This window comes from Megalops cyprinoides, chromosome 14 (genome assembly GCF_013368585.1).
Source record: "Megalops cyprinoides isolate fMegCyp1 chromosome 14, fMegCyp1.pri, whole genome shotgun sequence".
In the NCBI taxonomy this organism is placed as follows: Eukaryota; Metazoa; Chordata; class Actinopteri; order Elopiformes; family Megalopidae; genus Megalops; species Megalops cyprinoides.
Genome location: NC_050596.1, coordinates 22,368,841 through 22,494,976, shown reverse-complemented (window position 1 = coordinate 22,494,976; position 126,136 = coordinate 22,368,841). Strand labels below are relative to the sequence as shown.

General features: G+C 42.4%; 4 protein-coding genes across 5 annotated transcripts in view; all 4 read right to left on the bottom strand.

Moving 5' to 3' along the window:
• Positions 1-14,753: 14,753 nt before the first annotated feature.
• Positions 14,754-41,192, bottom strand: LOC118789581 (ly6/PLAUR domain-containing protein 6B-like). Its single transcript, XM_036546064.1, has 6 exons — positions 41,122-41,192; positions 28,674-28,809; positions 17,782-17,931; positions 17,033-17,131; positions 16,382-16,512; positions 14,754-15,020 (listed from the first exon to the last, which is right to left on the bottom strand). Exons 3-6 carry the CDS (start codon positions 17,900-17,902, stop codon positions 14,847-14,849), a joined length of 525 nt encoding a protein of 174 aa, XP_036401957.1. The 5' UTR covers positions 17,903-17,931; positions 28,674-28,809; positions 41,122-41,192; the 3' UTR covers positions 14,754-14,846.
• Positions 41,193-45,058: 3,866 nt separating this feature from the next.
• LOC118788944 (kinesin heavy chain-like) lies at positions 45,059-82,466 on the bottom strand. Its single transcript, XM_036545163.1, has 26 exons — positions 81,948-82,466; positions 71,064-71,151; positions 70,884-70,957; positions 68,334-68,438; positions 66,847-66,895; positions 66,443-66,498; positions 66,016-66,103; positions 65,509-65,633; positions 65,209-65,313; positions 64,662-64,810; positions 61,149-61,297; positions 57,409-57,575; positions 56,198-56,266; positions 54,727-54,933; positions 54,191-54,337; positions 53,750-53,938; positions 53,145-53,262; positions 52,399-52,475; positions 51,214-51,323; positions 50,752-50,853; positions 50,289-50,349; positions 49,732-49,803; positions 48,608-48,712; positions 47,914-48,130; positions 47,689-47,809; positions 45,059-46,194 (listed from the first exon to the last, which is right to left on the bottom strand). The coding sequence occupies exons 1-25, from the start codon at positions 82,071-82,073 to the stop codon at positions 47,697-47,699; spliced, it is 2,868 nt and encodes a 955-aa protein (XP_036401056.1). The 5' UTR covers positions 82,074-82,466; the 3' UTR covers positions 45,059-46,194; positions 47,689-47,696.
• A 1,484-nt stretch (positions 82,467-83,950) lies between these two features.
• On the bottom strand, positions 83,951-98,678 carry LOC118789478 (enhancer of polycomb homolog 2-like). 2 transcript variants are annotated; one of them, XM_036545920.1, is made up of 14 exons: positions 98,199-98,678; positions 96,321-96,480; positions 95,857-96,002; positions 95,362-95,568; positions 94,551-94,699; positions 93,725-93,854; positions 93,358-93,546; positions 92,933-93,022; positions 92,068-92,216; positions 91,345-91,676; positions 86,953-87,083; positions 86,516-86,675; positions 85,602-85,908; positions 83,951-85,217 (listed from the first exon to the last, which is right to left on the bottom strand). In XM_036545920.1, exons 1-14 carry the CDS (start codon positions 98,349-98,351, stop codon positions 85,145-85,147), a joined length of 2,376 nt encoding a protein of 791 aa, XP_036401813.1. In that variant the 5' UTR covers positions 98,352-98,678; the 3' UTR covers positions 83,951-85,144. The 2 variants fall into 2 exon arrangements, with proteins under 2 accessions (XP_036401813.1, XP_036401814.1); XM_036545921.1 differs by having other exon boundaries at positions 85,142-85,217; positions 85,584-85,908.
• Positions 98,679-106,516: 7,838 nt separating this feature from the next.
• LOC118789170 (methyl-CpG-binding domain protein 5-like) overlaps positions 106,517-126,136 on the bottom strand; it is a 20,613-nt gene continuing 993 nt past the window's right edge. Inside the window, exons 2-9 of the mRNA XM_036545497.1 lie at positions 123,707-123,809; positions 122,798-122,978; positions 119,118-121,259; positions 109,506-109,720; positions 108,164-109,345; positions 107,532-107,605; positions 107,320-107,395; positions 106,517-106,791 (exon numbers count right to left, since the gene is read on the bottom strand). Of these exons, the coding sequence (XP_036401390.1) occupies positions 106,720-106,791; positions 107,320-107,395; positions 107,532-107,605; positions 108,164-109,345; positions 109,506-109,720; positions 119,118-121,259; positions 122,798-122,978; positions 123,707-123,809 (4,045 nt within the window). The 3' untranslated portion in view covers positions 106,517-106,719. The remainder of the gene's footprint in view (positions 106,792-107,319; positions 107,396-107,531; positions 107,606-108,163; positions 109,346-109,505; positions 109,721-119,117; positions 121,260-122,797; positions 122,979-123,706; positions 123,810-126,136) is intronic.

Sequence of the window (126,136 nt, the reverse complement as noted above, 5' to 3'; positions counted from 1 at the left end):
AGAGCTTCTTCACTCATTAGAGCATGAACTGAATGAGTCCAATCAGCATTGAGTGTGTAAGTGTTAGTTACAAGATTGCTGTAAAAATATATATTTTTCAGGAGATTATGTTTTTTCATGTGCAAAGTAAAAGTTTATGGTGACCAAAGCTGGTATCTGAGAAAACTTGACTTTTGTCAGAGACACTGATTAGAAACTTCCTTACTCATATCCTTAGAAAGAAAAAAAAAACAATTAAAGAAACACTTCAAGGCTTTTTGTTGCCTTTGTGGGGTGGTGTTGGGATTGAAGCCAACATTGGATTAATAATTAGCCTAACATTCAAAGCTTTTTATCTAACAGCACATGTAAATACATATTAAAATGCTCAGTGTTATTCTAGATAAGTCTGGTTGACAACAATGTCAACCTTGTAACAATTCAGGAGTATCATGGGTAGATAAAAACTATGATGATTGCTCAAATGCCATGGAGAAATGTGCTCTGTATTAATCCTATATTTGACTTCTACAAGTGCTTGTGTGTGCTTACAGTACATATGCCAAGCCAATAGTCTGCAAAAGAATTGCCTTTGTTCACAAAAATCAAACTTCAATATTCCGTCAAGCACAGACTGTATCTGTTACATTTACTCAAGCATGAAGGTAATAGAGTCAGCTCCATGTACAGATTTCAAGCATGACTGAATTCCACTTAAAGTTAAGATCTGAAAACATCCATTTTCCCATAATTACATCTTCCTACCCATGGGTTGGGTTTCATTTAATTGTGGAATGCTGGAGTTGGAAGGCCTAGCCCAAAGAAAGGGAATGACTGCCTCAGGACAATTTTGGCAACAGAGACAGAGAGAGGGAGGGAGGCAGAGAGCGCTTCTTAAAAAATATGTTTTACAACCGCACAGTTCCACAGAAACTTAAAACAATAAACTGAAGTGAGACTCTTGAAGGTAGGCTACAGTATCACAAATAAACAAGCAAAATGACAATAGTGCCACCATCTAATTTGTCTGTCTTTCAGGTAGTTCTGAGGCTGCCAGGGAGAAGAAACTGTAGGTAGGCCAAAAATGATGGACACAGACCCAAGGCACCAAATATCATGTGTACTGATGTCCAAGATAAACAAGCGAGGACCTTCATGAGAGAAATTTTGAAGCTTTCCACCAATGTATAGCACACACCTCAGTGATGCATGGCAATTCTCCAGAAGACTCAGCAACTACCAGTTGAGATGTAAAATGGGTGGGTTATTTAGTCAATTTAACTGGGTGATGATTAGATGGCTAAATAGAGAGAGCCAGACATTCTGAAATGGCAACGGTTCAAAGGAGGCAGCAACACCTCTCCTGTGACTGAGTGAAATCATATCACATCAGGGCTGCAAGTTATGACTGGATTTGCTGTCTTTGATGGCATGTGCTGAAACTCTGCTTTTACCATGGTAAAATCCCACATCCTGGCCTGGCCTGCAGCTAAGGGCCCCTCTGTCAAAACCATACTGACAATTTGCGCACAACACTTGTTTAAAGGTAAACATCAGATATGACATAGTTCCCTCCAGGAAAATATAAATAGCTCTGTATGGTGAAATAGCTCAGCTCTCAGCTCTAGTGTTGAAAAAAGAGAAAAGACAATCAGTGCTATTTTTCAGTACTGAAGACTTTCAGCATACAGTAAACAGAGAAAAAAACCATCTTGGTATTTTTTGGTTAGGATTTAATTAGGTTCAAACTGTGTTCCAGGAATTGAAAGGGGCCACTGCAACTGATTACTTTTAAGTCTGCCTGTGCACTTTTGAATTGATCCCTCACACTATGTGTAACATCCCAGCACAACTAGCATTTAGATGATGTGCGTCTGTCACAGTTCATTAATGGTTACCTGATGCAGACCCTATTTGTGTAGATACATACCTTTCTTGTTAGTCAAGTAGAACATAAAGGCAAAACATCTCACCTTGAAAGCCACCACAAGGCAATCCCACAGCTTTTGTAATTGGACGTAGATCCCTCAGGAGCAGGTTCCTTCAGCTTCACTCAGCCTTTCCCAGTTAAGACCAGCACTTTCTCCAGCAGCCTGTTTTTCACTTGGGAGAGGATGCATAGGGCAAATGACTCCATACTGTGGTCTGCGGAGCAACCTGTGGGAATGACTCACTAGTGCTTTAATAGTAATAGTCAAGACTGTATCTGTGGAACAGACCACAGGACCTGTCAGTAGGGGTAACTGTTTAAATCAGTTCTGCAAAACATTCATCTAGAGGCAAGACTGCATGCTATAAATAAAATATTAAAACTGATATGAAATGTCTTGGGTTGAGGAGAGTAAAGTGTTAGAAATATACACTGACTTCCTGAATGAACAGTGTATTCTGGGATATCTCATGTTTGTAGTGACATCAGAGATGATAACAACAGCAAGAAGGACACCATTACCAATGTATCAGAAGCTCACTGAAGCTTTTAGCTATTGTTTATTCTGGTAGTGCTTTGCACATGTTGGGTTCCCATCATTTTTAAACAGGTTAAACCTGAGTACATTTCCTTTATCCTAGGGGTGTAATCATGGCATTTGACGGTATTTTCCCCACGCTTCAAAGCCGGTAAGAAGGGTGTGGACAGCTGTGAGCTACAGCCATCACCTGAACCTCTGCTGTCAACACCTCAAACAGGTAACTGTTCCAGATCAATGTAAGAGTAACAGTATGACTATTCTGCAGTGAAAGAAATGCCTCCATTGCCATCAAAATAGCAATTATGAGTTCTATAAACACAACGGTCAAAAAAGAAAATGCCATTTGGCTGTTATGACAATTATGTTTATTAAGCGATGTAAAAAGTAGTGGTGTCAGAATAAAATGTTACAGTGAGTACTTATTATTCAGTCAATAACATAGTTACTACATTAGAATCCCACCCTCCCACTTATCAGAAAGTGGTAGATGTGTAAAAGAAAAGCTGATGTAATGTCATAATTTTCTGCAATTTTGATGTGAACTTGCATGTTTAAGTATGAAAAACTTGATCAACAGGCAACTGTTTTCTGCAACCTTCCACTACAATAAACGAGGACCAAAGCCATTAAGGGTTTAAGGTCACATTTTGCCTTTTGATTTAGAGTGAATTTGAAGAGCAGACTGTGTGAGTGCTCTGAGCCACTTGTCACATGACCTTATTCAGGGGCAGGTCAGGCCACGCCCCAGCGCTGAAAGAGGCTCTCTTATTGGTCAACACCGATATCAAATGTGGAAGATGAATGTGGCATTTCTTACCACTCTCACAGCCATGATAGGTCACACAACTACCAAAACCTGCTGATTAAAGCACAGTTTTATAAGGTCAACCTGTAACAGGCTATCAGATTGCATGCCCACACCAGCTTGACCTGCCTTTGAGCTAAATAGTCAAGCAATGACACAACAGAGAGCTTTGATGTGTGACATTAAACAGCCAAAAATAAACTGAAATCACTCCACCTAGCAAAGTTACATGCCCAGGGGTCAAGTTTTAGTGCAAAAAAAAAAAAACAGAAAGGAAAAATCCACACCAGCAGAGAGCTGGAGTAGACTAGTCCAACCTGAACAGGTGGACCTTAAGTGAGGAAAGAGTTTGGGACTGACAGTGAATACAGGATACACTGATACTGAATCTATAAAAAGCTCAGAGGTATATTCTCAGGCATTCTCTATGAGATATCAGTGTGTTGTGTTTCAAGATGTTTATGTATATTTGTTCAACTCATTAAAATTCTTAGGATCTTCACTCTTGTCCATACCATTCAATGCCTGATTGATGGCATGGATTGATGGATGCGGTGTGTGTTTTTTTTTAATAGCTGGTATGGCAGACAGATCTGTCAGGTTAGGGTGACCCTAACCCTAATCCATTAAACCACTTTCAAGGGCAGTTCTCTCCTTATGTGTTTGAGGGTGACCATGAAAAGATATAGGCTTCCAGATTGAGTTCCACTAAGCTGTGGACTTCTGACATGAATATCCTGCTCTCACTGTTTTCTTTTCAGTTGTCCTTGTGTGTCACTGTTCATTTATGGTTCATTTAACCCCACTGAGATATATTGCAGAGTATTGTATTGCAGCCACAGATAACAGTGCTATAACAGCTGCTATAACAGTGTGCTGCATTACAAAATATCAAGAGAGAGTCATTTTAGTTGAAGGGCATATAGAATGCATAGAGAATTCGCTAATAGACATTAACCCAGGGAATATGTGTGTGGTTGTATAGCTCATCAAACTAATTTGTGATTTGTAATCTTTTTGCATGTGCATGGTTCATCCAGCCAACCTTGTTCCCTCTCAAATTATCAAAGTAGTTTCGTCTTACAGAGAATTAGCATATTTTAGCGTATTTTACAACAAATGAAAACTGTAATATAAATTTTTAGTTTTCCAAGACTGCTGGAACCTGTAGAATACATTTAGAAATTACCCTACCCTTGATGTGATTGCCCTCACATCAACTGTCAATGCTGTAATACCTTGCCAAGATTTCAACTGATTTCACTTAATATAAAAACTGAGACAGATTAAGGTTTGTGTATGTGACAGAGACTGTCGGGTGGTAATGAATGGACACACTAGCTTCAGCACTAGCATCTGACAACACAACGTAATCAGCATGTCTGGGCCCCTTGTTTAATTATAGCCTACTCTGCCATCAGTGTCAAAGACTGGGATTTAATGGCAGGGCTTTAAGGGGCTTCCTGCTATGGTTGGGTGGCCCTTGACCTCCATTCACCTCTTCACTGACCTCACTGCCCACAGTCTGTGATGGTAGAGTTTCACTCCATATCCCACACAGAACAGAACACTCGGGGGGCCTGTTGCCAAGGACACCACAGACTGACCAGGGTCAGTCCCTCTCACTCCAGTGGAGGCCACGCCCACTGAAACCATGGGTGATTTTGACAATCTCAGCAGCACAAAGAAAATATGAGCTTCAACCTTGAAGGAAAATAAAAATATATGTAAGATATAATGACTATTAAAGAGGTGAGGTAGGACTGATTCCAGTTTCTTTGCTTATCAATATAAATCACTACTTGAAATAATGCAATGGAACAGAATGCATATGAGACTGATGGTCTCATAAATACAGCAGTAAATGCTTTTTCCCCTTGGCTGTGCCAAAACATCATCCTAAATGTTTGAAGTCTGAATCAGCTGAGGGTCAAACTGACTTCAAATCTGTCTGACTTTTACAGATCTATCAGGCTCATTCCCCCTGGCAGGTATGCTGCACCTGGACAGCCCTCTCACAACCGTCCCTACTCCCAGCCTGGGAGAGGGTCTGCGCACAAACGTGCCGGGCGGTGGTGTTGGTGGGAGGGGTGGGGGAACAGCCACACCCAAAGCACTGGCTTTGAGACTGCACTGATGGTACAAGCTCGGACTGAGATCAGCAGTGACAGCTCTTCCTTGGGATCTGGTCAATCTGTCAACAGCGGAAGCTTCAAAGAGCACTGCGGGGTCCCGCACATCACTCGCGCCCTGTTAAAGAGACGGGCTGCCAGGCCTCTTTGTGTTCTGGGTTTCACTGCAGAGCAATGCTGCTGGCAATGAATGATTTGTTTTGTACCCTTCCCCCAACTTCTCTCTCTGTCTCTTGCTCCTCTCTTCCTTACCCCTCAGTCCCTCCCTCTCCCTTTCTCGCTGTCCCTCTTTGTCTCTCTCATTCTTTTTTGCACTTTCCTCTCTCTCCCTGGGTCTCTTTCATTCTCTCCCTCATTTATCTCTCTTTCTCTCACTCTCACCCTGTCCCTTTCCTTCCTTCCTTTCTCTCTCTGTCTCTCTCTCTCTCTCTCTCTCTCTCTTTCTCTCTCCCACTCTTCCACAGACTCGGCAAGTGATCCGACCAGTCCTCCTCATCACCTGAGGAAGTGCCCACCTGAGGCAGAGTGTTTATCAGTGATCTCAACGCCAGTGGGAATGAGAGCAGGCATTTCCCCCCTGGCCACATTCGATCCGCATCACCCACACCCCCCCCCCCCCCCCCCCCCCCACCCTCCTCATGTTGCCTGGCCACAGACTGAGATGAAAGGAATGTAGCTGCGGCTGTAAAATGATTGTGATTCCGGTTGCTTCTGGACCCCCTGGTGAGGCTGTATATAGCCGTTAGATAAGATTACCTCAGGTGTACCAGCAACATGTAGCACCTGTCAGCATTAATTATGTTGTTTCAATGAAATGGGGCACATGTTATAAAAAACATTTCATCATAAGCTTTGTACCAGTATGTTTGGAGATCATATGATTGTATTACTGTTACAGTAGCATTAATCTCACTTCACTGAAGTCCTGTCATTTGAAATGAAGTAGTGAATAGGAAGAACTGCACCCTGCTACAGACAATATCAATATGAATATGTACATATATACATATCAGTATAAAATACACCTATTCAGACTTCACTTTGGTTTCCAGATGGCTCTTACAGGTCTCTGTGTGCACAGAGATATGATACATGTAAATTTTGTGCTTTTCAGTTATGGTTTGGCACCATCTGAAGCTTTTGACATAAGGTCATTGCGGTGTTATAAATAATTCTTATGCCCTGTTGTCACATTGTATGTTGCTGCTCATAGTAATGGTTAAGCATTACGTGTATTCTAAATTGGTTACATTTATTTTATACCCTTAAATTTGTTAAGTGTTTTTCAGCTTGATACTCATTCCCTCTGTCACTGGCCGATTTGTGTTTAACTGTATGCTCTTTTGGATCTCACTGCTCTGGCCATAAGCTTCTACCAGATAAATAAATAATAAATAACGCTTGGTACACATCGTTAAGTGAAAACGTATACTTCTGAGGTAGTCTTTAGGGTAAAGAATTACGTTCATGCAAGAAGAGAAAGGGGACCCATTACAGACAGCACACTGGTGTTGGAGAGCAACTCTTTGGGAGCCAATACTTGTAGAGCATTTGAGTTGCTGGGGACAACCGCACTGGTGGTTGCCTGTAGTATCCAGTCAACAGAGACATGTCTGGAGTTTGAAAGGCTACAGTCCTTTCCACTAATGGAACAACATTCTCATTACATACCCACCCACAGCCCCTAATAAAACTTTAATGGTAAAGAGTAGTTTAAACAGGCTCTATACAGTGGGGGGTTGAGAAGCTTGGTTCACTGTAGTAAACCTTGGACCATTACCATAAATTATAGTGATTGTTTAGAAAAGGACAGGAAAATCCATACTTTATTACTGTACAAATTTGCCTGGTTAAATCTGTGCCTGCTCTTGGTCACATGGGGGATGTTACACAACTGCAGGTCATCTGCATTTTGTAACTAACATTGGCGGTTGCGGAGGATTCTATAACAAGTTAAAGAGCGACACACTGATATTGCAGAGACTTAAAAGCCAACAAAATCCAGACCGCAATGAACACATCGAAGTTAACCTGACAGTTGGGGAGGTTCATGAGGCTGCAAGAGCTGAAAGAGCTGCATTTTTGCAATAAAGGCACAAGCAAAATTCTCAAACGTGTTCTCTCAAACAGGCCCACCATTATCCTCTTCAGCCCAGGCATCTCACCACCCTGCCTCCAAAGGTTCACCTCTTCAGAGAAAAACATGAGTTAACAGAAATATTTTAAATAAGATTATTAAATAATGTGTTCTTGGCAAGAATTACTGGACCACAACCTCTCGATTCAACAGAGATAATTTTGTGGAAAAAATCGACTTGGTTATTTAAGAAGAAGAGTCTGGTATGTGACCAAGCATTGACATTTTTCTCATATTTTCTCATCCCAGTTTTTGCTGATGTGGATGCAGCGACTGACGAGTGCAGGATTTGACAGAACTTGTCCCTAAAGCAGAGTTTTATCTCCTTACCTGGCTTCAGGGGATACCTGCCTGAAATCAACTGAAGCCATCTTCCAGCTATTATTGCGCTATCGATCGTGGTGTTGCGCTGTAGGGGCTCCTGTTGATGCAGGAAAGCCTGTCTGATAAACACTGATACGTGGAGCTATGGAGCTGCCCTCTCCAACAGAGACACCTGTGGACAGAGGTTACTATAGGACTGCCACAAGATAGAGGACACCGTGGAACTGTTTACTCAGAGAAGCCTGAGGTGCTACTCCCTCAGCAGAGACCACCAGGAACCTATATTCACTGGAAAACCCTCTCCTTCATGACAGCCAAATGTCCTAAACCTGCATGGCTCACCGGACTTCTTCTTTGTTGTCGTCTGCACCGCTCACTCTTGTTTCCCTGGCCCCGCATCATGTGTCTTCTCCCAACACGTCTCATCATGGCATGGTCATGTTCCAACACTACTTCCTGTGAAGGCAAGACACAGGCGGTGACAGGTCTGGAGACCGCATGTCTAACAGTCTTCAGCGAGCTTCCAAAGGACATCCAAAAAAATCTGCAGTATAACTATTGAAATTTGCTGTATTGCCACAAACGACAGAAAATCGTATTTAAATCGTTAGCCTCTAACCTTTAAATATAATTATACTCAACCCATAAATCTTATCTGTGTTCCTTCAGGAACCAATTTAAATCAGAAGACATACATTCGAGGTGGTTCTGAATATCATGCTGGCTACATATCTTTTAAAACATCAACAATGCTCAAGTGAGATTAAATAAGTGCACAGCTTATTACGTGTCTAACATATTCAATGCATTCAAAACACATCTTTAATTTGGTAAAACAAACTGTATTGGAGTTTAACTTTGACATACTATGTATTTATTCCACTTGATGTTTACAGAGACAGTTCAAATAAGCCCCAAGTATCTGGTTTCAGGATACATCAGCCAGAGAAAAATCTAAAATCTTGAGGTTGCAAGCACACTCCATTAACTACTATGATATTCTTTTTGCTCAAATAGTTTTGCCCTTAGTGCAACCTTTTCAACCACTCGGACCAATGACTCCAATTTTACTGTCTGGAAGAAAACAACATTCATGTGATCCATCAGTTGACTCTTCTCATCCATGGCTATATTCTGTCTCCTTTAATAAGCGCGGTGTGGGGGTTAAGCTGGCCTTTGAGGCTGCGCTTATTAGGCCGCTTATTAGGACTAAGGTCCTTAAAACGGAGGAAAGTGTTGGAATCGCTCAGAAACACTGTCACCAATTAGCGCAGTGAACCCTTGGCCCAACATGGAATTTTAATCCTAAGACACAGACGTATAAACGTCTGGAAAAATGCTGGAAAAAAAACACAGCCTGAAAGCACAAATCCGCTAACAAAATTAAATTAACTGTTTTAACCGCAAGATAAGCAAAGGTGAGTTTAGGGAAGGGAAAATCAATCAGCTACATGTCAAATGGCGAGGTTTTACAGAGGAAGGAGTAAGTGATACCAGTTTGAAGGGGTTTCTGGCGTTAGAGGGGGTATCCATTTCAAAAGGGGCATATTCCCATTGAGTGCATCCCACACAGACTGCTCAAGCATGTCAGAGAAGTTCTTTCCCTCATGCTGTTTGTTTATTTTGTGTGCAGTCAGCATTGGTGACTGGACCTTTGCTGTCTGAAAACGGCACAGAGGTCCAGGCACTTTAATTGCTTTTGATGGTAACCTGTACCTTTTCCTGCATACTTCTCTATCTTTTTTATCTTTACTTTTGTGCTGCAACACATAAAGTCCTACTTGTAAGTAATAAATGAATAAATCTGACAAGAGTTTACATTTTATAATGTTGGCAGTCAACGCATACCTGAGAAATGGAGGACAGACATTGATTATTGCTGATGTACAAGTTCTTGGAATATAGAGAGATGTGAGTACTTTTGCAAAGGTATTTTGAATTTGAAAACAGTGTGATTTATCTGATCTCCCACCTGCCCCCTTTCAGATTTACTACCTGCTGTAACGTTTTATGAAGGTGTACCTCTGCATTTATAGCTCCTGGGTTCAGAAGGCTATGATGACAGACAACCAGGTCTGGTGAGAGGTCACAGAAGTCAAGCGCTCTGAGACAGCCATCTTAGATCTTGTGGTCAGTCAAGAGAACTGGAGAATTGGAATGATGTCAAAATTCCCTGGGGGAAAAAAAGAGGTATGTGAGAATTGTAAGGTTTGGTTTAAACCAATGGAAAATGTTTGGCTGGACCTTCTGAGCATGTACCCATGCGCACTTCTTTGATTTAGGTTTCTCAGAAAACACTACCTAGATGTTCTTAAACTGGAATGTACCAACATCCCATCTGTTTCCCTAGGCAGTCTGAACTGCCACTCTCTCTGACCAAACAGTATGGGGACTATCATAACACTCAATGCTGCCTTGCAGCTCTGAGTGATCAACCCACATCTTTGGTCAAAAGAAAGGACCCTGTCAAAATTGTTTCTGTTGCATTAATTTTCCAAAGAACAAATGATGACAAACTTTAGTACATGTGCAAATAATAAAATAAAATGATGACAAACCGCATAAAATGTACTGAAATGTGTTGGAGTTCTTTAGCAAAGACCATTAACAGACTGAACCAGGGGCACAGTAGCACTATCAAGAGCCACTTCGGGGGAACAGTGGCCACACTTTGTCCGACAAATCACTCAGTCTGGAAGGAATGGCCCTCTGCTCTCTGCCTAATAAACTCTGGCCAGGACTGGCCTACAGCCAGTACAAAGTGGCAGACATGGCTTAGTTAACAGACAGGCTTATCAGAGAGGTCTCCCTCCCAGATACCTGCACAAATTTTACTATTCTTAAATGCACTGTTATTATTCTACTAGAGTGCGTATATGACAGTATGACACCTCCTTCAAGGTGTGCTAATCTTTGATTGGAGTGAAGTGGATCAGGCTGGACAGATAAGATCTGACCTGAGGCTACATATTAAACATGATGGCTATGGAGCGACACAAGTATGAGGGAGACACCCTGTCTAGCATTCAGTGGGGGAGATAGGGCACAAAATTACTATTGAAATGTCCAGCTCAAGACAGACCAGGCTAGCTGCAACCTGAAACCATCCCCATAGTCCTCAAGTCACCAGCTATTGCATTTGCTACAAATGTAAACTGGGTTGAGACTAACATTCAGGTATGGATTTGTGTTCACCCCCTTCACACCTTTACAAAAACCGTGTAAATGTAATAGTCTACTACTTGAGGTACCTAGAGAATCTCCACCCTGTGGTCAGATATGCAGTACCAGTCAAAAGTTTGGACACATCTACTCATAAAAGGATATTTTTAGTTTGACTATTTCCCACAATTTAGAATAATTGTAAAGACATCAAAACTATGAAATAATACAAATGGAAAAATGCAGTCACCAAAAAAAGTAAAAGAAATCAAAACTGTCTTATATTTTAGATTCTTCAGAGCAGCCAAATTTTTTTTTTCTTTTTGAAAGAAATTCATACATAGAAAAATATAAATGTTGATGCCTAAGAAACAAATTTCAAGTATTTAGTTCAAAATGTCTTTGAATGCATGTTTCCCACTATCTTAAGCACGCGTGTTGAAACTTTTGACTAGTACTGTACCTGGCTCAACATCTCAGCACCTGTCCCTCTTCAGAAGGTCCTGGAATAACTTGAACATGAGATGGAGGGCCTGCACGGCCGCGCTGACAATCTTTTGACAAATAGGGGTATTTTGGTAACTGCGGCATGGTGAACGATCCCCCGCCGTCAGGGTCGGCAGTCTGTCACGCAAAGCCTTTCAACAGCTCCTCACAAACACAGTCCGGGAGAGGGCTTCAGCGAAAGTGAACGTGGTCCACCTTCCACCCAGGAGAGAAGCACGCGCCCAAGCTTTCCCATGCACAAGGACTCCCTGATTTTTTTTTTTTGACAAAAATGGCCATCAGTGAAGTTTGCATGCGAGGATACCATGACGAGTCCCTCCCCCCAGGGCCCTTCAGCCAGCTGTCGTCGGAGATCACCGCACCGCAAGTCACCGTGGGGCTCACGGTACTCGCTCGCGGCACAACCATGAGACTAAAAACCTATGTGTGAAGGCAATGTATGTCACATGTCTAAGCTGGAAACGGTTGATGGAAAAATTAAAAATGACAGGTTTTTAATCATTGGAAGCATAGTCAGAATGTTCCGGCTTATTAGATCTGACATTATGAAAACCAGTGGAGCAATGAACTGATCCCACTGTACAGTAAATGAGATGAGAGGGAATGACTAGGAACAGAGGCAGACTTCAGACCTGAGTGGCGGGATCTGAAACCTCTGTGGGTGGTACTGAGGTCAGAGGGTTGACTAAAAATATTTCAGCAAAACGAATAGCTGACAAATTTTTTTGCGTGAAGAAACAGAGGTGAATCAACAGTGTAACCATTTTCATAAATTCGGTGCAAACTATTTTTTTTTAAATCAAACTTTACATGTTTTAACCTTGGGTTATTTTGACAACAAAAAATACATATCAGTTCAGTATTCTACACAAAACGCATTATCTTTTTTTGTTCACACAAAAATATACATTTTTTTCCTTTTTTTAAAAAAAAAAAAAAAATTGTTAGAAGCCTAGTAAAACAAGATTTTTGTGAATTGAGAGAAATAAGGTCAGACTTTCAGTACATGGTTAGGGAGAAAAAACAACTATAGAAAGAAAAAACCCCATTGTGCATATTTATGTTCAGCAAATACCAGACTGGTGTTAAGGAAACATAAAATGTTTCTGGCCATCTGCAATGAATTCAGATCACACAGTATGAACCTAATAAGCATCTGGTGTTCCTTGGTCATACAACCTCAAGCCAAAATCTCAGAAAACCATGCCTTATTAGATTGGACATCACAGCCCTTTCCCCATTGATTCAGAGCAGCGTGTCTGTGATCAGAGAGTAGATATGAACAGACAGTCTTCATATCACAGCCCATTCTTTGCATGGTTGTTCTGGCCAAGTCAGTCCACCTGTCATATTTTTCAACTCTGCCAAAAGAGAAGGCTCCATTCAATGTAAGGCTGAAATACTTACACTGTCTTATTTGTGACCCTGTGACAAAGTGAGTTTCTGATCTAAGAAGCTTAATGATTAAGCAAAATGTTGTTGCAAGTAATTATACTTAAAGGCTTATGGTAAATACCCACAGAGAATACGTTTATGTCGGAAAATCATTACACAAGCTAGCCTGTATTCAGTAAAACCAAATAATGGCACTAAAATTTGGGACTGTCACACATCTATCACATCACCCTCCAACTCATGGCTAAATTGATCCAATTACTAAATATTAAATTAGGTCAGCAAATATTAGTTAAATGTCAAGCCATTTCTAAAGGGACAAGAGAGGCAGAGACAGTGCACCCACACATTAGGCAATTAAAAGCTGAAATCATTTATTTCAAACAACTATTTATTCCTGTTATTAATGGAAAGGAGATAAATCACAATGCAATGTTCAATGGCAAGGTGACTCTTTAGTAGGTTTGGTGTTTGTTAGACATATTACGCCTCGGATACTCTACAGGGGTAAGTTACCATTTTCTTTAGTTGGTTAAAATACCCTAATTAATGACGTAGACGCATTTCATTTGGTCACTTCATCATCAGATACTGCATTACCAGAATACCCAGAAATGCATTTCAGGACCTCAGCCATTGGGTTAACTGGCAAAATATCATCTGCTACAGAAGAAATAATATAAACATTAAATAAAACAGCCTTAAACATGACATACACATTTATTTAATACATGTATATTAAACATACATTAATTAACATGTGTTCACACTCTTATTACAATCAGCTAGCAATGCAATCACTATTGCCTTAGCTCTAACTGTTAATGTCACTAACATGCTCCTCCAAAGTCTCCAGTACTTCTGACAGATTTAAAATGGCTTTCAGTGTTGACTGTGCAAACTCAAAAAAAAAAAAACATGCCACTTGCCTTTTCAGTTCACTTGACTCTATCCTTCGTAAATGATGTTAATTTAATTTAGGTTCCATCTTTTGCTCAGGCTGGCTACTCACAGATGCCACAGTAAGCCACCGCCATTTATCCGAAATGATAAAGGGAGAAGTGAGGCATCCCTTCAATGCTTGACTTTTGATAATGTAGACATCTATTCACGTTTCAAATTCAAGTACATTTGTATGGTTTTGAATCTCTTCCCCAATCTTGGAGACATTACTTTTAAGTTAAAAAATGTAAATGTGTAACTTAGTAATAAAGGAACTTTGTTAATGGAGGTATACCTTATATTATTCCCACTTGGATTGCATTCTCAAAAACGTGATGAAAGAGAATTTCTTCATGACCCACTTCCTTCAAATAAAAGGAAGTCCTGTGTCAATGTACTATCAAAAGCACACACCAGTACTATGTCAATAACAAATCCTATGTTTTTTTTTTACTTTGTACCAAATGCTGTTTTACTATGGACCTTTAGTGTTCGAGCAAAGACAAAAGGCTCATTGACTGACATTGCTGTCAAGTCTTGGTCAAAGTTCAGCAAACGTTCCTTTGACGTTCACCTTGAGTTGAGGCCAGTCCTGTCTGGCTCTTATGTGCTCCTCTTAGTTACATTCCATATACAAGAAATGTTGGTGCAGAACCAAGCGCCATCAGAGGAACCCACCGCCGACACCAGGTTGCCTTGGACACAGTACAGCCTTGAAACTGAAACTTCATGCTTTACGGTAACAGCAAGGTCAGACAAACACATGTGCTGGCACCCATGTGAATCCAAAAGCAACAGCACTTGGTCGCAGGTCTCCATTCATCATCTTCACAGGCCAATGCAGCCACTGCATGTACCGGCAAAAAAGACTGACATCAACACACCGCGTGACGGATTTCACACTGAACTCTGCTCTTCTGGAAGATCCTGGATCAGTTCTGAGCAGGTCTCTCGGCTCGGTGGGCGGTTGGATTGGTTTCGGCTGGACTCCACTATGAGAGCAGCACCCGCAGAGTGACGACAGAGGCAAGCAGCGATGAAATGCTCCAGGACCAATTGGGCGGCGCTGAGGAGCTGTGGGCCTGTCTCAAAGCAAACACCGCGTTGCTGTGATTGGTCGGGACATCCACATTGCAGACCATGCCCTCGCAGCACGATATGCACTCCTGAGAGGAACACAGACAGAGGGGTGGAAGTAATAGATTTGGGCCATCAAAACATTCAAATCCAAACTTGAGAGACTATCCACCCCCCACTGGATAGTGTCTAACCAATTCTCACAAAACTCATACATACTGTATGAACATATTCTGTACACTCCCTACCACCAATAATACTAGTGTCACCGCCACATGAGCGATGCAACAATTCAACATACTGTAGACCAAGCACGAGACACAAGCAAGGTACCACAACAAGAAAAGGACAGATCATTTAAAAACAAATGTACATGTAAAAAAGTAAAGAAAACTTTACTCAAGAGCTTCAACTAAACCTCTACCAGTGTCACAACTCGAACAGGACGGCCAAGCTCTTTACCCGCAGCACAAAACACAATAAAACAAAAGTTGCACAATAAAACTCAGGGTCGTTCAACCAGCAGTGGGTCGTTACTTATTTGTCATTCTCACCCAGGCCAAAGTCTTCTTTCTTCACAGACCTCTCTTCCATAGTTCTCTGAGTACATGTTCACTGTAGTTACTCTGGTTTGCACTGAACTATGTGAAGGCTTGGCTTATAAGGGAGTCTTTCAGGGACTTGCATGGGTGCTGGGGGATTGACATAAGCTTATCTGTATATTCTATGGTTTATGCAGTGGCTACCTAGGCAAAAGTACCTACCACATTTACATACAATGACTCCCTTTGCTGTATCACATACCATATGGTTTATATGGTTAATATCCTTCAGATAGTATCTATATTTATTTGTCATATGCTTTTAAGTATAAATACATGTCACATTACATTAATTCATTAAGCCTCTTAGACTGGATGTAAAGCCATGTTTTTGCACAGGATCACTTCCTTTTGGCCCTCCAGCTGTTTATTGTATGTCTGACTCAGCTTTCCCTATCTGACGTGTGCTTGCATACTATAAAAAGTACTTTTTGCTACGGGTGTAAGGTGCACAGACTGCAGATGGACCATTTCAAGCCTTTCAGTCCTGTAGGTTTTGCAAGGACAGTGTATTTACATAACCAACAAAAATAGGAAGCAAGTGTTGAAACATCCTATCTCAGACATGACCACAAGTCAACCAGTAACACCTGCTGTGAATGTAAACTAGACCTCCAGAGTTTTCAAATGCCCCACTGTCGGTGTTTTTTTTTTTTTTTTTTTAATGAAGGGGACCTAATCTTGCAGTCCAGGACATTTCTTTTAAACCCAAGCCACTCAGCACTTGATTCAGCTACACACTGCCTTCACTGAACTCAAACACATCAGTCTGTCATTTCATTTAAGGAGGGTCAGGGGAACCCACTGGACTGGGACTCTGGGTTCCTGTGCTTTGAGGAGACACTCACAGTGTGGCCTGCATCTCGGTGGTGATGGCAGCCCACTGCGTGGCAGTCCTCTCTCGAAACGCACCTTTTGGTGACGGACTTGGTCTTACCACGACTGGTGAAGTGATGCACCGTCATACAGAACTGTGTATCTGTGAAACAGAGATACAGAGAACATGATGATGTGCACCTTAACAATCAGACCACTAACGTACTTATCAGAGTGGACAGTGTGGGTGTTACACATCACTCATAAAGCCACAACACGAGATGATCTCATCTCGATTGACTGCAATGACACAGCATTTGGGAGGTCAATGATCAAGGCAGTGCATCACGGTGGCTTAATAAACAACTTTTGGCAATGAAAACGGCGTCAGCTGAAGTGATTTCTCCTCCGTAGTCTGTGACAGCCCTATTAAAAGGTCCCACCTGGGATCCTGCCCATCCAATTAAAGGACAGAAGTGAATGTCAAAGGGAATCCTTGACCTTATGTGCACTCAGGTAGGGGAAATTACTGCTATAAACTGCAACTGAAGGCCACAGCCTCCGTGTATGTATATGTATATGTGTGTGTGTGTGTATATATGTGTGTGTGTGTGTGTATGTGTGTATGTGTGTGTGTGTATGTGTGTGTGTGTGTATAGCCCTCCCTTCCCATCAGCACTCACTCTGAGGGCACCATTTATCCTCTGCCCACCGGTTGCAGTTGTAGTTGTCCAAGGCGTGTTCACAGGTGAAGCATTTGAAGCTCTTGGGGAAAGGGGTCGCTATGGAGACACATAAACACATGGCACAGACACACCTTACACATGAGCGCACCACTCAGACATCACCACTTTAAAATACCGAAGGGATGAAACTCAAGCCTGCTCAAGAGCCTGACTACTGCTATTGTCAAAAATCCCACAATCAAAAGCACTTTGATAGATCTCATCACTAGCCTCCTTGGGGCAAGGAACAAGATGAGCTTGTCCATTTGAACAAATATTGATTACAATTCAGTAATTATTGGCTTAGACAACATAAAAATATAGGAACTATCCTACCCCTAAAGAAAAGTACTGCAAATGTGCTTGTAGAAGCTTGCTTCATTACGTCTCAGTTTGCCTTAAAACTTAAGAGACAACTAAATTATCTGAATAATTATGAATAGTATTCCTTCCAAATATATTATACATTCATATTTATGTTGGGGGTTAAAACTAAGTGAAAGTTTCCTGAAAACAAAAGTACTTGAAGATCAACACCAGGAAAAGTACTCAGTCGGATGTATCAAGTACTCAAGGATTGAACAGGTGTGTACATGGATGGGTTACTTCCCCACTTGGAAGCTGGGGACAGGCAAATTGCTTGATCCCTTGATGCGGCTTGATGCTGAAACATTACTCTGACTGTTAAACACTATACTGATGCTTACCATCTACAGGTGGTATGACATTGTAGAAGTTGATGCGATTGGCTTGTCCCTCGTCACACATGGCTATGACTAAGAGGACCTGCAGAGCAACGGTATGATGCAGGGCAGTGGAAACAGACATCGCCACACGCTGAAGGCCTTTCACAGCACCTGAAATACAGAAAGGAAAGCCGTCACTCAGTGTCAGCCAACCGGGGAAAAACAGGCACTTCATTACATTACATTACATTCATTTAGCAGAATGTGGCCTTATCCAGAGCGACTTCCAGCACAAAAGAACAGAAGTGCAACCATTCAAGTTGAATGAGCAACAGTGTAAGACCAGGCGAACAACACTCCCAGACCAGTGAGTGTGAGCATAAGACTATTCAAGCCCTACCCTAAGTTAACTTGTGCAACCTGACTAGACAAGGGAAGCCAAGTATTCAATCTGGACACCCATGAAAATTAACAATAATATAAATATGACAACACTTTGATCAGAATGAGATGTATAGGTGGCTCCTTGGGGGACTGTACCAGTCAGAAGGCTTGGGTGAATAGTGCATCTGTTTGATGACAGTTTAGGAAAGGAGGCTGCTAATTTAAACTTCCTGTTAGACAGGGCCAAACGTCAGTGGCAGCAGGGGAGAGAAGTTAGTGGATTATTGGCAGTCAGGCCGCATGGTGCTTCCCATCAGCTCCCATCCAACATTTAACTTTCTCCCTGCTATATGATTGCCCTGCTTGTTTAGATTTCTCACACCAGTTAGCAATCCCTCAGAGAAAATTCCATCAGTATGAATGGACCAATCCACAATCTGCCTCAAAACTATTTGCACTCTGTGATTCTGGGCAGGACACACAATGGAAACAAAATACATGTCTCAAATGCAAATTGCATTGTCTCAGAAAATCTTTGCGTTTATAGTCCTAATGTTCTTTGGGAGAATAGGATAAAGTTTAAGGGGGGTGGGCTTAAGGACTAAAATACTCTGTGTGAATAATGATGGTGAAATGAAAACATTATTGTTATCATTGTTGTGTTCTTGTATCACTGTTGTTATAATATTAATATTATGCAACAAGGAATTAAACATTCATGTAACATTTAAATCTGCATGGCAGACATCCTTAACTTGGCGATTTACAAAGCTTCCGTTTTCCATATTATCCATTAACGCATATTTACTGAAGTAATTCAGGTTAAGCCAGGTCAGTAGTAATGTGATTCCTGTAGATGTACTGGGTCTCAAAGAGGGACCACTTAATAGCACAGATCACTTTCAGGCCCCAGGCGAGTGGTCTTATGCCCCGACCCCTGACCGTTGACCCCTAACCCAGGGCAGGTAGCACCAAGTCAGGTAAGAGAAAGACCGTAGCAAACCAGCAACAAGGATAAGGAAGAACTCAATGAGGTCATGAGAAACCAACAATGCAGGACAAAGCCCCAATTTGTGCTGGCAGCTAAAGATGAGACTCTTGAGAGTAAGAATTTAAGTGAAGGGGCTAATTGCCCGGCTTCTTGCCACGGGAGTAATTTCGGGGTCCTTGTTTTGAAACAAAGCCACACCGAGCAGTACAGGGATAAGAAGGGATTTACTCCGGCTATACTTCCCCTCGGTCCGGTGATAAATTCAACGCTCCGCTTTCGGATCAGATCCCGGAGCCAGGACACGTCTGTCAAGAGGCCGTCTCAAACGCGGTGAAAAGGCTCCATCTGAATGGGGCGACAGAAGGACGGGCTGCTGCGGCGTAACGCTGTTTGGATGTCAAAAGAGCGCCCTCGTTCCCAGACCGCGCTGTGTGTGTGTGCGGTATTCACGGGAACCGGGGCGCGGAGCAGGGACGGGGCACAATGCGGACCCCTGGCTCAGATCCAGGGGTCAGATCTGGTCCCAGATGGGTGGCACCACGGCACCTCCTCGCATTGGAGACGTAACTGAGGGCTGCTGTCAGACCCATCAGACCTGTCCATAACCGGCGCCCGGAGCAATGAGCAATATCACTGTGGTAATGGAGACCGCGCTCTGACTGACAGTCATTGAATCGAAAAAGGACAGAGAAAGGGCATTATGCACTATATGTGTGGCACAAAGCACACAGTCCACACACAGCCCTCCGTCTCATTCAGTGCTGCTGGTTGGGAATATAAACTAACTCCACCGTCGTTGTCCATTCTTTTGCATTGATGTCTCACGTCTGACAGAATGATGCGACTTTGTATAGAATTAATGATCCCTTAATTAAATTAGCTTCTGCATTTCTCTGGGAAAAAAAATCACCTCACTGTTATAATTTCACATTTATATACTGTATCTGCAGAGAATTAATATTGTTTCAAAAGTTCCCTGAAACAATTCAGTAACCATCAGCCAACATAACCAAAGTAAAAGTAATTGATTGAAAGATCCAAAGAATCAACATTTAGTCAGACTTTACAAGGCTGCTGTATAAATGCATGGGGCATTTAATCATACACTTTCCACACAGTGTTTTTTCATGCAAGAGGTACTCAAAAAGTCCTCTATATATTGACCAGCAAATACAATGAGAGGGAAGGAAACAGTCATACACAAATATATACACAAGGCCCTTAACTGACAAAGGTATATTTGACATTAAACTACAATTCAGACTGTAATTTCTTTCTTTTGCCAAATATCAGAAGGGAGTCTGCCCTCAAATTAGTATGAATTTACTATTCATCTTAACTTAAATAGCTGTATTATCACTAATAACTATGACATTTTTCCTAGAATTTGTGTTTATTTACACAATATAGCACTAAAGTAAAGTTTAGATGGCACCATTAATTGGCCAATTAATAAGTAAGTAAACATTTAACTGTACTAATAGGCTGGAACCATTTATGAGGAATTTATCAATCCTACACTTGGAAATGTAGCTTAAATGAAAATAATTCAAATTAAACTGACAATTTCTTCAAACACAAACTTTTTTCTGAATGCACTGGGACACTTCACAGACACTAGTCATATTAACCCACGTGCTGTTGTCAAAAGGAAAACAATTGACATAGCCAGTATTAAGTGCTAATTCCCAATGTCTTATCAGCTAAACAAGACAGATATGCATGGTGGCTTGAATTGCTGGATTGCTTAGGGAAAGGTTTATTATTGTTAGGACTGTTGCTATGGATAGAATCTCTTTCATAGAGCCAAAGCAGACACAAGCTCTTTCATGCTGTCTTTGGGATACCATGGTCCCCAGCCAGCATTCTGTCAACTCTTGACAAGACAATATACCAAGTGACATCACTCAACAATCCAGCAGATGAAAATACCATACAAAAGCTTTATGCAAATTGTAGCCTGAAATAGAGCTTCATTTCTATATGCATACCAGAATATCTGACTTTATGTTTTCATGCAGACATTACAGAATGCTGTCACATCACAGACATTCTGAGCCAAGATATGTGAGAAATTTCATTTATAGACAGGGCCACTTTTTTTTAACTAGTGACTTGCCAAAAATTAAAGCACAGTGTTACTAACCTACAGCAAAGCGGTATAGAAGTTATTTTGTACTAAATGGAATATTACTTCCCTCTCTATAGAGCAAGCCTGCATGCTGGTATCAATGTGTACTATCTCTATAGACCACTAAAAGACAATGTGTTCCTCCATTAAGTTCAAAGGTCCTGCAGTCACTTTTGAAGTATTTTTGCAGACTCCTCAACTTTCAAAGTACAAAGCACACAATTTCATTCTGCACTAATTTTATGTAAACTGCACATTGTTGGGCCTTTGGTACATTCTGTGCCTGTATCACATTTATACATAAATTGCTCTTCTCAGCCAAGCTGCAACCCCCCCCCCCCCCCCCCTTTAAACTGGAAGGGTGTCAGTCACATTTTCCTGGTGAGGAGCTTCTTTGATGATTTTTTTTTTTTGGTGGGGTAATTCCTGCCATGTAGATTCCTTCTTTTTTAACATGCAGAGTAATAAAGCTGACTTTTAAGCAGGACAATCTGACTGACTGACAGATTTTAACCAATGACCTCAGTCCTATAAACAGACATTCTCCAAATTAATAAATAAATACATTACCCCATGTCTTTCAGGGACTACTTTCCCATGGGGCCTCTATCCCTGCCTGCATACAGAGAAACTACCTTTGATTCACTTTCTCATTCTAGACTCTTTCTCCCACAGCTTTCCATGTTTGTCTTCCATGCACAGTGATGCACGATTATTTAGAAGTAAAATGTGTTTGGTATACCAGTGAAACTGTGATTGTCCAAACATTTAACAAACCTCTTAACTTCTTTATGCACAGTGTTCACAGTCAGTGACACAATAACAGAGTCCACAAACCCTGCAGATATTACAATTTCAACTCCTCCCCAAACCTTGTAAGAAATATGCCCTGGCACTGAATGAGTGGTTTAAACATAAGTGCTCCTTATCTTAGTCAGAAAATATGCAGACCAAAAACAAAAGGCCAGGGAAGATAAGAGACACCCATCATTCAAGGATGACAAATTTCAGGTCTCTACATGGCCAGACTGGAGCTTTGAGCAAATAATGACTAAAAAGCTCTTTCAGACATGGGCATTTTGCAATAGTCAAGCTCTGGTTCTCTTACAACCCAAAATTTGTTCAGAAATAATTTTTATGAATTTGTTTACAAAACAAATACTTGGGAACAGGTGAAAAGTGCCCCATAAAGGCACATGGAGTTAAATCCACAGGCTTCAGGTTAGAAATGCAGTGTTCAACCACCATGCAATACCACTGTCTTTCCTAATACTGCATGTACAAGACACTTACTCAAACATTCTATGTCCTTAAAGTTTTAAAACTATCCATGCTCCAGTGAACTAGGATGAATAAAACCTGGAAAATGAGGCATTTTTAGTGCCGATGATTGAGCAACTTGTTCATGAATTTAGCATGTTTCTGTGCCTTTGTGCTTCAAAGTGATCTCTGTCCCCACGAGCGCACACACACATGCACACATACATGTGCGTGCACGCACACACGCACGCGCGCACACACACACACACACACACACACACACACACACACACACACATTTCTCTACCTGTTGGGGAGAAGTCAGTTGCAGTTGATCCTGCATACTCATTATCTAAGCAGGTGCAGTGATAAGTAGTAGTTACGTGAAGTAAACACAGCTACAAAAAATAAATACAGGAAAAGCAGATCAGGAAGATTACAGATCACTTGAAGTTTTGTTTTCTGTTTTTACATGCCCCATTTCTTCTTTGACACCTACATGACAGGTGCGCTCTCTTTGAGACTTTGTACACTGGCTGCACAGTGCAAGAGTGAGTAAATATACCAGGGACTGCCCAGCACTTCCTTCTGCTCTCTGAGAATATTGGTCATGATAACAATACAGCCACATGTGTTTGGAGTCGCAAAGCATATCCTTTTCAACTCCATTCAATTAATAGCCAGACCACTCCTGCTCAACAGGTCATGGAAATGAGTAATGGAATGTTTGCTCAGGGATGTGACATTTTTGGAAAGCACCGGAATCCCAAACAGAGCGTTTTACCCAGATAATGACTGTGTGACAATCCCCTTCTCCTTTTGCTGTCGGGCACAAAACTCTGTCCCAGAGTACCCTGAGGCTCAATGAGAGTGGCCGGGTGCACAAGGTGTTACAAGGGGAGAAGGAAAACAGCGGGTGGACAGTCACTTCCAAATGCTCTCTCAGCAGGAGAGAACGGACTTAGGCCAATGCTACTTTCCATGCAATTTTGTCAAAGCTTAATGTATATATTATACTGTATATATATATATATGTAAGAAAACTCTAGCCAATTATTCTCAACACTCCCCTTTCATCTCTATCAAAAAAGTAAACCCTTGGAAAGTGTTTGGGTGCACACACCAAGCTTTTATTCACCACACAAGGCTTGCACTTTGCACGTCCAACCAAACACTTCCCCTCATTTTGAGCTTAAAACTCAGTTTCAGTTTTTTCCTGGAACATTTCATTTAATGTCATTTGCAACTGAATATACATGTCAAATGATACAAGCTAGAGCATTGTTGACTTTCAGACAGTAACCATTTACATTAGTGCCTGGCCTTTAGTTGACCGACAGCAAGACCTAACATGGTCCAGAGCCTCTGAGTGTCTGACCTCTTAACCTCTCTCCAAACCTGGTTGTTTGTCACCATAGCCATCTGAACCCATGGGCTCTGAAGGTAGAGGTATATGTCAATAAAACGTTACAGCAGGTAGTAAATCTGGATGGGGGGCAGGTAGGAGATCAGATAACGCACATCATTTTCAAACCCGGCCGAAACACCCTTGCAGAAGTATTCACATCTTGGCACATTCCAATGAAAAAAAAATGTACCATTAGCAATAATGAGCATTTGTCTTTCATAAATCAGAGTGGGTTGACACTGCACAATGCTAGTCAGATTTCTATCTTAAAGGGGACCAAAATGTTCAATTCCCTAAATTATTCACATCTTGTCACATTCCAATGAAAAAAATGTACTATTACCAATAATGAGTGTTTGTCTTTCATAAATCAGAACTGACATTGTACAATGCTGGTCAGATTGTTATCACAAAGGGCAACATAACGTGGAAAGGCACAAAAGTCAAACTAAGGCAGGCAGAGAGGTATACAGGTACAGTTTAAGGATAAGTTGTAGCCTGACAGGCAGGCCAGCTGGGGGTCACCACCACAATGCTCACCAATATGTACACTGAGTCAGTGAAAATACTGGTATGGAGACATCTATTCTGTGACACCTGACTATTAGAAGAGATTGAGTATATGGTCTTTTCTGCTCCTTAAGGAGATAAAATGAATAATTATAAGAAAGATGGCTTGTTAAGGGACATTTCAAGTGATAAATGATCTTGGGCAGTAAATGGGAGATGAAATGGGTCTCTCTTTGTGCCTCTTACTGCAAAGGGCATACATCATAAAATACATGGAGAAACTGCATGTTTTACATACCCCACCTGAGTATCCAACTTCAGTAGGTTAATGGTATTTTAATTTTAAATATTTCTATAAATTCTGAATGCTGAGAGGCATATTTTAACAGGAGAAAAATTCCCAGCATAAACCTGAAGCTTTAGTGCCAAAAAACACCCATGAGTTAAGTGGTATATTGCCTCTGAAGCTTTTTTTTTTTTTTTTTTTACCATTTTTCAAATAAAAAAGCATTCCTTTCAAACAGAGTGTCTTTGACACTTCCTAATTGCCCCAGAAGCCTATGCCTGCTAACCTCCCTGACAAGAGAGCCGTTTAGTTTATTCTTGAGCTCGAATATCTGAAAGCTGTCGGACCGAGAACAACCAGGCCTCCTCTGAGAGAGTGCCTGAGAGAAGGATCCTGATGAGAGTGCTAGGTTTAATCCTCTGGCTACAGGTCCACAATTTATTAAAGTCTAAAGTGTGAATAACACTCAAGTCAAAGTGGCTCTGGAAGGAACCATTAGTGCGCCAGGGCTCCCAGCTTTAAGAGTCAGACAACAGAAAGGAAGAGGACATGACCAGTCTCCTGTAACACAAAGTAACAAGCAATTCTCAGGTTTGCAACAACTGTGGTGAAAATTTGCCACAATGAAGAACCTATTATAAATCCATCACTATGATTCTTTTGCATAATACTGTTAAGTTGTTGACATAGCAACAAGTGCTATTTACAGTCTTGGTAGAAAGGAATTTAAGATCTTGTGAGTCTCTGAATTCAGAAAATATACAAAGCCCAATGTCAAAAAAAACTGAAAATCCATAACTGTGTTTCAAGAACAGAGAAAATGCCAGCATAAAAGGGTTTGGTTCACAGATGTTTTACTCAGGGGTGGTAAATTTGTATAAACCGGTGATAAAATGAAAATGATTGAAGAGTCGTTCATGTTTGAACCATAACTCATGCCACAAACACTGGTCTGCCCTGGAGGGAAATACTTCTCTACTTCAATCATGAGACATGTTTTACATTTAAGAGCCTTGGCTGAATCTGAAAACCCACCAAACTGTGTTGGCGGAGGAGTATGGTGGAGTAGATAGGGAACTGATCTTACCAGAATGATGTTGTTTCAACTCTCAGGCCAGGCACTGCTGTTGCACCCCTGACTGAGGTACTTCACCTGAACTGCTTCAGTAAATATGTATTTATATAGATGCAAATCATACAGTATGAAACACTAAGCTACAAATGTGACCATTGGAAAAGCGTGTCTGCTGTGTAAATAGCACATTACATTCACACTTAAATTTATTCATTTGGCAGACGCTTTTATCCAAAACGACTTACAAGTGAGGTACAATACACATGGAGACAAGATGAGTTAACTGTATTCCTTCCAAAAGCACCTTTTGGGGTTCAGATAGTGTCTTCTGTAAACCACCTTAAAGTTACTAGTTTAGTATTTTTTATTAGATGCCTCATGAACAGTGAGAAGATCTGTAGAATGCTTTGGTTTGGCAAGACAGGTAAGGCACTGCAGCGACTTGATCTGTAGCAATTTACCTGCTATATCAAGTTTATACTGACTTTAACCACAATATACAAAAGTATATTGGAAAGTACCATTCATCAGATTTACACAACTATGCACAGCCCTTTGAAATATACTTTGTTAGTGAAAGTGATTATTTCACTATACTATACAGGTTATGTATTAATTAAATCAATAACTCTCCCAAAACAAATTATATCTACTGATAGCCCTACCTACAAATATTCAACTAGTTTTATTTTCATTTTTTCCATTGTATTTCTCTGACAACTGCCACATACAAAAATGCCAATTTTAGTGATCATTGTAGTTACAGTCCTTCAAGCAGCAAAATGTCAGAATCATCCCTTGTTTGAGATATTGACACCTTCACTACTGTATGACTACAAGTGACTTTCAGCTAGGCCTAGCTGACACGTGGGATTCAGACATTGTGTAGGATTGTCTCAAACGTGACCCCCCTCTCAGTCCACAACGTAACATAATGCCTCTCAGGTTCATAATCAGCCATGTGCAAAGTGTGAAGTACAATACAAGCAGCCATACAGGTTCATGCCAAATCCACAATGAGCAATGGGCAGCGGTGTGGAAAGGCAGCTACCACTAAGAGTTGCAGATTTGAATCCCTGGTTGGGCACTGCCATCGAATCCTAGATTCAGGGTACTTACAGTAATCTGAATTCATTCGGTAAACACATCCAGCCATTTAGTATAAAAACCATGTAGCTGGTAACTGTGTAGCTTGTCACAGATAACACACCTGCTATGAAAGCAAACAATAAATTATATTACCTGATTTACAATAAGACCCCTGAAGACAAAATGAGCCAGAGGCTGAATTAGGGTTAGACACAGCACATTGATGTGGTGGGGGGGAAAGACACCTACCAACACCAGGAACCAGCCTTGCAAAAGCACACTTCTGTGGTTTTTGTAGGCTGGCATGAATCATGAATCATGCCCCCTTCAGCACTATTCCCATTCATTTCTATGAAATGTCAGCTGTATATTATTACATTCCATTGAATTGCTGTACACTACAAGGGCTGCTGACAGATTAATGACCTTGTTTTGTTGGTACAGGGATAAACAGCTCAGAGCAGTGGTGGACAAGAAGGTACAGCAAGGGGCGGGCCCAAGGAGGATTGTGGGAAACCGATCGCGTTGGCTTCGCTGACGACGGCGTACCTGGTGGAGGCATACACGCCCATCGCCAGTACCTCAGGAGATGTACACGCGTGACCTAATACAATGAACACTACTGTTTCTCAACTGCTATGACTGTGGGCGGAGAGAAAGGGCTTGAGTCATGATCTCAAAGGGATTGTGGGATATTGGTGGCATGCCACTTTGAGAAAAATTAAGGGTCTGTTTCATTTCCTGGCTATGAATGAAACTAGGCCTCATGCTTGAGCCTCACACCAATATATTATCAGAATAAAAACAGAAAAAGCAATGAATATGAAATATCATTTTCTTTTTCATGTATTTGCTTAACAGATGGACTTTTGGGGGGGGGGTGCAAATGAAATCTACAAATGCAATGAAATGTATATACACATTTCACTGAAGCAATATAGACCATGAACATTGCTCAAGGATAGACTGACACTTTGTTTTTAATTAGGCTGAGAAAGTTAACCAATCACAAACTGAATCTGAATCTGCTCAAATTTGGGTGCCACCAATATCAACTCATAACTCACATCCAGGTGTGAAGCTCAAACAATTCAGACGAGCAAGTGTATGGAGGCTGTCAAATAAGAAAATATACAGCTAGAGTGTGTTCACATTACCCACACATTCTACACCCACACTCCTGGCACTGCTTTCCTGCTGGCATCAAAAGAGAGTTTAGCAGAATAATAAACACCACACTTTGGAATGTGCTGGTTATTACAAGCCCGTATGAAGAACGGCCGTGTCACATTACCGTTTGTGGGTATGAGCTTTGTCCGTTTAAGTGGCATAGATAAATTAAGCTGATACTACTGCTGAGCGCTTGGCTGTCTGAAGCCCTTAGTGTGGGTCACGCATTAGAGTAAAAGTTATGAAATGTTTCTGGAGTTTTCCCCTCTTGCTACATCTGTCTGTGGTTGCTGGACAGAGAGCTGCAGATCTGTGTGCTCCATAGACTGAAAAGCTTACTGTTGCAGGATTTTTACAAACCTGTCACTATGGAAATGAATGCACAGCAGAGCAGAGAGAAATTAGTACGTAGACAGAACCACGGAGGTGACTATTCATCTGCTATAGTAGATACAGAAGAACTGTGTTTTTTTTTACCTTCCTACTCTTATTTTCAGCTCACAGAAAGGGATAAGATGGTCATTTGATTGCAGCTGAGGCTCATAAGAATAAAATCACAAATCTCAAAAGAAAACTCCTCAGAGTCCATGTGAAAAGAGTAATACTTACTCTGTTTTTCTCTGCAGTGCAGAGGAAGCCAAGAAAATAACAGCTAAATTATGGAGTCCCAATTCACAGGCTAATGTCATCCAGTCTCTCCTCAGGACAGCTTGCCTCTCTCAATCTTCAGTCCTAATCTTCAACCCTAAAAAAACAAATTGAAAAATTCAAAGAAAGGAATGTGAAAACTCCCAAGGTGAAACTCAGTTCTAAACCAATGAGATCATGTCACAAACTGCACCACACTTGTCCTCCAAAACCACTTCAGTGCTGTCTGATGCAGCTCTCCCGCATTCCCTCTCTTTTCAGACTCAGTGTGGAAACCTTCCCCTCCACAGGAAGTGACAGGGGTTATCGCGCCCTAAGCCAACGGGCCGGGGAAATAAAACCGAAGCCTCTTTTATTGCCCCTTTGTGTCAGGGCTGTTGTCTCTTGTTTGCCGATGCTGGCTGCCCAGAAAGACACAGACACCCTGCTGTAAAGCACTTCAGCCTCGCAGACAATGCCCCAGTAAAGTGCACCACTCTACCCGTCTATAGGAGCAGGATAGCACCCTGCTGAGCATGTCTGGAGAGTGGGGTAAACCGGAGAGAGAAGAGAGTCTCAATCAGGACTGACCACAAGGGCAGAGGCTGGGACAGACAAGACCATTGGTGGGCAGGGGGGTGGGGTTGGTCTCATGCCTCTTTTGTCCTCTTGACCACAAACACCAGCTCAAAAAAACAACAATGCAAAAATCAACCAATTGCAAATGGTCATGAAGAGCATCTCTGGGGCTGGAATGCAGCAATAAAAACTGCCTGCATGACCAAGCATATAAACACTGCTAGATGGTACGGGCCTTGATATGCAAGCCGTTCCACCAGACTTGTCAAACAGTGGAGATTTTATTGTCAGCTTGCCAGAGACACCTTCCAGGCTGCTGGGTATACTGGCATGCTGTTCCATCTGGTAAATGATTCTGTAAATGATTATTTGATTGTTGCTTTAACTCACAGTTTTTGTACGTTTTTTTGTGTTTAGAGAGCTTTAGCCTCCAGGAGATTCGAAAAGTTTCCAGTCAGTTTCCACATCCTGAGTCATTACAGAGGTGTGTAAATGTCACAGCCCAGATCTCTTTCCTGCTCCAGGCTGATTTCACTTCATTTAAAGCTTGGCTGCTGGCGTTCTTTCTCACCATGTTGTGCTTGTAATGGAAGCTGGATTTGGGCACAGTGCAAACACAGGAAGCATGAGATTATACAATCAGTCAGGAGACTGTAACCAGAGGAGAAATGTGGGGCTCTCTGTTCAAATATTACATTACATTATCAGCATTTAGCAGACACTCTTATCCAGAGTGACTTACATTGGTTACAGCTTTTTTACAATGATATCCATGTATACAGCTGGATATTTACTGAAGCAATTGAGGGTTAGGTACCTTGCCCAAGGGTACAACAGCAGTGCCCCAGTGGGGAATCGAACCGGCAACCTTTTGGTTACCTTTTGGTAACCACTATGCTACACTGCTATGTATAAAGTTGAGTGTATATTGTGTAAAGGATATAGTTCAAATATAAGACACCCCACAACAAAACACCATATCCCAAGCAATGTTATTCTCCAAAAACTGAAAAAGGGGCGCACTCAAAGGATACGCTAGAGCTGGAATGAAAACCAGCATACACAGGGGCCCCCAGGACCAGGACTGGGAAACACTGCCCTTCACAACATCCAGGTTAAAATATTGGTTGATTACTGTTGGCACCAGGTAAAACAGCTTAATTAGGTTAAACTTAAAAGATTTAAACAGAGAAAAGATAAATTTGATTAAAGAGAAACTCTTCTAATTTAATCAATGTCTACAAAGAAATATAATTTCTTCAATCATTGGGTGGATGGTCTCACACAAATAATCACACATGAGTCTATTTTCTGACATTAATGCAAAAAATCACCATCTTAAGGAAACATTTCTGCAACATTTGTTTTGACAAAAGAATGTTTTGACTTGGATGCTATCTAACACCCATGCCGAAAAAAGGTGCATAGAGATACACAGATATATACACACACACACACACACACACACACACACACACACACACACACACACACACACACACACACACACACACACACACACACACACACACACACAGACATTTATATACACACAGCTGTGCAAAACTAAAGCAGTTCAGGTGGATGGATTTTATTAGGTACTGGAATTAAAAACAAAAAATGACCATTTGAATCATTTAAAAAATAAGCAAAAGTACCTAACTCTTAACTTACTATTAGTAATAATGGGAAACACTCAAAAGCTGAAGAAAGTTTGGGTCTGCACTTTAAACTCAACAATATCCAGATACTTAACACCTGCATCAGTTTTGGGGGGGAGGGGGGCATCAAAGACAAAAGGAAGAACGCTTAAAAATAAATAAAAGATTTTTGTGTTAGTGTTGGCTAAAGTACATTTGTTTGGGGGTGTCGGCCCCCTCAGCCACATGCTGTGCAGATTTTTCCTTGTTTCCCTGTTTCAAACAATCAAAAGTTGCTACAACATAAGCACATTCCACTGCTGGATGAAGCAAAACTCTTCATATTCATACCTTGTCAATAGATTATATCTCTCTCTACTTTGTTGAGAGAACATCAACATTAAAAATGCCATGTGTATATTGCAAAACACAGTTTTAAAGTGAAGAGGAGTGAGCTTCTTTGTTTCAAATTGTGTCTAGCAAGCGTATTAATTTAAAATGAATATGTCTGTGGAATATCAATGGTATTCTTTTCACAGCCCCGCTGTAAAGTAAACCATGTGGTGATATAAAACTGCCAAGTAAACTGGGGAGAGTAAAGTGTCACTGCTAATCTAACCTGTCACTGTAAAGTCCAAGAGTAATCTGTACCAGGAATTGCCTGATGCCTGATGTCTGTGTCTGTGTCTGAGGTCTTTGATTGTAGGCTTATTTTGTATTACACTCCAGGAAATAACTCCTGCACTGCAGTGATGTCACATACATATGATGTCATAATGCAGAAAGTCCTCAGATGCTCTCTGCACCTCTGCTTGCCTGAGAGAACACCCCAGAAACAACTTTTGATGTATAAATTTTTCAATTTTTGTATGACACAGATAAGGGCTTTTTGGAAGGAGGATGTTTATTATCCTTTCAATAATGCACATTTTGTAAATACTTACATGAAATATGATTTCATCCTTTCAAAACAGCCCTGCTGGTGCATAGGACATGTTCACTATCATTGCAATTTGTTCCCTATACGTTACAAAAGTTTCACTAGCATGTAAGAATATGAATGCTTATTAAATAATGACAAACTACCCCACACTCTCTCACACACTAAACATCCATAATAAACTGTCCAATAAGATAGCAGAGTTTATTATACTGTCCCACTGGGTTTTAATATTTACAGGAGCTAGACTTGAGTCTGTCCCAAAACCAAAAGTACAATAAACCGAGATGCACCACGCAATATAATCCATCCAAATTCTCGATCTCTGCCCCCTATCCTTCAGAAACCAGTCCTGAGACTGTTACCCAGTACTACTTAACCCCACTCCTCTGACCCTCAACCTCACATTCCTCACAAAAAATTCACCCCCCTCTCCTGTGCCGTCATTACAAGGGGGGCGAGGAACCGGGTCACCTTAATTGGCCATCTGATTACTTCTCCCCCTCTCCTCTCCCGGTTCTGCGACTGCAAGTTCCACGGTGCCCGGGAGAGCCAGGGTCTCTGAACAAGGCCCCTCTTTGTGCGGCCTCTGTCACAGGAAATCGAGACGCTTTCATTCTCCTATTCAGGCAGTTGGCGGTAAGGCAGGACGAGGGGACCAAAAGGCCTCGTCTCGGGTGTCGCGGGCCTGCATTCTGGGCTTTTGTTGGGTCCCCGGTGGCAGGCCTCCAGCCCCACAGCCTCGCTTATGAGCTGCGTTTGAGCCCCAGCAACATGACTGGTGACAACTGGCTCTGAACTTAGTTAATGAATGGACAACGGTGCAGCAATCAAAACAAGCAAGAGAGGCAGTGTAGCATAGTGGTAAGGCACAGGGCTCGTAACCAAAAGGTTGCTGGTTCAATTCCCCACGGGGCCATGCTGTTGTACCCTCTGACAGGATACTTACCTCACAACAATATCCAGCTCTATAAATTGACAACATGCAAAAAAATTATAACCTACATAAGTTTGTTTTGGATAAGCGCGTCTGCTAAATCACAATGTAATGTAATGAGATTCAACAGGGTTGGTCAGCTCACAGCGGGCGTTTCCCATCACATTAAGGGCAAGTGGGGAAACAAAGCAGTGCTCGTCCCTGCAATTGGAAGCAGTCCATGCATGCTTATCTCAGTTAAGAGCACAGTTGTCACCAGATGTATGTGAAGCTGGCTAAACAAAGCGGATCTGATACACTGGTGACAGAGACCATTAGCCCCAGAGATCAGGCAACGGGGATCCCTCCTGCAAACCAGTATGAAGCTTAAGGAGGGATGGTGTGGTGTAATTCCCGATGGCTTGAGGCTCATCTGCGTATGCCAAATATGCCCCCAAAACACCTGTGTGGACAGCTTAGAGGGTCTGTTGACTATTTACGCCAGACACAACTGTGGTCTATTTTTATCATGCTCTGAAACACAGCCATATTTTAAAACAAGTTTTTAAATAGCTTTAATGATGTTAAAAAAGCATTCTATGATAATACAATCTCCACATTAACAGGTTTTGAGCAGTGAGTGTATAGGTTCATCTACTGAGACAAACCCACCCAGCAAACATTTCATTTAGCTTCATGTAAGCTCTGGTTCTGATTCAACAGTCTTTATGTCATTTCAGACAGTTATTAAAGGACATGGCTATGACAGAAAAGGCATACAATGAGAATGTAAACAATATACAAGAATAAACAAAGATTTCACAGGCTATTTTGCCCCTTGTTAACATTGTAAATAACTAAAAATGGCAATTAAAAATATGAATCGTGTGTTTGACTGTGTTACTGCCAGATCCTGACTGATGATCTAGTACAGAACTGAAGGTAAAGGATGATTCAGAGAGATGACATGGTGCGCAGCAATGAGGCTGAGGAGAACAGATATGCTGCTCCAGGGCTAAATGATAATTATAGAGCGCGCACACAGAGGAAAAGGGCCCCCACTTCTAAACATCTCTATAATTCAGGGTCTTATCCTCACCTTTGACCCCTACCCTATTCACAAGACAAATTAGTTGCCAGTTAATGACAAAACAAGTGGCTTGTTTGTAAGTGGCTTACATTTTCCTACAGTACACTTTATATATTTAATATAACACTTTCAAATCAACTTTATTTATTATAATACTTTTAATTCAACCTTTTTAGACTTGAAATGTTTAAAAAAGTTTTCACCTAATCACTCTGCAAACTCTCTCATTTTTTCCCACGAGGAAATAAATAGGCAATATCCTTAGAAATTCTTGCAACTTTATTAAATCGCTTTGAGTTTGCACTTGTCCCCGTTCAACAATTGACTCGGTTAAAGGGGGTACCTACCCATTTCATCCTCAAGTACCCAGTTTAATAGACTGAATAATCGAGCCCTTTAGAGCTGCGATTAAATTTATTTCGTTTTAAGCTGCTCGTTAACCGGAGAAAGGTTTTCTGTGGCTTTAATTAACGAAACACAATGCCTTTCCACATTTACAAGGCGATCAATAAACCCCGGCCTAGCCATGTCATGACTTGTTCAGCGGGTTCTTTTGTTGACTGCACTTTTCTGAAGAGACCTAATCTTCCTGGATGATGAGAGATTGAGGGTTCTGTCCCTCAGCGTTTCTTTTTTACTTCAAAACTCCCTTAACTGTTAAGACTGAATAATAAGCACTAGCTGCACTACCTGGGAGTTTTGCCAAGATAACACCAGCAGATGCCAGTGTATTATCCTGTAAGACTTCAGTAATCCCTTGTTCCTCCCTGGTGCCTGACATGCTACAGAAATGGAATCCCTGATAGTATGAAGCCTTACTGTATGTACATCATGAGTGATGACATCACAAATAAGTCATGTCTTACAAGCTGTCCTGAAGTTTGTGTCAGATCCTTTAGGATATCTGAATGCCACCCTTTCATCTGTGTCCAAAGTTTGGAATCTCTACAGCGAGGCCAAATCTGTGATTACACTGTTAATTTGATTATCAGATGGCCTCGCAGAGGCTAATGTACTGATATTACAAATACTATTCATTCACACAGCTGCAGATTTATTGAAGCAATTCAGCTTGCATATCTGCAGCAGCTGTGCATTCAAACCTGCAAGGATTTGAACCTGCAAGCCACTTCAATATTTTTCATTTCCTTCATTTCCGAATTTAATTATCCCAAATTCATCATTTCAGATAAGGAACACGCAAGGAAAATGGCCTCACAAAAACAGTCAAACACAATGATGGAGTTTATATACAGCCAGACAGAGGTCAGAAGGCGGGCCATTCGGGCGGAGGTCTGGTCTGTGGCACAGAGCGCTGGAGCACTCGAGTGTGTCCGCAGAACAAAGACCCACTGTGCCGCCACACGAGTAAACAATTAGGGCTCAGCCGGGTGAGAAACCGCCCTGCTGACCTGTTCGATGATACGTAGGGAGCAGAAGCAATTTAAACTATTCAAAATAAAACGTGAAATTAGAAACAAGAGCAGGGGCCAATTAAATACTTAGCGAGGTTGGCTGTGTGAGCAGAAATCAATGGACAATTCTTTTTAGACGGTTCCCAACTAGCTGAAAAGAAGCCAAAGTCTGTGGTTTAAAATAAATTGACTAAAAGCGTAGTGTACGTGGTCGCCATGGGTCCAAGGAAGAAATGGGATTTATGGGTGATGTAATGGGAGTGAGGTGTTTTTGGGGGGAGCCGGGTATTTGTCCCCTATCCCTCCAGAGGCCAAAAACAACATGCACAATATGTGCTCTCTGCTTCCTTCTTTTCAGGAGCACGACCGTGACGGAGTTTTAGAAATGTTCCTTATCAAGCATTCTCAGTGCGTAGAGCGGGACATGGAAAATAAAGCAAGATTGAAAGACATTAGCGGTGAACCCACTTCCACCCCATCAGGTCAATGTACTGTACTGTTCATTCCTACAACAGCGATTTAACAAGGATGAGATCTTCTAAGAAGGGTGGTGAACAAGGTCCTACTGAAACAACACTTTTTACTGTACAGATAGAGACAAAAGTCACTTATGCACAACTATATCAACTCCACCAAATACAAATATTTGACATGGTCGCTTTGACCATTTGTGTAATCTTGAGGCGCCATCATATGTTCATCAGTCATTTGAACATAGGCATTTCCTGGTTGAGACGTCCAAGACGAGTAAGTTGACTGGATGGACTACCTTACTGATGTAACAATGGCCACAATTCAGTTGACCAGTCATAGACCCAAGTCAGATACATCAGAGGCAATTCAGAGACATTTCCACAGAAAACTGACCTGGACTGCTGGACCTGGACTGAAATGTTGACTGAAACATGATATGCTAACTGTTAGGCCCAGAGCCTGTGAGCCAAGCTAAGTAGATACATTTATCCAGTGTAAATCACCACAGCCAAAAATTCTTCTTCAATGTGTACTCCCTGCTAAGCAGCACAGTACTGTTCACATATCAGACTGTTTATGCTAGAAGATAAACATCTTACCTTGCCAGCTTCATGGCACATTTGCACATCACTGGCATCATTTGCCATAGTCTCCTGTTGTGGCCTTTCCAAGACATTAATAACAAAAGCATGAGTATCCAAATGACTGTTTCGATCATAGGCTAGTGCACAACCACAAAGAGTTGGTGAATGAATGATCTTGCACATTTGTTTAAACTAAGGAGATATTGCTTGTGGTTACATGTGTGGTTACAATTACATGAAGAACCAAAGCATTAGCTTCTGTAAGTACGAGCTGTACTAGTATGAGGGTAAGACAGGGCTTGACTATATCACAGTTCCAGTTGCCCAGAGCCATTTTCCTGTTTGTCAGGCCAACATTTAAGTCTTTGTTTTAATGGTCCATTCAGGCAACCATCACACAGGGCCAATACCATTTTTAATCTGTTGAGGAAAAAACATAAAAAATAAGAACATATTAATCAAAACTCACATTTTAAACACATTTGCCACAATTGGCAAATAAGTTTCTAATTATATCTCCCCTCAAACCATTAATATTAAAATAAGTATATTTACACTTCAAGTAACAGTTTGAGCTTTGAGCTTTTCATTTAGCTCTTAGAGTTTCAGATTTAATACATCTTAATCCATTTCAGATTTAATACATCTACAATCCATTAAACATGGATTATCATGGAAGTCTGCTGTCAATTTCATACATAGTAAGTATTGACTTCTTCACCAAAAGGTAAGGTGGCCACGGGTCAGAGACTTGACTGCTGTTTCCATGCATAAAACACAAAAAAACCTGTCCCAACTGTATGCCCGCATAATAGGCATAATAATATGTATAATAATGTGTGTGCTTGTCAGGTCTGCCTGGAGAGGGTTCAATGATGTCTGAAACTGCTGAACTTAAGGTTGTTTTAATTAGTAATCTGGGGTCATAACAGAGGTAGCAGTTTTGATCTCAAGATGGAGCAGTGCGACAATAACCTACATCAAGGTACTTAACATGAACTGCCCCAGTAAACATCCTATTTGATCTGTGATCACACATTAACCTGCATTACCCGATATGAAGTTGGATGAAAATGAAGACACCAGAACTTTACTTCTACTGAAATCACTTTTAAAAACTCCTTTGGTTATACAGTATGTTTCACAGTCAGACTGCACCCATTCAATCCTGACATACAGCCAGCATTCAGGAACCATGATACATTTTACCACCAAAGAGGCCTAACAGCAGCTGTGTGAGGGGGACACCAGGTGCATCATGTCCAGTACTGTGCCACAACAACAACAAAAATGCACCCTCTCTAATTCTTCTCCCTTTTTCTCTTTCTCTCTCTCTCTCTCTCTCTCTCTGTTTCTCTCTGAGGACACAAGAATGAACTGAATCAAAGCAGGCTTGATGAATACGGCCCGCTTGTGACAGCTGTAAAAGTTAATGGATGCCGCGTGGCTGTTTTCAAGTTCCAGACCAATTACTGCGAGTCCGATTCCCCTTTGTGAAGTCAGTTTTATGACACAGCGGAACAGACTGGAAAAAATCCTGCTCCTATGCTTCACATTCCAATAATTTCAGAAAAGTTGGAAAGAAGTAGAGCTCCAAGCGTTCAGTGACACGTTGCACGCCAATAGACGATAGTAAGACCAAAACATTTTAACAACCATCACGCTCAGATTGCTACCATTTCCTCATGCAACAGCACCACAGCTTTCATGTCAGATCACCAGCTTGCACAAAGTTATCTTCTATATACTAATATAGCTCAGGCTGCAGGCACGATCACTGAAAAAAGCTCATTCAGCAGCAGTGCACAAAGACATGCTGCTGTGTGGCCAACTGTCCTGTCAGAAGCATTGAGTGCTGTCTTTGTTAAAAATATACATCTAGGGTAATTGTGGCTGGACAGACTTCCTTCAAACCAAGTGCTACAGCTACATTGTTCACCGCAGTGCTCACATTTTACTCTTTGATATTGTATGCTTTCAAATATATTTTAATCAAAAATGCTTGACAGGTTTTAAAATTAAAGTTGTGTTTCTTCCTGCATTATCCATCTTTTGGATGAGTGTGATTTAAAATCCAAATTTTAACAATGTGCAAATACTACTATTTTGGTGCATTATCTTTGTTTATTAGAGTTCCCACAATAAAGGGGTTATCATCACCTCTGGTTGAAACTATTTAAATTTTGTACATGCACAGCAACATTCCATTCTGAGAAACAGGGCCAAGAAACACACTCATGTTGCCAGTACAATACCATGGATAAATGATAACAGTTTGCCACAGTTCTTTTATGGACAAATTGCTTGAAAATCACAGCACACTGTGTAGCCATATCAGAATCAGTTAGACCAAGCATTGTTGGAATGGGCTGTGGGTTGGTCTATGACATCAGCTGGGGGTTGATTGGTATTGAAAAACACCATCGACCACAATGAGTTAAACAGCAATAACTGCCCTTTGGTGTGGAAGTCAAAGGCACACGGCAGTTTATCACTACGCAAACTAGAGATACATTATCTGTGTGTTCTGCTAATAATATCATTATCTGATAACACACTTAATCATGTGCTTTACACTCATCAACTGCAAACATCAAAGACAGAGAAAACACTTGTTACACAAACCAAAAACTCTGCTCACATTATATTTTCTGAATTCCCAATATAAGCAAACTGGAAATTAATAAAAGTTTATTAATTTCCTAATGCTCATAAAAGGCGCCACATTTGCAAGTGTTTCTTTCCATATTTGTTCCATGTTCTGGAGTGTAATAAAAGCACACACTCACTTCGACAGGTGATCTGATGCTGAAACCTAACTCTGATGCCATCAAATGGCACACATTTACAGGGGCTTAAGAACAGAATTTGCATCTCCCTCCTCCACGTCCTGCTTCCTTTCCCTCTCTACTCTCACCCTCTTCCCCCGCTGTCTCCCTTTCTCTGCCCTGCCAATCCCTCCCAGATAATCAGTAAGGGCACTCACCAGAACCTGGGTGACTTCAAGTGGAACAGACCTGCCTGTGATCTCCTGCCCCCTTGCGCAGAACCACATCCCTGATAGGCTCTCATACAAAAGACGGGGCAGGGGTGGTGTCTCGCTCCTGACTGCTCTGTAAAATGACCGATAGACCTACAAATAACACCACTACCCACCCCCCCCCCAAATCATGGGCCTGGTGGTACAGGCTGATTGAGCACCCCGGAACAAGGGCTGTCGGACATAGGCTGCAAGAGGACAGTGATGTGTTGGGAGTGTGGCCATGCCAGAGAAACTGAGAGTGAGGGGGTGGTGGGGGGGCATCAGCCTGAAAAGGCCAGGCGGGGGTGAGACCCGGGCCAACAAACAGACTGTGCTTGTTATCACAACAACACCCAATCCCCCCAAATCAAGGCCACGCTATAGGCACAGGGACCAACTCTCTCGCTCTGGAAGTCTGCCAGGTTACGACACGGACAAAGTAGGGGCTTTTCCACTATCAGAACCAGAGACGAGGGGAAGCCAGATCTTCAAATCAAGAAAAAAACTAGCATGGTTCCCACTAGTGGTTCCACTGCATATCTTTTCACAGAACTGTTCCCACAGCCACTGCCAGGCCCACCCAGTCCTACTTTCTTATGTTCCCCTCCACAACATGCTGCTAGCTATTAAGGAGGGTATTTTTACCATGGTCAGTTAGTTCAGCTGGATGCAAAACACACCTGTCACTCAGGCTTGCATCATCAGCAGAGAGAGAGGGAAAGAGTTGGGGAGAGGGCAGCAGATAAAGAATTAAAGAGATTAGGAGAGAATGGAGAGAGGAAGAGGGGAGAGAAGGAAAGAGATCACATGCCTTTGGGAAGTGAGTGAGCAGTCTATTTTTGTCTTCACTTTTTCTTATTTAATTACTACAGCAAAACAACAGAAGTTGAAACCAAGGACAACTAACAAACACGGAGTGTCTAAACAACACACACAAAGTAACTACACATCAGAGGCACTGGGTGAATGGGTGAAAAACAGCGATTTTTTAAGACTTATATTATACTTGTATTATAACAATGAAATGCTAACGGTAATTCAAAACACTTTTTGTTTTCCCTAGTTCCTGTCTGCACTTGTTGAACACAAGTTCCCCAATATACAACACCCCCAATAAATTAGTAAACTGCATTTTTCATTTACCAAGAATATAAAAGTATATAAAACGCACAGTCCTATTCACAGTAATCACAGTATATATTTAACCCCGTCAGCTGAAAATACAATATCGTTTTATACAATATTTAAATGACTGAACGACTCAATGCTCAGAGCATTCCAACTGGCGCCTGCATCTTATCTGGGTAGTTATTTGTTCTGACCTTGCAACTGCAATTGCGTGTGAAGACGCGACAAATGAACACTGTCAGTCATAACTGTTTTCCAGACATGTTCATTGAGCGGGTCACAATAGCTATTGTCCGTTCGTTAAAACGTCTGAAACAGCTGGCTCCTGGTCGTGCAACTCTCAACAGTCTCATTTGTTGCGCTCCCTGAACATGATGCCGCTCAGATGCATTTTCAAACGAGCAAACACATCTTGGAGTAGATTTCGCGGCTTCAGCTTTTACAATGGAACTTTTAAACTCTCCCCTTTGCACAAACGTCGTAACATTTTAATGGAAACATGCTTCAATTACACTTGATATATTTCAGACAAGGCAAAACATGAATCCATACTTCCCTACGTGTATTTCGAAAATGTGTTTCTGCATATAAGCACAAAAATACAATGCCCGTGGGCCGGTGCAGAATCGGTCCTGGTCTTACCTTGTGCAATATTGAAGACAATCGCGTTGAATCAGAGTTTGAGGACACTATCACACCTCCATGGTCGCCACTCGCTCCATTACCCAAGCTTCTTCCCGAGAGTTGACATGGGATTGGGAAAGGGCGGGGCTGAGGCGGCACGGAGGCGGAGATGAGGGGCAGGTGAAGAATTTTTTTCTTTACGAATGGAAGGAACGCCTAAAAGAGGAAATTACAACACTTCCCAAAAGTTTTCATCTACCGCGTGAAATCATCCCCTTTATCCAATAATAATCACTTTGTATCGTGAAATCGTGTTCAAGCTTGTGCTGAAGAAGAGTTTAGGTATTGATCGTGATCAGCGTAGGTCGAATCTACTGCGTTCAACTCTCCCGTTTTCATCGACTGCACTTGACCGGTTAAGACTGCTGAATATTCGGTTAACGGGGGAATCTGTTATAAACGCATCTTTAAATAACTTTAAAGAATCTGGGTTCACAAAAATGTACAAAACTGTAACAAGCATTATAATACCCAACTTAGACTTACTTATTCCTTAAGAGGACGTTAAAATCCCAAACTGCAAATACCTCAGTACTTAGAAAAAAACACGGAGTACAAGCATGTGAAGTTGATTTTTACTTTATTTATCTGAATCTGGGACATTTTAAAATAAATCTACATCATGCACTTCGCATCAGCGCCTGAATCTGAAAGACCATCCGCATGTTGGTTTGAGCTGATTTGGCTATTTTCTCCATGTCTCCTCAGCTTCTCAGGGTAAGTTTTTGATTGGTCTCCCCTTGTCTCCCATGACAAAAAAAATCTCATTTTACAGGTGCATGACCATGACATCTCTGAAATACAAAATTACACGTTTCACAAATTTAACACACATATGAGTGTCTTTTTGTTTTTCTTTCTTTCGTTTTTTTGCACAGACGGGAATACCCGAACCCACTACTACTGGACAGAGAAATAAAGTCAACACGAGACAGAGGATAAACAAGACTTTGAACAGTTTTAGTGTTTTTGATGACAGTACATTGATAGAGTGAAAATAATTGCTGTGGCTGGAGAATTATATAACTGTTGATGGCTAATTAGCTTTATTAAATACATGTTCAGCTTGACCCTTAGAGTCTGCTTTAGATATTTAAGGTAGAGATGCTTCACTAATGAAAGAATCTAGACTATAATACAATAACAAACTCAGTCGCAGCTTAAATGGACGTGATCTCAATAAATGGGAAAACATTTAGCACTTTCATAAATCCATAGAGGAATCATCGGTGTTCCACTTGTGTGGGATAAATCATAAATGACCAGGCACACAAAGTTACATTTCAAACATTGAGTTTCTCCCACCTGGCAAAATTCCTATGTATCAGAGGCATTGGGAATGTATACCAGGCATACCAGGAATTTATTATGAAAACAAACACATATTGAATTGACCATTGAGTACCACTATAAAAAGTGTAACACCAAATGCCTCTGTATGGGAGGCATCTCTGTTATTCTGCACTGAGAATCCAACACCAGCAGCTGAAGTACATCACAATGACATGTGAGAAGAATGTCCACAGGCGAAGAATGTGTCAAAAGTTCACAAGAAAACTCCTTAAGCTCACATATTTATATAAAAAGGTGTGTGCCTGGCCACTCAAAAACAAAGAAAGAAATTAATAAATAACATTAAAAATATGCAGATGCAACTGGCTCTGCCTGAAAAAATGTATGTTTCTAAAAATTGGAGCAAAAAATAAAAATAAGTATACTGGACTGGTAAAGCAATTTCTTGATTATCCTTCTGAGTGAAGGCTGTATATGAACATCAGAGTGTTTAGATCAAAAGAATAATGTCTACTAGTACTGTTTGTGCTACAAAAATTGACAACATTTCCCAAAACATTGAAATGTATGTTAAAAAAAGAATAGGATCACATCCTTGAGGATAAATGTACATATTTGTGAGCCCATTCTTTCTTTAACCTGAATTTGACATTGATTCCACACACCTTAAAATAGCTTGATACTCAGCAATATGGTGGCTTATCTCTCATCCCTAAAAATCAACACACTGAAAATGATGTAGCATCATATTAATGACATCAAATAAGTGAGGCAATTGGGTCTGCATCACAAAACCATGTGCACAAGTGTATAAAACATAGTTTGTGCATGATCTTGCCATTAGTATACAATACAGCTGTGACATCCAACAGGACAAAACAGAGGTAAAACAACCCAAATAGCTGTGATGTAGGAAACAGCTTCACTGAGAGTAACAGCACCAGTGACAATTAGTGAAATAAACAGGCAATTTAAAACACGACAGGAGAGGAGTAAAATGCCCTGCAAGGCCATATGCGAGGCTTTCTCGTTTGCTTTGATCTGAGGAAAGGGTTTTGATTGGAACATATCTCATGCAAAATGTGCAGCAATTTGGCCTGCAGTTATTTAAGATAGAGATAAGCCTCTCTGTTTCACAGTGAATGTTCCCTCTCAGCGTGCAGTGCATTCTGGGTACAATTCTAAAATTGTGTTTAAAGCTGAGGAGTGCATTAATATTAATGACACACTCCCCCCATTGCCAAAATTGAGTATCGCCTCACCCTACTCCACATCACCCAGAATGCAATGCTTCACTGCAGTGAGAAACAGAGAAGCAGAATTAAGCCATCAGGTCTCTTGGACAATTGTTCGGGCCTGGCATTCTGCATTGTGGACGGCATGTTTAATGAATCATATAAAGACAGACACCTAGCGGCTTTGTAGGTCCGAGGTTAAGGCATTGACATGAGGTAGGCCAAAGCCTGTTTTGCAATGAAATAGCTGTATATGCCCTATGACATCAGCAACACTCCTTGGACTGGATGCAATACAGACATTATGTCATGGGAAGAATTACTTCCAATTAAGACAAAAAACAAATGATTGTGCTCATTTTGGCTGACGCTTTTATACAAGTTTAGCATTGCTGTTTTCTTATTCACCCACTACAGACTCAATACAAGAGTAGTCATGAACCACCAACTTAAAAATATAATCCCTTGAATTTTGCATCCAGACTACTATAGTCAGACAAATAAAAAATAAGTTGTTAGTAGGGGAAACATTGTGTAAATAGCTGGTGTAATGCATTGTTAGCCGTAATGACTACAAAGGAGGGATTCCTGAATGATAGTGAAATTCCTTTTAGGCAGAAACTGCATTGAGAGAAGCTGCTCAAGGTCACTGAAAGATGGACTGAGTGGCTGTTCAGCATCTTTGCAATTGGAGCTGCAGTATGTGGTATGCGCAGCACACGTTTCACAATACAGAGACCCCCAATGTATATAACACTGCTAACTGCTAACACCTGCTCTGCCAGGAAGTCATATTCTCACCAGATGCATAAGAACAGTTTGCAGTGAACAACTATGGACAACATCAGAGCAAGAACACTATATAAAATGTCGAGGGAAAAACTGATGTATAATATCTCCATCTCAAGTCCAGTTCCTTAGGATACATCTTTGATTGATTGATGATGTTTGAAACTGGTAGTTTCACGTTTAGGCAACTTTCACCAAACACCTCAAGATTTAACGAATTTGGACTTTCATACTCTCAGGGATGACAGCTACCACTACCAAAAACCAGGTAGATAAAAAAAATATTTACAAGTGATTCTAGGTTCTGGTTCAAACAATTAAAGCAATTAAAGTGTTTTCCATACTGCTGCTTCTTAAAATGCAATATATACAGGCTTAATCTTCCAGATGGAAACAACAGGTAATTAATATGTGGAATATGTGTGTAACACCTTTCCTCTTTGACTAAAAGCATACATTACACATAGACCACTATTGTCCAGCATAAATTATTGAGCTTGTGAATGAGGTGAAAATATGCTTTAAAAAAACTATAAAGGAGACTGAACAGAAGAAAAAATACATATATACATTGGGAGGCAAACATACAAAAACACAGAATCTTTATTCAGAATACACTACAACTGACAAAAATGTGCAAAAATGGATGTCAAAAATTCAGTGTAAAAGCGAAGCGCAGACAAGAACAGAACTTTGGTAAAACTGCCACCAGCAAAGGAGAAATGTCACAGACAAACACGCACAAATAAATGAGTTCTATAAGAAACTACATTCCAAATCAGTGATAAGAAGCCATTAAATGGGGAGGGGGTTCCCCACCCCACTCATGTTGTTCCTGAGGGTGTTGGTGCTGGACAGACCTTTCTACCCATCGAATTCCTTCCCATTCTCCTTGTCCCAGCCTGCAGAGCTAACTAACTACATGGCAAACACAACTTGGAAATGGGAGTAGCTACTCTCACAACCGCTGCTTGTGATTTGGTGTCACCATGCTTGACTTTGTCAGCCTCTCTCTTCAGCATCTCTCAGTCCAAATTATGTGCCACATCTGACACAATGTACAAATGAGAGAGGCACAATGTTTTTATGCATGTTTGGACATTGATCAGAAAGTCTCCCACCCAAATGAAAGAGATCTGCAGAAAAATTACACTAGTAGAGTGACAACACCACATCTCCATCATGAACTGCATGGTCACTGATCCCTCTGCTGGATAATAATGACGGAATGAGTCTGTATCACACAGGGCCAGAACAGAAGTACTGACCTGTCAACAATACCAACATACTCTAGTACTCAACCTCCAGTAACACATAACCAATGGAGAGATAGAGTGAGAGGGAAGGACAGAGAGAGGAAAATTTCAAGAAAGAAACAGAGTGGCAGAGAGTAAAGAGTAAGGTAAAAATGGAAACAGTGAGAGCACCAGAGAGAGAGATACAATTGAAATGAATACAATACTGGGCAGGAAAATGCCTCATTCAGCAAGGAAAGGGTGCCCTTTTCCCCCCCTCACACACTTGTACGTATGGCGCAGAAGTCTGTGAATTGGCAGAGAGAGAGGGAGAGAGTCTAGGGGTAGCAGCTCCCTCAGTGACTGGCAGAGTGGGGCCAGGAACACTGAGGGGGAGAGGGACATAGGATTGGGGTCTCAGGCAGTGTTGGGGGGCAGGGGGGTGGTCTGTACATGTTCTTCATCAAGACTTTTGTCTTCTGCAGTAAGAGGAGAGGAAAAGGGAAAAAGAGACAGAGAGAGAGAAACAAGCATGAGAGCCTGTCACAAAAAACCAGAAGGGAACACATTGAACACTGAATCCCTTGCATTACCCCATAATGGTAGGTACACATTTTAAGGCATAAAATCTGGATCACTACTGTTGTGTTCAACAGTTTACTTCATCTGACTGATCCATACCTTCATCCTGCCTTGTAGGAACTATTCTTTGTGGCTCTAGGTCGCCCTCTTGTGCTGACTGTGAGAATCAAATTCACTTTCAAGTTCGGTACCACAATACATAGCAAATTATGATAAAAACACACAAGCAGCGACTAAACTAGTACTCTCATAGTACTGTCAGCATTAAAGTGAATTATGTAGTTCAGATGAAGCACTTGTACAATGCTTGTCATATTAAAATTTGCTTATAGATTTGTATGTTTTTTTTTATTTCCTATAATTGAATGAGTTCAGACATACATATACAGTATGTTGCATTATGTTGCATGTATAAATGAACCAAATGAATGGAGATGTATTTAAATGTAAGCAGTTTTCTGAAAACAGAAGTTTGCTATATCAGCACTTTCAGTAATACAATTCACCAGTGTACAAAACCCATGACCTAGTCAAAACACATCATTACTTAAAAAAATGATAACTCATCAAAAATCTTCAGAGTTTTCAGATACTGCAAAGTCTGTCTAAACCAACACAAATGAGTAGTAAGACTCTGTAAAAGAGTAACCATATTCTGCACTGGCACATCATTTTTTTGGGATAAGTGTTTGACTGGATACTATAAAATATTTATACATCTTGGCCAACGACTTGTTTCTAAAAAGATTAAACAGTACTTCTGGGATCCAGTCAGATGTAACCTACGAGTTAAATTTTAACTATAGGTGAACGACTGGTCATTTGTATCCAGAGAATTCCCCGAGATGCCCTTTTCCTGATGTGAAGACTGTACACTGTTGCAGGGCTGTGGTGACTCAGATGCAGTACTTGACAATATCCCCAGATGTGTATTAAACTATGCAAATGTTTACAGTGAACACTGTAAAAGTTTGCATTTGTTATTCACCCTACACAGTTGTGATATAAATAGCCACACCCGAGGTCAAGACATGGACTGTTTTCTGACCCGATCTGCTCCATGCCAAACAGCGCAGAAATGTAACAGCAATGAAAGTCTAAGGCTTACACTCTAAGCTCTTTGTCCTAATTCTATTGTTTGATTGTTTTTTAACATAATATTCTGTATTTATTTTCTGTTCTTCACATGTTTTTGAGCAATCATTTGAGAATTGCTGTGGTGAGCAATGTTGACTGATTGATTAGTTGATTAATTGATGAATTGATTGATTAGCTGACTGATTGACTACACATCTCCCCTAAACCATTTTACACTTTTCACTTCATCATTTCAGGGTTATTTTTCATTTGATTGACTGTTGATCGAATAAAGCTTGAGAGGCTGAACTCACTCAGTTTGTTACTTGCTGTTGTGGTGGTGGTGGTGGTGGCTGGCCCCTCCTCCACCCCCGCGAACGGAATGGGTAACCACGGGAGAGGCTGCTGGGTGGTGTCCCGGGCGGATGGGCTTGGCTGTAGGAGAAGTGAGGGAGAAAACATCCAAAATATAGCACTTTCGCCACTGATCACATGACCTTTCCAAACTTCCTCTTCCCAGTGGATCACTCTGCCCTCACCGATCTGTGCGGAGTGCCCCCTCCTGGTCATGTTCTTTGCGCGCACGGCCTCCTTGATGCGGTCCACCTCCTGCTGGTAGCGCTTGCGGTCGCTCATGGCGTTCTCCTTGGCCTCCCTCAGCGCCGACTCCAGGGCCTTGACGCGCTCCGCCGTAGCACGCAGACGCTTCTCCAGTTTCGGAAGCTCACAGCGCAGGTCTGCGTTATCACGTACCAGCTGTGGGAGGGAGGGAAAGGAGGAAGAAAAAGAGAGACGAAAGGAGAGAGACAGACAGAGGTAAAAAAAATGATGGGACAGAGTTAGGGATAGTAATGGAAAGAGAAAGACGTGAGATAGAGTGAGGGGGATCATGAGGGGGAGAGAAAGATTTGAGGGAATGAGAGAGAAGGATAGATTGGGTGAGATTATCATGATTTCATTGTGGGTATTTTAACATGTAACTCAGACACACACACACACACACACACACACACACACACACACAGATACATATGTTCTCTGGTGTTTACGTTTGTTATTCTGTTTGACTCAATATCAAGGATGAGATTTTATTTATTTATTTGCCTATGGATTTCTAAGCTCTTCCAGGTAAAACTCTGTGACTATTAGTGGACCTCTGTAAAATAATCCTGGTGATACTCAGTACCTGTTTGTGGACCTCAGTACATGTTACTCGAGGTGATATCTCAGTACCTGTTTGTGGACCTTCGTAAGCTGCTCCAGGTTGTTCTCCAGAAAGGTGATCTTCTGTTTCTGTGCAATACTGCCCCCTGCATCGTCACAGTCCAACTCGGTGCTCTAAGGGGACAGAGAGATATTCTGGACATTCTGCACAGAGGACATCACATACCCAAGACCAGGGACATTGTAAGATCCAGCACTGAGGACAACACAGACTCAACATGATTGGCTGAATTCCAGGAACATCGCTTAAACGGTAATGGGAATAGTGCACTATATTCTATATTCTGTATGATACAGCAGCTCAAATCAGTGTATGAGGGAAAGGCTTTGTCCTTTCTGTAGCAGCACTACACTACTACCTTTACTCAACACAGGAGTCCACTCTGACCAATTACTCTGAACACACTCCTTCACTGAACACAGCAGTCCATTCTGAGTGATTACAGGGAGTGTTGTGACTGAAATAGAACCGCATGACCAGACATATGAAGGCCAGTCAGGAGCCAAAACATGTAACTAAACAGTATGTAAATAGTGGTTGAAGTCCTGAGCATGGTATTTTAGGAGGATTCCAGCCCAAAGTAAGGAATATACCAGTCCCTGTAGATGCGTACGTAAACTCTGAAGTGCACATGGCATCCAAACATCCCACATAAAGGCATCTGTGAGGCTGGTTAAAAGACTTGCTCTCTCAAAGGCAAATTAAAGACTTCATTGTATTTTGCAGAGAGCGCATGATTAATAAGCCTAGTAAACAGACAACCACACTGCCAATAATCCAATGAAGAGACATGGGACAAGAGGACACCGACACACGTGATTTCCATTTGGTTATGCCACTAAACCAAACAATTCTTACATCCTTCTTGAAACAAATGGAGCAACAATGCCAATGGACAGTAGTAGATAGGAGGAAATTATACATAGACGTTTTACCTGTTGTTAATTTCCTCTTCCATAGCAGATTTCCCGTGTAACCTGTATTACTCACTGTTTCAGGACTGCAGACTTTTGCACAAAGAGCCAATGTGCTGGCAGAAGACATCTTTTAAAGACTGCGAGTCAGCAAAGGGACAGACAGGGGCCATTAACTGAACTCACAGAGCACACAGGAAGTGAAAAAGCCAACAAACCCTCTTGACGCGACTGGTGAGGTCCTGGACAAAGAGTTTGCGCAGGTTGTGCAGTGTCTGCAGCTCCCTGGACTGTACACACAAAGAAAAAAATGTTTTAACATTTAAATCATCTCATTTAAGAAAAGAAACTCTCCCTCTCTAACATAAAGCATGAAATAGTTGTGACGACTCAATCAATGATATTAAAACTGACTCAAAACTTGAACTTAAGTTGTTGGAGGTTATAGATCTTATATCTAATGTTCGGTTTTATACGGTTTGAAACATTTGGCCCCTTTGGCCACGTCTCACTTGTAAAAAGGATTTTAAATCTCAAAGGGGGCTGATTTAAAGAATAAATATTAATTTCAATATGAAAACGACATTGCTTGGATAGGTCTAAATCATCTCACAGCTAATGCAATTTTCCAATAGAAACACACATGCACTTCAGACCAACACAGGACCGATGGTGAGTTTTAAAGAGTGATGTGAGACCCATAGCCCACCAGTTGCCCCTACAGTAAGTGGGCCATTTTAGAACAGCCAAGCATGATAAGAATGTTTCCACTTACCACCGTCTCCTCCAGGCCCTTGAGGTCTTCTCTGACCTGCTCCTGTTTCTCATTCATCATGCTGAGGGACAGCAAGTGAACAGCAAGTGAACAATCAGTGATGCTTTACCTTTCCAGGCAGGCTAGTTTCCTAGCTAGTTGTTGTAGTAAGCTCCTAATACTGTCAGGTATCTTAGTGTTGAAGGCTAGCTAGTTATTTTAATCAGCTAGCTAATTATGATATTGTAAAACAGTTACATATAGCCAGCCAACTGTGAAGCAAGCATTTTCTCAGATTCACTTGGAGGGAGAAGGTGAGCCTCTTCCTCTTGCCTCCAACGTTGGTGGGACACACTCAACATGGTGGACAATATTCACCTGAGTGAGGGGGGTTAGCAGACACGGCGGGGGTGGGCTGCAGTGTCTGACTGAAAAGAGTTTAGGGCAGTGTGGCAGGCAGAGGATTCTGGGCAGGGACACCTACATCAGCTTCTGCAGTTTCATGTCCTTCTCTTGCTCCTCCATTTTGAGTTTGTCATAGTCTGACATCAGCTTCTTCTGCTCCAGCTGCAAACCCTGATTCAAACTGGAGAGAGAACAGGTCATTGTGAAGTAATTTCATGAGACAGGCTGAAGACCAGAGTGTACGTTCAAGGAAATATCATGAAATGAAGGACCTATTTGAAAGTGTAGTAATGCAAGGGAACAAGGGAGTAGTGCATGTATCCAAAAACAGAGAAAAAAGTCTGAATCTGCCTATGTTAATGTAAAAGAAGAGTATAAAGCTATGGTTGGTAACAGTAAAGTGTTAAAGTGTGAATGCAAAAGAAGAGAGTGAAAGTGTGCTGCAATGTAAAAGAAGAGCGTGGAATTGCCTAGTACTGCAAAAGAGCAGTGTGACAGTGTGCTTTAATGTGACAGAACAGAGCGCCTCGGGCTCTCTCACTCTTTGAGCTCGTCCAGCTCTCTCTGCTTCTCGTCGATCTCGTCGCGCAGGCGGGACAGCTGCTTCTGGTGGGCCTCTCTGTGGCCCTCCATCTGCTCCTCCAGGGTCTTCTGCAGGAGACACACACACAGGGAAGAGCACACTGAGACAGGAGGCAGGCCAGAGTGTTTGCACATCTTATGCTAATTCAAGACACCAGGCTAAGAGCTGCCTGCACACATTTACACATTCTCAATCACTTCCATATAAGCTTGTGGTGTCCGGTAGAGATGAAAGCTTTTCTGGCCCTCATTCAAATCTTATATCCTCATTACTTGATAGGAGCCATTGATTGGGTGGAAAGTCTAAAACCGGACCAAAGAACATTGTGAGGAGATGGAAGTGAGTCAGCTGAGACATACTGGGGACGGCAGTGTAGCATAGTGGTAAGAAGAAGTGCTCATAACCAAAAGGTTGCTGGTTTGATTCCCCACTGGGGCACTGCTGCTATACCCTTGGGCAAGGTACTTAACCCAGAATTGCCTCAGTAGATATCCAGCTGTATATATGGATAATGTGTAAAAACTGTAATCTATGCAAGTTGCTCTGGATAACAGTGTCAGCTAAATGGCAATAATGTAATGTACACTGAATATACTGAGCATCTCTGGCATGTGGTTCTCCAGATTGTTTGTCTCCGGGACTTAACCTGTGCCCTGTCTTGTATTTAACGAATTATCATAGTTTCAGAGATGATGTCACAGGAATAACTCCAGTTATCTCTAACTCTTTCATAACTAACAGTCATAGCGAGATCGGAGAAAGGAAGAGGGGATTAACCACATCAAGCAAGGTAGATTTTTCACACTAGCCACTTTCAAAAAGAGTATAATCACTCGTCAAAACAATTGTATTACACGGCTTAAAAAGATTAAACCACTCATTACTTTGTCAGAAAAAGGTTACATTGTGTTTTTAATTACATTATGTATTGGCTTAGTGGACAGTGTTATCAAGGGTGACATTGCTCACTATGTTATATTATATGCTTTCAGTAATCCGTTTATATACATCTGGAATTCTCCTTGAAAAAATTAAGTACATCGCTCAAGGGTAGACCAGCAGTCTCCCACTGGTGAATCTGTAGTCTGTTGCTGTAGCGACTGCTCCCCCTGCTGCCCCTCAGTGGTGACTGCTGGGACCTACCTTAATTTCCTCAGCATCCCGGAGTCTGCTCATGTGTTCCTTCTCCTTATCCATCACCGACATCTCGTGCATTTTCTCTGAAGAAACAGACCATGAACATGCACACCGTTCTTGAAACGTTTCCTGGAATGATGCAATATTATCATAAGCTACGACAGTGAATCCCAGAAATGCTTAAAGAAGGCTATGAGGCTTATCATCAGCTGTGCGTTAAGTGGTAATCAGTCTCATTCTCTTCCCTCATGTGTCCATAAAGTCATTTGCTGCCTAGTCCAGTTGTTGGTAAGGTAGAAATAGCAAGTAACAGCTTCACCATTGTCATGTAATATCACGTTTGTGTTCTGAACTGAATTACCTGGCTGTCACAGACATTATCAGCACTGCCATCCTTGCAAGGGCACAAAGAGCGTCCAATTAGGTAGTGAGCTCTCCTTTTCTAACCAATATCGTAATCTTCTTTATAACATCTTCATTATATCTGATACTGTATACTCCCACCCTGTGCCACTTCAGTGCAAACCATACTCTGCAAGCTCCCTGTACAGATCAGCGGGCTCCAATGACAGTTTCAGCATCTGTCGACACTTGTGCATTTGTGTGTGTGTGTGTGTGTGTGTGTTTGTTTGGTGGGAACGGGGAGGCTCATATAAGGGTGTGGGCGTGTGTGTGCGCGTGCGCGCTTTTGTATGTGTGTGTGTGTTTGTTTGGAGGTTTTGGGGAGGCTGTGTGTCTCCGCTGTGTCTCACCCTGGGCGTGCAGCTTAGCCAGCTCCTCCGTCAGGGCGTCCTGGCTCTCCTCCAGCTGTCTCTTCTTCTGTTCCACGTTCTGCATGTAGTCCGTCAGAGACTTGATCTTTGCCTGGTGCTGCAGGAAAGAGGGGTTAACCCCTGTGTTAACGCTGGGTGTAAATTTCAGTCTCTTTCGATACTGACGACTGATTTCAAATGTAGACTGAATGGAGCTTCCGTGAGGACTTCCCTGTAAATCATGCTCCATCACTCCAATTACTACGGCAGAAGAAACTATTCCAGATGAAATCTTAGTAATTAATCTTCTTTACTGGTGTAGTTTAGCTGCCGAGTCAAATTTGGGGTCAACAACCAAATGTACTGCTACATAAAACTGTATCTGTATATATACAAAATGGAGAACTCCCACTGCTAATCTGCAGTGGTGTGGAACAGTGCTCATACTTCAGCTTGTATGAATATTGAGCTATTGTCCTCATGTTGTAGTGAACCCAGCAATAGTTGTGTGGTGACAAAGAAAATTACAGGGATATCACTTTCAGATTCCTACATTAAATCAGTTAACCCTTATACTTGTAGTGGCACCACTCTCTGGTGGTTACCTGGGAGATGAGCAGTTGACAGGAGGCCAGCTCCCTCTCATTGGCCTGTATCTTCTGATTAGCATCAGCCTGAGCAGTCTCCAGCTGCTTGCTGCGGTTGACCAGAGACTTGACTTCGGACTTCATCTTGCTAAGGTAGAGGCGTGCCATGGTGAACTCTTCCTCGATCATGCCGTTCACCTCCGTCATCTGTGCATAGACAATATCACAGACAACAGTGCAAACACACTCAGTGTGGGTGTGCAAGGAATTACATGAGTTGTACGTGTTTGAGTGTTTATCAGCATGAATGTAATCCTATGTGTCTGAGCATATTTATGTGCTTCTGTGTGTGACAGTGTATGTGCATGTGCATGTGCATGTATGTGTAAGCATACTTCTGTGTGTGTGTGTGTGTGTGCACGCACACACATGCATGTCTGGGCAGGGCCAGCTCCTTACAGCCTTGATGTCGCTGGTGCCGATGATGCCCCCAATCTCATTCAGGTCCTTCAGCAGCAGACTCAGGATCTCAGCTGCTCTCTTCTTCTGGTGATTACTGAGCTCCTGCAGCTGAGCCAGCTCTCTCTGTATTTCCGCCAGGACTGTCTGTGGCACATACAACCACACCAATAACCCCACCTCATATGGTCACCATGTACATCCAACTCCACCCTACAGTCCCACCCTATACCCCTAACTCCAACCTACACTCCCCACCCTGTGTCTTCAACTCCACTCTAGACCCTGACCATATACCCCACTCCATTCTACAGGCCCACCCCATACACTTAACTCCACATTACACCCCCACCCTGTGCCTATACTCCCACCACATACCCCACTCCACTCCACAGGCTCACCCTATAACCCTAACTCCTGCCTACACCCCCACCCTGTGGAGGTATATACCCCCACCAAATACCCCGCTGTATCCTTCTTCTCTACCCTACACCCCCACCTTTCACCCCTCTTATTTGCCCTCCCTGCTTACTCACAGTTTTTTGTGCCAGCTCCTCTGCCAGCTGCTCGTTGGCGCGGGTCTTGTCCTCCACCTCCTGGCTCTTCTGGTCGTAGTTGACAGCCAGCTCCTCCAGGGCCTGCAGCACCTCCTTCACCTCGTCCTTCGCCGCCTCGTTCTCCATCTGCAGACGGGACAGCTCCTCCTGGATCTTCTCATAGTCCCGCCGTGTCGACGCCAGCAACTGAGCACATCCACAGACGGACACAAGTACAGACAGACAGAAACTCATCAGGGGGCAGAAATATACACAGGCATACACAGAGACAAATACAAATGCAGAAAGACAGAAATTGTTCAGACAAACATACACGTGCAAAGGCACAAACATGCAAAGACACATATACACCCTTGACTGGCTGCTGTAACTGTCCATGTGCTTTTGCTTTCATTCAGTGTAACATTTTACCTAACTGTATTTTACAACGACAGTTTATTTAAGGTCAACACCCCTTCAATATTAGCTCAATGGAGGGGAGGAGTGCCAATTATTTTTAAATTGGCATATAATCACCATTATAGTTACAGATGTTTTGGGTGCATGTAATAAACAAATGAATTAATCTGTTCAAAATGAATGAATAAACTCGGCTAAAATCGGTTTCAAAACTTAACTGAAATCACAAGTGGCTCATTACAGCAGCTTTCCTGATTACAAATGTACGCTATCGAAAAGTGCAGTCAGGGAATTTTAATGTGTGGTATCAATTTTCAACCACTAGATGGTGCCAGGCACAACTTAAGTGCTTTTGAAAATGGCCTTTCAGTGAAATTCCATTTGCATTGATGCATACACTGGGTCTTTATCAACTTTGCATTACAACTGTGTTTTGAAATGGTAACAACTTCCAAGAAATTCTAAGAAACCTTCATTAGACATATATCGCAACACTTTAGTGTGTGTTATTTACAGACTATGAACGAGGAGCTCACTCTCGATTGAGAACAATTTTCTATGGGCACAAAAAAGCTCCAAGGCACTGTTGTCTTGGTTAGCAGCAATCCCACTCTGGGATTGCCTTTTAGTGAAATGAGTGAATGTATGAGTAGATCAAGAAGCCTGCCCACTTGCATATGAGTCCCAGAGTTACTCATTTACATTTACAGTCAGTCACCTATCCAGAGTGACCTACAAAAATGCATTCAATAGGGTCAGGTGGTTAACTGTAGAGAATACTAAAGTTTTAGTGCCATCCTAGAAATGGAGTGCCATCCTGAGAAATATTGTTACAATGACACTGACTGCTGTCAAAGGGCATTTAACTTTAAACTATTACTGTACAGCATTAAGTTTAAACCGTAGACCCACAATGCCAGTTTTGTACCAGCACAACAGGTTTACAACTGAGTGTAGTCAAGGAAGATTCCAGAAAACCCAGGTCTTCCCTCCCACGATTCCCCCAAGAGGAGGGACTGTTGAGGGAACAGCGAGGGTGGCGGAGCTTCACCTCGTCCTGGTCCAGCATCTGCTGTTTGAGCTGCTCTGCCAGCTGGCTTTGCTGGTTGATCTCGTCATCCTGAGGAGAAAGCAGAGCGAAAATGTCACCTTCTAAACACTTAACATGTCTTCCACACCAGCTGGGTCTGAAAAATACAGTTGCATTTCATTACGCTGGACTAAATTGCATTTTTCCACAACGCCCCCGCCTTTTTCCCCCCCTCTGTGCAACCGGCTGCTCGGCGCGGCGTGATTTCTGTCATGTGGCTTGCCAATTTCTGAGCCACTAGGGTTGGTGTTCATCTGCGGCTTTGTAGGCTAAGCCACAGAACTACCCCATTCTGGCATGGAAACACACCGCGCTGTCATAAACCCTGTTGGATCCCACCTATCAAAATGAACCTGGTGTAGCATCTGTGAAAAAGTGGTCTCAGAACAGAGCAGGAAGATGGGTGTCTCTGCAGAGCAGAGTTGGGAGAAAGGACTTTCTACAGAGAGCTTTACTGCACATTAACCCAAAGCCATTTATCCATGTAAATTGTCCATAAGGGTCAGCAGAGATTTCTACTTGATATAAGCAGGCTTCCAATTCCAGCCTGTCTCTGATGCATTCAACTCAGCTAACCCTCCCCTGGAGCCTCTGGCTCAAGATTGTATGCCGAATGGTCTGTGTGCTCACTGTCAGAGAAAAGGTGTGATTTGTGAAAAAAAAAAAAAAACAACTACACCAATTTTCACCTCTGCTCCTGACCATGCCCACCAACATCTCCTGGAGACTGAGTAACGGCAAAGCAGGGAAGATGGAAAATGCAGTTTAGATGTGAGAAATGAAGTCAGTCTGCTTTTCAGGTAATGAAATGGACTCTGCCCCCACACAGCAGGCAACAAATTGAACAACATTGGTTGCAGAGTTTTATGCTAGGTGCTTGTTATGTTTGGTAGATGTTTTGTGCTGTGAGCTGCATATGCTTGGTATATTTTTAATTTTGGTAGATGTTTCATTCTGGTGTCCTGGGTTTCAGTTTTAGTATGTATACAATACATAGCTTCACCTTACATCAAAGGCCCAACACCACTCATTTCTAAGAATGTCTAACATCCTCACAACAGCTCTGCACCTCCTCTAATGCCATCCCTCTTCCCCCTACAGCCCCACTCCTCCAGTAATGTCTCACACATCCGCTACAGCTGTGTCCCTGAGCCACATCCCTGCTCACCCACCTTGTCGTCCAGCTGCTTGTACAGATCACTGATCTCCTCCTCATACTTGCTCTTCTCCTCCTCGGAGAGCAGACCCATGGGCCCAGCCAGGTTGTCGATGATGGGGGTGTTGTCAAAGTTCTTTTGGTCCTTAGCTCTAAGCTGCTCCGCCTCAGGTACAGCCTCACCTAGCACAGAATGGCAGAGAAGTAGTTTGAGATGCCGATGTCTCCTGATCTCCTGCTTAGCACAGCGTTAAAAGAGACAAACAGTGTGTATAATAAACTAAAGCTCTGTCCAGATGGCGTGCTTGTGCATTGTTTTATGACTTATGTAGGAAAGTTTACAACCATGAATTACGCTGGGTAAGCAAATATATTATGTCAATCAAATGGAAGTCACAGTTAAACTTGCCCCACCCACACCAGGATTACAGACACAATGCAGTGACATTCATCACGGGGGAAGGCGACATTTAGGCGCAAACAGGTGATAAGTGAGATATTGGCACAAATGCCGACCAGTTTTTTTCGCAGTAATCCATTAAGTGTGTCTCTCTGATTGTAAGCAACACAACAGCAGATCGAGATGAAATGCCGGCAGAGGGATAATCCCTTCAATCCAGCAGAGTTTGAGCCGAATCTTTGCGGGAGCGTTTGTGTGCAGCGCCGGAGATAAGGAGGCGAGAGACAGGGACCGGCAGACAGAGCAGGTGTGCCTCGCACATCCAGACAGAGCCGCTATCTTCAAGGCCTGTCTACTGTTTGTAGTAAGGGATAATCTACCCCCAACAAAGAGGTTATTAACTGAACTGACCCTGACAGAGAGAATGAGAGATAGGGAGAGGAAGTGTGTGAGAGAGAGGGAAGGAGACAGAGTAGGAGAAGTGGGAACAAAGCTTTTGGCAGGTCTGTTTCTGTCATTTATCTTTCCTCTGCAGAAGAGGGCCAGGTGGATAAATCTGTGTGTGTCTGCAACACATGGGCTTCACACTTAGTGCACAAACTCAGGCTCAAATAACATGAATATTTTAAAGTGACTGCTGAAGCCCTATCACCACTTTGGGATTAAAAAGTAATTTCATTCCTTGTACAGGGAACCTGATTTTATCAAGTCACCAAGTTCTACTTTGGCTCTGGGTTTATAACTTGTGACTAAGCATTCTGTTCAACTCCTGCTTCACTTCAGTCATAGGGTGCTTTGGCTCTGCACGCTAAGTGATGAATTGAAGTGTTTTTTCCCAATTAAATTACTTTCAAAACATGAAGAGTTTGGTCATCACTGTAATGAAGCATGGCATGTATGTAATTAAATTTAAGACTGATTATATTTGGCATTCAATCACGTCTGGGCATCCTGTGACCTGTCAAGTGCCTGTGAGTTGCTCAAAAGACATCAGCAGTGTAGCGTCAATCCTCCAACAACTGCCCACTCCACTGTGGTGCACTGTGTAAACTGTAGCGTGAAAAATAGCCACTGGCTGCGTGCATGTATTGGAGAATTGCATTAGTCTCGCCTAAGCACTCCTTCACAAGTGCAGAGGTTGTCATGGTGAGACAAGCCTAGTATGCAATTGGCAATTCCAAAACAGGATTGCATAAAGGGAGAAAAAGCAAAAAATGGTAACGACAAAGTTCATGACTCAGTTCAAATTATATAACAAATAGCTGGTGTTATCTGTGCCTCTGTTCTGTAGCTTGTATACAAACATGGCAGATGCAGAATAGAAACCAAGAGTCATATGCATAGTGATCTGGAAGGTATACCCAGAACCCAGGGCACACTTCTCTCACACCGAGAGGAGCTGAAGCTATGACAGCTATTTGACATGAAGTACAGCTACACAACACAAGGTGACTCCTCCTCTTTGACTCTCTGCTTACGATAGTGATGACTGATGACTCTGCGTGAGAGAGAAAGAGAGGGAGGGGGAGAGAAAGAGAGAGGGGGCCAGGGAAGGAGGGGGGGGGCAGGAATAATGAGAAAGGGGGGAAGGGGGAAGAGAGAGAAAAGGGAGGGAGAAACAGAGGCAGAGAGTGAAGGACAGAAGGGGGAGGGAGAAGGAGAAAGAGAAGGGGAGACAGTGAGGGAGGAAGCAAGAGGGATGGATGGTTTCTACGGCAACCCTTCAACAGCGGAAAGAGAAGTTCAGATGCCACAGTGACAACGGTCTCAAAGGAGAAGGATAGCGAGCATACAGCACAACAGCACACCAATATGTTGTTCTGGCATTACAATAAGGCCATAGGGATATCATCAGTCTTTCTAAAACATCACGATTCCTGTTGAATGACTAAGAAAATACACGCTAACTGGCTGAATTTAAATAGAATATACCAAACTGAAGGCTGAAAATTCCTTTTTTCCTTTTCCATGTTATTCAAGGACACAACCAACATTGTAGTTTTTATTCCATCCAATTTCTTGTTTACATTCCACTAATAGAATGGCTACTCCCACCAACGCTCCTGCGTGCTCAAATCAGGTAATTACCCAGGCACCGGCATGTACCAGACAGATTGGACGTCTGTTTGTAGCAACAGACAGCTGGAGCAGCGACTGTGGATGTGATCATTGTAATGGGTAGTAAAAGGCAAACACAGCATCCAGTCTGTAATCAGGTAATTATAATGATTCCGTTTTATCATCAAGTGTCTTATCTCCTATAACATTTTTTGTTGTGTATTATCACAATTTATTTTCCAAGCAGAAGCCCTCATACAAGCTTTTATGGAGGACTTGACAATTTACAGTTACCCTAAAAGCTTTATCTTTACTGAAGCAATATAGGTTAATAGTTAGGTCAAGGGTACAACAGCAGTCTATACCCAACAAATATTAATGGAAAAATACCCTTGCAATGTAATTCAAGGCATTTTTTATGAGCAGATGAAAATTAGGATATCAGACATAAGGATATCATACTTTGAATAAATCTATAGATAATCTACGTGTCTGCATTTTATCCAGGTCACATAAAAAGTAATAGGGTTGAGAGTTTGTAATTTGATTGTCCCCAATCTGAACACTAACCACTTGGGTCATTTTAATGTAGGAGGTGGGGGTGGGGGTGTATTATATAAAACATAGCCTATATATCCTGAAGAAAAAATAATATAGATGTAAGAACGGAATGGAAGTCTGGGAGAATGGAGAATTCCTTTGGAAAGCAAGTCAGGCGTAGCCTATTACAGTGGCTTTGCATCCCTGCCGCATTAAGAGACATCCGTACGGATAATACCCCTCTGCCCCGGAGAGCCTCTGCTCTTTGCCTGTAGTCAGAGCAATAACATCAGCAACGCCGTCAATTTAAAGTTTTATAATGGCCCGCAACATGGAATAATACACCGCCACAGCCCCCCCCCCAGGCCAGCCGGTCTGTGAGTCTAAACCTGTATAAGCTTCTGTTCTCTGGGCTGATCGGTGTACAGACGGTCCGGGCCTGTTCTCCGCTTGGCTTTCGCTGTGAATAATAGATACGTGCTTTGTTTTGTCAACGGCCGGCAAACAATCAGACTGATTTAGGACAGCGGCGTAGCCATGCCCGTGCATAAACGAGGATGCGAGCGTTGCATATTGCCGTAGCACCTCATCTGGACTCCAGTCACGTTCAGAGGCAGGGGCTTGTACAGTTTCAGTGTGCGCGCTAAGGCTTTGATTAAAGCTGAGTGATAGGAAGCAGTTAGCCCAGCCTCGGCTACAGACAAAGACAGTGGTGTCCTTGGTGACTCAGCCAGCCTCTTTCTCCCCTCCTCTCTCACCGTTCCTCCAACGGCTCAGCTCTGCCTCCAGTCTCTGGATGATGCCCTTGAGGGCGCGGCTCTTGTCCTTCTCCCTCTCGTACTTCTTCTTCCACTCCTCGGCCGTCAGCTCCAGGTTCACCGACACCGTGTTCTTGATGGTCTTGGCTCTGCCAGAGTGGAGACAGCCCGCCCGTCAGAATCGCGGACATCGGAGGGTTGGAGGGGTAGAATGATAAAGGGGGGATAGATAAAGAGAGGACGGGTGTGTGACAGTAGAGGGAAGTATGTAAGGATAGAGAGATGGGCTGTGTGCAACAGCAGAAGGATGTATTATGATGTATCATGCTGAATTATGACAGGTGACATAAGGTGTAGGGGTTGGAGCACAGGACTCTGGACCCAGGGTTGACACTGGAGTCCAGGGTAAGACACTTCAGCATGATCAATAGTAAAAAAAAAAACCCGCTGCATCAGTGGCTTATAATATTTTCAATGTGCTTATGAGTAAAGTACACATACAAGCTACATATGTGTCATGTCATCATGCAGCATTATCAGCATCCGATAAGCAAACGTAACGTAATAAAGGGATAAACGAGTGGAAAAACAGGGGAGAAGGAGAATCAAAGATAATACAAAAGCAGATGAAACGAGGGAAGAAATCAATGGTCAGATCAATAACGGCAGGATGAGGCTGAAGGATGAATGAATGGGGGATGGTAAAGATGGACAGATGTGGACAATAATCTTGGGGGATGATGTATTCATGGTGAATTTATCATACAAGGATGGGAAACAGACTAACACAAATAGGAATAACAGAAGCCATCTTCATTTTGGAGAAGGAAATACAGTACTTATAAATAGAATAGAAAGCCAGATAATGAACCAGTTCAAATGGTTTCCTGTGGGGCTCCTTATAGACTTCAGGAATGACACCTGCATTTAATTACATATTTGCTTTTACAGGTGATCTCTGTCTAGATCTCCACACACTAATTAAAGAATTACACAATAGCCTTAGCTACCAAAAGTAATAAAAATGTCAGTCACAACAGAGACTAGACAATTATGTCTCTAAAGTATACTGCAACTCCTGGCTATGTCCTATGGCAATGACAGCTATATATAGCTTCGAGTTGCTGCAGTATCTCAGCTGTATTATTTAAAAGGCCTGCTGGCTCTCTACCACCATGAGAATAGAGATAAAATGAGCTTCAAAGCCTGCTAAAGGGCCAAGTAAAAGAGAGTCAGCCAGGGATCCTCCACAGATAAATGAACGTTACAAATGACAGGTGAAAAATCAGAGGCAGATGTCCTCTCTACAGTATTATGGTGCTGCCACTGCTATATTTGGAATTTTGGAGGCAACGCCTAGATGCAGGGCCAAGCCCCTCCTACACCAGCCCTTTTACCGGCTGCTGAAGCCATCTGATTCACTCATTGGTCTGGTAGAAGACGAAGCGTACTCCATGATTGTGAGGCTGGGATGTACGGTGCAGTGCAGGCAATAGCTTATCGTAAAAACGATGAACATTTGGCAGGCTGTATCACTATGTCACCCTGAGAGATTCTTCCAGATAGTGCTCTTTGATGAATTTAACCTACATCTGACCTCTCTGCCAAAGGCAATACACCACACAGATTACAAAGGGAGCACATGGGACATGTCTTTTTCCTTTGGGAAAGGGGCTCTTGATTTCTTATACCGCCAATCTATGCCTTGTTTTGTCAACTCACCCCCCATGTGAGCACTAGCCACTCTGGAACATCAGAATGGGAGACATTTATCAGCCTATTTCACCAATTCACAGAGCACAGAGTATGTCTCCTCGTATCAGACTTCCCTCAGATCTTCTCCCATTGGTTTTTACCCACACTGCGTTTATAGCAGTCATATTAAACACTAATTCCCGGGTGCACATTCTGATCTTTCCCGCACCATTTTCCCTGTGCTTGAAAACAGTGGTGCCAACAGAAGACAGAGAACAAGCCCAATGATTTACAATCATCTACACGGTCAGATCTCCAGGCACAGAGATTTGTGGTCCGCCACGCTACTCGAAAAGTGATGAGAGGGAGATTCCGGGCTTTCCTCTAGGGCTCCCTGGAGGGAACAGCTGGGTGTTGATCCATCGGCCAAGGCACCTAGGTGTAATCGCTGTTAATCATGACTGCACTTTGCACTTGGATTCAGACTACTTTGGGCTTCATGATGACTCAGGAGGGCTACATTCCAGCCCACTCCTTCTGATTCATCGCTAACATCGGAGCATCATTCACTTGGATCATGAAGACGTGGTTCATTCCTGTGACCCCCTCCCTCACTAACCTCCAACCATTCCCTTAATAGGTGTCATACCTCGAGATACCTCCCATTAGTAATACCTGGCCCACCTTCTGAGAGTGTCACTGTTCCTTACATTGGGATGATAATGATGAAAATGAAAATGTAACAAACGTCTGGTGACAATCTGTTACGCTTAGAGTTTTCACGTCATAGATCATGTGAACACCTACGAAGGACTAACAAGTAAAGGACTTGTTCTGTGATTCCTTCTGGCCTTCTAATTAAGGTATAAGACCCGACTTCCTTGTTCCGCTACAGATGGTTGGCTTTGTGGGAGGTTATTGCCATGAAACAACACTGCAGAAAAGGAAAAACTGTGAAAAAGAGGTCTTGCCAGATTGTAATGCCCCGCTTTTCTCTCAACCAAATGTGTTGCAGTGAAGTGCAATATACAGACAGAATTGTATTCATGGTCTGCATAAATCTCAAAGTAAGTTTTATAGCTCCCTGTGGAAAGTCTCCCAGTGGATTTTTTTTTCTTTCTGGGTGACTATGATATTGCATTCTTATTATCTCAGTGGCTCCCAATTAAAAAGCATGGCATATGTTCTGGGAAGCTGGTGCTTCTGTTTACTGATCAGTAATGGTTGCTTGGTCCCTTGCAGGACTACACGTGCTTACTGACAGCTGGGCACTCCTGTGGAGTGTGTCCCTTAAGGCAAGACATGCTCTGGAACCACACACACCACTCTCTCTTTCTCTCTCTCTCTCCCTCTGTCATGCACAAACAAATATGCATGCACAGAAATCCTATGTACTACTCACATACTCACACCCCACATTACACACTTGCACACACACACCAGCCACTCCCATACACAGAATTATATATTAACTGTACATACAATACAGAGACACCATTATACAACACACAGACCACATCACATGCATGCGCAGGCATGTCCTGATTGATAAATTCATAGTGTCATGTCTGCTCTGTGACTGTGCCAAGACACTTAAACACTGAGACAATAAAGATCCTAAACTAGCCCTCTCAATCACAGTTATTCTCCTGAAACTGCATGCTTGTAATTATCATAATTAAGGCTTCCTGATGCAAAACAACATAATAAAGCATTCTTTTCCAAGTAGTGAAAAGCTGTGTTTTAGTGACAGCCAATAGAATCCCGCCACCTGTGTGAAATGCGATTAACCATGCAGGAGAGGCACCCTGTGCTCACCTCTGCCCGAACATGAGCGTGGATTTGGTCTCGGCCTCGTTGAAGACGGATGGGGAGCAGCAGATGATGATGGTGGTTCTGCAGTTACCCCCGAGGGAGTCCTGCAGGATTCGTGTCATCTTGCTGTCTCTGTATGGGACGTGACTTTTCTACAACAGGCACAAGGACAGTAACATTGCCATCATCACAAGGCTCTTAAGTGTTTTACAAAGATAACACACAGGGAAGGATCATTTCAACATTACTGTATGGACGTTACAGTGGTCCTAACTAGTGACTGAATAAGATACTAAGCAGAAAACAGAAAACATACTAAACCAAACTCTAACTAATACGCCAAACACACAAATTAATAAGTAAGACACATCAACATACATTGAATATGTAAAATATTAACCATTACACACAGTAGTCATCTTTCATCAGTGCTGGTGACATCATGGTATTTTTATGTAACAGTAGTCAGAGAAGGACATAAACATGAAGAAAAGAAGGGATAAGCAGACAGAAAGAGACAGAGAGGGAGAGGGAGACAAGAAGCGCTTACAGTTCCCTCAGCCAGCGCTGAGATGACGTTCCCCAGGGCAGACAGGGACTTATTGATATTCTTGGCTTCATCCAACACAGCCCCTTCTGCCCCAGTTTTGCTGACCTTAAAAAAAAACATCAATATTGAGAAAGGGGCTCTGTCAGCAAGAAAAGGAGAGAGGATAGCTCAAGATAAACGGGTTTGCCTCTGATTGGCTGCATTTGGGAGGACACTCATTGGCGGCACCAGGCTGACATATGGCGGTAAATTAAGGACACCGCTCTGTTTGAGAGAACAGAGAGACTCAGGGCTGCACACCTTCTCGCTCCCAGCCAGGTCCACCAGGTACAGCTTCCCCGACAGCTTCTTCTCCGTCTCCACGTTCTCCTGTTTAATGCTGATCAGGAAGATGCTGTGACTTCTGGAGCTGTGCTCATTCATGTCTGCGCAGAAGAAAGATGCTCACGCTAATCTCAGTGGATCAACCGTAAAGCCAGCAGCTCAATACAAACACAAGAAGAGTGTTCCCCGTGGATTTTCAGTATTGACCCACCCATAAATTAAACACAGTTCTTAAATATCAGGGAACTAGTGAGTTTATTTGATCCAGCAGAATACTGCACTGCACTTACATTGGATAGATAAACCAATTATACAGACATTCATGATGCTCCATCTCACCTCCATCAACTGCTGAACATTCATTATATGTAATTCTAAAAATATGACTTCTGCTAGCTTATCAATCAGTGAGTCATCACTACAAACTGTCCCTGAAAGGATGCATGCACTATCCGAGTTAGCTGTGACATGTATCGGACTTACTTGTGACAGCGACATGGCGGTTGGCCTTCCCTTCGTCAATGACATCCATCACCTCCTCAGGGCTGGACACGAATCGTTCTGTGCAGCCCTGAGGGAATACCATGCTTACTTAGCAGCACATTATTACCACTTTTCTGCCTTTCCAGCATTCAGCACATCCTCCATATTTTATTATGTAAATTTGAGCAATAATATTTTAATACTTGCCATTTTGTACAGTTTTTTATGCATTTACCGCTTTGAACAATTTGATTGTTGAGAAGAGCAGTAATGGCATTAACATTATTACCACTTGACGCCAACTTAACAGCGGAAATCCCATGGGCTGAGAAGAGTGCTCTTTTAATACATTGGGCCCATCATAACACTTTCACCAGTGTGTGGTTTCAGAGTATGAGGAAAAAACCATGCTTATTTGGCTGCTTACCTTCACGTAGGGCACTCTGTTTTTGTCTTCATGGACAGCCAGGTTGGTCTTTGAAACTGAAAAAAGAGAGAGGCACAATTAGACATATCAGGAATGCTCACAATACACTTAGAAACACATCTGATACTCTCAATACAGCACATACTCTCACAGTCACACCCCATACATTCACAAACACATTCAATACTCTGACACACTACTGTAAAGCAGGACTTACTCTTAGCACTACACTATACAAACTCACTCTTACACAGACTACTTGTACAAACTCATAACTATACTACAGTACTTTGTATATTGTATAGGGCATATAGTACATATAGTTTAGTATAGTATATAGTATAGTACTGTACTATATATAAACCAAGCAATATCACTGTTCTGTTCTGGTCTTTCTAACTTACCATCTAGTAAATCTCTTATTTTGTCCAGGTAGATTTCAAAGTAGGAGACCTGTATAAAGAAACAATACACATTCTCAAAAATATGAACTAAAATTAAGTGGCCAACTATGCTCTGTGTCTTATTCTCTGGTCATCTTTGGTCATTTCAAACCTTACAGAAAATAATGGCATGCATACACTGGTAGTGCTTGATCAGTGAACACACAGACAATGTTTTGACCTCTTTGATAATAATGACATGTTTTCATATGGACTGATCACAACCTTTGTTTCTGATTGTTTTTTACTTTGCAAAAACAACATTCTCTGCTGCTTTGTATTACTTTTGCAAAGCATGAATATGCTTTTCTGAACACGTTCCAATCTTGGTACTTTTTCATCCTATTCCACGGAACTGGAAACAGACTAAAAACATGGTTTAGGACACAGGTTGCTTAAATATGTTACTGGCTAACAGCCTAATATCCTAGTCTAGATGAAGAGCAGTCAACCAGAAACCGGATTCATAATGAACATCCCAATGGAGGCCACATACACACGGATAATTAAACTGAACTGTAAAAAGGGTGTCCTCTGGGTGCCTGATTAGAAGTCATTTCCTGTCCTCTGCGGTGAGGAGAGGGACTGCAGAGGTGCCCGTTCGAATGCCAGCTCTGGTGGGTGCCATATGGGCCTCTTCCTCTCTATGGCCTTGGACCAGCTGCCTCCATCTACGCCCTAGAGTGTCTGCCTCTGGCACAAACAGGGCTCTGCAGGAGAGCTGCAAGCGGATCAGGCTCCTGACTCTGACCATCCGCGAATTCCACTGTCTTGCAAAGGTGCATTTTAAAAATAGTACTTGAAGTTTGAAAATCTGAAATCCACAAGCCATTGGGGAAAATGAATATTGAAGTAAAAGCTTGTGAATGAATAAATCCGAAAATGTTATTCAAGCAGTAATGCTCTTTTCCAGGGTTACTCACATATTTGCTTTTAAATCACAAATTATTTAAGTCATTTATGCAGCTGGAGCAATTGAGAGACCTGTGCCCTCATTGCTATATCAGCTGAACTCTCCTCCATTTCCCTTATTCACACACAAGCTTTTCAAACAGCAGAATGTGCCTTTGCAAAATTCTGCTGCTGCACCATTGAGCAAGGTACTTAACCCGAATTGCTTCAATAAATACCCAGCTGTATAAATAGATAACAGATAACAATGCAATGCTTTGAAAACTGCCCAATACACGGGTGCCGGCTGAGCAAATAGAAATTGTTAATATTAATTAATTACTATCTACAAATATGTTTAATGAGAAGACACCACTGATATCTGCAAATTCCTCGTGTCTGTACTGAGCTGTTGTGTGAGTATGTGAGTTTAGAGTCTTTATCACCATTTTTAGGATGTGGATCACACAGACACAGTCTTCTTGGCCGCCTTGTTCTCACGGTTGGGCCACGGAAACCCGACCGCAGTTGCTGAGGAGGCAGGACGGTGCGTTTACCTTGATGTGGAACTCCAGGTTCTCGTCCATGGAGTAGATGTGGTCGAAGATGTCGCGTGCAATGCGGGGGATGATGCCCATCAGCTGGGGGTCGTGGAGCTTGCCCTGGGGTAGATGGGAGAGTCCAGTATCCCATCACACAAAGCATTTGGCAAGTGGAGGGATTTCCTGCTGTAATCCCTCCACTGGCTTCCTGTCGCTGCCAGGATCAGATTCAAGACCCTGACCCTCGCCTTCTCTGCAATCAACAGGACAGCCCCTGCCTACCTCCAAGAACTCATCCAGCCCTAAACACCAGCCCGACCCCTGCGCTCAGCAGCAACTGGACACCTCGCTCCTTGCATGGTCAAGGCAGGAGGTGCTCGTTCTGCCGGACATCGGCGTTTCACCTACATCGCTCCCCAGTGGTGGAACGAACTCCCGGTCTCGCTACGGACAGCTTCTTCACCCCAGTCCTTCAGACGGGGCCTGAAGACGCACCTCTTCAGACTCTACCTGGACTGACCCAGCACACAATTGCTGCCCCCCCCGCCCATCAGTGCTGTCATAAATTTGCTGTGCTTTTTAAATTGTGCTTTTAAATTGTCTCTTGTTGCCGCCTTTACCCTGACGCTCATTGCGCCGTTTGAAGTTGTCGAAGTCCGCCGTTTGAAAGTGTATCGTATTAGTTGCCCTATAGGCTGTAATTGTACAGATCTAATAGTACTGTGTCCTCAAACAGACGCTGCTCTCAGCTGAGAACTGTCTCATTGTGGAACTGTACACATCCTGTCCCCGTACTGTCGCTATACTTGCTGTATGCACTTCTGTAAGTCGCTTTGGATAAAAGCGTCTGCTAAATAAATAAATGTAAATGTAAATGTAAAAATTCTCCAAACAAAACTGGATTTTCTTCAATTTTTAAAAATCAATAAGTGTGTGAATACAGGTGTATATGGACATTAGTGATCTCATAGTCAAATACTTTAATAATCAATTATTCTGTCTCAAAAATCCCAAAAAAACACCCACTATGAACAAACATAAGGGCACTCACAGCCCACACCCAGGGCAGAAAACCCTAGAATAGTATTACTTCCACTCTGTATCTAGCACAATGTACACCAATACACACAGGGGATTGGTTTTGCTGTTTGATACATAGTGCTGTGACACAAAGGCCATTTCAAAAAAAGTGGATATATACTTTATGGGTCAAACAGGGCAGAGTCATTTCACCAGGGAAAGGGTACACTGTACAGGGGACAAATGGACTAGACCAAGCTGAACATAAAGGCGCCATCAGCTGTTCACTCCAGCTTGCGTTTTTGCCTTTAGGCAGCAATGAATCATCAAAACTATCATCTAAAATAAACTTTTTGAAATAGAATGCCTGAAAAATATCTGCGTGATTTTAAGCGATTTTAATTTCACACCCCTCTACCACAGTTATTAACTCTGGGAGGGCCGGGTTTTCTCCCAAAAGCAGATTCCACAACCCACGCACAATTTCCCCAATGTAATAAAAACGTTACTGACAGTGGATGCTGATAAAATTGCGTCCATCTGCCTTAGGGGAGAGCTGCCCTGTTCAAAATAACGAATTCTAAAACACAAGCGATATCTTTCGAGGCACTTCAGCATGTTTGAAATTCCTGTCGCCTCCCATCCAGGTAAAACGTATTCCATTAGACTGACTGTCGTCTCCCTTGTGGCCATTTTCACAAGGGATCCCTGTGGCTTTGAATGAAGGGATAATTATATTTTTTCACGATGCACACTGAGAGCTTGCGGCTGTTACCATGGTGCCCACAGTCATTTGTTTCATGGAAATCTGGCGTAGTCGTGCGGCACGACATGAACAGCCACTCACCAAACGTGCCCGGTGTGCAGTGATACCCGGGGCGGGGATATAGCACGTCAGAGTTGTCAGGGAAAAATCTGTTGGGTATCTTTCAATTTTATGAAAATTAGGAAAGGCATTCCTCAACTCTACCCTCCCCTTTTACTCTTTATTGAAAGAAAAAAATACGAGTATTATGTTTTGCTATTATTAATGTTGATAATCACCATAATACGCCTAATATGTCGATGTAAACGAAGGAATACCTTTCTGAGGCTACTGAGACTAACAAATGTTTTATGTTTCCATTTTACTGACATAAAGAAATGTCTTTTTTCTCCAGTTTCTGAAGAGGTCTTAAGACCATCTAGAAAATAAGTTAAACTTTCAAATACCCTCATATCAAATCCAAGTAGGTTTGTTGCCTGAACACTCCCAGAGCCAATAAGGTGCTCAGTCTTACAGGCACAACTACACTAAGTGAACTTAAAGAGTTAACATAAATATAATGACCGAGACACTCAAATAGTAAGCTCAACTAGTGAACACCACACAGAACGACACCATTTCCTTCTTTCTCCCCAACTCGGTCAACCCCTTGATGTTTACACTAACAACACCTCTTCCTGCTCTAAACCAGCATTGTTCATGGGTTCCCAATAACTCCAGGCCAAGCTTTCTGTTTCTGTCTTGTCAATGAAGAACAAAGCCAATCAGTCCTACAGTACCTCCATGGTGTGTGTCTTCCCTGATGAGGTCTGGCCGTAGGCAAAGATGGTCCCATTGTACCCTCCAAGCACATCTGCAGAAAAAAAATTCCCTAGATCAATCACGCAGCTTTGAATAAAACATTTATGAGTAAAGATACACACAAATATAACACAGCCCATGCCTTCGTGTCGGCCTACCTTTGACAATTTGCTTGGCACAGGCATTGTAGGCCTGCTCCTGGGATGTGTTGGGAGGCAGGACTCTGTCAAAGACGTATGATTTTCCCTGTTCAGACAAAGCCAGTCAGTTACACAGAGGTTACATTTAATCTCAGTAACATCACAGTGCATACCCATGGTGAATGGGGAGTTACAAATAGTGGAGTCAGAGGCAACTATGTGAATTTCCCTTGTTCTATATTTTACATGACCCTGTTTTTGTTTGCTCCCAATGATTAGTCTAGGTAAGGATCACCCACTGGCGGGAGATTCATGTTTATTTTATTGCATGTAATGTGGTAGCTCTGATTTTAAGTTTATAACCTACTGTCTCTTTCAAAATGATAAGCATACTGAATGTGAAATGCACAAAGGTAATGCTACCACATTAGATGCAATTATGCAAAAAGGAATGAAGCATGGATGATCCTTAAAATACAAAAGCTTGTTAAAAAACAAAAAAACAGGTTCACAGCCAATATGAGTTCTCTGCCTCCTCTATTTGCAGTTTGCCAGCCACCACTGACTCGACCTAGATATGGCTATGAAGCAAAAACTCAGGCATCATTTTAGACGCTAGGTCTCTCTCTCTTTTCATTTAGTTTATTAATATTTTATTGGACTTTTCCTTTAGGAGACAGAAATAACATGGCATATAAATTATATACATACAGAAATCCCATTATATAAAAATAAATAAATGACATTTTTTTTTTTTAAAAGATCAAATAAGAAGAGGGGAAATACAATTACAGCTCTCGATTCATGGTGGGTGGCCCTAGTCAAACAGGAGTGGGGGTTTGGGTGTGGTGCAATCAGACGCTTCAGTTGAGTATAGGATATATGTGATATCAATTATGGGTTTCACAAATAAGGAATTTTACAGTACTTTTTTCCTTCCTACAGTGGTCGGAAGATTGTAATCTCCTTTGACACAATCTGATAGGAAGTAGGCTATTTACTCCTTGTTTAAGAGGTAGTCAAGCAGTTTGTCTAGTTCAAAAGCAGTGGGGTTTACTTTTTCCACTTCTGGATGATCTCTATTTGGGCTGATAAACACATTACTGATATAAAATCATTCACAAAATGATCCAGTCTTGTTGATTGTACAGTACAATGTTCCAGTGTTTACCTTTTTATATTTTATTTATTGACAATCACCGACATAATCTAATAAAGGCATCACAGAAAATTACCAAACCTGAACTCAAGTTGTTCATTGCTTTAATGTGTCTCTCTTTAGACATTAATACCGCTGCAATATTAAACACAATGTGACATAATGGGAAAATGGTAACACTAGAAGAACAACAGTTTTATTGAAAATGACAATGGAACTGAAGTCGATCTTTCTAGTATGAGCTTTTCAAAACTGTCAATGAGCATGACTTTGATTAAAATAAATATGATGCAAATCAATATCATATTTAATGGGGTATAATGCATCCTTTGTCATTTTGCCGCTCATGTACTGTTACCGGATGTCATTATTTGGGCTGCTTATGTGATATATGCACTTAATGCACCTAGCCATAATAGCCTTGTTATTCACTTTTGATAAGAGCTTAAGCCAGCTAATAAAAAAAATCTATCAACAACAAGCAAGAACAAAAATATAAATTACTAGTATCTATCCATGTTCAATACACATTCAGTAAACACAAGATCAAGATGGTACTTCTGCATACAGACTTCCTAAAAAAAGGCATTCTGTGACCAGCAAAGCACAGTTTAACCAATAACCAAGGCCAAACAACAGCCTCTACCATCAAAGACCTCATCGTCTAAATCTACCAATTACCCACCCACACCCCCAGTAAATGTGACTCCACAATAAGCACTGCACTCAATAACTAGTTTGTCCATTTGGGAGGTTGGGACAGATGCATTAGTTACTATTACTGAACAGACTCCCAAATCCAGGGTGAACAAATTATCCATTTATACAGCAGGGTATTCTATTTAAGTATCTTGCTCAAGGACACAACAGCAGGTTTTCACCCAGAGTTCAAGCCTGCAGCCTACCAATGACAAGTCCAGCCCTGTAACCACCATGAAACTATACTGGCAGGTGCTGTAGTGTACAGTCATGAAATTTAGCTTGGGGCAGTTAAAGTGGGCTTTCACAGCACTACAGAGTAACACAGCAATAACACATCTCAGGGTCTCTCCCTGAGCGTGGCTGAGTCACTCAGTCTGCTGGGTGTCACTTCAAACCTGCCACTACTGACCTGAGGCCAGGGGGAGTGACAGAGAGAGAGCCAATAGTGGCTGAACATAGTAAACATGACTGGGCTGAGATCAGTCATCCTTTTACTGGGGAGGATAGCATGGCCTCACGTCTGTCTGCACTGCCAGTGATTTCCACTTATCCGAGAGTCACATAATGTGCCTTGGTGAAACTCTGCAGTGTCACTGAGAATAAGGGATCATACAGGAATGGCAGTAATCCACAATAACTGAAAGAGCAGAGAGCAACAAAATATTACAGGAACCATGATCATGTGCATTAAGGGGATCTTCCCTGGCCAGCCAACAGTAAGTCATGAATTCAGTCTAACCCCATTGTGGTTCATCCTAAACTCTGAATGACATTTAGGTAAGTGCTATTTTCAATTATTTTCGGCACAACATGTTTCACTATCTCCAAGTCATACTGTGTAGGTCACTAAAAATTTTCTTAAAATTTTCATTGAAAATAAAGGAAAACCCGCAATGAGGCTGACTTAAATCCCAGCCTTAGAGAAATCCAGGGGCCGCATTCTATTCTGTCACCTTCTGTGGCACCATTTTCCCTCCACATTACCTCCTCAGACAACTGCATTTATTAAGGCACGAAAGCCTTGTGCGATGTAAAAACTTTTTTTTCTGTTTTTTTTTTTTCTTTTTTGCCTAAAGCTTTGTTTTACATTTAGGTTCCATTATAACGGTAAAAGTAGAGCAGGCAAAATAATAAAAAATAAATAAATAAAAAATACAAAATAAGAATAAATAATAAATGAGCAGAGGGTAAGAGCTTGCAAATCCCTCACATGGGGGATCCCACAGTAATGCACTGTGCTATTGTCTGCCTTCGCTCTGTCTTCAGTGAGAGAGTGCTGGAATCATTTCCATCAACAGTGATGTGTGTGGAGAGCGCCCTGAGGGATGCACTCAAAACCGTCAGGGTTCTGGTGACCTGCTGGTCCGAACGGGACCGGGTTTACCCCAGACATGTCAGGAGAGCTTTTTAATCACAGGGCACCGGTCCCAGTTCGCCATGGCCGTGCGGGCGAGGAGAATCGTCCTGTTTCAGACGGATCTGACAGCAGAAGTGCTGACAGCTGACAGCCGCATAGGGATTCAGCACACGTTCCGCTAGCGTCCGCGGCGCCGCCAGCCATGACCGCCCATCTTTCCCCGACTCCAAACAGCAGTATTCAGCTCCGCTAGCACTGAAATTCAGCCTTGCATGCATTACCAGGGGAGAAAGTGGATGGGATACACACACACACGCACACACACATGCACACACACACACACACACATAGCCCATCCATCATAAGATAAGCTCTTAAATGCATTTCTTACACCTCTTTTTTTCCTGCAATTAAATTAGATTTACGACAGATGTCCTGAAAAGTAATCAATGAGGACAGGAAAGGACGTGGCAGAGAATTAAGCGGGCCTCGTAAAACAATGAATCAATACAGACAGCCTTCAGAGTCTGCATGTGTTGGCTTTACATGCTCATGGAATATACAGGGAGTTTAAAGGGAGCTTCATTGTTTTTTTTTGAAGGCAAACATGTCTGGCTTAGCAGACTCCCTAGTCGTGCCTGACAGCTCCACCACATAACAGTGACTGCCTTTGCTTAGTATCCATTATGCAGAGGTCAAGACACTGATGGCGGTAAAAGCCACTGTATGAACAAGGGCCCTGGCTGCCATGGAAACTACATCCCACTGGGAGAAACCATTCTAATTAGACACCCATCCACTTCAGGTATCCCACGGCAACTTGGAGGATGGAGAAATGACTGCCCATTTAAACAGAAAAATCATGTTCAACAAATGCAATGTTTTTTCTCCAAATGCAATGTTTTTCCTCCAATGCCAACACAACAGCTGGATCCAAACACAAATACACACATTCACACACACAGACATACAGACTACATATGCCTACATAGGAAACCACATGGCATGCATTTTCAATCATTTATGAGGCTTCACTGGGGACTGAAAAGACAACTATGGAGGACAGATGTTCTGACAAAAGATACATCATTTTTGGACAGAATTGTTGCTGTAAGTACCATACTGAATGTAAGGAAATGTAAGGAAACCGGGAAGGCAAACTGAGGAATACCCACTCATGATTCTTCTTTGATTTTGTACAGGGAATTTTGACAGCAAGATTGAATGTATGTACGGCTATTCATTCAAGTCTGGTATTTTAAAAGTGCATCAAACATTGTGGAGTTGGGTCTGTTGTTTACTACAATACAGCGCCTAATCAACATTCAGAATGGAGAAATGCATAATAGCACTTCTTTTTGGCTGTGTTCACAGCCCACACTGTCTGAGGCTGCTCTCAGCCTGAATGGACTGCCGACACAACATACTTGATTTAGCAAGCTATTCCATTCAATCTGGGCAACTAATCTAACCACACAACATTTATCAATGGCTTGGCCCATGTGAGCTGTAGTTGTGGCTTAATTATGGAATTAAGCCACAACTAATGAAGATGATCTGTGCTTGTGTGGTCACATTGGCTACATTGGCTACATTAGAGTGAGATTGTTCACTGGAGTCACTACGACATTGTGTACAGTCCGCTGAGAGAAGGATATTCATCTCATGTCCCATTCTCTTCAGCCATCTCATCATACTTAATGATAGCCAGCCACCATCGCCATGGAGATGAAAATCACTTGAGAGGTGCCTAGAATGTGGCCCTTAATACATGCCCCACCAAAGCCATTGCTCAGTGAATGTGAATGTGAATAATACAGAAACATTGTGTTATTGATTATTTTACAAACTTCCCCTGACTGAGTGCAGACTAAAATTTTAGCACCATGACGGAGAAGCCAGGTGCTGCATATGTAGCAGGGATGTCCATTTTAAATGCATGCTATATTTGAATATTCTCCTGCTACTAAGACAAAAAGCATTGCACAAAACTCCGATTTTTCCTGTTTGTTTAATAACGATTCACTGCAAGGAGATCTGCATACAGAGGTTAAGGCGGGAAAAGGAATAGTGATCAATTTCCTGTTTTTTTGTGCCAGTTCTTAAGCTTAGATTAATGTATATTGATGAGAAGCAATTCAAACTATTCTCTTTTTTTGTTAAATAAGATCAGTCTACAATAACACATCGATTACAATAACAATTCACTTAGGTGTTGCACCCAACAGAATCTCCCTATCCAGTAACAAATGCAGGTAACATCAAAAGCTTCACATCAGTGAAATGCTGGGTTTGTTTTGCATTTTCAATGACTCCATCAATCCTCTTTTGAAATAAATGCTCTACACACCTGCAGCTTTGTGTATCTCATTACTTTCAATGTGATTTTTTTTAAATATTGTATTTTCATTGAACATCCTTCTCTGACTGTGTGAAGCTAGATAATGAGTCATGTTCAGTGTGAAATGGCAGTAATAGGCGGTCTGACCTGGAGAACCCATTTTTATAAAAGGAAATGGGAACCATGTTGGGGATTATTGTGGATTTGACTACTACTCTGTATTACATTTTTTTCCAAGTTGAAAGTTGCACTTTATAAGTCACTTTCCATTTCTCAAAAAAATCCAGTTTTTTCCTTAAAATAAAGATAATGAAACAATTTTGGATATTTCCAATATTTTGCAGATAGTTGGAGCAGAAGTTTCATTTCCCACCTATTCCAGTTGCCACATGCACTGTGTTAAGGCCATGAGTACACCCAATGTACATACAGTACCTCTCTAGTAAAATGCTTAGTTTACACAACCCTTTTCTTAAGTGTGGTGTGTCAATATTCTGTGTCAGGGCCAAGCTGTATTCCCCTGAGTTAAAGCAAGGACAAGCCAAGGACATGAAAGGCCTTGTGCATTAGTGGGCAAAGAAAACAAAGAGCATTTTATATTACATTCTATCCATATTTTATATTTCATATTAATTATTTAACACCACTTAATACAGACAATTGTGTTAAATACTGTCATGATATGATGTACCCACATGCATTAAACCATAAAGAAAAAGTTACAATGATACAGGTCTTGTCGATGCAGACTTACTGACCCTATTTCATTTGCGCCATTAAGGAGGACAGGGGCCATTAAACAGGCTTTACTTAATGCCAACAGATACTTGCATACTGTTATCCCACTGTGGCTTTTAATTAAAAAGGCATCGTATTTCACATCTGATCCAGCATTGGTGAGAGATTGGGACACATTTTTTGAAACACCGTGGTGGCTACATGCACCATTAGCCAAAAGACGTGGCCTGAATTGGAATGTAGCGCTATTTCAAAACCGACCCCTTCTTTCTCATAGAATGTCACACGTGCCCTGACAATTCAGTGAGCTATAACCCATTTCACATTTCTGACTGGAAGACCAAAGACACAAAGAAAATAACATTTACTGAGCCAAAGGGAGGATGCAGCAAGCACCCACGCGTGAGATGTGTGTAGAAGAGGTGAGCCTGATATTTCGCTGAACACCTGCACCTAGCCAAGGAGACTCTCTCTCTCTCTCTCTCTCTCTCTCACACACACACACACACACACACACACACACACACACACACACACGTGCGCGCAGACTGCAGACATGCAGGTGCTGCACTGCAAGAGGCTTCAGTGTGTCAGTGCGTCCTCCACCGACACAAAGAACAGTGCTCACCTGTGTGCCCAGGTCGCTATCTCTGGAGAGCCTATGCTCACTACCCGCACACAGTCTCTGCTCAACACCTGCGCTCCCTATGATCAAAACCAACATCGTTTATTTTGTGGACAAAATCACCTGCAGAGGTGCCAAACATTTGATTGTTACTGCCAACCTGTAACAAGCACAGAGGTGCACAGTTTTAGACACAGAGCACAGAGAAAAAGGTCTGATTGTCACAGATCGAAGGGTTTTCTAACCCTGCAACTCTGGGTTTCAGTCAGAGCTCTAGTGTGACTGGGCAGTAATCCCCACAGAGCAGAGGTCTGTTACAGCAACGCAGGGAGGCGACAGTCCCTCTACTCTCTGATGACAGTGGACACAGCTGGGATGTGAAAGCATGCTGGAAGCATATGGGCTGGAGAGCAGCTGAGTCCAAGAGAATCCAAGCAAACATCCCTGAGGAACCAGCCAAGCCCAGGCTGTTCCAGCACCGAGCACCAGGCAACACTGACCAGGGAAACACGGCCATGCCTGCCCACCCATCCCTATCCTCACTCCCCTGCCCCAGCTCGAATAAAGCAGAGGACAGTCCTGATTGTCACTGAGGGTGAGCCGAGCCCGCATGCTTATCCCGCTGCGTTTTTCCATTACCGACAGCTTTGCAGAAATAAATAAAAAAAATACCACACCTCTTACTTACGCCACATTTAATCACAGGCAGACAGGCTTCTGCAATTTACCAGCAGCACACTTGCCATGTCATGTGTGAAGTACACGGGGCTGAGAAGGACCAGACAAAGGAAAACTGGACTGCTCTTTTCAATGAGACATACGTGATGACTGCAACCGAGCTGCCTCACACAAAGCCAGTGCAGAAATCAAAGCCAATTTCAATGGCAGGAAGGCACCAGTAATGCATGACGCAGGGTGGCTCTACACAGAAATAACACCCATCTGTCACTGCTGATGAATACAGGTCGTCCCATTGATCTACTTGGCCCAATGTCACCCTTGATTTCCCACGAATGAATTCATTGGTTAGAGTGCAAAGACACAAGCACAACTACAATGGACTGACAGCTCTTTTCCCCATATAACAACCATACAGTAGGTGCCTTTTAAGCTCCAGTTCTCCTTGTATAACATTATCTTGAAACCATTGCATGCCATTACACGCTAATGAGATTAGTCCCATTAATTGCCTTGTCAGTGTATTATTGAGACTAAGATGAATAATCTTATGTGTGCTTAATGTTATTGAAATGAGGGTTAATCTTCTTTTACCAGTTATTAAAGTTTCCATTAGAATAACTAATTCAATTTGTCAGTCACCAGCAATGGGTTATATACATTTATGAAGGGTTCTCACATTTCAAATTACAACCACTGCCTATCAATCCCTCCTGATTTTTTTTTTTTTTTTTTTTTTGGCTGTTTTCAGGTATATTTTGGTATTGGTATTGGTATATTTTGTCTTCATCTTTTTATCTCTCATCTCGGATGCCTTCTCTGCTGGTCTGTATTGCCTCTTGAAATCTCAAAGAGGTGTGCTGGGGTGTCCAGGGCACTTTCTCTTTGTGACACACAGATTCCTCACCTAAAGGTTCTGCTAAAGTGAGTGTACCATATGTGACAGTGCTCCCCTGTCTCCTGCATAAGCCCCTCTGGGTGCAGCCGCCTGGCTTGCAAGCTGATGGGAACAATGACAAATTGACTGGTTTCTCAAACCACTCCCTTATGAGCTGGGATCAGGGATCAACAACATGGGAATAAACACAATCACTTTAGGACAGAGTCCTGAAGAAATAATGACGACAATTCATCAGCTGGGAAATACATTGTGCAACTGATGAGATATCCTGACAATACCTCTGAAAATGGTAAATATCTTAAACCAAAAGCCATGGGGAGATGTCTGTGATTGCACCTAAATTTATGATATAGAGCCAGGGTGTGTGCACTCCAAAACCGTTTAATACAGCAGCACAGAGCAAGATTGGGCTACATGATAAATCTAAAGGAATTTACATGACAGGATGTTACACCAACAACAGCCAAACATTTCTTAAATACCAGTTTCACAGATAACAATTTGTCATTTTGATAGATCACCTTCACCTTGTTGAGTTGTTGGTTTTCCAAAAGTAATAAATAGCAGACATCGAAATGTCATTAAGAACTTCTCTGGTTAGTAATGTTACTTTATTAACATCATGCTCGTGAAAAAGGCTTCATGAAGGAACACTAAAGACCACAGTACTACATAATACTTGTACTGAGTATTAAAAATGAGACCAATTCTCAATGACTGATGAGGGTAGCTGTACAGATAGATTTGAATCGTGCATGCTGTTTGTGTGTATAAACGAGACGTGAACAAGCAGTCAATAAAAAGAGCCGAGCCGTTTCATATAGCTGGGGATCTCCGAAAAACAATTTCATTATAGTCAGGTGTTTCCATTACAGATGGAAACACCTGATATTCGACCAAATGCACTTGCCTTAACCCCGGTCAGGAAACACACACAGACGTACTGTATGATGTCAACAGAACAAAATAATATGCAACTGATTTTTTTTCCTCATCCGGAATCCCACCATGTAATGGTACACTTTTGTCGTCATTGATTCATTACCACTTGCACAACAAGCTCTACCTCTGTCAGATGAATCCATCTTGAATGAATGAGAAACTTCCCTTTATGTAGCCTCTAAGTTAACTATCGCTACAATACGGTCCAGAGATTCCTCAGAGGAAAGGGTGGGGCTATATAGTATATGTCCTTTAATGTAATTTACAGTGCAGAAACAAAATATTTTGCAAAAACCCTGTTTGGGTGAAATCACATCAACTTTACGGGATCTAGGCTTGCTACCAAAAAAAAAAACAAAAAAAAAACGAATAAACAAGTAAACGACATTACGTCTCTTGCGAGCATTGACAGTACATACACTATATGCCAGTGTACTGTTCACTACTTTGCGCGTGGCGATACAGGATCAGGTAAATCAATAATCGAAAGAAATTGCTCCCGAATCACACATGCAACGGGACAGTATGCTGACCAACGACGAATATGCAAGGGCAATGTCCGATGGCCGTGCTCTGCTCTCTCGCCACGGATGCTGCATACTGGAGGTGAAAATTAAGCAACTATGAGATGCTAGTTTCGTCCCCCCTAGTTGGACTTTTTTTTCCTGAGAAAATATGCATCTGGGCATCGCTATAAGCGAAGGGATGCATGTGAACTACAGAAAATGGCCACGACGTTTCCCAATGATAAAATGGTGTATATAACAAAAAACTGCATGTATGATGCATTCGAGACGGCATAACAGATGAAAAACACAACCTGGAAGGTACATAACAACCTGCTTACAACTCTCTATCGACATAGAAGTCGACAGAGTGGAGTGACTACAGTACAATACATACAATACAATACAATCTCAATCCATTTCATAAACATGCTGAAAGGTTGATTGTTTTTATAACATTTGAATTATGATTTTAATTAACACATGATTTAGTCTGTATTTTTCATTTATATGTGCTTGTGACCGAATGGATACACCCATACAGAGATGCAGGACAAGACAATAACACTAAGAAAATATTGTAAAAAAAAATTGTAAAATAGCCCGTGTTTCATTTACAAGTGATGCTGTCCAAATATGCATTGTATACTTAATAAAAAGTTGGGCATCGTTCAGTAAAATTGTTTCTTGTTTGTAATTAGTTAACATTTTTACCTGCAATCCACGCAGCCTACTGCAGACTGTTTTATCAGTGCATCGGTCCTCCTTTGGAGATGCAATCTGGTTTTAAATTACTGTTGTGATATTCTTGATGTGTCAGATCTGTTATGTTAATTGTGCATACCTATAGAGTTTTGTTTACTAAAGAAAATAATTAGGCTACCATGGGCCGGGGGCAACCTATGTTTACAACACAGGTCAAACAAACACCACGAACACAACAGCGAACTTACCGTTATGACCACCGTATCATCATTCTTGAATTTGGGGATATATTTGTCTCCTCTTGTGATTTCCGATTCATTCAATGGCCTGAAACGGCACATTACTTTTACACCGCACTCGGCTGCATCCGCCATCTCAATACGGCAGGGCAAAAATAATCAGATAAACTTTCAATCAGGTCAGAAAAAAGCACAAGTATTGCCAGATTTTCAAAGAAAAAACTGACAACCGCAGAACACCATTGTCATTCGCTGGAAATCAACAGCAGTCGTATATTCCAGGTAATTGCAAAGCCGGGTCTCGGTTCATTCGCGTATTTTCCCCTTCGAGTTCCAAGACAAGTTAATAAAACTGCCTCGCTACGGTTGAACTGCAACAAAACGGCTGGATAAACCTCATTATATTGACGGAAAAGACGACCGCTCCAGAGTTTACAAGTCGCATCCTCCAGCACAATTCGCCATCCTCCATCAGCACCGAGCACCTTTTGCTCTCCTCTTTCCCTTCTACCTAGAACTCCCCCAGGGCTCTTGATCTCAATGCATTACATCACTGGCTCGTGTATCCTTTTCAATGCCGTGAGCCAACCAAGGAATTGTGGGCTTCGTAGTCCCTTCACAAACTAAACCTTTGCAGAGAAATAATTAAGGCTTCGTTAAATGTAAGCCACGCCCACTGGAAATGCGCTATACACCTGAAACGTCACTATAAATGTATATTGTACCTAGTGCACGCCTATTCTGCACCACGTGTCTAACAGCGTCGCTTATGTTAAAATATGATTAATTAGGCTACTTGCGCGTGAAAAAGCATCAGTGCGTCTGTTTGTATATTAAAAATTTTGGACGCGGTCAATCACAAAATAATTCTGATGCTGACAGCTGACAGTTCACTGACAGCAAGTGTACACCACATTGCTTTACTACATCTATCTGGTGGTAATTACACCCTTATAATGGAAAACCAGCTGAAACAAACATTCATGTGCAGTGCAGTGTGGTGGTGAAGAAACTAATTTTTAAAAAATCAATCTGTAGTTCTGAATCGCAGGTAGCCTTCGTTGAGCCTATACATTGCCAGCTGTATTTATAAAACAACCATATGAAATGCTCAGCCACTGCAAATGACCCTCATATTCAATCAAATTATGTCTACCGGGCTTCCAAAATACCCACACTAATTCCCCTGGTGCATTAACCTAAATATACAGAAAAGAGTAAATTTTCACTAAAATAGTTTTTGTTGAGACATAAGGTTTGCCCTAAATGTCCAGGCATTAGGTTAAACGCCACTCTGGCAAAACGTTTGGATCGTAAAGTAAAATGTATTAGTTAGGTGTCATAGCAATGTAAATCACAATGGCATTTTTATTATGAGCTGTGTTCAGTGATTATAACTAATTCAATATTAGTAGGAAATTAATCCTAATGGCAAAACGCTGAGTCAAACCCGTAATTTCATCTGCACTTTCCCCCATATATGATTGAAATGTAGTAATTTTGGGATTGTGAGGGAGTCTAATAAATGGTTTCTGGGGGAAAAGTAAATTAAAATCTATACGAAATTGAGACGCCCAAATTTAAGAAACCAAGCCATAGCTCAGCTCTGGAGGAAGAAAAGGACATGAGCTCCACCTGCTGGCTGTTCTGCTACAACTCGAACAGACAGCGATCACAAGAATCGGAATGCCTGAGCTTTGACTAAAAAATGCAAAACCAAATTAGAAGCTCAACGCAACGACGTTTTAAAAACCAGTGCCGTTAAATGAATAGCTTCCTCCCCGAGGATAAAGCATGTAAATGTTCATCTACAGAGAAAACAGATGACTCCTTACGCTAGCATGAACTTATTTCTGCACTATATCACGGAAGTGGACCCTCTATCTTGAAACCGTTAAATACATTTCCCGTTAAGCCATTCACAAAGTTCACCGTTTTGCCATTTTCTTTATAAAGAGACATAAAATTGTGTTCCCCAGTAGGAAAGAAGACATTGATGCAATATCCTGATATGTATTGGTTTTATTTCCCTGCATTTTTTAATTACTCCAAGTACAAGTAACAGGGAAAATGTCTGTCTGAAGCAGTGCATGAACTAATATAATCTAAACATATTTCTACTGTCTGTACAGGAATTCACTACACCAACTACACTATACTACAGGGAGCCTATCACTGACCATCAGACATGTTTCCTTATCTGTTACTTGGCTGGTGGCCACCAAAAAAAAAAAAAAAATACAAAAAATTTTGCCATGATGCATTACCCCAAACCTCAGGGGATAATCTTATGTTTCCAATAATGGGCAAGAGTACACAAGATACACAACAGATATAACAATCCATACCTGTGTAATATTTATTTGCTTAACCCCTGCACGTTTAAAAAGGCAAATATATTAAAAGATTTTTTTTTCTTCTTTTACATTTGAAGATCATGAATGTAGGATGCATGAACTCGCTGTGTCTTTAAAAAAATTGAAATACATAGGTCCTATGGATACATTATACTGTCTTCACATTGGAAAGCGTGATACGCTGACACCCTACATCAAAACGAAATTACATATAAAATTTTAAAACATTAAAAAGCCAATCCATCCCCACTGCCCCCTTTCAAAGGAATAGAAAATACTTGTCGATGAAAAAATGCCACTAAGCTCGTAACCAAAAGACTATCTATTCAATTTGTGAAACCAAATGAATCAGGCAAATGTTATTTTGTTTAAAAAAGTACAAGAACTCTGTACGCTAACTTTGCCAATCTCCATTTTTTTGTAGACACAAAATCTGATTTATTTGTACAAGATACAAAATGTAAACATTGCAAAATAAATAGTTAAAACAAGTGATGCAGGATCCATTCTCATGCTCATGATCCTCAAACAAAACGGTTTGCACCTTATTTTTCCTCTCCCTTCAGTTGCATTTTCAAGTGCAAAAGCATGATGACAAAATATCTAGAATTCAAGTAACAGAAATTACAAACTAATGATACAAATATACTATTTTACAAGGTAGTGATATCCCCAATTTTACAAAATGTACATTTATATATATAATATATATAGACAAATTTTCTTAATATTTTGATATGCTGAAATTGAATATAGGTCCATGTAAAAATGAGCCATGACAGAGGACACGGACATTTGAAGTCATTCAGAGCCAGTGGAGCTGTCTGCTGTGCTTGCAAGCACTGAGGGCTATGTGACCTCCATTGCTACTGTGGTCTCTGATATTCCATTCAGAGCCAGTCTCTCAGGTTCATGGTTCTCTCTACAAAAGAAAAAGAGGAGATTTCAATAAACCCGTCACTCTTAGCAACATGGGTGTAGTACGCAATTCTAACAAAGGTAAAGAACACACTGCATGTTACGTGTTCAATACCTGAATTTGCAACAACATAACTGTATAAATCAACGCAAGTTTGCTTCACAAACCAAACCATATATAAACTTTTTCCAGTTGTAAAAGAATAACAGTCCTGAAATGGGGGAAAGGACAGTTACTGCTTTTCAGAGAGTTAACTATCCTGCCTGTGTATTTGACAAGGTACATACACACACGCTATACAACTGGCAGGCTACCGACAACAGCAAGCGAAACACCTGCCGTGCTCTTTTTATTTTTTAATATACGCACTGTCACCGTTAAGCCAACCTTGCCATGCTGCCGATGGCGCTGGCCGGCGTGACCTTGGGAGGCCGCTCCAGCGCGGTGGCAGCGACGGTGGCGAGCTTTAAGGCGGATGGCGAGGGGGCGGAGGCGCGGGCGCTGAGGTGCAGGTTGACGGGGGACACCACGCTGGCGTTGTTGAGGTGGGCGGCTCCGGGCAGGGACTGCGGCGCGCCGGTGCACAGCACTGGGAGGTGGTTGGAGCCGCCGCCGGAGGTGGTCCGCAGCAGCTGGACCGGGGCCGGCGGTGGAGGAGCGGTGCTGCTGGTGGAATGAAGAGATTTCGAGGTCCCTGCAGGACGAAACAGTCCTCAGATCAGTGAATTGCAATTTTTTTAATTCAAGTATTAGACAAAAGTGGAATAGCAAGGAACAAAAAATCCATCAAGAAATGCAAAATCCATGGTGTGTACAAGGTGCATGATGTGTGGTATGCTTTCAACTGCAAATTAATTTATGGACATGGAGGAAAATTTCAAACTGCATATCACATTTTGAAAATCATAAGTAATGCAAGTATCTTTAATTGAAATTCAATAATCAAACAATTTGTCCCAAGTATGAACTGAAAGGCAGCCCAAAGGCATCAACCCCCAGTCTCAAAACAACTGCCTCAGAACAAAGAGCTCTCTTCACAGGTGACTTGTTCTGGTGCAACTGTGAATCACTGTGAATGTGAAAAGAGCTCTTCCTTTCTTTTGAAGCAGAGAAAAAACACTCAGAGCAGCATAAAGGATGAATGAAATACAAGGGGTGTAAATACACTCCTTCAGTTTCAATTTCACTTAAAAGCTCACCCAACCAAACAAGGGTGGGGCAACTGATAACAGGGCTAAATGCCATCTTTCCAGGTTGTGTGTCCAAGGTGAGCTGTCAAAAGTCATCCACTGTCTCCACACCTGAAGTCTGGACGATGCCGTTAACATTGGCGCTGTGGGTTCGGGAGTCCTTGTTGGCCTCACTGCTTCCCAGACCCGGGGCGCTGATCACGGCGGACGCAGCGAATTGGGCGCTGGCTGAGTCCAGAGTCTTCGACACGCAGTCCGGCGTGCCTGGTACCTGCAGAAAATGGAGCACTGTGTTAGCTTAGGGAGATGGACTTGCAACCAGAAGGCTGCTGGCTGGGGACCCCTGCGCAAGCTAAATAAGATGACCACCAAGGATAAATAAAGTGCAGATGAATGCCAGACTCTGAAGATGTCTCCATTGAGAAAGGAATCATACAAAAAACATAAGCACTAGAGGGGCAAACACAAGTGTATAAATGCATTTTGTGGCTTGTGTATTAGATTATTACCGATTCCCAGAACCTTGAGCTCAGCGGGAGAGCAGATACCTGTGCGTTGTGACGGTCTGGCAGTGAGGCATGCTGGGAAGGCCGTTTCTGCTGCAGCTGAGCCAGCTGCTGTTTCTGCATCTGAGCCAGCTGCTGCTGATGCGTCTGGTACTGCTCCTCTGTGATGCCACCTGTAAGCATGGGAATGCAGGGGTTAGAAGTCTGCTGTGAGAGGCACAAAACAAAGGCGATAATGAAATCACTGGCCAGACAGCACACACTGCCTCACTTCCTGTCCATTTGCCACAGGGCACTGACAATTTGCTATAAATATTCATGAGCAGGAAGACCTGGACTTTGCATGGTTGGCTGTAATAGTCCTACACATACCCACAGGGATTAGAATACGAAGTAAGCAAGTAATCATCTCACAACAAATGAATATTCATGGAGGCCTGCCTCACACTGAAACATACTTCATTCAACAACAGAAAGCGAAAACTTTAATTTTAAAGCACCGAGTTTGTCATTATTTACCACTAATACAGGTGGAACACGTGGATTTGGAAGACATACCTACTGTACTATGAGCCACACCACATTCTGCTTTTCCAGATTGTATTGACAAAGCTGACAAAAAAACTCACTTGACTGATGGGCTAGTAACCTCACAGGTGCCAAATAAAAATACTAGCCTTGAGTGACCCGGCAAGTTATTTGCGCCTCTGCATCAACCATTTCTTATGCAACGAAAAGCAACAATGTAAGAAATATTTCAATCTCAGATACTGCTTTTCAGTTCAAGGGAAGTCCACCTATACACAGGCTTGCTGTACACAGTGTACTCCTCCCACCAGCACAGGCTCCCTTCAGAAACATGTGGAGCAGCTTCCATTTTGAACCAGAGCAGGAAAACCAAACCTTAAACTATTTCACAGCTGAAAAACCTAGCATATACAAACAGCATTATACCAGTCGGTACTGGTTGAGTATGGAGTTTTACCTTGATCATTTTTGTATGACGGAACAGCGTTAGGGTTTTGCCATCTCTTCCACGCAATACATTGCTACTGAGGGAAGGTGCACATTCCATTCAGTGATAAAAATCATTGCTTTGGATTCAGTTTAAGGTAAATGATGGAACACAAACATTCATTATGTCTGTGTTCCCCTTTCATGGCCCATGTGGACTCTCACTGCTAATGTTCCTCCTTTCATCTAAATGCACACAGTTTATAATGACTTACTAAGTGCTGGAACAGTGTCTGATCTATGACATCAGTTTACTCCTCTATGTTAATTGTCTTTTAAAAAGACACTTCATTCCATTAAAAAAAAAAAAAAACAACTCAGCAAGTCATTAAGTTTCAGAGATTTTGCTGAAAATCGCTACAGAGTCTCTGAAGGGAAAAAATTCCACTTCAGCGTATCCTTAGACACCTCTAAACTGAAAATGCACACCTGTGTACCATCTGCCCTGATAACAGCTTAACCATTTCTAAACTTAACCAACACCTTTACAGAGGAAGAGCGACACTGATCCTGGGCCAGTGTTTGGGAGTAGAATCTAACTATAAAGAATGCACATGGATCCGTACCACTGACTCCAGACAGACAGTCTTGGTGCTGAGTTCCCGAGTACCCATGGGAAGCATAAAAATGTTTTTATTATGAGGTTGCTAAATAAAGGTACTGTTGCTATGGTCAGCAACGTATACGTCATTCAACTCCCCTATATACTTTAAATAGCAAATTCCTTCTTTTGTGTCAGCAGCTCCTAAAAAGGTGACATGCTATAAGCAAGCTTGTTTTGCATGTTTTAGAACAAACAGCAGTTTTCCATATGTAGGTTGAAATACTAAAAGCTTAGAAACTATTTTTTATAGGAAGCAGAAAAGATAAAATTGAGTGAGTGAGTTCCATGAACTCTCAGACAGACCAGTGTATAATGTACGCAATGTGTCGTGTGACAATGGATCCACACTGCCTTAAAATCATCTTCCTGGTGGCAGCCCTTAATGATCTGTTTTAAAATGCCACAAGGGTTCACTGTTGACTCTTGGTGAAAACTGGTGAATGCTGTATACTTGTGCAAATGAAAAACTGGCCATATAGAAATGATAATTGTTCCTCATCTCTTTTCAAAATGACGTCACTTTTTTTCGTATGTGTGCAGGTACTGGCAAACCAGATCTCTCTTCCTCAATCATTTCAGAGACTTTAAGTCTCCAGAACAAACTGTAAAACCTGGCACAGCTGCCCTATATGCAAAAACCATACGCAAAACGCCAGTGGAATATTTAAACAAAATGAAGATGTGTGCTGTTTATGGCAGTATTAAGATTACGAAAAATAAAAAGCTTTTGTTTATGACAGGACAAACACGTTTTTTTTTTCCACCTGCTAATCCAAATATTTGAGGGCAAGGCCTCTCATGTGCTGTGACCTATACATGAGTTCATCATGACACATCAGGACATACACAAGCCCAGAGGTGCACAACTTCAGCCCTGGGGATGCAATCCTAAAACCTTTCCAGCTTAGTTTAAACCACTGTAAAATCTCAGGAGTCTGGAATAAAAGGCTGCACTGGTCTCAGCAATGACTAGAAGAACCAGCTTGTTTTAGTGCCTGACTGGAACAGTGGAACCACACCTCACTAGCCGTGCAGACACTGTGGCCCTCTGCATCCAGGATCAAGTAAGAAGGTACCAGACAAGCGCAGTAATAAGCAGTGCCATTTGCAATGTGAGGGAGTTCAGATATACCCTTTGTCAGGAAAGTAAATCACACCCCAAGTGATGACGAGCTCTTTGCAGTCAGATCTCAGTCAGGAGGGGTGGCACTGCCTTGAGGGGTTTGCTCATTTCTTTCCAAACACAGTGATATTCCGCACCCTCTTAACAGAGCTTGGTTTCTGGTAGGAGTTCTGCATGTACGACATCTAAATGCGGCTGAACACCACGTTTCCTTTTCTATTATTATTTCAAGTTCAGCACATTTACAGGGTGGAACGGGATACCACACAGATGTGAAGCCTCGTCGAACCTGAGCCCAGACTTCGGATACACGCTGCTGCTGCTAACCACAGAGTGACCGCACTGGAACAGACCTACACCAGCCCTGCCTAATACTTTCAACTAATTTCAGCAGGCGATACCTAAGCCATGAAACCAAAATCCAAATAAACTGTGTGCTACAGCAGCGCCTCAGAGTCTGCCTGTAACGGTCAGAAATGCTGAATATTACATTTGAAATTGTCTTCTGTAAAGCAACAAAATGCAACAACAAAAAATGCAGCAATGCAATAAGTGAACTTTGGGGAGGGGGGGCAACATTAACTGACTGGCATGTGATCTAGACCAAGAAATAAAGCTATTCATAGGGAGGTGGGAGCTGTAGGCTCTCTCTTCTATTTCATCATTACAGATAATTACAAGCTAGAAGAGGACTGTCAAATTGCCTCTCAAAACCCATGATGAAAAGTATGCAGATTAAACTGCACCTAAGGCAAATTTCATAAAAATTAAAAACATGCACCCTTATCATGACTGAATATGCACAACTAATTGGGGCTCAACAAATTTAAGTGCTTTGTGAAAGGACCATCGTATTTTACAACAGAACTTAGGGAGCGTTTGGTTGGTTGTGCCAAGTGGTTTGATGGTCAAGTGGTTATGCACATCTCCAACCAAAGACGTCCCATTTTTCAGAGGGTCATTCTTGGTGCCTTTTAAAGAATTTACTGGTCAAAAAATACTGAACTTAACTGTCGCATATACCATTTCCCCGTAAATTTGACACCATTTCCACAGAATCTGAGTCAAGTGAATCTGTTTTTTTTTTTCCTCAAGAGTACTGTATCAACCATTAATTTGACTATGACATACACATACAACATAAATAAAGGGAATGCTTACAAGTGTGTAGCACTATCATCAATAGACAGCCAATACTATTGTAGCTCATTATGGACACCTGCTGTCACACGTTAAATTTACATAGCACATGTCCATATCCAGGGCAATTTCCATCACTAAGAGAACATACCTATAAGGAGTATGGGTTGCATGAAGCAAGTGCAATCAACAGCTTAATTTTCATTAGCTGAATTTGCACTGCTGTAACATGAAGACTAATTCCATCCCATATCTGTAGGACTCCCATTTTTGACGGGCTGCAGTTCCCTTTTTCAATATTCAGCACTACCCAACAACAGACTTGCGCTCAACATAATACTATTTATCTCCCAAACTGAACAAGGCGTACCGTTGGCTGTTCAACTGGCATGTTCCTAGACAACAAGCTAACAAGCCACTGCTACAGTAATCTCACTGTTAAAACGGCAAACCAAATTAACTACATCAGTGTCAGCAACACCAAGCCAATGGTGAGAGAACAAACGGAATAAAACACAGGAACTTAAGACATCACACAGCAACCCCCACTCACCTGAAGTGGTGTTCTTGGGAGTGTTCAATGATGCCACCATCTCGGCCGGCCTGCCATTTGCAGTCGGTCCGAGCTTCTTCCACGCGCTTCCATCGCCGCCGTCCTTGGCCTGACTGGGGCGTGGCTGGAAGCACCGCCACCGGCACGCCTTTATATTGCTCAGAATTTCGCCGAGCGAGCTGGCCTTCCCCGGAAGTGATCTGGAAGCACTGGTCCAGACGGGAGAGTCTGGGCAGTCCGAGCCCGCGTTACCGGGATCGGAGGCGAACGCTTCTGGGTCCAGCCGCTTTAGGATGCGGTCGTGCTCGGATGATGCTCGATCCATGATGACCCTGGAGGAAAAGGTGCCAAGGGTTGGACTTTGTTTACAAACAGAATGAATAAAACAACATTCAGCAGTCGAACATGCAAAACATATCAACCAATGCCCACAGCAAACTCTGACCGATGGGCTAATGTATTTTGGAAACTATGACCTACTGTTAAAAGAAGTTTAAAAAGGATAATATTGAACTGCTAACATGAAGGCCACCCTCACTTGCTGTACAGTAAAAACACCCAACATCCTTCAATAGAGGCTTTGGCTTTAGCCAGATTTCTGCCACTCAATGACTTATCCGAGATCAGCATCAATCTTTATAAAAAATAATAAAAAAGCAGACACAGTGTCGGTCAGGATTACGGGCTGGGTAAACTGACCCCGGTACAGCGCTGTGTACGTACCTGCCGCCTCTGCCCACCCTCCTGCGGGCGAGGCCCACGCAGCGGCGGGGGACGGAGAGGGCGGTGAGGCAGTGCCTGTGTCGCAGCTCCCGCAGCCCTGCCAGCTCTGGGTAATCCCACAGCAGACTGTCGCTTTGGTCCACACGAGGCTGGGGAGGGACAGAATAGGGGAGTCATGCTTCATAGGGGGGTTAAGTCCACATCAGGAGTATGCAGACTTCACGTTTTCATAATTTGTTGTTTTGAAATAACACCAACGATGCAAATAAATTTACATTGCAGTTGATTTTGGTACATATTAATGTTAAATAAGAATTCAGCACAAGATTTTAGTGAGTCAATACCCTTACCCGATATTTGCTCAACCACATCTGCCAATTTGGATATGATCCCAACATAGCTTGTTTCTTTCTAAAATGTACATTCCTCACTTAATGAAAAATAATGACTGATGCCAATTATTTGAGTGAGTGCCTCAAAGGTTTTTTATGCTGTTTCGGTCTCCTTTTTTTGCATGATGCTGTCCCTGAATTTTCATTTTTTCGGCCAACTGACATCCTAACACTTCTGAGAAAGTATTTCTGACAGACAGCCAGACAGATTTCTCACATCCAATAACCAATTATACGGCTGGACATTAATATACACTTCCCAGGGAAAGGACCATGTTGAAGGGCTCACAGGCTGTGTAGACAAAACAACTTTCAAGGGTCAGAAGACACCAACCACAGGATTTTTTTTTATTTTTCATTAAGACAACACTAAGTTAGGCCAGAGAAAAATTAATGCTTTTTACTGCGTAGATGTTTGTCCAGCCCTCTCTTAATATCCCACATTAAAAGCCAGACTAAACACTTCAACTTACAGCATAGTACTGGCACCCAGCTTTCCTCCTGAAGCCAAACATCCCATCAGGATCATTCTCTTCATCTGGTTCTGAGGCAGGAGACTGGACCTGAGGGAGATACAAGAGAAAAAAACACTCCGAATTACCAACATGCAAACAGCAGAGCAGCTGTCTCCCGGACAGTCATACAGGAAGATGTACATGAGTGCGTTTTTGATTAACAGCAACGGAACACATACTCTCTGAGACCAAACTTACAGAGAAACAAAACTGTAAGGCCTGTTTTTTTTAAGTGGGCCAAATTGGAGCATGTAGTGGAAATTCATTAAGATGGAAGTGACAAAGGATGCCCATCGTGAAGTCATGTGTCGTTAAATAATATCATTTAACTTTCGCTGACAGGATTCAGGTGAAGTGTTTTTGCTCAAGGGCTGGACACTGACCTGTGGGTAGTCCTCCTCCCCAGAGCTGTGGAAGTCGTACTGCTTGATGTCACTCTTGTTGATGGCAGACCGGTGAACGGTGTGGGACTGCTGCCGGAAGACTTCCAGTTTCGCTTTCTTCTGGTATTTCTTCTTTGGTCGAACAAAGTCGAAGTGCGACTCTTCCTTAATCGAGATGTGATGCGGACGCTGCGGAAAGACATATAATTCAGCAAACTGGAAAACTCTCTCTCTCAGTGACAATAATATTCAATGATACCCTCAATCAGGACAAGACAGTGGTATGCATACAGATTTAAATAAAAACACAGCCAGTGAACATGTGTGGTTGATCACAAAAAGCATTTTTTAATAATGAAATTTTTACCTTTGTTTTACTTTCCATTTTGTGGCGATTCCCATTTGGCAGAGATATTGGAGAGCTGTAAACACACTTCTCTGGCCGGGGGATGGTCACCTGGTTAAGGATTTCCCCTCCAAAGTCACCCATCTGATATCTACAAACATAAAAACGAGCAAAAAAATGGAAGAAAACACGTCATCATAGATTCATCACTCAATGCTGCACACGAACACACAAACAATTGGGACAAGCCAATCACTTTAGCACCATTCCTGCACATTAGCAGCTGTGTGATGAAGGCCATAAATTACTCAAGGGAACCAGCCCTCCGCTCTGACAATCTACTAACACAATGTCAGCGCTGCTCTGCACTGCCATATATCTCTAATTGACTTGTAGTACTGCAGGAAAACAAGGTTACATATAACCCTTTAAGATGGAGGGAAAAGGACACAGATGCCTCCCTGTGCTTTAGTACAGTAAAAGGGTCTTTCATGAGAAGGTTCAACTATCTACTAGAGCTAAAAAAAAAATCTCAGATATCTTTAAGACACCTTATTTCTGGAATAACAATAAATTTGTCTAAAAAACCATTTACAACATGGTGTCTCAGTCAGTGTTTTAGCTTAGGGACAATAGAGACCTCATTTACTGTCTGACTGACAACAAGGTCAATGGAGACACACTGTCAAGATTTATATACAAACCCTGAAGATCCTTTCCGAAATTTAGAGTGTAGAGTAATCATAACCAGTCAACCACAGACTACAAATTTTACAGAATTGCCTCATTTTATTAAAAAAGATAAATCACAACTGTGGAAGGCAACAAAAGTTTAAGATTAGCTGACCTTTTCTCCACCACCTCCAAGGTTAGATGCAGCAGCTCTCGTTTGGATTTCTCTCTCCTTTTGATCATCTCCAGAATAGTGACTGCTGTGCTGAACTCCCTCCTCAACTTCAGCATCTTCTCATAGGAGGCCTCGTCATTCTTGCGGTTCTACAGTCCGAGAAGATGATTATGGGATGTAAGGGCAAATTCCCCGATGAGACAAAACATAGAACATGAAGTCTTCTTTGAAAACCTTAGCGATACTTGGTTATTTGACAAATTATCAACATTTATTTATTTCACTCTCCTTTTAATATTTCCTAAAACAATTTAATATGCATTAACAGATGAAATGTAAAAACTGTGCTTGGTTGAACGAAGCAAGTGGACAGCAAGATGGCCTTTGGAAGGCCGATTTAGTGTTACTTCATACATCCAACCAAGAACTTTCCTGAGTTTCACTACGAAAAATCTGTTCAGTGAGGTATAAAACAACGGTCTCCAAAAATAAAATGGGTTACTCAAAATCACTTTAAAAAACACAAATCCATTATTCACCCCCATGAGTACAATATAATGTGGAGCAGGCACTGTCACTGCTTCCTGAGGGAGAATAAATTGGCTGAAATGCACTGCAGAACAATATAAATACAGATAAAAGCCACACTTCTGTCTCCTCCGCAAAACGGTAGTTAATTTGGCACTTTGAAAATAAAAGCTGATAGCCTGCTTCTTTTAGGCATGTATTTGCCCCTTTTTAAGCATTTTATACTCTACCTACACCCCCTCCCCATTTTAACAATCCCCAAAATACAGAAGTGGGCTCTTGCCTTCCTGGTCTGCATTTTCTCAGTCCTCCGCCGGAAGGCCACGTAAGGGTCATTGTTGGTGGAGCCGTCCCTGCTCTCCTGTTTGATCTGGGGGGTGAGAGAGGGCCCCCGGCAGTTCTTCCTCTTCCTCACCCAGTAGTCATAAACTGACTTCAGGAGGTAGTCATCCTCATTCAGCAGCAGTTTGGCTTCTTGAAGAGTGACAAGCTAGAGGGAGAGTGAGAGAAAGAAGGGATGAGAGAGAAGAGGGAGAGAGAAATAAAGAGAGTGAGATGGCAAAGAGGAGAGAGTGAGTGGGGGACAGAGAGAGAAGGAACGCAGAAAGGTGGGAGAGATGACAGAATGAGGACAGAAGAGAGCCATTAGAATGTGAGACAGGTGGAGTAAGGAGAACACAATTCATTCTCTTAAAAAAAAAAAATCAGTGACTTATGTACAGAAACTGGGAAGGTGGGACAACAATGTGTAATAGCAGAGATCAGAAAAAAATAATACCTGGTTGGCACTGGCTTTCTCCAGCCTGTCCATCATCATTTCAAATTGGAGTGGTTTGATCTCCATCTTCCTGTTCAGCCTGTTTAGGAGGGTTTCGTCCTCTGAGTCCATGTCATAGTCAGGCTGCTCATTGTCCAGATTGAATGCTGGAAGACAACATGTAGAAGCATTTGGGTTAATGACACCAAAACAGAGCATACAGCATGTTTCATTCAACACAGCAAAGCTGCTGAACACGGGTCCTTCAGGACTGGACTGATTACATTTAGTTTCTCTCTCCTCATCTCTGAGCACGTCAGAAGGATAAATCAGTGGTAAATGCAGCGCTCCACACCTTGAGATCAGACACCCTTCATTAGAGATGAACAGCAACGATGCACATGTACGGTGGTGTACAGAGCGGCGTCGCAGCACAGAAATGGAGGCACACGCCAGCACACCCCATGAGATGGAGGTTTACTCACGCTGAATGTGGATGAGCTGCTTGGGGATCCGGAACTCTCCCTTATACAGCCGGTCATAGTAGGTGATGTTACTCTCAGCCTCTGGGACGGGGATGACCATGCTTTCCTTCTTCTCCCGGAACACCTGCTGGGCTGATATGGCTCTCTGTAGATGGTGTTCCTGAGGCAAATTAACAGGGGCAGCGGGAAAGACGGTTACTCACTACATGTTTCAGCCCTGAGACTAAACACTGAACTTTGAGGGCTACTAAGCCACCAACCACTCAGGAGCAGCACGGTTATGGCAACAATGAAATCCATACCCACAATTCAGAGAAGAAGCCCAGTAATAACTGACACTTAGCAGTCGTCTGTAGGCTTAATTTCAAATGACCGCTGCAAGGCAAACTACTGATCAATTTTCAGAGAACTATTGTAGCCGCCTTTTACAACAATCACAGAGGCCTCTCATGTTCTCACACAGCACCCCATACTGACCACAGGACAGGAAACACAGGGCTTGGTGTGGAGCTGAGGGCTTTGTGGGTCAGTAAGGGTTGAAACAACTGTCAAAATGTGTTCTGCATTTCAACTGTATTCACTGAGGAAGCAGGCGATGTTCCTTATCACAAGCAGTCAACAGTTTGTTTCTCCACAATAGGCTCATTGTAAAGATATCTTCAATGCTTGCACTTCATATGTATACAGGTGAAGACACCCATTTGTGAAGTAAAAAAAGGAGCTTTCAGACAAGACATATATTTTATGCAAGTTTACAGAGATGATGCAAATTCCTTTAAGGCTGTTTAAAATAACTGTAGTCGTTAAGAATGTAAAACTTTTTTCCTCCCCGAGTTTAAAATCTTATTGTGTGAACGGCACATAAGCGAAGTGCGACGTGACATAAAGGCAGTCTTAGCTAAACTGTCAGGTTCATCTTTACAATGTCACTAGAAGTAAATCATTACAAATTAGGGATTGAGAGAAAATATGAAGAATTTATTGTGTATAGCAACATTGGACCGTTTTTTTTTTTTTTTTGCTAGTGGCACAAATCTGTAAATCACTCTCAAAGCTAACATGTTTAACCTGGTGCCTGTTAAATTTTCTGTCTTTGTAGCCATCTAACGTTACGCAGTCTAAACTACGGTTTAGAGCATGCTGTACTCTTGAATCAAACAAGAAACAGTTTATTCCTTACGGACTACAGGGCTCAAATTTAGCTTAGTGTTTACACACACACACACACGTAAACTAACCTACGTCACAAGCCCAATTATGTCAAGAATAGAGCATAGTATGAATGGAGGGGCAACAGCATCCCTGCCGAATATAATGTATCCGTAAACAGTTTAACTACAAATGCACCAAGAGCGCAATCCTGCTTACGGCTAGCCCCAGATTCAAAGCAAAGCGGCTGCATTTACTTTAACACGAGCACCACGTGATCGATGGCGGGATTTAGCTGGCTAGGTCGTTACGCAAAAAAAGCTGAATGTTAAATGAACGTAAGTCCTAACTTCACTACTAGACTTGAATTACTGTGTTTCTTACGTAAATTGCGCTACGTAAGAATAAACGATAAATATGGCTAGTGCAGAAAACCGATAAAGCTCACCTCGAAACAACTAAGAACCCGGGGAATCACAAAGCGACATACGCATATTTATATACGTCACACCATTATAAAAGGGCTACTCTACGTGAGCTGCTTTAAATACGCCATCAGTGTAAAAATTGCGGTCTCATGTCACGATTTGTTACGCTACCTGCGTAGAAAGCAGGGCCTGTTGTATACTTACACCCTGACTACGCAAGTATTTTGCCGTTAGCACGTAGAGAATACCAACACCCAGCTTTACTCTCAAAATACTATTATATCGAAAATATCTCCCCTACCGATTCTTCTTCTTTTTCCATCCCCGTTGGCATCTGCGGGACGGCTCGGTTGATGGAGACGCAGTCATTGAGGTCCGGAAGGTCTCTGTTGCGGTATATGGGGAGAGGTTTGGCGGCGTCTAGCGCTCGCGCTCGGAACGATAGTTTACTCATTGTTTTCGCCTATCACAATAACACAAAATGTGGAGGAAACATTTATCCTGCCAGAATTCAGTCAAAAACGCGGTCGAAAACCACAGGGGATCCGATTCTTTTCACCACGGTCGGACTCGTGGGCTCCCATTGGCTCGGAATCCAGTACGATGAACCATTTCTTGTCGAGATTTACTGGTTTTAAAACCTATTTTCTGTCGGTCGATCCGCTCCCTGCGCCATGGAAAACATGGCGGACATTTCCACACAGCGGCAGAGTGATCCCGACAGCCAACGCGAGACATCCGAAGAACATGGGCCGTGTCGCTGCGCGCGCAGCCCATGCAACATGCAACAGAAGCGCTTTCCTGCGAATCATACGTAACATGCAAAGCAGACGCGTAAGGAGTACATTAACATGCAAGTTACATCTGACTGGCACTTGTGTGCCTCGATGTGAAATAATTCCAGCGCACTGCATATTCATTTTGCAGAGGGCAAAGAGAAGTTCCTTAAGCATGGTGAATACAGCTTAACATAACTGTAGTAAAAAATAAATAAATAAATAGAAAAATATTCTGAAAAAACCAAGAAACGACGCTTATTAAATTAAAAAATAAAATTTAATAAAAGTACTTATTTGTAACTGCAAAAATGCATGTATACAAACTCGGTCCAGAGCATGTAAATGTCTTGTAGAAATGGTTAAATGATTCTAATTAATATCAAATATCGCAAATATCGAAGTCGTACACATGAACAGCAAACAGAAGAATCAGATGAAGAACGCCAACCTCCGTTTCCTTCAGTGAGTTTTTGAAATGCCGATCAAAGTGTGTAACTTACACAAAAATTGTTTTCACTCAGCTTAAATCTATTTACTATTTGTCTGTATTGTTTTATAATTGTGTGCTCCCGGGGTTTTGTTTTTTTTTTTAAATGATGAACGCAGAGGGGAATTATAAACATGTTGTGATATTACGAATTCGCTTTTTCCAGCATCTCACCTCTCAATGATGGACCCCACCTTCAGGACAGTTCATTTGAGGTGTCAAGGAAACACAACGAATGACAATATGATGTTTAGAGTACATATATCCCATGTTACTAAATTAAATTGACCCTCATTTCCCCACATCTTTTCACTGATGAGCTATTAGTTTATCAAAGCTTGACTCTGATTAATTTATGGACATCTGTGAGTACCTCATTAGTACTGTCTCCTCTGCATTACAAATAACCAGGTTCTCAAAGTGGCTTTTCACAAATTCACTTTTTTTTTTTCAATTTTGAGGAAATACTGAATTGGCAAAATTTATTTTACACAATATGCAAATCATTCCAGTTCTTTCTACACCTATATGACAGTTGTAAGCTCTGCCTCCTATAAATTGGGTTGTATCCCAGAAAATATGTTCACTGACAAAGACAGATATTGAGCAAAAGAACAGTCTTTAGGACTTTTTGGTTGCTCTGAAATAGTATGGCCTCATGTGAACTCAGAGTAACAAGAGCCTAAAGAAAATGTGATTTCCAGAAGACTTCCAATATAGCCAAAGATAATTTATGACAATGAATAAACCCTAGGTCACGATGGGACAGCAGTGGTGTACAAAGCCAAAGTTTTCATAACATTTGTCTGAACTCTTGCTAACATAGTACATGATGTAGCTGTAGTCTGTAATTAGTAGCTCCGAGTACTACTAGTTCCTTACAGATGGAGAATTTATGACAAAATTCTGAATATTTCATCACAATGATTGGCATGAAGGCAAATTCTTTGTAACTGACAAAAAAATAATGTAGCTTGGGAGACTTCATTTTAAATGCAGTTTCCTGTTTGTTAGACCTTTTGAATTCAAATCACCTCTAAGGATATTCTTGTTCAACAGGGCTAACTAAACGGTACATTTCATTGTTTTGTGGGCACAGTAGTGTTCTGGGTCTAGATTCTGTCTGTCACAATTGGGTGCCATTTATTTATTTTGGAGCCCAGCTTGTCCATGCAGTGTTCGCTAGAAACAGTCACATCACCAGGTGCCCAGGATAAAGAGCTCAGTTTGTTTCCTGTGTGAAGAACCAGAATATTTTTCATGGTGAACTAATACTGTCTCTTTGTCGGGATGTCATACTACAAGTTTGCATAAGTCATGGGATTTACTTCAGCTCACATGATGCCACTTGTAATTTTAGTGTCAATATAGTTGTTAACTGTTGGTGCTGTGATTGAAACATATTATAGAACACATAGAGGTGTTCTCTGAAAAAAAGATGTGCAGTCTACCTTACCACTATCATTTAGCATGTATATCTCATTGGAGCTGGAGATTTTTTTTATTTTCTGGATGAAGTCAAGAAGCATTTCCGAATAGACTCCAAGGGAAGTCTAGAGTCTAGAAGTCATAGAATCACCCTGGCTGCCTGTCTGTGTAAATTACTATTAATTACTAATCAGTTAATAATAGTTACTCATCAGTTAATAACTGGTAATAGACCAACAAATGACAGAAGTGTTCATCATAGACTTGTGTCCCTGTACCCCTGCAAGCAATTGCTATCAGTTTTATTTTGTCAGCTTTAACATCGCAACGTTTTATGCTGTCTTTTTGTTTGAAAAACAATTAATAGTGATGGGGCTTTTTGTTGCTAAGGAGAGAAGCCTGATGATTTCGGGGCAGCCCTTCCCAGCACTTTGTTCCGGCTTCTTTCAATCAAGATTGCTTCGCTGGAAGAAAACCAATCATGTTACATAAAGCTGTGCTGATAAATCTGGCTGACTCATGAAGACATTGTTGAATGCTGAGAAGTGGAGGAGCCTCATCCAGAGACAGACGTGAAACTCAAAATGGGCGTTACCACACAGAATTGAAAGTCTCCCACAGGTAAAACAATGGTCAGTTAACCAATGAATGCATTAATAAAATAAATGGCTGACCAATTTATGTATCTAATATCTATTTTTCATACATAAACTAAGTTATTGTTAACAGGATATATTTACTCATGACAGGATATATTGCATAGTATATATATGTAAATGTAGACACTAAATAACTCAACCAGCCTGGAGGGCTGAGGGCATATGAATTGCTACATTGGCAGAGAACAGAAATGAACGAGCTGAACACATCAACCTCTCCTAGAGTAAATGATATACAGGAATGTAGCTGTGCAGCGTGACTGACAAATGACCTTGAAGCTCATACAAGCAGGACTAATTTGATTGTACTGGCACCGTTATGCAATATCCAGGAGCCGGGGTGATAGAAAGGATGTCTTTCTTCCTGCGTGCAATTTCAGGATGAAGAATCTGCATTCTTGGCCGAGGAGAGTGTGATCAGGTGAAGGCCTTGGTTTAAAGAAAAATAAATAAATAAATAAAAACTAGGTTTACTCTCATTTTTTCATATATATATATATATATATATATATATATATATATATATATATATATATATATATATATACATGACTGAGCTGTGTGTGCCAAGAACTAGGGGCCTATGTCCTGTGACTTCCAGATCAAACACCTGTCCTGGTGCAGGTGAACAGCTGCATGCATTTTGTGTGGGGTGTTAATATAGAGTGCTTAGAGAAAAGGAAGAGCAGACCTGAACCCATAATGATAGCAAATCCAAGGCAGTGGCTCTCTGTTCTAGTCTTTGTCCACTCCCAGTCCTGAGGGTTTCAGAGGGGCCTTCAAATAGCAACTGAACACCTAGAACAACAGGTGACTCAAGCCCCCAGTCAATCTGTGGCTCCAAGTAAGTAATATCTGAGCTTAAACCAAAAACAAAACTATGTAGTATGGAATAAATGAGTAAAAAGAAAGAACAAAACCCCTTGAATCAAAAGGACACTAATGGAAGGTCCCACTTCTCCCTGATTAGTTCCTTAACAGACACTCATGTTGACTTATGTAATTACTACTCAAAAATGTAGGTGCTTATATAAATAGATATAACTACTTAAAAAGTAAGGAACCCTAGAAAGGGTCCTGTGCTGAACTATAATTGGTCTTGTGTTATTGACTTTATATTCACATGATGCAAGGGGTTGGTGTTTTGATTTATCAGTCACCTGATATTTTGACTTATCACTTACCTGTCATTTTCTTACATCCTGAGAAAGTCCCCATTTCTGGCAACGCTAGGATTACTTTCTTGTTCAAATTATTTGATTCAGGAAGTAATCAAATAGGACCATGCCATTCAGATAGGATATATTCAATACATTATAATTTTATTGCAAACGAATGCAATATAGAATTTGTTCTGTAAATCCCTTTGGAAATATTAAACACACCACAGTAAGATTTTAAACAAAGAAAGTAACCACACCTTTGATTACCTGTATTTTAAAGCACAACTTTCTAAAACTAAAAATAATCTGGCCTTAGAAACAGAGGAGAAACAGATATAAAAAGTTTTGACATGAAGATAAATATGTATGAATGGGTAATATGAGCCGAAATGCCTCAACAACAAATAATTTCAAGTATAAGACCAGTTTTTAATTGTAACATCGGTGCAACATTGTTGAAATGTTACATCATTGCATGACCTGTAATGCTCACAATATTTACATTAAAATGCTGTTTACAGGAAATCATAAAAATCTAAGAAAACAAGAAATAATGAACTCCAACACACTACTCCTAGCACCCACGGCAATGCTCTCCGCAACCAATGAAATCAAGTGCACAAGAATACTTTACAAAGTCAAGTGTTGTAAAGTATTCATTGGTGAACGAATATAAAGTTAGTTACATTTGGGGGAAAAAAACACTGACAACACAAAAGGGTTGGTCACACCAAACAAGATCAATGGGGGCAAAAGGTAGAGAGGACAAACAACTGCAAAGAAACCAACACGCATGCACACACACACACACACACACACACACACACACGCTCCGTGAGTGAAAAGAAAAATAAATCGGAGCACACAAATATGTCAAACAAAACAAATCCTTTCAAGGCAATGGACGACTGTTTGAACAGAAAACATGCCCACCTTCAAAAACAAAAACAAAAAAAAAGAATATGAAGTTTAACACATCTTAGACTTTGTTTGTACATGGAAATTGGGTGGGTCTCCATGTCATTGCACAAAGCGCAGAATGAACTTTACCAGTGGCGCTGTAGTATCTTCTTGGCTATGGTCATGTGATTTTTGGCGAGATCTCCAGATGCATCATAGGATACGGACTTTAAAAGCGCTGGCCCGCTATAAGATGAAACTGGCTCATTTCTATTTTGCAAGACACTTATTTTTAATCTCACACATGCACCGACCTGGCCATATTGGATTTTGCAGGTAACGTTGCTTTTCGGTAAGACTTTATAACATTTCATTGAGTGTCTTGGAATTTGAAATACATTTCCCTTTTAAAAAAAGCTTCACACGATAGATATGCACCTATAACATTATCTTCATTCAATTTCTACTCCCGGATTATTATTATTATTATTATTATTAATTATTAGTATTACACATTTTTTTTGTTGAGAGCTTCATTGGGAGTGTTTAATAGTCTAACACAGCTAGTTCAGGTAGGTTATACATTGACACTGGAGGAAAAACTCTGGAGGCTAAACTCACATAGTGTTTGCATTTACAAACACTCGTATAATGTCTGGGTCAGAAACACACTGATTTAAATTTAACCTTGACCCACAAAGCAGTCTCTCCTTAGCCCATCTCCTTCCACTACCATAGCTGCTTTAAGAGGAAGGCCCTTGATGAAAGGTTGTTGTTGGGGCAAATGTCACATTACTCAACTACTGCACCCTTCACTCATGTCATTCCCAAACCATTGCCCTAAACAGCTCCCAGCTCCACTTCACTCTGCAACCTGTGCTCTTAGCGGTAGCACCTCTTCTTTGTTCTTAAACATTTTTTTTGGCAAACCTGGTCAGGATAAGTGCATCTGACACAAGCACTGGGCACATGACTTCTGTGGGAGAGAGTGGGCAGCCTAGCAGACAGACAGCCCTCGTCTTTGGACCCTCTGGGAAATGTCTGTGTTCCTTAAGCAATCTGAAGGGCTGGCCAGTTCCCTGAGCAAATTTCTGGTGCACTTATCACTTCACTTAGCTTCCTTATCAACCATACAGATGTAACAGATTCAGGTTTCCTGCGGTTGAGCACAGAAAGTAACACACAATGTGAAATTTAATTACCTTTCCCTCAAGATTTCCTAAATGGATAACCTTATCTGCAGGTTTATGGTGGTGTATTCATTAATCTATTACATTTTAAAGTCTGTATAAAATCTCCATCATCCTGCTTTTAGAGGTGCTTCTTGATTATTAAATCTACTAGTCCTTTGTCATAAATAGCATGGTATTTGTGATATGCTGAAAGATAAGCATTTTACGAAATTCACCAGTTTCTCTATAGAAGCTAATGGTTATCTCGCCATATCATGTCAAAATGATAGTAGTAGTAGTAGTGATGTCATAAGAAATAGAATAATGCAAGTAATGGGTGTATCCAGACATATTAAATAAAAAAAACATATATACTTATTCACTGCTATTTGTAAAAAAAAAAAAAACAACCAAAAAAAACAAAAAAAGGCAGTTCCTCTTGTACAAGAAAATACTCTAAGGCTTTTCAGAGTTTGTAACTCTTAAGTGTTATTGCCAACTACTATACTTCTATAACTACAAATAAATATGGAATACATTAATAATTTACCACAATAACAACATCAACAACATCAACATTAACAAACGAAGACAAAAACAATTAAGGCCCCAAACTGGAGAAAACAAAATGATGAAATAAAATTCCAAAGCATCAATAAAGCTTTGGCCACTGGGCGTTCTTGTGATTGATATAAGGCTTAGGTCATACACAAGGTCATGCTTCTTCGGGCAACTTCAACTACAGTTTTAAAAGGTAAAGATAAATGAACCTGTATATTAATCCCAGTGTAACTGATTATTAGACTATGTTTATTTGTACTGGAGGCTCCAAATGCACATTAAAATTTGTTCTTGAGCCTTGCAACTCTGGACTGCAGAGTTTTCAAGGGCAAACCAAGAAACACCCACACTGGTTTGAAATGAAGCGACTAATTGCAATGGCTTGCCTGGCCATCTTTATGATGAAGCTGTACATTACTCTGATTACTCACTTTACCCTGGCTTTAATATTACATTGCAGGGTTCAGGCCAAATAATATTGGTTTCATTTATTCAGCAGTTTGGAAGATAACCAAGTCTTATAAATGGGACTACAAGTTTAAATCTTTACCTTTAAAAATTTAAACTACCTACTGTTCTGTCAAAGCAGACGCATTTACTACTCAGAGGTCCTTTTGTAAATGTCCTATCTGATATTTGTATCAAAAATATTCAAGAAAAATAAGTGATTTACTTTTGAAATACAAATGACTGGTCAATAGAATAATTTTATTTAGTGTCCTTCCTTGGCATGGCTTTGTTTCTTGGGCAACGCACACACGTGAAATTATGAGTCTCTGCACATCACGTGAAAAAATACTATTTATGCAGTCAAAGAAAGTGTCTTTTGAACTTCACAAGAGCAACAGATGAACGGGAAAGGTCTCACGTGGCATACCTTTTCAGAGGAGTCAAGTAAGATGCAGCCGGACACCTTCCAGCATTGCAGTGACCAATTTAAAGAGAAGCCCAGAAGCACTGTGAGCCGGTAAAGTTCATTCCTTTTTGACACACAAGATATACACTTATTGGTGTGACATGTCTGTCTTAATTTAGGGGTTATACCATCATGCTGTTTCTCCTGCTGTTCAATACAAAACAGCTTTTTTCAATTTAACCATATAAATGCTTTAGGCCGCATTTCTTTTTATTCATCCTGTTCTACACTGGTAGTCATATTGACAGTGTACTAAATAAAAACCAAAAAAAATTGTACACTTCTTTCTGCTTTGTTTTTATACAATAAAAGTTAAAATGTGCATTAGGTACGCTTGTACATCACAATATTGTACAATATATACATCATTTCTAATATCACCATGAAATTTCTGCATTGTCTATATACACATTGAAAACGTATCAGAAATATTTGGACTGTCTATCTTCTTGTATGCACGATTTATTTTTTTCTTTGCTTTTTTTTTTTTTTTTTTTAAGTATTCTAGAAAAAATAGTTCTTCAACAAGCTGTTGACAAATTGCAACCACTGTCTTAAACAGTTCTCTGACTGGTTCACCCTGCACCCCCTGTGTCAGTCTGTGTCTTGGATGGAGGGTGAGGGTAAGGTTGAAAAACACTGTACCACTTTTGACTGCAGCACCAGGTGAGGGGTGGAAGTCAAGTCAGATGGTTAAAACTCAGTATGTACACAGTTCTGCGCCTGGGTACTGGACTGAGCACCGACACATTCAATGTTATCTGGAGATCTTCCTCCTCTTGGGTTTCGGGGGCTTCACCTGTCTGTCTCTTGGTGGCATTTGGTGAACCTGGGATGGGGGCACGAAAAGAGAACAAAGAAATATCAGTCTCCCCGTTGGCTATTTCAAAAGGAACCTGAAAGTTATGATTTATCTCTTACATAAGCCACTATTATCGTGTCATAACAGCACAAGGCACTCCAAGATTAATTTGTCAAATTATTATTTAAGGTAACGCTGGTTAGCTTGTTAGCGAACAGCAAGCCATTTAAACTGTAAAACTCTCTCTTAAGGTCTGGGTAAAAGTTGAAACAGGATACAAACTTGGTACATCAATTAATTGATTCAAGACATTTAGCTGGGTCCCGTAACGAGCTAATGTCATTCACAATGCATAACTTTGCCCGTATGCTAGCACCACCACGTCTTAAGACTGTAATATATGCATTAAATGAAAAAATAATGAATGAAAAAACCTGTGACTGAACACATTCCACATTATAATTGTGTATACATATTAAAAATACACATAACACACATTAGACATATGATACATTATATAGTTAAAGAAAAGACTTTAGAATCATGCATACTCACACTTCCTGACATTTTGTCTAGCTCGCTCATGGTCACGTGTATAGCAGCTTCTAAATGATTATTCAGTTTCCCACCTCTGGAAACAAAAAACAAATAAATACTATTAATGTTTTTCACTCCCCATCATCCTCCTTCTCATCATGGGATGGATGGGCAGCCCAAACTCCTGACCGCAGCTGTGGAGCCCCCTGCTCTGAAGTCATGTGACTTACTTTCTGTTCCTCTTGGCAGCCCTGTTGAGCGCCTCCAGGTCTTCTGTTAGCGTCCTCAGCTTCCCTGGGTCCACCTGAGAGAGGGTGTAAACACCAAACCTTATTAGCCCACACCTGCAATCACTGAGGCTCTGGAATGCTGTTGCTATGGAGAGAGAACTTCCTCAGCCACAATGAACCAGCAGCATCTGCAGACACTGCCACCCCCACACCCTTATATCTGCTGCTCACACAGAAGACAGGTATTCTCCTATCTTGATTCGAGAGGCTGTCTAAACCTCCTCTGTGATTTGTGCAGCATATGTTGTGAGGTTATGTAATAGAAGCAACTGTGCTATACTGGCTCTCCCGGCTAACTTGAATGAGCCTGGCTTCAGCTCCACAGTGGAAAAGAGGTACAAATATCTGCTTTATCAACCACACCCACAACCAGCCGGCAGCAATACCATTCTCCGCTACAATCAGTGAATAAGCTTAAGGTTTGTGATGTGTCTTTAATCTCACTCACAGCACCATTTGGGTACTCCTCCGACAGGCCACACTCGCCGAGCACGGTATGACTGATTAAATCAAGAGGACTGACTGACTGTGCGGGGTTTATCAGGCCTGCAGTGAAGGGGGCTGTGACTCACCTTGCCCTGCTCGCTATTGTGCATCCCGGGGTTGTGCACCTGCTCCTCGCCCACCAGCTTGCCGTGCCACGGGGGGAAGCCCTTGATCTGACCCCAGACCAGCTCGCCCATGTGAAACGTCCTGGGGCGGATGTGCAGAAAGTCATTGGAGGAGGGCGAGTCCGGGTGGCGCAGGTCCTCCTCGCTGCTCAGGCTCTTGGTGTCGGAGGGGCTGGGCACACAGCCGTTGTAGTGGCCGTTGTAGTGCACGTAGTCCTTAGCCAGGGATCCCTCCAGGCTGGTGGAGGACGAGCTGGGGGACTGGTCCTCGGAGGCGGGGTCGTGCCTGGGCGGGCCCAGCACGTCCCTGTACACCCTGCCCATCGGCAGGGGGCCGCCGTTCATGTGGGCGCAGCGCTCCGCTGTCTGCTCCAGCCGCTCCTTCACGCTGACCGCCGTCCTCTGGCAGTTGTTGAAGCGGTAGCTGTCGTCGGGGAAGGTCTTGTCGCCGGGCGCCAGCGGCGTGTGTGGAGGCTCGGCCGGGCGGGGCAGCGACGGAGGCGGGCTGTTGAAGTTCTCCGTGCGAGGGCTGCTCCGGACGTGGGCGGAGCACTCCAGGAACTCCTCCCCCCGCCACAAAGCGTGGTGGCCATCCGTCCCCGGCAGCGCCTCTCCGTCCCACTGCCTCCGCGGGGTACCCGGGAACCTGAAATAGTCCTGAGCCTCCCCGCCATCGGGGGCGCTCTTGCCCTGGACCGAGCTCTTGCGGGGGCAGCCAGCCTGGGCTTGCTGCTGGCAGGGCTGCGACCGGGGTTCCGCCTCCTGGAAGGGGGGGTCCCGTCGGCCGCGGACGACGGTGCTGACGGTGTGGGGCAGGTTGCCGGGGCCCCCCACGGAGGCGGTGAAGGCACTCATGGCGCTCAGTGTCGGGACGGGCCTGCTCTGCGTCGGGCTGCTGACCGTGGTGGTGATGACCACCTGCACTCCCTTACTTGCCGCATCCACCACCGCCCTGTAGATGGCGTCCACCGATTCGCCCTCGTTCCCCGCCTTAGCTGGGCCCATGCTCTGAGGCTGCGGCTCACGCAGGCCGTCCTGGAACTGCGGCAGGGGCATCCCTCCCGAGGTGTCAGGAAGTGATGTCATCCTGGACTGGCTGTACATCTGCGTACTGGGGGCTAAGACACTCTCGGGCACACTTGCCTGAAAAACAAAAGACAGAATACCCGAGTCCAAGATACTGACTTTAAGGAACAATGTAACAAGCACCACTGGTCTGCACCATAAACGCAATCGACTGAGGAGAGACAGAAACCCGGAGAAGAACGAGTGCGCCTCTCCCTCGAGGCTCTGACTGACTGACCTGGAAGTTCTGAAAGAGGCAGGCCATGGGGCTAGGCGAGGAGTTGTGGGGGAAAGGCTGCGGGGCCTGGAACCCCGGGACACCCTGCCGGGCGAGCACACCCTGCCGGGCGAGCACACCCTGGGGCTCCTGCTGCGGGAACATCTGGCTGTTGGGGTTGAGAGACTGGAAGTCGCCCCGCTGACGGTTGTTCAGACCGCAGCTAAGAGCATTACCTGTGGGACCCCAGAGAGAGAGGGGCGGGAAGGGTCAGGGGCCAAAATAACAGCTGTGCTCCTAAACTAGTGTTTACCGTTCATTACTGTATTCTACTGTTCAACTCACAAGACAGAAGAAGAGAGAAAACCTATGCCAACCTGCAGCACTGCCCCTTGCCATGGCTTATTGTAAGCACATGTAGACAGGCGCTCCTTTTCTCCCTAACGACACACACATGCATCAGCAGAATCCTTCACTGATAGCCATGTGACCTTTGAAACATGGGGAACAGGTTAAGATGGAAAACACAGGTATGAAAACAATGTCAGAATGTGCTTGGGATGAATCTCTGTTGACACTTTTTAGATCTAGCTTGATCTGCTCTGAATGGGTCATCTGAGGTGTATGTGTGTCACCTTTTTTTTTTTTTTTTTTTTTAAAAGCTCATGTTTTTTTTCCCCTCATACATCAGCAGTGAGAGGATGGACACAAAAATACATTAACAGGATCACCTGTAAAAAGTTCATGATGCCAGGTTAAAGAGCAACACTGCACGCTGTTTGAATTCATCAGACTAAATTCTATTCTATTACTGAATTCTTTGGTGTTTGAACCAATTCAGAATTCACTGCTTAATTTAAGAAGACAACCATGCCCTGAGCAAGATTTTGAATTGAAAAGACAGCACATAGCCGAGCAGATACAAATCACTTTTGCAAGGGATCCACAAAGTTTCAGGTGACGAAAAAAAGGCACAGAAAACTTACACAGCAAATCAGGACTCCATGCTGTGCAGAAATACAGTTAAATGCATAACCTGCTGCACAGCCCTCCTAATACAAGTAAGCATAAGGCTTCTCCACAGCTGTTGTCTCAGGCCAGGCTTGGCCCAGTCAGCCCCTATTTTGAGTAATTAGCCCATAGAGGGCGCTCTAAGTGTTGACTTTACCGTCCTGCTTGATTGGCCGTCTCTCCTCCAGATGGCACACGGTCTACTTCACGACTCCCAACAAAAGGCCCTTTCAGGAAGGCGCACTCAGCCGCGCGTCTGTGAGAACAATGCATCAACAGCACAGAAAGACGGAACAATCAAATGGATCCCGCATCTCATCTGAAGGGCCCCACTGCTCCATAAAACAAAAAGGATCAGCTGGAGGGGCAAAGCCTGGGTGCATCTGGCCTCTGTGACTGCCTCTGAAACCTAATTAAAAGGCACCTAAGGCTGTTCTGTGAGAAAATAAAACTGAGGGAAAATATTTGTTTGGATGTAGCCAGCATTTAGAAATCTGCCAGTAAAAGACCTTCTCTGTTGTAAGTGCTTGGTTCTTCAAACAAAACACGTTTCCCTGGGTTTAATTGTCAGAAAATTTATGTCAGATGATTTTATTATTTTTTTCTACAAAAGTTCAAATTTCATCCTTCATTATAATAAAGATTTCAAAGAAAACTGCATATTTTTCCCCATAGAGCAGCACTAGCTTCCCTTTCTTCGTGATAACATGGAAGTTGTCACCTGGTAAGTGTTGCCATTTAGCAAGTGTGTTCAGGACATGTCAGTTCATCTGACAGTCAGACGTGGCAACTAAATATTCGTGACCCTGGTCTGTAGAGCTGCAACACTCCTCAAGACTGCCTAATTCAGTTCCACCAAGCTCTCCAAACAACAGACACAAAACAACAAACCAGCCTATGATAATTCCATTTAGATCAAAGATAACACCACACTAATAGGGAGACATCAATATTACAAATAAATATACAGATAGACAGGTACTGAAGCCCAGGTAGAAATGTATGTACGTCAGACAAGATATCACCAGACTGTGCTGTCTGCTTGTGTACCAAAACAACTTGCATCTGTAACAAGGGGAATGTCAGCTTTTTAAAGAAAAAAAGAAACAAAGAGGCCACTGTGACCTAGTGACATTTTGATGGTTTCAGACACCAATTTAAAAGATGGAAACCCACAGCTACTTTATTAGGCAAAATTGATCATTTGCGTGGTGCCCCTGTGTCAAAACAAAAATACACTGGTGTCACTGTATATCCATTTTCAGTGTGACGTGTGATCTGCAGCCTACGTAAGCAAGCCTGAAACAGCCCCCCATCCCCCCCCGATTCATGAAGCAAATTCAAATACTGTTTTAAGAACACCGGTCCTGGAAGCCAGCTTTCAAATTCGATTAAAAAAAAAAAAGTTTAAATGTCATTTTCAAGGTCTGCCACTTTCAACACTGTTTCAAAAATGACCCACTTTCGCCTATGAGTTCCTTCAATTCAAAAGTGAATCTGAATGGTTTGAAAAAAATGAGTGGGAGTAAATCCATATGCTAACACTCACCCCCTGCCCCAAGGCAGGTGCATTTAAGCTTCTCCTTTCGCATGTCAAGGAGAGACACTGTTGACTCACCATCCACAAACAGAGTAAAAACTACAGCAACAAAACAAGACTCATTCCAAACCCACTATGTAGGCAGCAGCAGAGAAGAAACTTGAAAAAAACTCCACGCATCTATGTGAGATGTTAATTTATCAAAAAACTGATCTCTTTATTTTCTCTCTATTTTGTCAAATTTTACGGTAAGTTTTGCGGCCTTTCAAAGAGCAGTTGATTGACAAAGGACAGCTAATTCAAGTTCTTAGCCAATCACTAGCTCTAAAGTGAAAAAGACCTAAGTTCAGGCAAAGCCCAAGACATCTATTAATCTCCAACAGACACCACTAAGACAACAGCCATGCCATCTCCAGCATTCCCTACAACAACACATCCAACATTAGAATTGTTTATATGAAGACTTTCCCATTCTACAGATATGAGCCTCCTTGACTTTGTCACTGGAAACCATCCCATGGTCGGTGGGGGGGGGGGTGGGGGGGGGGGCAGAGCAGAACATTGGGTATGTCAGAAGTGCATTGGTCATTCTCCCCCACTGGAGAGACACTTCCCCCTCCCCACACTTTGGGGTCACAGCAATGATATGTGCTGGCCTGGTGGAGGCTGAGATGTTGAGCAGATCCTGTGTCAGAATGCGTAGGGATGGCACCAGGAGGGCCGGGTATAGACAGACTGCCATGGCCCATCTTTATATATTGGAGCAGGGGCAGCTGTTCCTGTCCTGTGTGGGGGAAGGCGACGCCCCCTGCTGGTCACTGACCTTCCACTGACACGCTACTGACAGTGAGCGCACCATGACTACTTTATCCTGCTTCAGAGACAAGGCTTCATCGACAAGACTCCCATTGGCTACGGCCCTGAAAGAGGGAGAAGACTGAACTGCATCCAGTGTCAAAAACCTGAGGCAACAGGAGTCTTTTCTGCCTAAGACACTGAGCTATTAAAATTGAGTAAAAAGTAAAGAATAGAACTTTTCCTTCCAGGTCTCTGATGCTGTGGACAAACATTGCGGGAACCAGATTCATCCGTTCCTTCATTTTCTGCCGATTACAATTTACAGCTGGATAAGTAGAGGGGAGCTGCAAATCATGTGGACTGAAGTGGAAAAATGTATCACTTACCAAATATGGAAATACGCTGCATGAACCACAGACAGAAGATATAAAAATACAGAAAAAGGAGTGCAGGTTGAACATTTTTCTTGAAAGTTCCAACCTGGCTTCCACCAACGGTCTGTTGTTCACAATGAGTCTTTGCGTTGCACTGAATTTTAGGGCACTCAGCGTTAGTCACCTTTCCACAGTATCATGTCAGCCGTATTAGCAAAGGCATGACATCCCTCACAATGTAATCAGATAGAATACAGATCTGTTAGTTCCAGGTACAAAGCCCCATGCGCAGACACATTCGGCACCAAATGATAACAATACAATTCTCCAACTTTTCTGAGACTACCGAAGCTTCAAAGCATGGTTTCAGAAAGTGAGGTGTACAGTATTTGATGGGGATGAAGGTAGAGAGCAGTAAGAATTTTTCCCCTCCTCCAGAGAACTGCCATGAACAGCACCGTGTGATCAACAGAATAAAAGCAGCAAAAGCCACCGTTTTGAAGTGAAATTTGTCACACAAGTGTGATGCAAGAATTGGGAGATGTGTCGCGTTTCATGCATCTTCAATAAAGTAAAAGATCCCTGCTTTTAGTTGTATCTAAGATTTTATCTGATTTAATGAGGAAAATCAGAGTATCACTTTTTTGAGGCTTGTACCAACCACTATAGAGTGAAAAAATCTGTATACAGATTACAAATTATTTTAAATAATATTCATTTCAGAATATTCATTTCTTCCTGTTTTCTATTACTGATCTGATTATTAAAAAGTATACCAAGTAACAAAGAGTAAAACATGATAGCAGTTTTTCATAACATCTGACTGAGCCTAGCACTTACCAAAGATTTACCTGCTAGATTTTCTGTGTCCAGAGTTTTCTGAACATTCTCATAATGCTTTTTACAAATTGTGTTTACAATGTCTGTATAACAGTTGATATACCTGTCAATATCTAACTTGTCAACATTCTTTCTTGTCACATTGGGAAGATAGCTCTTTAATGAATCCTGGACTTTAGGACTTCTCTGAGAACTGAGGGTTGCTGGCAGCACACCACTAAATTGAAAACATGGGAAAGGTGCCCTCTTTCCTGAAATAAAACAGATTGGGGAGACATTATGAAATGGCCAGATGTGACTAATAGTGACATTTGGGAGTAATTTTTCATCTTTTGGCTGGAACAAAAAGGAGATAAGGAACTTTAAGGGAGCATAACCATAAAAGCATCTCCACAGTAACAAAACAACACACTGTGTGATTTTTTGCAAGAAACATGACAAAGAACACATTTTTGTCACGGCAGATGTGAAGCCTACACCATAAACATGGCTGCTTCTCACCACTGCTGATGCTGTGGAAACTGTCAGCTGCTCCTGCGTTGCCTGTCAGGGCCAGTCCTGAAGAACAGCAGAAGCTACACAAAGGAGATCCTATTTTTTTCTGTTTTTGATTTTCATTTCAGTCCAATAAGTGCACTGTGTACAGTTGCTAGCCTGTTGTTTTCTGCGTATCCTGGAAACTGGCTGTGTATATTTCTCAGTCTAAGACTGCCACAGACTTACAAATACAGCGACTGGCTTGATAATACGATTTATAACACTAGCTAGGCACCATTCATAAAATGCATCTTCTACATACCTTAATCAATACATTACAAGGTGAGGTTTATGTTTAAACTTCTCCCAAGGGCAGGAAAATGCCCTTAAATATTTATTAATTTTTTGTGGATTTGATAGACAAACAAAGCTCTTGCTTTGTAAATTTAACCATCTTAATGTTATGGTATAAATATCATTACTTTTCAAAGAGACTGGCTACCACACCCAACCACCCCCTCACCTGCCCTGTTCCTGTTATTTTGGCGATGGTATTTTGGTGCAAAGTTTGTGTCCCTAACATTAAGCAAGAATACAGTAAGCTGTATTCTTGCTGTGCCAGAGCTCCCAGAAGACAACTAATGAAAATGCATTTGGAAATGGAATAATAATACATGGTATTGTGACTCCCTTTGTAGAACCAGTATGTTTTTGCTCTAATTCTAACAGTAGAGAGATGCATGGAGTCTACAACAGTCTTCTTCAAAAATGCTCTGAAAAAACTATGCTATCTTGGCTAAGTGTTAGTTTTTTTTTTTCTTTTTTTCTGAGAAACCAAAGCCTCATTCCATGCTGTTAAAACAGACTGAAATAAAGGGACGCAAGGGACTAAGGGACACTCATCCAAGCATCCCTCCTCCCGTTTCCTAAAAACATTGGAAGAAATGCTCATCTTTCTGTCCAGCATTTTAAAACAACACGGTTTGCTCAGTGTGCTACCACCAGCTCCCCCACTGACTGCGACTACCCATTGAAGTAGGCCATTTTGCAGAGGACCTTCAAATGCTGACAAAATCAGCCAGAAGGAAGCCCTGTCAGACATGGGTGACAAGCAGCTGCCATTTTCGGCAGCTGACACTGCCGCACGTTCGCGGATCGGAGAGGTGGCAGAGGGCACAGCACGATAAGGAAGCGTTTGATGCCAAAAGCGCAGTCCCGTACTGCCGCTGGGTCTCTCACGATGGCAGACATCATTATTAAAGGAGAGTCTTCAGAGTCAGGGGGACCCCTGTATGAAACTGCATCAGTACAAAACCAACACAAGCGACTTGTCTGTCCTTTTCAACCCGCATTGACCATTATGATTTCATTTCAATAAACAGCATTAACAGATTCCTTCAGTTTTTGGGAGGACTGACAGGGACTGCCAGCTATGTATGTGCATTTTGGTAAATACACTCAGCAAAGTCGTCACATTATAAAATAAAAACAGAAGCGAGGTCTTTGGCATTAGGTGCAAGACAAGCATTACTGCAGACAAAATATTCCTTCTGTTGTTGAAAAATATATAAGTGAAGAAATGAAATGCAAGTCAGATGAACAACAACAACAAAAACATAATTCCTGAGGTCGCAGATATGTTCTGTGGTGATTTTTTCCTTGTGCGACATTTTCAGTTTTTGTTAGAGATCTTGCAGATGCTTAAAATAGGTCCCTTTTTATTTGGCAAATTTGCAACAGCTGAGAAAACATTTCCAGTCTGATAGCTCTGTGCTGATATGAATTTTTTTTTACATGTATACTTTGGAACAACTATGAAGTTCACATTTTTTGTCAAGGCTGCTGGGTTTCTTGAACAGGCTAGGAATGAGGGGAGGAGGAAGAAAGAGATGTTCTGGGGTTCTGGGGGTTCTCCACACACTCTCAGAGCCTACTTTCATCACACAAGTTTCTTAAAACTTCAGACAAAATAAAAGTTTGTACGATTTATTATTACAGAGAACTTTGATCCGGAAAACAAAATGAAGTTGGGCAAAGAGGAGTACACCATGTCATTATTACTGCAACTACTACAGTTCAGCAAACTAAAATTAAAAATGAAACATTTAAAAGAAACTTGTTTCCTTCATCTCCACTGCCAATGTCAGCAGTAATGACTTCTTTTATGTCTGTCAAACATAGATCTTTAAGTTAGGCAAACCTTTTTCTGAAGAAAAAAAAAAATACCGGATGCAATGGCTGGTTCTTCTTGAGTTTACTGCTACTGTAAAATCCTCCCCTCTTTAACCTACTTTCAGAATACGGATGACATCACAGTCCACAACTGCAGCAATATCAAGTATTACTTCAAAGCCCACAGCACTGACAGCATGCCCTTCTCTCTTTACTCGATTATTTCCATAAATTAGTTAAATATTTAACACACTATTAAATATTCACAAACAAACCGCAAGCACTAGCCTTTGTCAAGGCACTGACTCTATCCTGTTTTGGTCAGAAACTGTTCAAAATGACCTCTCCCAGAATGCCTGACCCACAATGCCTTTAAATAACTTGTTCCATTCATTTTAAAAATGGATTTCTTACAACATTTTCCTCAGATAAAATAATCTGGGAAACAGTGGTGTAAAGTCATCTGTAATGACAACGGCATTGAATGAAAGTAATCATTATAGGCATGAACTAGACAATTCAAAACAGACCAAACTTCACCTGTAGAGATAGTTATATGGTAATATTAAACAACAAAATAAAAGGATGCTATTCATTTCCATCCAAAGATAAAATGCATAACCTGACAGACCATTCAAGCTCATTTAATAGTCCCCACATACTGATGAAAAGCACCTTCTATCTGACACAGAGGGAAGATTAATACCTGTACTTCACTGGGAGATATCTAAAAATTCATTTTATCATCTAAACTTTGTGAAGTGCTTCTCAAAGCAATGCAAGATTAGATTACCACGCTAAAGAACAATTTACAGCAAACAAAATTTCTGCTGTGCATTAACCTATATATATTTGAACCTATTCTGCTTTCAATTCCCCTTTTCAAAACTCAATTTTAAACCTTCTAAAAAGTTTTTGAGCTTCTGCTAAGAAATAAGGTGGAGTTATATTGAGAAGCAAGAGGAAATCCTGACTCTAAAGCTGTTCCAGTGTACAGAGTCTCACAATGACCACGCCTGCAGAAGGATGATCCCTTTGACCTCACGCGATGGGTGCCATTTAAGCAGTGCCATCACAGGTGGTAAACACAGATGCAGGTGACTAGTACTGGTATCAGAGAGGCGTGCAAATAAATGTTGAGACTTCAATGACGCAAGCACGATGCAAGCAGCAAATGGGCTGGGAATGACAAATGAAATAAAGGTGTGAAACCAATGCGGCTCTGCACTGGACAGTCAGAACACCTGCCATAAATAAGCATTTGCCCCGTTGCTGTGGTGTGTCATGCCTCACAGGGTGATGGGAGATTGTCCAATACAATAACACAGGCATACCCTGTAACGCACAGAATCTTTATAGCATGAATTTATGAAATTTATTTTTTAATTCATTCAAAATGAGGTTCTCAATTAGTTTACTTAGTTTTAATACTTACTAAAAAAAACAGTCAACAGTTCACAAAGTTCACACCATACTCGGCGAGGAGTGTTTTCAGGTAGAGTATAGCTTTTTTTTAAAAAAATGATTGTTCAGTTATTTCCAGTAATGAAAAAAAAGAAACCAAAGGAAATATAAATCAAATGGAGAGCACAGCCCTTAACTGCAGTTTGCTGCTTCCTCTCTGCTTTCTTTGATAACCTGATGAAGTTAACTCTTCAGTTTAATAACCTGATCCATTTCGCCTGAGAAAACACTTACATTGTTTATGTTTTCCTATAGCAGTATCCTCATTAATTCAGTGTATAAATGCTGACGCAGACCTATGTCTTGTTCAACAAGGGTATGCCTGTATTACAAGACACTGAAGCAACAGCATTCAATAGAGGCTGGAATTCTGTCTCCACTGTTGTTTGTGCACAAGTCTAAATAACTAAGCAAAGGGTTTGCTGTCATTTTTAGTTGATTTTAGTGCTCTTTGAAATCAGAATGCCATGTGTCCCAAATGATATTTATACTCATGGTGCTAGGAAGCACACGAGTGCTTGCAACAGAAGGACATCACACCCCCTGGAGTCACAGGGACAGAGTTCCCTGTGCTAGGGACCCTGGGGGAGCTTCTTCGCAGAGCGTGCGCTTTGCGGTTTTGAGGGTGTCAGGTTTGATTCCCATTCAGACCCCATCGGTTACACTTGCTTATTTTGCTATTGGGAGTACAGAATGAACTGCAATGTTGTAAGATTTAATTCCATTCCTCACAGCCTGGCAGACACAGACATACTACTTATCCATATGTCCGTATGCCAAATGTGTGAAATTTGTGGCGTGTACAAAATCTGCGGGACAAACCTACCACCTACGATCTAATAACCTCCCCCACAAAAGACCATGACAGGATGTTCAGCAAATCCATAATCTCCTGTGCAGTTGAGCAAAAACCTCCCCGGATGTATGTGTAGACTCTGCATGAAAGTCGCAGCTTACCCGTTTCAGAGACGGCCTGCGTGCAGCTGCCTCCGTTAGTGCTGGGGGCCATGGTGGCCGCGGCGACCTGCCCCAGGGCGTGAGGGTGCCCCTGCGCTGGGTGGTGGGGGTGGTGGTGTTGGTGTTGGTGGTGGTGGGATAGCTGTTGTGAGCGGGGGTCGATGTGACCCAGCGAGCAGTTTCTGAGGGTCACCTGCCTGCTGTGCCCCAGCGCAGAGCTGGCCTGCATCTGGTCCATGGGGCTGAACTGCTCGTGGCCCGCCCCGTGCGCCATCCCTCCATCCATGCCGTGGGGACGCTGGCCCTGCCCCCTGCCGGGAAGCCCCTGCGGCACCTGCAGGGGCTGCTGGGGGTGCCTGGCCCCGTCCCCGAAGCGCAGCTGGCCAGAGGCCCTCCCGGTCTGCGCAGCCCCCAGACAGCCGGAAGCGCTGTTCCCAGAGGACTGAGAGCTCTGGTAGCTCATGGACTGGAGCAGCTGGGCCATGGAGGTGTTGGGCGGGAGCCCGCCTGGCCGCACGTGCGCCTTCCTCAGCTGCTCCGCGGGTCCCGGCGGCCTGGCCCCGCCCACCTGCGACTTCAGCATGCTGAAGACGCCGTCGCCGTCGGGCTGCTTGCGTTTGCGCAGCTGGTCCCTCTGCTGGGCCATCAGCTTGTCCCGCAGCGCCGCCCGCCCGCTCTGCCCCTCGCTCATGCCCAGAGGCATGCTGGGATTTGGAGTGAACACAGAGTTTAAAGTGCCGTGCCCTTCCGCGTGTCCTCCGCAGCCAGCAGAGGGGAGGTTACCATTGTTATTACTAGCACCTCCGCCTCCGACACTCCCTCCATTGTTACTGCTGCCGGTCAGTTTGCTCTGATTGGCCAGCTGGGCTTTGGCTGCTGCAGACAGGAGGTTGCTGGCTGGGAAGGAGGCGGAGTTATGCTGATTCAGGATGTGGTTGAGGGGCATTCCCAGCAGCCCCGGGTGGTTCTTCTGGGGAGGAAGCATGGCGCCGGGCTGACTGCTGTTCATTGTACTGCTTATCCCCGACAGCAGCTGGCCGGGGACGTCTTTGTACTGGAGCAGGGCGTCAGGCTTGCTGGAGGGGCTGGGGGGCATGGAGGGCCGAGGGGACCTGGGGGGCGCCTTCACGCCCCCACAGGGGGCTTGTGGCCCGGGGGGCATGGCGAAGCTCCCGTGGTCGGAGGAGGTGGAAGAGGAGCGCGACCTCTGAGGTGACGCTTCTACTCTGCTGACCGCCGGCCCCATCGCATGCACCGGGGAGGTGACGGGCGAGGGCGAGACCGAGGCGGAGGCCACGTGCTGGGCCCTCTGCGCGTGGCCGGCGTGGTTGGCGTGGCCGACGTGCCCGGGCTTTACCGTGGGCAGGGGCAGGTTGCTGGGCAGGGGCACGATGGCCGGCGGCATGGTTACATTCATGGCTGGTACCTGAGAGTGGACGCCGGGCTGGAAGCTGGGGTTCAGGCCGGTGACGGGGCTCTGACCAGAGGGCTTGCTGGGGATGGGGTCCAGGATGCCCAGCGGGTCCTTCTCGGAGGTCACGTGCTGCTTCTGGAGGGCGCAGGAGGGGCGCGGGTGCGGGGGCGGGTGGTGGGGGATGCCTCGCAGCTCAATGCTAGGGGGGAAACCGCTGCAGGCTTTCTTCATGATGGGGCTTTTGGCGGTGACGGTGGGAGACAGGGGCACGCTAGTCCTTCCTGCCAGGGCGCAGGACGACTGGCTAACGGGCGAGCCCTGGAACGGGAGGCCCGGCGGGGAGGACAGCGCCGTCCTGCTGTTGCCGTGGAGAGGGCTGGGGCTGCCGGTGCTGTGGAAACCTCCGGGCACGCACCGGCCGAACATGTCCGGGCTCCCCAGACGGTCTGTCCTGGGGGACGCCGAGCCGTCCCCGTAGGAGGTGGGGCTCAGCATCCCGGCGTGCGGGGTGCGGTACGGGGACCTGTGCCCCTGATCGCCGCTGCCAAGCCGCGATCGGGAATGGCTTCCGTATATCTCCTGCTCCAGCTGGAAGTGCCGCTGTCCCGCCATCATCATCCGGAAGGGGTTCTTGCAGTCGGGGGCCAAAGAATTGGGTGGAACCTCATGTGATGTGTTCCTTATTGCTCGCGGGGTCGCTGAACATGTAGAGACCACTGGCGCTGCACCTGGAAGAAAGGAAAAAAAATACGAGATGATACCTTCCAAAGAACCTTCCAAATAATTATAAGCGATATTAAATTAATAATGTTATGCGACCCAGTCTACCTGAGATTACTGGAACCTAAATTACTGAATATCAATGATTTTTTTCCAATTAGAATTGGAATTAGAAACGGAGAAACATAAGTGATACTCAGCAGGCTCCTCTGGGAGTGCAAAATGTCTGCATGTGCCTTCATATGACATTTGACTTTTATTTTTTGTAGAGGTTTTCATGTGATTTGCTGGCATGGCATAAATGCACAGCCTAACGCCACTGCGAGAATGCATGGAACAGTACATTTTCAGAGCAACTTCTAGGTTGATCTCAATCTGTCATAGAGATGTTTTCCCATTCCCTTTCTGCTCTGTGTGGAAAATTGAGCCCAGTACATTTCCTGATATCACAGTAACGGGGAGACCAAATCTACATCTGAAGAGGGCCTAGCTTCCCGCAGATTGCGTTCGCAGATCGAAGGTCCAACGGCCGGACTGAACACGTCACATCGTGAGTTTACTGGGCTGGATTCCATTAAAAAAAACATCCACATAAGTGAAATTCCTATCTACCTGTGCACACTCCTTCATTTTCGTTTCCTTCCTTCACTGAATGGGGTAGAATTATTTACGGAGCAGAGGCCCTTATTCAGACTGACTTTCACAGAATAGTAAATTTACATCACCCCATTTACACTACAGGGTTACATCCTTCCATTTTCGTGCCTTGCTTGCGAACACAACAGTGCCTCAGCCAACGTTTGAACACACAGGCCCATGGTCACCATGTCTGATCAAATTCTGTGCAACAGCTGTGGCACATGAGTCGCAGAGGAGGCCGAGATCTCTCCTTCAATCGGATAACGACGCAGAACATGTTTTCGTGGATAACAATTACATTTTACTTAATTGTGTCTAATATGATGGCATTACCTTTGTGTACATTACATCAATCTGATTATCACAGATTGGATCAGTGTGCAGAGACAGAGCTGCCTTATTAGAGGTGATCAATTAAAAAGGAATCAGTGGCTAATAGGCTGTCTTTATTTACATTGGCATACTTGTTATTATTGTGGAACAATCAAAACCAGGTTCAGGATCACTGTAAAATCAATGCAAGTTTTCTACCTCCCACCTCGAGCTCACTTCCCAAAGCTACCTGAGGAATAATGACGTTTTGGTGGAAGGGTTGAGGTGTGGTCCCCTGCCTGTGACTTTGGCACTCCGAGGATTTCTGAAAACCTGCATGTGGAATCAGGAGTTGCGGGGTGCCCCATAATGCACCCTCATTTTACAACTAATTCAAAATTCAAGCACCATACTGTAACGGAGCCAATTCAACATCTCAGTTCAACAAGCACACAGAGACGATGATACTGGAATCCATTTACAAAATGCCTCTGAGAAGATGCTGGAACAATACGTCAGAGCTGAGCTGGAAAAAGAAAAATGGTATGGACCCCCTGCCCCACCCACCCCTGACCTGTGCGAATGCCACACATACTTGTGCCGCCACCAGGACTGGTCAGAACTAGAGAAGGATGCGGTGATTCCATGCTCCTGTTCAGAGTTGCCACGGCGATGATCTTCCTCTTGTGGATACATAGCTTGGTGACATCCTCGTCAGCCTTCACGTCCTCCGCAGTCCTCTGCTTGACAGCAGCCCCGGGATCGAAATTAAACACCTGAAAAAAAGAGGCATAGCTGCTCAAAATTCACAAACATCTACGAATTGCATCTGAATTCAAATTCCCTATGACCCTGCATGCTAATACAAGTTCCTATTTCCCACTGTTGTATGGAATAAGCAACAAATTAATAAACTAATGAATAAAATAAATAAATCAGCACCGCTCTGTGGGTAAAAATTAAAAAGAAAACATCTGCTCGGAAAGGCAGGGAGCCTAGCAGTGTAAGAGCGCTGCCAAACTCATTCAAACAGAAACCAAAGCCATATATTACATAACCTATCAGACTATGGGACGATCTCCAAAGGCTTGCAATTAGGACGGACCAATGACATATTAATGAGATCAGATTAATTCAGTTAACTCACTGTGAGTTATCTGACAGTCAGGCAGGCAAACAGGTCTCATTTCCCCTACATGACCTGTAGTCTTCAATAACAGTGCCCTCTAAATCCATGCAACAGAAGACCAAGAGGAAACTTACACTACTACTTCCTCATAATGCGGACACCATCTATGATGTGAACAAACACACCACACATGCCCACCCACGCATATGCCCACACACAATTACCACAAACATACTGCAACTAAACAGATGCAAATGCTACTCATGCACAGATATATACATACTGTACATGCATATACCTGCCACGTACAGTCTTACCACCAACACATGCATGCGTGTCCACCTGTACCACACAGACAGACACGCACAATCTCACCTTAGGGAGGATTAAGGGACACTCCAGGCCACACTTGCACGTCCCGTCGGTCAGCAGGTAGCTCTTTACCTGCTCCAGGCAGGACAGCACTGAGCCACTGGGGCTGGGGAAGGCAAGGAGAGACATTACTCACAGCGCCACATACAAACTGGGCCATCACTCAAGAGTGATCGCCTTCACAACACTGCACATTATTACAGGCCTGGCATCAGAATACGCCCAGATGCACTGTTTAACTGACTTGGGCCAGCAGCTTGGTCCACAGTTTACTGAGGGGGGGCACAAGATGCTCAGAAGTTACGGTGCCTCTGCATGGACACAGACTGAAAAATTTTTACTTCTGAGAATCATTTTCTCCCGAACACTGGTCTGAGTGTTCAGATGTGGCATGCACATTCACGGCGTGTCACACATTCAGGCAGAATGAGATGTGCCTCCCACGAAAGGTTAAGAGCCAAGACATCAGACCTCCACTCGGCCCACTCCAGGGCTGAAATGGCCTCCAAAAGAGATCTCGTTCTGTACTGCTTCCCTGCACTGGCAGTGCTTACCAAGGCCTTTTCCCTTCAAAAGAAAAGGTCACCCTCTTCATTAACCTGCCAACGATGGGCACATGGGTCCATGTTTAGAGAAAAAGCGGTCTGGAATAAAACTAAACGTAAGGTGCAAGTGGAGATCCAAACCCTGGAGAGGTTCTGACCAAATCCCTTCTTGATGGTGAACCTGACAAACACACAGTGAATTTTTTGACGAACAATAGTAACCTGAAGGATGTTATGCTCAGCCTGGCTCTCGATCTCCCATGGCAATGACCTACGCTCAGACCCTCAATGTGAACAAAGATATCTCCAATGAGACTTTGCATTCCCCTGTTCCCGTCACACTAAGAAAAATTCCACAATATGAACCAATCAGATTTGAAAACTGTGCAGGCATATGGCATACAACGACTTACAATTACCATCTTACTAGATTCTAGGTCAAGGAGCTGGGATTTAATAAAGATGGCAGGATTCAACATTAATGGAACATTGATAATCCACTACAAGGAAAACATATTCTGGCAAGTAAACCTGGCCAGTTAATCTCCTATTTAAGTTTGGTATAGTGTGCCCACCATCCTGCAGGCAAGCCTACCAGACACCTTAATGTTGAACCCTGGGTATATTCAACACATTAAACACTACATAGAAGGGAAAACTTGTTAAGGTGACTGTTACCAGATGTGTAAGAGCACAAATGTTGCTTAAGATGTCATTTCATAGACTTTCCAAGTTAGCTTTTCTTTTTTAATGTGCCATTAATATCCACGTACTGATGTTCAAAATTGATTAAGTTGAAGAGCTAAAATAAATAAATAGTTGTGACTTTGTTTATTGTTGTTGAAGTTTTGGTTTAGGGATGCTATCACTGGCAGAACTCATGAAATTCAATGAATGTGACATCCATATAGCCTGACTGAAATACCCACTGTAGAGCTTGCCAATCGTTCTGTCTTTCTGGTGACACTTAATGAAATGATAATTTGGAACTTGACTATGGACAATTTTTTTTAAATCAAATTTTCAAAAGCATGGAAAATTTTCAACCCTATCATTGTTACGGAATGAAAATTTATCCCAGCAGAAATCTGTCACGCCTTTGGATAACCTGAGGATTGTCATACTTTTGCCCCCCGTTTTTGTTATAAGGCAAAAATAAGCAGGACTGTCAAGCTGTTCTCTTATCGCTACTGAAAAACACAGAATTTAAACATTGTGGCTTTTTTTGCCCTTGCCTAAAAATGCAGCCTCTGAGTTGGTAATCAGTTTTATATGTTGTCGCCTAAACTCTTATTTTCATCTCCTGCATATTTCATGTTGTGTCTGTCATCAGTTGAAGCGCAGCACAGTGCTGAATGCTGAGTGTCAGCTGAATTTCACAAGTGGGGCAATTGCTTTTTGAAGGCCCTGCTACTCAGCCCTGGTCCTGGGAGCCCACTGTGTCTGCAGGCTTGTTTTTCCCCAGCCAAGCTTTTAACTTCACCACCTGATTCCAGGAATCACAGCCTTGACTGAACTAGTCTAGCCTACTACTGCTTCTAGCCTTCCACTGTAGGAGTGTAAGTGCTTTAAAAACAGCTGGATAACCTGCAGGACTGTAGCCCTGCAGAACTGGAGAAGAGGACCACTGTCCTACAGTGCAAACATGATTCATTGAGGCAGTTCCCATTTTACAATGAGCTGGTATAACATGATAAGTATTCACTTTTTTATATGAAAAAAGCTTCCATTAATTGTTCCCCACTACAAAATCCAGATTTATGATGAGACAGAGGCAGGGGAGTGAGAACAAGATTCACAGCAAAGGCTTTATAAAGATTGTGTTTACACAGTGATTTTTCTTTGCTTTGCCCTGGTTGGTCTGTGTTGTTTTTTTCCCTATTTCAGT

Bases quoted from the DNA above. Each gene is read 5' to 3' on its own strand.
- LOC118789581 (XM_036546064.1), bottom strand. From the start codon at position 17,902: ATGTCTGTTTCCACTGCCCTGCATCATACCGTTGCTCTGCAGGTCCTC. The intron at 17,132-17,781 runs GTAAGCATCAGT...GTGTCTCCATAG, and splicing joins TGTCATACCACCTGTAGATG to CGACCCCTTTCCCCAAGAGC. The intron at 15,021-16,381 runs GTGAGTGTCTCC...TGTTCCTCTCAG, and splicing joins ACCGAGATGCAGGCCACACT to GAGTGCATATCGTGCTGCGA.
- LOC118788944 (XM_036545163.1), bottom strand. From the start codon at position 82,073: ATGGCGGATGCAGCCGAGTGCGGTGTAAAAGTAATGTGCCGTTTCAGG. The intron at 70,958-71,063 runs GTAGGCCGACAC...TTTTTTCTGCAG, and splicing joins TGCCAAGCAAATTGTCAAAG to ATGTGCTTGGAGGGTACAAT. The intron at 47,810-47,913 runs GTGAGGGCAGAG...CTTCTCCTACAG, and splicing joins GGGGCACTCCGCACAGATCG to CCAAGCCCATCCGCCCGGGA.
- LOC118789478 (XM_036545920.1), bottom strand. From the start codon at position 98,351: ATGAGTAAACTATCGTTCCGAGCGCGAGCGCTAGACGCCGCCAAACCT. The intron at 95,569-95,856 runs GTATTATTTTTT...CTCTCCCTCTAG, and splicing joins AGAAAGCCAGTGCCAACCAG to CTTGTCACTCTTCAAGAAGC. The intron at 85,909-86,515 runs GTGTGGAGACAG...TTCGTCCTGCAG, and splicing joins CGGCATCGTCCAGACTTCAG to GGACCTCGAAATCTCTTCAT.